Raw genomic sequence first — 110,894 nt, 5'->3', positions numbered from 1 at the left:
CACACTTATACATCCATATTTACACACACATCTAGGCTCTCACACACATCTAGGCTCTCACACACATCTAGGCTCTCACATACACATCCAGGCTCACACCCACAATTACACATCCATGCTCACACCCACAATTACACATCCATGCTCACACACAATTACACATCAATGCTCACCTTCACTTAAGCATAGACATCCATGCTCACTGACGCTTATGCATGCACATTCATCCTCACTTCCACTTTATGCATGTATATTCTTGCTCACATACATACTTACATATATACATACTGCCCCCGCTTACCTCTCACCACTCCTGCAGTGTTCTGTTTGTTCACGCGGGGTCATGTAAAAGAGCCCTTCTGACCTGGACCTCTATGAGGAGATGAAACAATGGGTCGCAGGGATTGCTGCGGCCCACCTAGAGAGAAGGGCCCCGTCACAGTTGCGACTGATGCGACCCCTGTAGTTGTGCCACTGGCTATCCCTGTTTAATGTATACTCACATCATTGAGATTTGTTGAAAGTCTCCACACCTATTGAGTTATATTATGTGGGATCATCACAGGCCTTATGCAGGAGAAACTTGCTGTTGCTAGGCCTTCATAATGAAAAGTGAGTTGAGGTAGCTGCAACTCTCCTGTAAACTTTCTCTTAATTGTGTTGATATTTTGAAATATTTTATTTATTTTTTTTAAAAAGAATCTGCCAGACAAATTCTGAGCTAGCTGTTCAGCAACCGCTGTACGATTTACATATCCCAAGTTGGTTTTTGCAGTTGCAACCTAGCCTCCGACCAACCCCTTGCAAGCAATAATCCCTCAAACGTCACACTGGTTGCTATGGTAATAAGACAATAAAGAGATCCATCAAACTATACCGCTCAGTCTGCTTGTGCAGTGTATGTTTTTAGACTTTTCGATTCTGTTTAAGCAGCTATTTTCAACTGTTTTCCTTAATCAGCCCAGCTATTTTTTTTTCTTTTTCTCAAATATTTTACAGTATAACAACTTCCATCTGCCAGATCTCCTGGGTAATTTTATCAGAGGAATTGCATTTTGTATCCTTTCTTTGAACCGTTATGTAGTGTAGTCAGCACATAGCGAGAGGGAGAAAGGAATAAGCAAATGCATTCCCCCTGGCTTTCCTGCCACGTAGTTAACTTTCTCTAAACCAAAAACAGCAAGAATTAATATAAAGCAAACTTATGCAAAGAAGGAGGAGGATCTTTTATGATTATAAGTCATAGTCACAAGGTGAATGCATCCTCAGCTGTTTTTATGGAAAGAAAGTTAAAATAGCTATAATGACCCTTTACCATGCGATCAGCTAAATAACAATCCTCCTTTATTTAAACAAATATTAATCCTAATACAGCAGTAATTGTATCTACTTTTTGGAAGATGAAAAGTTTAAAAAGATTGCATGAACACAATGTATTAGCCCTTAAGTAGCCCATAATAAAATTCTATATTCTTCACACAACTTGTTGACAGGGTGCGTATAAGGGGAAAGAATAAGTAATTCCACTAATCCACAGAGCATTAGTGTGTTTTTTGTTTGTTTTTTTAGTTGCTCATAATAATTACATTTTAATCATATAATTTAAATTCTCTCGATATTTTTTGTGTTGGGCATTCTGACCATTTAAGCACCCTAATAATTTGTTAAACTGTGTAATTATTGCATCTACGCATTGTACATGCTGATGACAGTAACTTATTCTAGGCCAACTAGGCATAGGTAGGCAGGGCTAGGGGCCATATTATAAGAGTGGATACCCGGACAAAGCTAAGGGGATCGCCATGCAGATCTAGTTCTCACAAAGCTGCAGTTAAAAGTTTAAACAGCTATCTGAATGTCCACACATAACCAAGTATCCATCAGGTATGATTTTATAAAAATATGTCTTTAACTATATCATGGTGATATAAGCAGATATAATTGCTCATTTCCTTTTGCAGCTATTCTGAAATGGATACACACAAAGGCAGTGATCCTACTGAATAAAGGTTTCTCTGGGATGCAAACTACATGTGAATCAAGTAGGACACTGAGGCACAGAGATACCTCATCTTACTCACCAGAGGGACTTGTGTCACATAATGTTTATTCAAGATGGTTCTTCCACTTGAACATACTTATGAGTCTGCAGATTTTGTGTCAATTCACAGTGTATACATGTCCAGACTAAACTCTAACGTCACGGGTCATCAGACGTTGCCCGGCACGTGAACAACTATGATTTCACAACCTGCATTTGTAACCAGTAGGTTCACCAAATTCAAAACAGAAAAACAGGTTTTTACTGTAAGTGTCATGCATGGAAGCCATGGTGCATACTAACAAAGGTTTGTAATCATCCACTATTAAATGCACACAGAGAAGTTTCAAACTCCAGCACTGAAGAGGTTAACAGACACATGACAGTTTCACTTCGGCATCCACAAACGTTAACTACACATGAAGTTGTTGCATTTCAACATTGAATAGGTTAACTACAATCACAGGTGAGACTGGCAGGCGTTGGGGGTCATCGCTGTGTGAAAGTGTTTTGGTTAGTTGCAACGTATCTTTATCTTTTGTATCTTTTTGCTATTAAAATGGGGGGCTGTTTCCGCCCTGCATTCCCTTTAAATGTAACAATGCTGTGCGCGTTATCAGCGTTAAATTATTCGACTTAGAATACAGCCTTCGACCTACAAAAGCTTCCTAAAGCTTCAGCCACCTGCTAACCCTGGTAACCGTGTAAATTCAATGGAAATCAGAAATAATAAAATGTGTGAGATCTTGCATTAGTACATAAAACAATGCCAAATATTATATATCTGGCACTCATGTGATCCCAGGCCACCCAATGACTGTACTGGATGGGAGTCATGAGAGCATTTGTCCCACAGCTAGATGGCTGAGCTCAGGAGGGTTATTTCATTGGACTAAAACCTTGCGTCTTCCTATGTGATAAGCACTAATCCATATACTGTATGTATGCATTTTTTACTTAGCATGCACGCTTTATTAAATAACAAATGAGCAGATTTAAATTGTTCAAAACAGAATTGTCGTTTCCTAACTTATTCCACGTCCTGATACCATTACACACTTGCTGGGGTTTTCGTCGCATTTGTTTCATAACAGGACTTTCAGTTGATAAAGCAAACAATGGCTGGTGGCAAAAAGCCCTGGCAGGCCATTGGGCACCCTGGTGCATCACTGCTGAATAGGTCAGTAAGGGGGATGACAAATCTGTCTTGCCTACAGCCTATTCACATTACAGGGGTATGTGCCTTATATCACAAAACCAGGTCCATCATTTGCTATATGTCCAACTTTAGATATATTCCTCACGTACTTTTCATTAAAAAAATGTATAGGAGCTTTTTTTTGTAGTTTTCCAGCAGTTGTTAAGCCATTGGCCACCCTTGTATAAATTAATCCATTCAGTGTTGGAGGGCATCTTTGCTTACTATGCATAGCTGGCCTTATGAACTAAAACCCAAAGAAAAGAGACACTAAAGGATGTCTGCATGTCTCCAAATGAGGGGAAGTTTTATAAGTAATATATGAATACTGAACGGTCCATGTTCTAGAGTTTCTCTTTTTCTTTACTTCTTTTGGAAGTGTGAGTGTGGACCATACCTCCCAAGTGTCCCTCTGTGGAAGGGACAGTTTCCCTTTTGAACTCAAATCCCTTTTTCGAACTTGCACTACCGCTTTAATCTAAAGTGAACATGTGAAGCACTTGTCCTTTACACAAGTAGCAAGAAAGGAACACAAAGTGGTCTTTACGTTTATAGTATGGCCCAGGTATGTCACCTCAAAAAATCTTTTTTTTTGTTTGGTGTGGTTTGCTGTGTGGAAAGGCTTCATGCATCTACATTATGTGCCTGTTTTCAACAGGAAGAGGGAGAAACACATTGCAGGTCCCTTTTAAGAGGTGTAAAGAGGTTTTGTGGCAACTGTAGATAGAAGCTGATTTCTGAGAATAAGCCAGCACTTCATAGAAAGACATGATATCCTGTTCTTGTTATCTGTCCTAGCAGAGAGTCTAGTTCGCGTCTGTGAAACCAGAATATACACGTCTGTGTATATCACATAGAGCAGGCACTTTTAACTCATGGTAACCCATAAAAGGTTTTTTTTAAATGTCTCACGGGCCCAGCGGCCACTTTGAAAGCTGTCCAAAAAAGTATTTCATGCGGGGAAATACGTATAGCTCTATGACAGAGCCATATGTTTGTATGTTCCATACCTAGTTATATTTTAGTTTATTTATTTGAAAATATAGTGTGTATATTGTTAAATGTCCATAAACAATTGTTTATCAATGTTGACTGAAACCATGCATCTCCAAACAGTTGAATCTCTAAATGAGGTCACAGCAGATCCCCTATACATATTTGACAAACATCTTAATACTTGTGTAGCAGTTATAATTATTATTTGAGGATTTCATTGAAAACACTGTGAATTCAGTAGCTTTTCGTTCCAGTGGCTTTACCATTTTTTTAATCATTGCAATCTTTTTATGATTCCAGGTTAGTCCTGCTGTCCTTGATCAACTCAACAGTTTCCTTTGTGCTCTTTTGAGTTCTCGAAACAGAGAATGGTCAGAATGCCCTTGCCACTGCAAAGGTAGCACTGAGTTTATTTATTTGAATCCATGCTCCTCTAGAAAACCTGGTAATTGTGATATAGGTGTTTGGCACAACTAAGAGTTATTAAGTCAACCAAAGATGTTATTGGCACCCCACACAGCACCGTTTAACATGTTAAATTGTTCAGAATAGGGAAGAAGGTAAGCGTGGTATATAACTTGACTAAAGTTTATGTTTAGCCATAACAAGGTTCCTGTTCAGTGGAAATCATGATCTGAAAATATAATCCCTTTCAGTCTTAGAAGGATTTGAACCATTCATTGACCAAGGTCAACAAAACCTGACAAATGTGCTGGGATTAAGGAAAAGCCTGTAAATGGATCGGTCCATGTGTTTCAGAGCCCACGATTACCTGATAAAATATATAGCATTCTCTCTGCTTTATCTATGCCCTTACATTCTGTGCCATAGACTCATTGATATTGGTATTGAATTAGGATATTTGCCATTAAAACTGTCCTGTTACCAGCTGGTCTGCTGTTGTTGACAAAGAATACATCTGGGCCTCTTATTGATTCTGTTTTGTTACACAAGTCTATTTTTCCTTCACAGATACCTATATCATTTTTCTGGACATTAATGTAGGTAGAACAACCAACAGGGTCATATCTGGTAGAAAACCTTTTATGCACAATGTAACTAGATTTTTAAATGTGTCACTGGTGCTCTAGATAAACCTCTAGCTTTTGTGCCTCTCATAGAAAAATAGCACATGCACAAGCTTTCTAAAATACCCGATCTGTAGTGGTTTTCAGCTGCAACCATGAGTTGCAGGCAAGCCTGAAAACTGGATGTGCAACATGCTTCTTGCTATATTGCCTCAGGTGCATAGTTGTTCAGTTTAGGCAACATCCCTCAATATTCCAGATCTGTTTAAAGCTAATTAGAATGCAAATGTAGAGAAAACATCTGCAAACTGCTCCATACATACATTTGTTTTCAAAGGATATTGCTGTATGAAGTAAAGACACTGCCAGTAAATGTATGGTGGATGGTGTCATACTTCTACATAAATATTCATATTTGAGTTTATTTGAGTCTGTGTGTGTGTGTGTATATATATATATATATATATATATATATCAAATAACAGATGGAATAAGTATCTTGTGATAATACCTTTTTTATTGGATATACATATACTATATGAACAAAAGGATGCCATGTTGACAATGAGTCAGTTCATGAAATATCATCCCTGCTAGATATTCCATGTATGTGGTATTATTGGAAAGTAGAAGTGTTTAGGAATAGCAGAAACCCAGCCATGAAGCAGAAGAACACGTAAAGTCACAGAGCAGGGTCATCGAGTGCTGAGGCGCATGGTGCATAAAAGTCACCAACGCTCTGCTGATTCCATAGCTGAAGAGTTCCAAACTTCCACTAGCATTAATTTCAGCTGAAGGGAAATCATAATGCTTCAGGATGCCAAGACATTTTGGACATTTTGGAACAGTTTGGGGAAGGCTCTTTTCTATTCCAGCATGACTATGCCCCAGTGCACAAAGCAAGGTCCATAAAGACATGGCTGGATGAGTTTGGTGTGGAAGAACTTGACTGGCCGCACAGAGCCCTGACCTCTACCCCATAAAACACATTTGGGACAAACTGGAAAGAGATTGTGAGCCAGGCCTTATCGTCCAACATCAGCACCTTCCAATTGCTCTACTGGATGAAAGGGCAAAAATTCCTACATAAACTCCAAAGTCTCATGGAAAGCCAAAGTGGGGACCAGCTACATATTAATGTCTATGTATTTAGAATGCAATGTCAAAGTCCCTCTTGGTATAATATATACTTGTTATATATATATTAAATATAAAGAATGTGTGTGTGAGAGTTAATTTCTGAATGCAAGCCTTTGTTTTAGTGAATATTTTGGTTCTCTGCAGTGCTTCAGTGTATAACTCTGATCATACTTTTCTACCATTCAAGCATTATTATGCTATAAAAGGCTCTTCGAATTTTTAATACGTTCTCTAAGTTATGTTTTAGTGGGTCAATCATATATTTAGAAAAAAAAGAAAAAAATTGACAGCTCCACAGCTTATCAGTGCTCTGCAGAATGTTTCTGTGTGAAACACTGTGCAGTGTCAACCCGTAAAGTGGCCAACTCTTTTATTATTATTATTATTATTATTATTAAAGCCCAATGTGCAAGTGCTTCAATATCCAGGTGAACAGATGAAAAGAGAACCGCTAAAGTCTTCAATAGGAGATGGCAGCAAGTCAAACATATCCCCCAACCAAAAGCCAAACATATCCCCCAACCAAAAGCCAGCTCTCAAGGTATTCTCAGTGCACTCATATAAAAAAGGAAACCAATGCAAACTATACTCATTGGTAGGTGTGCTCTCTTTGTGAGGGAAATAAAAAAGATACAATTAGGGCCACAAACCTCAGGCTGACATTATAATAAAAATCTACCAGTCTAAACGTCAGGACAGAGGAAGGTTCAGGGGAAAAAAGGTTCAGATATGTGTCAGGTCCCTTGTGCTTCCAGTATACTCAGCGATACCTAGCGTGGACCTCCTTGGGAGCTGCTTTTAACTTAGGCCAAGACAATCAAATTTTGATTTTGACAATTTATATATGTTGTATGTGTATATGCATTATATGTATTTACACAGTTCTTTTGTTGCAAGGTTTATGTATAGGCCCTAAAATTAATTGCACGGAAAATCTCACACGGAAAGTGATTTGACCAGCTCTCTTACAATATAATCTTACCAGCTGAAATGTATAGAAACGTGGAAAAAGAAACATTCTTTGATAAGAAAATTACTACCAAAGAGTAAAACCATATAATGATTTTAATCAGGCCAACCTGGTGAAAGTACTGAGACAAAGTTAGTTCATAGAAGAAGGGATTACAGAATGATAAAGTGCTTACACAGAATAAAAATCCACCATGTCCAGTGCATTTAACCCTCGTTAAAATGACGAAGGCTTGGGCCATTTGTTTAGTCTTTTCTACCGGGACCTCTCAGGCCGCTAAGATGCCTTCCAAAGGAGAGTGTTAGAAATACTGTGTAAAGATATGAGAAATTGTGAGAATAAAAGTCCTTAAAGACGACACGAAGAACTGCAATAGGATTTGTAGGATTCAGTCCACGATTTGCTCAGGGCCCCAGTAGCTGTAAAGACGCGTACCCATTAAGCTTAAAAGTAAATAGAACACACGTTTTCATAAAACAAGCTTAGCATATGGCGCTGCAGTTCTTCCGCTCTAGAGAATGATGAGTCACATATGAGTCATGTGTCATTCATTAATACAGCCAGACGTCAAATAAAATGTATTAATAAAATATAACCCAATCATTTAAATTATTAAATGCCAGTTCCAATGTAGTAAGAAGCATTGCTGGGGCTCCTTCAGGAATTGAAAATAAATTAACTTTGTTCCATTCATAAACCTCACAGCTCAGTATATTTTTAATTTAATTATCACATCAATTACAATGGTGTATTCCTTGAAAAATGAACTTCTGTTGATAGTAGCCCAACAGGCAACGCTAAAGGTTCTGTGTCGTTTTCACATAACATCAGACTTAGGCACAGGTGTGCTCAGAAATTTTTCTAGAGGGGGCAAAATACTAGCCCTGCCCGAAGGCTGGGGCATAAGCAGGATAAGGTGCAGCATGGGTGGGGCCAGACCGTATGTATACCCATCACCCGCACACAAAATAGGATTGTGAATACCGCCTCCTGCGTGGTAGATCTAACGAAAAAAACTGTTGATCTAACCTGATCTAACGAATATCTACCAAGATCCATTAAAAAAATCCAAATTTCAGTTGAGGGGGGGCCAGACCGTATGTATACCCATCCCCCGCACACAAAATAGGATTGTGAATACCGCCTCCTGCGTGGTAGAGCTAACGAAAAAAACAGTTGATCTAACCTGATCTAACGAATATCTACCAAGATCCATTAAAAAAAATCCAAATTTCAGTTGAGGGGGCGCCAGCCCCCCTCATTAAATATGCAATATCTCAGTAATTAGACTAGATCTAACAAAAATTTTGTCTGATCAAACCTGATCTAACGTAGAGCTATCATAATCAGTAACATTTTGTTGAAATTTTTGTTGAGGGGGGGCTGGCTACGGGTTAGCCCCCCCTGAAAAAGATTGTTAATATTGCCTATTTTAGAGTAGATCTAACGAAAAAAACAGTTGATCAAACCTGATCTAACAAAGATCTAACAAATGCCATGATCTTTTGTAAAAAAATTTAATATGGGGGGGCTAACCCGGGGGAGGTCACTTCCATTGCTTAATGATTTGCTATTGCTATTTACAAACATGCAATTTCTCTTTAGAGCTATTATCACAAATTCATATAAAATAAAATACAAGTAAAAACCAAAACATACAATTAGTTGTGTAGCTGTAAAAAAAGGATTGTGTGCGATATACTAATAAAATATACGCTGTGATCCTTGTTAAGTTTGTTGATTCCCTAGTAAGCCATGGAGTACACTGCTGATTCCCCGTGCCCTGGGAGGGCCAAAGCCTCCAGGCACCTGGGCTGAGTCTCTACTCAATTAAGAAGGTCATTCTTTTGTAAAGAGAATGCCTCCAACATACTTAAGGGGAAAGAAGCCAGACTAGGTGAAAGTGTAGCAGCTTGTTACATTGCCACAATAATACATGATGCCTATCTCCTCTCCAAGTGTCCTATAAAAGGGAGACATCTAAAGTCCGGTATGCGGCATCCCCTTCTCAAGGCATGTCTATAATTCTGCCCACTTTGCCCAAGCCTCACCCACTTCATCCACGGGTTCCAGCCAAGTTATTATATATTCTATAAAAGCATTTTAGGTTACGGTGGGAACAGTTGCTGTTAATTTCTTATTCACATTTGTAAATGCTACACTAAGAGATGTCTAGTATTCAGTATTGATGTGCATATTACAAGTAGATAAACTGTTTTATAAGACAGTTGATATTCAGAATATTTTTTGAAACATCTAATTTGCTTTTTTTGCTGGCTTATACCAGGAAAAAAAACAAGTCTAGCAGCTCCTGTGTCTAAGAACATGACTGAGAGAATATTCCTCGTGAGAAAAACAAACAGTAGGCGCTGGGAATAATATAAGTGGAGTATGATCACATCATAAGACATCTTAAAAAATGCTCTAATTGTTCAAGAAAACAAGTCCTTCCAGCACTACTACGTTGGATATTATACCTGGTTTGGCTGGTTGCCGACTCATCCCAGAGCCAAAGGATTAAATCACCTGCCTGGCATTACATGTAATCCGCTGCACATCTGCCCATGCCAATGCTATATTCAATCTATTTTCTATTGAAATAAGTTATTAGTCATACAGAGTAAATATTTTGGTGTGTTGCACTTTTAAAGGACAATTAAAGTCTACAGTTCAACCTATGTACTTTATAGTCAAAGTATATATATATATATATATATATATATATACTACTTAACACATACCTGTTCTTATACAAGACTGTGATGGTCTGACCCAGGGCACTGCCCCTGCTGCCCTTCAACACTTACCATCAGCTGCTGTGTTCTTTACTGCCTTCCAGTATACAATGCCATATGCTGGCGGTCAGCTTCAGGAGGACCTCTGGCTCCAGGTAAGATTATTGTGGCGTCTAGGCACAGACTTCCATTCTGTGACTAGGTTGGTTAAAAGGGTGGTCAGTCTACTGGCCCTTTGAGCTGCAGCCCATCTGGCTGATACCAGGCTAGGTCCAGGCAGACTAGAAATACAGAACTCGGCAGTAGACAACAAGATAGAAAATGCCTATGAACGTATCAGTAAGACACAAATCTAAAGCTAGTTTAGAAGTGACGAGTCACGTAGTAAGGAGTAACAGAGAAACAAATATTCTGAACGTTTGCATTCCCTATAGGCTGCTCATTGTTAAATAAATAGATGTGCAAAGGATTATTAGAATTTTTAACTAATCATATGAAACGTGTGCTTTTAATGGTTATTTTGCACTGTGACTCTTGAAATGATCATGCTTTTTACCACAAGGTACCAAGGCCGCCTGGGACAGTAAAAATTCAACTGTTGAATGTCCAAATCCTTCTTACGAATAATTCTATAACCATATAAAAAGCTTCCTTATTGAATGTTTACAAGACTGCTTGACACAAGAGTAAGCAGTGCCACTGAAGGCGAAGAAGAATCTGAATCAAATGACAAATCTGCTATGTTGGTTAACATACCAAAGAGCTCTAATAATTGTGGTGATTCAGCATCCTGTGTTTTCATAAAAAGGTACGTTAAAATAAGCACGTGAGACACATGGCTCAAAACAAATGACACATGCATGCCTTTTAATAACATGTCATGCCTTTCATCACTATCTTAATGTTTATTAGCCCATAGTCATGCTTCATTTTCTATTAACTATTTTACGCATGTAGTGGGTATGAGTAGCAGTTCACACATCTTTCAAAAAGAACTCTCACTTATTAAATTGTGTTTCCGGTTTACCTTCATCCAGTGTCCTTTATGTATATGCACATTATGTATATGATGGCTGAATGGTCCAATTACATTTTCTTGGTATTCCCCCTTGCAATTGCATGTTGGTATTCTGCAGAATTCCCTATGTGCATTTGCTTTGTATGGAAGTATGAATGGAGACGGGGGGATCCTGGCAAACAGTAATAAAGTAAGGAATTTATAAAGAAAAACTGGAAATGGGGAAAAAAGCCTGGTGACACGAGAGATGGGTATAAGGGAAGAGAGTTCATTTGATGAGCCAAAGTCTTTTATTAAGGCTATCACATACCGGCAAGATAGGGGACTATTTTTATAGAATAGGTGTGAGCCTAAACATTAGATGCTCCCTGAGAGCTTCCCAAAAAGACTTCCAGTGTTGTTGTTCTGGAATTTATTTTAGATCAAAGACCTATAACATCTACCATTTATTTAGCAGCAAACCAAAATGCTAATTTTGGTAAAGGTGACAGGAACCTTTATTGTCAGTAGGAATTGTATGCGTGGTTTATTAAAATGATACATTTTGTTGGGAGAAACTTTCTAGTTTTGGTCCTTTGTAATAAACAGCAAAATCACAACTCTCCTGACAGCTCTCCCTTTAGTGAATAGACCATGCTGTCTTAGCCCCACCCCTTGTCTTTAATGTTTTGTAATTATGGAGATATCCTGGTACATTGTAGCCCAATTAGTACTACTTTGATGTGCTTAAACGTACAATATTGGCCGAGAATTGAACATTTTACAAGATATTGAGTATTGGAACCCCATTATGTTCTCTCCATCCTCCGCAAATGAATGACCTATGTGAGTGGGGCACCAAGCTAATGGGGTCACAAATGGCCTGCTGGCAACTTTTAGACCAACCCTGCTCCAATTCCTCTTCACAGACCTTCCTATATATCTCTATGTACACGTGGGCCAAAATTGTCAGTCTTTAGTGCTCTTTTAGGCACTGTCTAGTAAACGGAAAAATATAAACCACAAATAAGTTGCTATGTATACGTTTACAGAATTAAAGCTGATTATTGGTTTGCATCTAACAGTATATGTCAGGATGTTTTGTCATGTGTTAAATCTAAATTACCCAACATATTTTTTTGCTACTTGGATTATTCATAACCACATGTTCAGAACATCTTGCAACATTCCATAAAAAAGTGTTGACCTGTCCCACTTCACACGTAATAAAAGTGTAATCTATGTTCTTTTCTGCGTCATGGGAAATACATATCCAATATCTATCCATTCTCCTCTTTCCTACCATAAACCATTCCCTCTTTATTCCAAATCATGACAATTTATTTAATATTCCAGAAGCGCAAACTAAAATGTGGTGTCTGTCATATTATTTACATGCTACAATTTTATATTTTTCAAGCTTTTGGTTCCAGTTAAGCAGAATTAGTAAACTTGTTCCATAGTTCGGAAAGCTGAACATTTTGTAGCTCTCTGAAATTGTTAAATATCTCAGTAGATATCAAAGCACTGTTAATATAATAACTTGACTCATTCGCTTTGACATGGGCACTCTCGTAAAATGGCTCTTTAAAGTGCCTAGCAAAAGTCAGGTACAGGAGACAGGTAGTGAACTTTTATATTTGAGACTTTCTACATACAAGACTTTTTAAAGTGGACTAATGGGAAATTTCTAGCCCCGGTGCTCATTTACACTCTTTCATAAATAATCAGCTGGTTACTGGTCCTACTATCGTGGGATCCAACACACAACTGTACAGAACATATTGTTTCAACACGCGCCATGTGGAAATGAGGTCATGTGTGTTAATTGCAACAGTGTCCACAGTGGATGCATGCTGAAATGTCTGTGTCTGTGATATACGTGAGCAGAACTACTATTTACTTACCCATTCACACGTGAATATTGAGAAATACGATATTGCCAGGAGATCACTATTACAGCATTCTTTATGTTGTCATTCTAAGAGCACGGCCCTCTTTCTGTACCAGTAGGTACATTAACCTAGTGTAGTTTATAGGAGCTAAAACTCAAACTGTTTGAGTCAATCATCAATCAAACCACGTTTGTCAATCAAATGACAGCTAGACCTGTGAAAACTCCGACAACCCATGTTAGCTAAAAATGGTGTCCCAAAATACACAAAGTCCAAAATGTTTGCATCTATATCGATACACAGATATGTGGATATTACATGATATCCTGGAGACCCAGTAGAAGACTGATTGTGGATGAATCCTGCAGAACGTATCCTTATGACAGGGTAGCCTCCAGAGTAGAAGAGTTCCCTCTCTTGTGGATGCTCGTGCTTTGACAATGAGGCCTGTGTTTTCATTTAGATTAACTGTCGGCCTATTTGTTAGGTGCTCACCAGTAGCTTGTGTGCGCAGGGTATAATTTGCATCTGTAATTGCAGCGCTGTAAGGAAGTTTAAAACAACATCTTATGACCCTAGAGAGAAAAGATTCTGAGAAGGTGATAGTTTAATTAATACTGCAGCGCAGATTGCTGGGAAATAAACATGAGCTATAGAGACAGATCCTGTCATTTCAAGACAGGTTGGAACACTGCCCTTGTGAATATAGATCCTATATATATATATATATATATATATATAATTATTATTATTTATTGTTTACATAGCGCCAAATTCCGTAGCGCTGTACAATGGGTAGACAGGACCTAACAAGTAGTATGTGACATAATAATTTGACTTACAGAAACAACAGGTGCTTGTAATATTTATGATTCACTTGATAGAATACAATGTTCATGTTTTTATTGATAGTTTTAAATATTGTGACTTTTTGAAGAAATAAACAAATTGAACCACCGCTGTAGAGGCAAAAGTGAACTTTTTTATTTGAGACTTTTCTACATAGAAGACTTTTTAAAGTGGACTAATGGGAAATTTCTAGCCCCGGTGCTCATTTACACTCTTTCATAAATAATCAGCTGGTTACTGGTCCTACTATCGTGGGATCCAACACACAACTGTACAGGACATATTGTTTCAACACGCGACATGTGGAAATGAGGTCATGTGTGTTAATTGCAACACTGTCCACAGTGGATGGATGCTGAAATGTCTGTGTCTGTGATATACGTGAGCAGAACTACTATTTACTTACCCATTCACACGTGAATATTGAGAAATACGATATTGCCAGGAGATCACTATTACAGCATTCTTTATGTTGTCATTCTAAGTGCACAAGAGCATGACCCTCTTTCTGTACCAGTATGTCTTATTGTTAAATTGTATACCCCCTATTATGATAGAGCTACTGAAGCTGATAGCCCACTATAAAGGAATTTAATGAATGATGGTACTTTAAGGCCAGTGGCCCATGGACAGAAGTGTATTTTGGCAATGGCAGCAGGTCTCTGGTGGTACGGCAGCCTCTGTTCACCTTAAAGAGGGACAGATTGCCCTGTTAGACTCTCTCGCTCCCCAAGGCGCTGCTTCTCAACAGTGTTCCATAGTCACCTGATTTGGTGTTACAGCAGCAGATCGGATGCTGTGGTACGAGGCCATAGCTGGATATGGCCTCCAGTCGTTAAGTCCCAGGGCTCCCTTGTCATCCCCAGCATGGCCCTGAAGACGTCTGATCACCCAGCCCACTATGGAAAACTGTACTGAGTTGGCACAATCTCCATAGTGCATGCTAACTGTCCCAATTTTCTCAGGACAGTCATGGGAAGCGTATCCTGGTACTTCAGTATCCCAGAACATGTCTCAGGAAACCATCAGGTTCAAGAGATCACAGAGCTTTCTGTAGTATGTTCAGACCTCTGCTTCAGTGCTCCTTAACAGTGTGTGTCAGCGATTGATGCTGAGCGACGCTATATGATTTAATTTGAAGGTGCTCAGCATGGAACCCTAGGGACAAGACGGAATGCTAAAGCGGAGGTCTAAAGGGGCGGTCAAGGCCTGTCTATGAGCAGGGGTGGCTCATTTTTTGTGTGAAGATTTTTAGCAGAAGTATTTAAAATAATAATTAGGCAGAAACCAAGTTACACAATACTTATGTATCACAAATGTATTTATTTATCGCAAGTTTAAAAAAAAATTAAAAAATTACCATGGCTTAAATTTATGAGGAATCTGTGTCACACGTCTTCATATCAAATTGAGATATATTTACTGCAAAGTACATAGAATCAAGTTAATGTACTACCGCAACCTTGTATTTTTTTCGCTGTTGTTTTTTGACTAGTATTTTCCAAAACACAGAAAATTATAGTTTCTTCATGGAAATTCCCATGAAAAGGAAGTGGGATTGTTCACCTATTGACCTCCTTTATTTTTTTTAAATAGTGATACTTTTTCCTATCAAACTAACTATATGTAGGGTGGTTTCCTATTTTACATACTTTTTTTAAATAATAAATAATAACCACTTTCTAGAGAAGTCAAGTAATGTTTTTAAAGATGTGTTTTACATATGTCATTCATAATGGGCAAATCTGGTGCTATTAGTAGGAAATTGCCTGATATTTGGAGTGTGCTTCAAAGGGGGCATATGGTAGTTCTTCAGGATATCATTTTACATTTCAAGTAAACTTTTATTTATTTTTCTGGGCATTGGCAAGTATGCATTTGTTATAATATAAGATCAGGGGCGTACCTAGAGTATTTGGCACCTGGGGCAGATCCTGTATGTGGCATCCCCCCCCACACACACACACACTTTAAAACTGCATAGCTTCTATCATTAGGCAAACAATGACAGGGGTACAGCATAACTGTTATAATTATATACTAAGGCAGACATTGACGGTAGTACAGCATAAAACCTATCACTATATACTGAGGCAGACATTGACGGTGTTACAGAATAACTGCAATCATTATATACTGAGGCAAAGGTTGACAGTGGTACAGCATAACTGCTATCATTATATACTGAGCTGGCAGGAGAGTCTGCAGGAGAGTTGTGCTTTTATTAGACTATTGAGGGCCAAAACTAGCAAGTTTCTCCAGCGCTGGGCTATAAACTTCATAATTCAATGTGACAGAAGACGTTGACGTCACTGATATAACAATATAATATACAAGGCCACTAAGCTCATTCTCGAGCAGAAGCTAGGTCCTTCATGTATAATAAAGTCAAGTAGATGAAACACAACTCTCCCTTTAGTGAATAAACTCATTTGTTACCTACTGATACCGCTTTATGGAAATGATAAATAGTGATTTCTGATCACTATGCCTGCTCTTTATATACACATTATTATCACCTTTATGTCTGTAGAATACTTTGGTACACTTATTCTGATTTCTAAGAAGAAGAGGACACCAAGGTCTTAAAGAGATTCAGCAGGATTTGGATCCTAATGAATGACCATTTCTCCTTCACAGGACCACATTTGAGTTAGGGCTTCACTCTCTCATGTTGTTTAAACACGAAATAAATTAATTAATTAAGCTGTGACTTAATTCTTTTATATGATAAATACATTGTGCATGTTTTTAATTTGTACATTTTCATGAAATTTCTTTTCCATAGGACTATATTTAGTAAGTTTGTGTATGAAGACATATTGTGCTAGGGTAATTTCTATGTGTTTACCCCTGTGCATGACTTAGTGCAGGTGTTAGTAAGGTGTGTCTGTGTAGGCATATGAAATTTAATGGGATTAGGGAGCCAGTTGAGTGAAAGGCGTGAGAAAACAGCAACTCAGGATGAAATGCGAACATAGAGTATATTATTATTATTATTACATGTCATGGGTAGGAATAGACTAATAAAAGATTTGACATACAAAATATTATTTAACAAAAGGGAAGTTATAATGAGGGTTTTTTTTAGTTCTGAATGCATTATGAAGGGAGAATGCTAGGAAGCTTCTTGTTCGAGAAGATCTGACCCTGCAAGAAATCTCCCCGCATTAACTCTTCACTATACCACACACTTCACTGAGTCAACCAAGCTCTACTTGTAGGTGAGGCTCACTGGTGTTGTCCCTTTACATTTGATTTGTATTGGATGTGGATGTTAAATGGGTAAACAAACAAAAATCAGTACATTATAAAGACATATTTCCAGCTAAAAAGAATATACTCAGATAACCCCCACAGAACCTTGTGGTTGATGCGTTGCAATGTTGGTCAAACTCTTCATAGCAAAGCCCTATTAATGCCACCAGAAATCAAGGAAAGCAATGAGCCTTCATACATCCTCATCCTTCCTCGAGCCTATAGGAGAGATCAGTGCCTAAAGATCCCACATGTCATTTTGAGATCCCTAGTTCATTGCATTTTTATACATATTGAAGGTGTCTTCAGCTTCTCTTTGCTCTGAGTAGTAATTCAATAGGTAGGGCTGCTAAGGTTCAAACCAGGAACTCATCCTAACTAATAGTGTTCTCTGCTAGTGGTACTGTTTTCATTACTGACATCTTCCTTTCTGTGAGTTTTATATATCCCACATGTTGTGCGGAAGCCCTTTAACATATAACTTTAACGTATATGAACCCTGGAAAAAATGTTGGAGTTGGGAGGTCAATATCAGTAACTCAAGTAGCTCAGCAAGATACAGCACCAGACAGTATTTAAAATCATGCTTCATTTGGTGCATTGTTTGATGTAACGTTCCATCCATCATAGGCATGATAATGGTGGTGTTTTTACATTTTCAGCTAAACACATTTCCTGACCCGATGTGGGATATTCACAGCTTCAGTGCTGGCACAACACCGGTTCCAGGGGTGATCTAATAAGACCCCTGTGCACATGTGCAGAAGACGCTCTGATTGGTTTAAATGGGAATTGGCTTTAAGAAGCCAATTAGTGGCACCGAAATGGAACTGGGAGAATGTTGACCTGTAGCTCTGGATCTACAGCTTCCCCTAAATGTAAGTTCATTTTTTCTTTAATATGCATTCTTTGTTGAGGATGCTGTCTGGGACAATACACTGTCCCTTTAATTTTACCTTTAGAGAAGCGATATTTTCCACATGCAACAATATTTTCAGTGAATGCCTTTCTGCAACCTGAACCTTAATAGAACCTGTATAAATGAAAACAGTTTTTGTTTATTCACTAAATTTACATTGGATGTAGGAAAGGTAACGCTCTTAAGGGCAGGTATAAATAGGACCTATTCTTCAGCACTCGAGGAGAAATCATGATTAAACTGGCAGTGCCCAGAGTTTTATGAACATTAGATCTGACACTGCACAGTGTTATCCACCCATTCTAGATTAGCTCAGCAAATAACCATTCTGTCTTGACATGCCTCATGTTATGTATTGACCATTGCTAATCATTATTAGGCATGGTGTTTATCTTATGTCTTTGAAGCAAGTAAAGGCATGCAGTGTGTACAGTTGAAAACTGAACTGAGTATTCTTGTACTTAAGGGCCGATGTTAAACTCGTAGAGTTACACCAAAAATAAAAGTGCAATAGGTTGTTTCTTCAGACTATAGATTTCCAGGCACATTGCTGGTGTAAAGCAAAATACCGTATTGGCCCGAATATAGGCCGCACTTTTTCCCCCCACTTTAAGTCTTTAAAGTGGGGGTGCGGCCTATATTCGGGGTCTAGCGCCCGACGCCCGGGACATGCAGTCCCTGGCGCTGGGCAGGCAGCGGGGTTAGGATACAGATCCCCCGCAGCGGTGCAGGGGACCTGTATCCTACTGTCTGATACGCTCAGACAGCCTCCCCTGCCAGCACTTCTCACCGTTGCCGGTGAACGTGCGCACGATGCATTCTAACCCCCCCGACTTACCAGGGCAGACTCCCGGGTGTCTTGCAGGGCCGGCGGAAGACATCTACGCAATACGCGTATACAACTTCCGGTGCCGGCACTTCCGCTGAGTGCCGGTACCGGGAGTTGTATACACGATGTGCATAGATGTCCCCCTCCGGCCCCGTAAGACACCCGGGAGTCTGCTCTGGTAAGTCGGGGGGGGGGGAGGACAGAGTGGCAGCATATCGCGGGGAGGACAGAGTGGCAGCGTATCTCGAGGGGGGGGGCAGAGTGGCAGCGTATCTTGAGGGGGGGAGGACAGAGTGGCAGCGTATCTCGAGGGGGGGGAGGACAGAGTGGCAGCATATCTCGGGGAGGGGGGGAGGACAGAGTGGCAGCGTATCTCGGGGAGGGGGGGAGGACAGAGTGGCAGCGTATCTCGGGGGGGGGAGGACAGAGTGGCAGCGTATCTCGAGGGGGGGGAGGACAGAGTGGCAGCGTATCTCGAGGGGGGGGAGGACAGAGTGGCAGCGTATCTCGAGGGGGGGAGGACAGAGTGGCAGCGTATCTCGGGGAGGGGGGGAGGACAGAGTGGCAGCGTATCTCAAGGGGGAGAGGACAGAGTGGCAGGATGTTTTTTGGTGCTTTTTTTAAAGAAAAAAACTTTTTCTTTAAAAAAGCACCAAACTTTTAGGGTGCGGCCTATATACGGGGGCGGCCTATATCCGAGCCAATACGGTATACATTAATATTAGGATCCAATCCTAATTAACTATATTTGAATAACCAAATACTTGTGTATGAAAGGAGAATGCTTAGGGGCTCTGGCAAGAGCAGAACATAGGCTGCTGCAAACCCAGGTGGCCCCTAATGCTCCTTAGAGTATCGAGTGCAGTCAATAAACCTGATTGTGTGTATCACGCTTTCCATGATTCAGTCTGTTGCCAATATCATACATATGGTTTATGGTATGTCTTCAGAGAATTAGGTATATTTACTAAATAATTTGTTGAGAAAAAATAATTTTGCCCGTAAAATTGTATGTGTAATGTGTGCATACACTCCCATTGAAATTTAAGGTGTAGAATTATACCATAGAAATAGAATGGAGCATAAAAAAGGAGCAAGAGCAAATTTGGTTACCTTTATCGGCTAACAGGCATATAACAGATTGCAAGCTTTTGAGACTATCTAGGTCTCTTCTTCAAGCATCAACTCTCATGTATAATATGCCTGAAGAAAAGACCTAGATAACCTTGAAAGCTTGCAATCCATTAGATGTCAGTTAGCCAAGAAATATATCAGCTTTACCAAATTTGCTCTCTCTCTCTATGGCTAAGCTTGCAATCCAGTAAACATCATTTAACAATTATAGGCAATGAAACACAACAAAATGTAAATGTTTCACTTTGCCACTAAAAAGACTAAAAATAATTTTCAGGAAATTCCACCTTGTACCTTTACGATATTTTAGGGAGTTTTACTGACTACAAGGAAACGGTTAATATTAGATAATTCTGCCAAATCAAATAAAATTTCATACATTATACGGAAGATACCGCTCCCTTGTGCAACAGGGACTTTTCACATGGACTTGCAAGTTCGTTTGGAAGTAATGCTGTAGCTATATAGCATATAGATTAACTAGATGTCCTTTATACAGTTCCCTTCAAAGATATTGCCATCCTTTACCAGTTCTCTTGTATTGAGAAATTACAAACGTTAATTAAAATCGTGCTCTTTATGAAATTCTACTTTGAAACCCTTAAACTCAATATTACTGTAAGATGATATGGTAAAAATATTCAACCTCTACACGTTAATATTTGGTAGAGCCGTCTTCTGATGCATAATAAGCTTTATGCCTTCTGGGCAACTATATACAGAGTAGAGAATTTGGTCCATTCTCCTTTCATATCCGAAAGGATGAAGGATATTTGCTCCTTCTGTTTTTTTCATATAATGCTCTGCTGATTTCTCTATTTCTCCCTTCCCCGTTTCTTACCACTATCGTCTAACCTTTTCTCCTTCACTTACCCCCTACACTATAGCATCAGGGCGCTCACCCTAAATCCATAGAGCACGGCCAGATAATACCCTTCCCCAACTCTCAGCCTCACAGAAACCTGTGCTTCCTTCACTCTTAGCCCTTTACTGCAGCAGCCTCTTTTAACAACAACACATTTTACTTTTTATCTCTGGAACGCAACTTCAGAAAATCCAAAACATTATTCACTACAAATTTATGCTGTGCCTCTACAAATGTCCTCTCTCTCTAAACAACTCTACTTCTCTGCTCTGATTTCCTCCTTTTCTTCCCACCCAAACCACAATCCTCTCTCTTCAAAGACAAGATAAAAACTATAGCTTCTCTGTCTATGACACCCATCTATACCTCCTCCCCTACACAATGTTTTTCCTACGAATGAACGACGTGCTACTTTTCTTCTTCTTTATAACGTATCCCCTTGACCTTAAACTATCACACCTTGCAAAGTCTTTCTTCCCACCCCTTTGTCCATCACTTATCCACCTCTTCAACATTTCCATGTCCTTTACCAAGAACCTTTCAGTATGCTCTTATGTAAAAAATCCTCTCTTAGATTCCACTTCTCTGGCAAACTACATCCCTATAAATCTCCTCTATTTGCCTCTAAGTTGCTTAAACCCCTCCTTGACTCTCTTCAGTCTGGATTCAGACGCCTTCATTACTGAAATGGTTCTAACAAAAATATCCAACTTTTTTTTCTCTGCAAAAGCCAAAGTTACTCCTCCCTGCGAATACTCATGATCTATCTGCTGCTTTGATCTGGCAAGACATCTCACCTCTTCCACCTTCTGTTGGTGTCCCACAAGGATCTGTCCTTGGCACTTCACTTTTTACTTTACACTTAATCTCTGATCAGCTCTTTTAGCTTTTAGTATGGCCTATATACCAGTGATACCTAAATCTACCTATCTTGCCCTGCTCCCTCTCCTTCTCATGTTCTGTATTACCAACTGATTCTCTTCAAACTGAACCCATTATCGTCCCTCCATCCATCTGTACTCCAGTACATGAATTCTCAATCCCCTCAACACTTAACAATATTATCTCACCTACTAACCCAGCCCAATGGCTTTGGACCACCTTTGGCTCATCCCTGTCCTTCATCCCTCACCAGATCCTGCCACTCGCATCTAAAAAACATTTCTTGCAGCTGTCCTTCCCTCACCAAAAAACCCTTGGTTCTTTCTCTCATTATTTCCCACCTCGACCATTGCCACACTCTTCTGTTTGGTATTACTCGGTCCTAACTATCTCCAGTCTATCCAAAATGCATCCTTATACAATGCTCACCATCTGCTTCCTCGGGCTTGAATTTAAAATCCTTTTATAGTAACATACAAAGCCCACTACGGTGCTACTCTGCCATAAATTTCTGCCCTCATTAGTAAATACCCCCACGACTTTATCTCTATGGAGGAAATCCTTCTCTTTGAAAAGCCTGAGTGGCTCCTCCACTGCAGCAGTGGATATCATTTAACGCCAATGTGATGTGTGCACGTTTACATGACTTGATCTCCTTAGCCTATAGCAAGAACTTAACTTAGACGAAATTAGGCAGTATGAGCATCGTACAAGTGAATTTGATGTTTTCTCTGAACCCAGCTATAAATAAATTGCACCTCAATCCTGAATCTTAGGCTCTAGTAACTAGAACCACCAGCTTAGAAGATAAACCACATAGAACTGCTGGTTTGTTTGTTTTTTGGTTCATGCATATTCCGGTGGCATGCTCATTGAAAGGACCTAAATAGGGTATAATGTGTTAATCTTTATTTGACTTTAAAACTGCCCTAGAAAAATTACAGCTGCATGCTGTATTGCTTGCGCAGGGAATAGTTTGCCTCTCAGCCTTGATTTGACGCAGTGATACACATATTAATGCATATGTTGGTCAATCATTACACACAGTTAAAGAAGAGCCATCATACCCAGAATTTTATCTTTTTATTTAGGGGGGGGGAGAGACACAACCATAAAACAAAGCAACATAGCTGAAATATATTACTTTTTTGAGACCAATAAAAGCAAAAAAGGTTAATACTTATCCATGGGAATACCAGACCCCCATGGATTGACATATGGAATGTATCCCACTATAAATAAAATAATTACCCAATATAGGGTGCATTTATAGTCGCTAAACAGCAAAAATTTATCAAAAATTTTCACCAGTTTACCATTTGCTCAAAATTTAGCTAAATACATTATACTAGTTGAGAGCATTTAAATAAGGATTTGACCGAGCTCTGTTTAATTAAATGTGATTTGTGGAAAACGGGTGCGGATTAAAGACTCAAATATTTGGCCTAGTGAAGTGATGGTAAGAAAACCCAAGTAAATGAACTTAAAATGCATAATGAAGTGGACCTAAAGTGGCAATGTGACACAAACAAGGGGGATATAAAACACACATCTACACATTGGGTGCTCAAAATAAAATGTAGATGTAACCAAGTCAGCAGGGGCTCCAGGCCTGAGACGGGGTGTACAGGAAGGGAGCAAGGAGCCAAGCCAGCTAAAATGCCTCTTTTCTCTTTCCATGCCTTGGTCCTCTGTTTGCATGAGGGCAAGTCTGGCTTAACGAGTCGGGTCAGGCATCTGGCTTAGCCATACCTTGGAGTAAACTCTGACCTGCTGTAAAGGTTAATGTGATGTTAGCATCATGACAGCCAACTGCATTTTCCTGATGAATTACATATCCAAGTAGAATAGTTTATAAACACGTGGTCCGTGTGCTATGAATGTACACTATACGCACCCTTTACTGCTACATCCCATATTCTACTTATGAACTGCAAAAAATGAATTTCAAAACATCACGAGAGGCATGATGGAATACTCTTAATGTTTGTATGTAATCTTGTATCTAGATTCAGGTTTCAGGTTATTCTTAACAAGGACAATTGATCTAGCCATATCATACAAGAGAAAACAGACTTTAGTCAAAGTTGATACCTTCAAGACCTCAGATGTGCATTTTTAAAGCGAGAAGAGACCTCTATGTTCTCCAAGGTTTGTTGGGCCAATATAGAAAAAGATGTAAAGGTGTCAACGTCGACTAAAAATGCCCCTCTTTTATTCTTGAAATCAAGAATCGGTATAGATTAATTACTGGGCGCTTAATTTTATACTGTCCTAAAACCTGCTGTTGAAAGTATTGGACCAAAAATATTGTTTATCTATTGCCTCCTTTAAAAGGCAGGAAAATGGTGGTGTAGAAATAGTGAAGTAGAATAGAAACACTTAAAAAGGGTTTTTATATCTTAACCCCAACCAATCAGTATTACAAAAAAGTTTATGATAAGTGATAAAGCCTGCTAACAGTGCTGAAATACATGTAAAAAAAATAAAGATTAATAAGAGCTACTTTGTTTTTTTCATATATGCATAATATTGGGTTTGGATGGGTGCATTAAATTGTAGCACTGGCTAGAAGAACAACATTGTTCGTAGTCTGGCAAAGTAATATTTATAAATACATTTTTTTACATTGTGCAGAACTGGCATACAGTATTCTTCAACTATGAGATTAAAGAACATAAAGATCATTCAAACGTGGGTTGTAACTGCTAGCCTGGCCTTAAGCTAGCCTGCTGAAGCAACTTAAAGCTCCTTGTGCCCTTGTGGTACGTTGGCTCTGCCTTGGTGCACATATTAAAAATGATGCATTGCATTAAAAAAATATAATATGGATTATATGCATCAGAATGGCAGTGTTAAACATTGCTTAGTAAACATTGCCCATGTCAGCTCTGAATATCGGCTTTCCAAGACAAATATCAGCAAGTCCTATAGTGATAGTTTGAGGTTAATCTTCACGCCATCTGCCTCGGGAGTGGTGTCCTCATCGTACTGCCAGAAGCAAGGCCAATCCTGCAAGCCCAAATCCAGCGGCTGCCACCAGCGCTCCAGATACAGAACTGTTCTCTTGGGACTGATGACCTTCCTTGTTGTTGAAGTATTTGTGAAATCCAGCCTGTGTAATAATAAAAACGTCAGAGCCAATTTAACAAAAGCCAAGATATTTTAGGCGTACAGTTTGTAATTAACGGGACAGCCACCAAAAGTTGGAATACGTATTGGATTTTTCACCAATCCTAGACTGATGGGATCCTGCGGATTCCATGGCTGTATAGATAAGTAGTTCCAAAAAGTGAACTGTCTGTGAAGTTTATCACTCATCCTTGTGCCTTTTTCTGTATTTGCTCTGCTATTCTGCATTGAGATGGCTTCAACAACTGTACATTTGAAGTTATTTGTTGAGACTCTTATACACGTTTTGGACAGTGGTCTTACTACCATAACAATTAGAGGGATGTTTCTGCTAATTGGACCATACCATTGCTTGCTTTTAAATCTGTGCTCCAGGATAGTTATGCTTCACTGTAAGAAGTATTAAAGGATATTGATACTGATTCAGACAAAAACCACTGGCATATGTAAGTGTTCACACACACACACAAAAAAATGTATCAGAAACAATGCTTGTCTTCATAAATGAACTTTTCCAAGTAATGCCCCTACACTACATGCATGCTACAGAGATAGCATTTATGGACAATTGACTGAAAGAAACGAGCAGCTGGTTGACCGGATCCTTATTCAGCACAATCAAGTATGGAAACAGTCTCCAGATGGTTATGTTTGAGCTCGGCTTGGCAGATGACTATGTAAACAAGTTATACCCTCAATACCTTCCGGAACTCTGCTCTTTACAATTAATTTGTGCAAACATAAGTCTTCTGCCTTGTGATTCACTTTAACCTATACCATGCCAAAAACACCCACATACACCATCTAAAAAAACAGTAGCAATTATCTTATTGAAAACATCCTAAGTCTGGAGCTCTCCCTGGAGCAGGTTGGGAACACTGAAGGAAACCCTAGGCTGGAACCAAAGTATGCAACGTTCATACAGTAAAGGGTTAGCCATCTTTATTATCAATGGGACACACACACACACACTATCCTGCCCCCTTCCAATCCCAATACCGGCCTCTTGACAGGCATGGTTCTCCCTAGATGGCGGCTGGGCACCTGGCTAATCATCTCAGAGTCCCTAAAGAATGCACAGGCCCTGGACAACTGCCCCTTCCTTAAGGACGTCGTTGGCGGGGGGGGGGGTTGTATGCTGCAGATTATACATTCACACAACTGTTGGAGAGAGGACGTGCTGTATAAACCCAATCTCCATTCTAGAACGGAAAATCCAACATACACACAGTATACGTGGACTGTTTCAGAGAAACCTTTGCCTTATTTAGTTCCTGGTCTCTTATAACAATACAGGAAACCCCCCATTTATAGTGATCCAAATTTCCCTGCTGCTAAAACCCACTAAACTAGTTCAACAGCGAAACTAAACATTACCAAGACAAATGACATGAATATAACAAACTTCCCCCAAAAAATAGGAATTGATATGTCCGACAGAAAAAAAAAACAAAACAAAAAACAAAACTTCCTTTTTACCCATTGAATAAAAAGTATCAGGGGATGTACACATTCATTCATTGTAGTAGGGGGAAGTATATAAACTATTGTTTCAATTGGAAATGGAAAATAAAACACCAGCTTAACTCTTAGTGCTGGACTGGTTTCCTCTTGCAATTTACAAAAGGAGCGGTGTTCTCAGATAAATGATCACAGTGTCATTTTTCTGCATAAATGAATTTAAAAAAGCACTTCCACCCCCCACGATGTCAGATCTCCGTCACTGAGGATTGCTCTCAGATTACAAGCGAGCAATGGAGGCTGCCTGATAATAGCAGAGTTAATGTGGAGGTCACCTTCATGATGATAATGTGCTTCAAAACACCATTCTATTTTCAACAGATGGAAACACACCGGCTACGTAACAACTAACATGTGGTGGTCTAAGCCTTAGCCGTCCAGTAGTAGCGAGAAGCTTTTGGTTTATAAAATGTGTTACCAATATGATATGCCTGCTATTAAAGGGGATATCACCTTAACGACAAATAGTGCTGCCCATCTTCAAAGGGTCACCCCTGGTGGGTCAGGTGAGAGTAGCAGCACGGGCTGCATTCAGATCCACAATTTAGTTAACCATTTTAGAATATTATCTGTTCTGCTCCCAACGTTCCCAGATGTGAAGCTCTGTATTGCTCTGCTGCTAACCCGTACAGCCGCTATCCACCATGTCTCCTACTATCTACCCGTAGTAAATTAGGGTCTGTATCCGGGGTTCCTTTCCTGTGATCTTTTAAAAGATCACTGATACTGATAATGAACAAGCACAAGGATCTCACAGTCTTGTATTTGTCCCATTGATCCCCAAAGCTTGATAATGCAACTTAGAGGCTTTATCCAGATGTTCCCTTGTTATTGTATAGGACGGCTCAGTGAAACATGTCTTGCCACCAGTCAGGCCTTATGATGACCACAACTGAGGAGGTTCTTGGTCACTCCCTGCACGCACAGATGGGAACTTTCATCACCATCCAACAAATGCTTCATGTACCTGGGCCAAACCCCAGAAAACCCTCCATTGAACATCATGCAATAGGTGACACCCCTTAAATAATCTACATAGTAGTTTAGGTTGAAACAAAAAGACAGAAGCCCATCAACCTAGCAGTGATCCAGAAGAAGGCAAAACCCTCATGGAAGAGATTTCCGATCGAGCCACAAAAAGAGGAAAAATTCCTTTGACGCAGAAATCTGATCTCTCACCGGATTAACAAACTATAACTAATCCTGTTTTTATATAACTATATCATGCTGCTCAGTGCTTCAAAGGGTCATAACATAGCATGTCCCACTAAGAAAAAATGTAATCGCTGTCAAAGCTGTTTAAGCACCTCTTTTGAATACCTGGAAACCTCAGTGCTGTTTACTATAATTATATATAGCAGCGCGCCCAACCCTAAACATAGCTGTGTACATAGGTGTTTAGAGTCTAAACAATCTTTATTTTTAGCTGGTTGGCCTGAAGATGTCTATTCATAGGAAGGTCCTGCACCTCTGACAGTTTATATCAAGGTACATAATATTACCAAGCTCGCCCATGCTGAAACTGGAAGAGCAGAGGGGGTAAAACAAACACAGCAGTGCCTAGTTATTGGAGTATCTCCAAGTGGTAGCATCTACCACTTGTGCTGGGAAGATGTTCCACGTATCTACCATCCTCTCAGTAAAGTAAGGATCTGTTATTTGTGTGCTTATTCAGGTTACAATAAGCCTTGGGTAAAGCCACATATTAGCATCTATTACCATATATTATCCAATTACCACTACTCTACACATGAATCCTGCTCTGGTGGCAAGGCTGCTGCTGCTGGATCCTTCCAGCTGTTTACAACCAAATACGGTTACCAAGCAGACATGATGAGTAATTTCCACATTTATTTGCTTGCATGTGAGTCACAGCTATGGACAAATTAACCCAGATCTCTATCATAAAAACAGCTGGAAAATGTACTCTGCCCTACCCATTAATAATGAATGGCATCCCTGGCATGGAGCCGAGTGGCATTTATTATGAGAGACCAGAGAGTGATGTCTATTCTCCAAAGAAGGAGAGATAACCACGTCCAACCCCAGTGGGTTCTCCTGCAAGAAGGTCGGAGCTGACCCTATATAATGCATAGATGGACTGGGAGAAGTCTGGCCATCATGGTGGTTACCCTTGATAATGCATATTGATAGCTGGGAGTTGAAAGGCTCAACATGCAAACCCCCTATTTAGTAAACAAGCCCCATTCTACCTGTGCCTGTTAATATATAAATATACACATATAAAATAGATAATTACCCATCCCCCATTGGTCTGAAGCCAGTCTCTGTGCTCCCCCGCCAGGAACTGAGTCAGGACCTCGGCCAGCTCCTTTGGGGTCGCCGTATTCTGGACCCTCGCCCTCTTGGCCAATATTGCAGTAAATACGATGAGAGACACAATCCGGCCCCAGTTCAGTCCTCCTTCCTCCGGCATCTGGGCCGCTACAGTTTGCAACACGGCTCTGGGGTTCCCGGGGATCTTGTCGCAGGATTCATAGAAAGGGCGGTTGATGTCCAGCATTTCCGCGGCCACCCTCCGTAGGGTTTGGGCAGCGGGACTAGGGGCCGCCTGGCATCCGTTGCCGAGGTAATGGTGAATGTAGTCCTCCAGGAGCTCGGAGGTCTCCTCCCGAAAGCGATCAGACATACTGTGAGGATGAGAGGCGTCAATGGGATGGCTCCATATACCCCGCGAGAGCCCGCCTTCTGCTACACGCTCAGCGCGAACAGCTGTGTGCAAAGAGTTCTTGCTGTGAGATCTCCTCATATCAGCGATCGCTGTGGGAGCGGAACCTCAGCGTGTACAGCCCATTTCCTCATTTGGGGTCACGAGGCGCCGCCCACATATTTCCGTAACGAATAAATGACGTCTTTATTCAATTCGCAGAAAGAAAATCATTTTAATTCGATCACGTGCTTTACGCTTCCAGAAGCCGCAGTTATTTATTATTAATTATTAACGAATATTAACGGGGGACACTCGGAAGCACGATGCGGACATTCCCTTGTGGATTTTCTCTTCAATGAAAAGTCCTTGCGTAATGATGACGCGTACGGCCCTCCCGACCACTCATCACAATGAGTGTCAACTTACTCTTGAAAGGACTTTATGTTCTCATTGTCCAAAATGACGTTAGAAAAGGGGCGGTGACCGTGACGTATGACCTTCACACACCCAGCCGCACCGTCATGCGATCGCGTTTAACCCTTAGTTGCCAAAGAGAGAGTTTCAACGCCTACACTCGCTACATGTTATGGGGCTTGTCCACTAAACACAGAAACAAGAGAATTTAATAGTAGATAAGACCATTGGGCTCCTATTCCTGTTGTAAAGAACTTAATCAGTCCTTGGTAGCTTTATGTTTACCCCATGCATGTTTCAATTCCCTCACTGTATTAGCCTCTACCACAGCTGATGGGAGGTTATTCCTTACATTACATCTTCGCCCCTGACTCTGTAGATTTAGATTTTGTCCGTTTGAAATAAATTATGCATTATACAGGGCTGCTCAGCCATTCTTCCTGGAAAATCCTTCCCTTCATAATGAATAGTGAAGTATGAGACAATTTTCCTGCAAATTCTCTTTTTAGTGAATAGGACCCATTATAAAGGGCTACCACTGACAGGTTTCTCCATCAAATAGGGTGGAGCTCACCCTGTATAATGTAGTGGATGAGGAGACTTATACATTACCAGCCCAGCTCTTGGGACTTGGAACTGTTTTTTGGTGATAATATTGGTCAGGGTATGATATGGTTCACTAAGTATGCTGTCTGCCAAACGTTGTAGTCCATTTTTGGGGGGAAGGGTGTGCAATCACTGTCAAAAAACCAAAGCCATATGAAAACCATAGCCGCACGTGCCATACCAGGCCTCAGCCCACATCTGGTCTCATACATTTTTAACCACCAGCCATAGGCTAAGACGTAGAGAGATAAAAATAAACAGAGCATCAAGGGTCCTAGATAGTACTTGGTCCTCTCACCATCCCAGGCAATGTGTACTGTGGGCCCCCTTTGAGTGCCACGTTGGGCCCAACCATTGGGTTCCAACTATACTCTGGACTCCATGGCCATCCCAGTCATAAGGCCAGAGGAGCAAATATATACCCTCTCTCACAGGTGCTACAAAAGGTTGAGGAAAAGGCCCCATAACATGCATCGGCGGTGCCACCAAGTTCTGAACCAAGGATGTCCACCACAGTACCTGTAACCTGACTGCTCCTACTACGGGACCCCCAAAGTCTGCCTATCCTGTGCAAGAGGCACAGCAGGGTCATGCCAGGTTTTATTCTTGAACCCAGCTGGTAGGGAAGAATGCACCAATTTCTTTATATATATATATATATATATATATATATATATGTATATATATACATACATACATAGAATTGACATAGGTGTAACAATTGACACTATCCAATCCTTTTTTTTAAATATTTATTTTGAAACATCTACATCTAGTGTCACAAATGATATACAAAGGAATATAGTTACACCAGGTTAGCATAGTTTTAAATGTTAGCTTTAATACAACAGTGCGGGAACACAAAATAATAAATTAAGCTAAAAGTCCATTCCTAGTGCAATACAGTTTTTGGTGTAACTCTACATTCGCTCATAAACTATGATGGCCGTTGTGTGATCACCACAAATATCATACTAACCTACCTGTGCAATTCATCGACATCAGAATAAGATTTCCAATTATTTCATATTATACTTGGAACCTGTAACTTACTACTGTATTATGTTATTATTGTCTATGTAACAGGGTACGTGTGACTTGCACTATGATGTCATACTTTGCTTTCCCTGATACAGCCACCTATTGCGAAACGCAGCCGATTAATAGAAGTTTAATTAAAAGGCCAATGAAAGGCTGCAACGGAAGTGAGCTGATATGTTTGCATAAACAAACCCTGCCGATAAATTCACCAACAAACTATTTTTACGGAGCGAATCAGTTTCTTATTAAGCAAATTCTGATATTGATAAGGTATCGCGATTGTTACGCCATTGACGCTATTGTCAACAATACATTTGAATGTTGGAATGTTGATTAATTAATAAATGCTCTAAATATGAACTGAATAGCTAATAAATAATCTAAGATGCTAAATGTATATCGGGAAATTGGGTAAGAAAAACATTAATTACTTGCTACATAAACCTGAATGTAAAGTCTTAACGTCAGGAAAAACGGGCGGATTAGATGGGCCGAACGGTTCTTACCTGCCATCAAATTCAATGTTTTTAGGATTATAGGCAGCCCTGTCCCTCAACATGAAATGTAAAAGGATGGCGACCGTCTCTACTAATATTGTAATGTTGTTCTGCTTTATTAGCTCTATAGGGTAGATGTAAATAAATGCGCAAGAACGGGTTTCTGGAAACAATGATAAATACACTTTTATATTTGGATTCAGATTTCACAAATGTTAGGACTGTTTACTATCCCGTTCCTCTTCCCTCTGGCCGTACCCAGAATGCATCACATGTAGATGATGGGGTGAATGTAACAACACGAGTGTTTCAAGTGACCTTACTGCATCACGGCATACAGCTCATCATCATATGTTTTCGGTAAATGTTTCCAAAAATGCGTGTAAGAAAATGTTGTTAACATAGCAACAGTTGGTTTTACACAAATAATGGTTTTGTTCTGCTGTTACCTTCTAAAATAAGGCTACCATCGTAAAGATCGCTGATATCACTGGTATCTATATGGTTTTCTAGCACATTGTTAAGTATGCTGCTCCGTTCAATTGCAAGGAAACTTAAGAGGATTCCATACCATTATAAAATAGGAAGTGTGCCCACAGCTTCCCTTTTCCATACATATACATACATATAGTGGTTTGGTCCTGATACAGCGTAAGACATAAGTAATCATGGTGCTATAGTGCAGTGGCAGTAAATGATACCGCCCTTCAACAGAAGGAAACTGCCCATTTGTTGACTGGGGGTGCACATGAAAAGAAGAATCTACTAAAAGGTGAATTCCAGTAGTATGAAAAATCTCCCAACATTAACTATGCGTTACCAAGGGTCATCTTGGCCGTTCTCAGATGGTAGTTTCCAGGACTCTCTCGTATCCAAGCTTCGAGGTCTCTGCCAGCAATTCCTCCTCTGAGTTATGTTATGAGTGGAAGCTCTCAATAGAGCACCTTGGGTGGAGCATGAGGACACAGATGTACCAACTTAAGAAACAAGTGTCCAACCTTAATACCGCATAGGTAATATGGACAATTTAAAATCTTGGAGAAGTAAATTTAACCCTTATTGGCATCTATCAAACTGCTAAGTATCATATATATGTATATATATATATATATATAGGGGGTAGTTATCGTCTGTAAACTGCATCGTTTTCTTTGTGCAGCAAGTTTCCCAAGACAATGTACAGATGCGAACATCATAGGTACACATGCTTTGTTTCATCAGGACAGCTGCCGGGGAATTATGCCCAGATCTGTGGAAAGAAAATTGAAAACAAAATATGGATTTTATTTAACACAATATTCTATATTCGATATAGTACATGTGGATTTCAAAATGTGATATAGGTAAGAACATATACAATGTGCTGGGAACCCTGCCATTGGTGTTTCTGACGAGTGCATGCAAACTTTCAATGTATGTGAATAAAACCAGCAATATGATTTTATTTGGAGTAGCCGTATTTTCCTGTTTTGTTATTCTCTAATCACTTGTCTGGGCACGGAAACACAGAGAAAAAGTGTAAGACTGCTACTAGAAGCCTTTGACTTAACTCTTCCATGCAGTCATGCCACATAGATATACAGGTGGTTGACCCCTTACATTTACTCCACTTTTGTCATTAAAAAACAAGACAGGCCCCTCTGACACAGAACATTGGCTCCATACTGTGCTACGTACATGTTTACATACATTCTTTCATGGGTGTTTGCATTTTTTCTGATGTGAGCTTGTTGCCCATCTATGGTGGAAAGAGTAATCCCTTGAAAATAAAAGGTCTAGGTTTGACTTTCACAACTCCAGAGCTTGTGGCAAACAGGCCACCATTTTTGGATACTCCAGCTTGGGCACAATCATTCCAATTAGAAGACTCATTAAAATACATGTTTTTAGCACAGACATAACAAGGGGTCCTGGTGCCTGAGGGAAGGACAGATGCAATGCCTCACACTGAGGTCTTATTCGCTTACAGAAACGAAAGGAAACACAAGGAGAGCGCTAAGAAAGCATCTCACCTTGCCCATGAGAATTTAGACCCTAGTTTTCAGGCAGGGAATACAAAACCCCTGGCCTGCTTGTGGCCCTCATGGGCTGGAGTTATGTACCCTTGGTCAAGGCAAGGCTTTATTGCATGTTCGGATGTCCAAAAGTGCAAAAACCAAAATTCACAAATAAAATGGTGAAGAAAGAAGTGACCTGCATAACGTGTAAACATTATTTAGGAATGTTGGCTAAAGGCAGAATTCACAGTGAATTCCTGAAAAAAAGAAGTCTATAAATCTAAAAATATATATATTGTGAGAGTGTGAACCCCAGGGAGATGATTAGCATGGCATCTGAGTACAGCTGCTATGCAGATTATACATATGGGTCCCTGGGGTGGAGCAATTGGAGAGCAGGGTGGGCCAATGCTCCATTTCCCCATTTTGTGGAAACTCCATGCCGGGTTTTCCACGAGGCAAGAAGTCCACAGGATCCGGTCCGGGATTTCTATGAGGCTGACATCAGGCACAGGTGCTGGACATTAAAAACCCCTGGAGCCTGATACTCAGGGAGACTGTTGGGGGAAGAGGAAGTTCCCTATGCTCCCAGGGCAAGGAGAGGCCCTGAACAAGATCATCCCTGAGCCAAGTGAGGCAATACCTGCCTGGACATTTTGTGTGCTGTCTGGGGGAGGTTTTCCAGAGCCTGGTGTAGCTGGGTCTGGCTGGGAGGTCGAGTTAGTGAGTGATTAGGCTGGTCAGTTTAGACCAGCGTAGTTAAGTTAGAGAGGCTCCAATTGGGAGCTAGGTTTTCGTTTTATGATTTGGTTTTGGGGTTTGAGCGATTAAAAATAAAGCGCTATTTTGTTCAAAGCTGCTGTTCCTGACTCTGATTGCCCTAGAGGACTGTGCTTAGGACCCCTAAAAAGTGACATGTGTGGCCCTAATGCTACAGGGTTTGTCACATATGGTGGAGAATGCGGGCAAAGCACTGCTATGGTCTGTGGGCAGAAAGCAGGAACCAAGTGCGCAACTGAGTGGATGCTGGTGACGAGTGCTACACTGGATCCAGGAACCCCAAGTGTTTTGTGGCCTGAAGCTACCAAGCTGCAGTGGATGTGCCAGAAGTGATTACAGCTTAACCCGGAGGATTGAGTGAAAACACTTCAAAGACTGTTGCATGGTATGTGCCCTTGTATATTGCTGGCTGAAATACATATGCTTATGGAGGATGGCCTTGATGTGTTTGACGACTTATTGATGATCCGGACGTGGATAAAAGTATTGCATAGCTGTGAAACCTGCAAATGAAAAGCATTTTGTCGCTATCTTGATTACATACTGCAGAGGGAGCGATTAAAGACTCTGGGATTTGTGTATTGCACTGACTGTTGGTCTAATGCAAGATGGGAAAAGGACAGCAAAGCGGAAATAAAATGTCCTTTCCATATTTCACTCGCCAGCCAACCTGCAGTGGATATGTGGAACCACTGAAACTGGCACAAAAGGCATATATAAACTGTGCAGGGTCCTGTGTTGAGGCTCAAGAGTTAAAGGAGGAAATTGAATCCTTAAAGTGGCTGCACCAGGGTGAAGTCTCTGATTTGAACTTGCAGCTGAAAGAAGTAACAGATCAACTAAATGCTGCAGGAAATAAAGTGGGAATGCTACCTATGTCTTCCAAATGTGCACATGGGGACAAAATAGACTTTACAGTAGCTAGAGAAAGTCTTTCACCGGTTTTTCTTCAGCTTCAGGAGGAGAAACACAAATTACAGAAAGAGTTTGTCTTCAACAAACAAAGGTTTGATGATGCTATCAAACAGAGGGACTGTGAAATTAAGAGACTGACAGTGGTAAATGTTTCCTATGACAAACAGAGTCGTGGTGAAGGTAACAATGTGGCATGGACTACTAAGCTCAGGAAAGTGGAAGCTATGCCCAGAGATGAGCTGAATCAGTATGTGCTTGAGCAGTCAGAGTATGTTGGGAAACAGATCTGCAAGAACAAAAAGCTGACTGATGAGTATATGCTAAAAGAACATGAATTAATAGAGGTTAAAAAACAAGCAGCACAATTACAGGTGGAATTGCACCGAACTATTGGCCAGCTTGAGAGAGAGAATCTCACTTTACAAACTGAAGTGGCTGCTTATAGAGGAAAACATGATGTTGACACATCAGCAAAACTTCAAGAGATGCAACAGTTGCAGGAACAAAAGCTGGTGGCTGAAAAACGTCTCGCAGAGGTGTCCCAGAAAGGTAAAGAGGATGCAGAGCGTGTATTCGGGCTCCTTTCTGAGAATAGCAGTGTGAATTTAACACTTGCAGTTGAGCGTCTAGAAAAAGTAAAGCTGCAGGAGACAGTAAAAGAACTGCAAGAGGAAATCCAGGCCTTGTTTAAAGCCAGTAAAGAGAACACTGAACTTCATAAGGCCAACATAGCACTAAAAGACAAGTATTTCCAGAAAAAGGCGGAACTGGAATCGTGCAAGGATCAGCTACAGGCCAGAGAAGGCCAGCTAAAGCAAATGGAGGCAGTTATGCTTCTAAAAGAGGAGGAGTTAGCATTGGCTATCCGCTCCAGAGATCAGGCTTTAAGGGAAAGAGATACGGTCCAATGTAAGCTGGAAGCAATACTGACTAACACAGAGCGGGACAAGCAAACTTTATTGAGGCAGGTTGCTGATATCCAAGCCGAGAGAGACAAAATGGCAGAGAGTCTGGAGAACGCCAAGACTTCGAATGAAAAGCTGCAACAAGTTGGACTTGAACTGCAGAAAGAGAATATATTCCTCAGGCATCGACTGGAGGTATCAACCTTAGAGCTGAGTGAGGTGAAAATAACCCTTGAGGAACAAAGGGTTACCGCAGTAGAAAAACATGGACTACTACAACTCCGGTTAGATGAACTGGGTATACAGCTAGCTGAAGAAAGGGAGGCCAAGCTAGCTCTACAGAAACAGATTAAGGTCCAAGAGGAAATGGACCCAGTATCTAAAATGTTACAAATTGTACAAGCAGCAAGTGAGCAGATACCGTACAAAAGAAGCTGTCTGGAGGAAAAGACTGTGATGAAGAATGGCATGGAAAATAACCGTTATGGCCTAAGTGACGGAGGGACTATTCATGGTGCTGGAAGTACGGGCCAACTAGTAGAGCAACATGGCAGTAAGCTGCTCCAGGGAGCAGGTGGTCCCAGTTCCAGTAGAAACTCTACTTCACAGATGGAACCTTCTACAGGCGACAGTAAGGTACACCGTTTACATGCATCTAGGGTAAATGACCATAAACGTGGGCTTCGCATCAAATGGAGTGATGGTGAACAAGCTACAGGGAAACAGCTTGAAGATGGTGTGCGCTTGGCTGTATCGTGTAGACCACACAGGGTAGACCTTCTTAATGGGCAAGCTACGATGGTCTTCATTTGTACAGAGAAGCGACGTGGCTGTGCAAAGTGTTACCCATTCACTGATCATTGCAGAAACCCAGAAGGGCAGATGGATACAAGGAGAAAGTATCCACTACCGGGCCACATTTATGGTGTGTGGAAAGGAAAGCCCCCTGATGCCAACCTAAGAGGGACGTCATCAGCAGAGCTGCTTAGTCCCATGGTCGCTCAGCCCCATGGTTCTGAGCTGGTGGGGAGGATATGTGAGAGTGTGAACCCCAGGGAGATGATTAGCATGGCATCTGAGTACAGCTGCTATGCAGATTATACATATGGGTCCCTGGGGTGGAGCAATTGGATAGCAGGGTGGGCCAATGCTCCATTTCCCCATTTTGTGGAAACTCCATGCCGGGTTTTCCACGAGGCAAGAAGTCCACAGGATCCGGTCCGGGATTTCTATGAGGCTGACATCAGGCACAGGTGCTGGACATTAAAAACCCCTGGAGCCTGATACTCAGGGAGACTGTTGGGGGAAGAGGAAGTTCCCTGTGCTCCCAGGGCAAGGAGAGGCCCTGAACAAGATCATCCCTGAGCCAAGTGAGGCAATACCTGCCTGGACATTTTGTGTGCTGTCTGGGGGAGGTTTTCCAGAGCCTGGTGTAGCTGGGTCTGGCTGGGAGGTCGAGTTAGTGAGTGATTAGGCTGGTCAGTTTAGACCAGCATAGTTAAGTTAGAGAGGCTCCAATTGGGAGCTAGGTTTTCGTTTTATGATTTGGTTTTGGGGTTTGAGCGATTAAAAATAAAGCGCTATTTTGTTCAAAGCTGCTGTTCCTGACTCTGATTGCCCTAGAGGACTGTGCTTAGGACCCCTAAAAAGTGACATGTGTGGCCCTAATGCTACAGGGTTTGTCACAATATGTACATACTGTACATATAATCCTCATCAAAACCTCCTCTTCTGCATAACATACATTATGTAACGTAGTGATAATTGTTCTGTTACACAATGTTTTTTGTTTGCTTTGAGCATTTTGGAATTTTCTGGGGAAGGGTGTGCTTACGATCATGTGAACTGGCCCTGATAATATTTGTAGTAATACGATCACAAACATGATTACAAAAAAAAACAACAAACTAAGAACTCTGGTAGAGTACAAGATGTGCCGAAGAAACAAGCATTAGTAATAATTTGCCCATTGATCTGATAGATATGGTGATTCATTGGAGGACAATGTCATACAGTGGTGTGGTTTCGGATACACTTTTTGTTGGCTAATAGCCCAACGTTTAAAATGAATAAATAAGGAGCTTACTCTTAGCGTGTGATCCCACGACCCCGAGCAAAAAGCAGTTCCATCAGGAGACACACGTAAAGTGCTGACTCTGTTCTCATGGCCGAATAAGATGGACACCCTTGTCCCCTTCAGAACATCCCAGACATTAATCGTGTAGTCATTATATCCAGCAAAGAGGAGACGACCTATAATAAATAATAGAGGAAAAAGAGCAGGTGATGAAAATAAAATAGTTCTTTATAGAGGAGATACAGAGCTCAATCTATAGGTTATTACGTGAAGTGACACAGTGTACGGCCACTTTTTCTTATTATTTTTTATTCTATACATTGTAGCAACCAACTGTCTAGTAAATGTATAGATTTTGTGTATTTTCTGTCTACGTGAGCTTGTATTTCGTGGTGCATGTGTATGTCCTCAACCTACTTAAGTAAATACACAAACATAAGTATTAGAAACCAGTAAAGCTGTCAACATCCACGTACTGGCACCGTGTAATGGAGACGGCCAGGTGGCACATATAAGCTTCTCGAATGCCCAAACCATTTTGTAATGTTCATAAAATAGATTTAGAAAGGTTTACTGATGTTTTGCATTCACATGTATGTAAATTTTATACAGTTTTTTTACATTTTAAACATTAACTTTTTAAAAGGAAGTCCCATGGAAAAATATCGTTCTCCTTGAGCATAAAATCCAGCGCTGTATACAGTAATGTGAATTAGCACTGAGAAAAAACATGTTTGTATCTCATTCTCTGCCATTAATCTCATTCTTTTCCTTTATATCTGCAGACATGGAGGCCGCCATTGTTGTCATGTGATGTTTTGGGTGACCTCCCCTCACAATCACCACACTGAGCTGATTCTTTATGGTAATGCTAAAAAAGTTCAGTATGTACATTGAAACCTTTTCCTCCATAGACATTCATTAGTCAGAGTGAGCGGCTGAGTGATTAAAACTGAGTAATTCTATTTTCTCTTTTTGTACAATAAGGCATATCTGCATCACATGCAAATAGCTTCTGCCTGAAAACATTACATTATGTAAAAACTAGAATTGTTAAAAACAACACAATCCTTTCGAAAACTATATTTTTATCTGATATATCATTTCTTGGCGATAGGAGATAGGATAGGGATAGGAGTTCCCCTTTAAGACTGGGAACAGCTCCCGTATAGGAGACGGCACAGAGCAATGTTCTATTGCAAAAGCAAAACACAGTCTGTGCTCTTTGTAAACCATATTACTGTGACCATAAGTGGATATGGCTATTAGCACATGGCTATTTCTGGAATAGACTAATACGCCTGTCTCCAGATAGGCTTATCTTACAGGTATATGTCGTATCAAGTTTCTGTGATGCATTTTATTCAACAAAAACTGAAATATGGGCAAAAGATTCAATAACGCATTTAGTTATTCAAGTCAATTAAAGTTTCTGAAACAATGCAGTCCTATTAATACAATACAAACAGTGAAATCATCTATTCTAGCATATTTACCATTTGATTAATTTAAGGGCAGAGTAAAAATTCTTGATTCTTGGTCAATTATTATAATTTTTTTGCCAATTAATAAACCAGAAAGGGTCTCTGCTTCGACGCCATGGGCTGCCGTGCACCTATAGATGCACGCTCTAGAACTTGTATTGCTTTGGGTTGTTGACAGCGCTTTTCATGAAATGCTGACTCCTGTACTAAAGATAGCTTTACTGAGAGATGAGCTCACGGCGGAACAGCCTAGCGAGCACAAATGCCCAAAACAAGCAGAGACACAACACTTTGCTCACAAATGAAGTTTAATTATTGTTGTCAGTTTCCAGAGTTACAAATCAAAGCATCTGCACATTCATAGCATGTTAGTTAGGGGTTTCTTTTTAAAGTGCACGTTTAAAAGAGAATTCTAGTTTTAACTCACTAATGTCTGCGGCACTATGTAGGGCATGTATGCAGTACCTTTGCGATTATGCTTTGTATGGGACCTGCTAAGCTCTTTTTGCAGCAGAAACAAGTTGGGACTTCATGATGTACAGTGGAGTCACTAAGCCGAAACAGCGAGACTCCTGCAAACTCTAAGTAACAGAATTAACTTCTTATTATCTTACTAAAAGTTCAACAATAAATACAAATGGGCTGTGCCAGTTCTTGCAGAATAACCCGTTTGCTGGTCTTTTATAGTTAACCAAGAATGGTCTCTAGTGTCTCATTCTCATAGGCATTAGAGCGGCTTTGGTCAAGCAAACATCATCTATCCCTATAGTATATGAATTGGGTGCACTCACAAACAGTTAATAAAGGCTGTAATATGTGTGCCATAAGTATTACAGTAATGGCATTGTGTGGTGGTCTTGTGATACATTTGTTTCATAGTTCATTTAGTAAATAACTAACGTAGGTATTAAAATCCTGACTCTGAATGTCTGACCAGCTGAGACTTTGTTACCTAGTGTACAATCACATGTTTTCTGTCAAAATCATGCATTAAAGTTGCGTATCTTCACCATAGTGTAACATCATGGAAAACAAATAACCTCCATCTTACCACTCAGAGAGAAATCCACACTCGATGCTCCAAAAATGATGCTTTCCTTGGAATAAATGGCCACTTCTCTATCAGCCCGTAGGTCATATAGCCGGCACTGCACATGAAGAACAAGCACTGGGTTTACTATCAGCCAGTTCTGTGTACCAAGGAGCAAGCGCTGCCTAGCTCTAGTACAAATTGTTATATTTGTTGGGAGTTTAACGCATTTTGAGTTAGCATAATTTTTATTTCATGACTGCAAAATTAAAACCAATCTTCCACCAATACGAAGTGGAGAGTGGACTTAAAATGTTTTCTCCACCGTTAATCTGCTATGCTGGTCTTCCAGGCACAGCTCTTACATCTCCTACTCTGCCTTGGTCTCACTGGATAGAGAACATCAACCATAACCACATGTACTCCAGCACAGAGACATCCACACTCCCAATATAATTATTTTGCAGTATGAGCAAACATTGCCTTTATTGTTGTTTTAGGTTAATTAAAGATATTATTCCCTTCCAAATGATGAATGATGGGTGGATTGTGGACTGCTGTGACTAACTAGGGAAGGTAATATTTAGTATATTACACTTTGTTCGCTTAAATGTAGTGGCTAAATGACAGAGGTCACTGAACTATAAATACAATGTAGCAATTATGATGTAGATACACTATATGTCCAAAACTATGTGGACACCTGACCATCACACCTCGTTGCACATCCCATCTGTGAAGACCATTTGAGTTCCTCAACAGCAAACTCATCAAACCATGCTTTTACGGGCTTTGTTTTGTGCACTGTGGCACACTCATGCTGGAACAGAAAACGGCCTTCCCCAAACTGTTCCCACAATTTGGAATCAATTGTCTAAAATGTCTTTGTATGCTGGAGCATTAAAATCACCCTTCAATGGAACTAAGGGGCCTAACCCAGCCCCGGAGAAAGCAGCCAACATTATCCCTCCTCCACTAAACTTTACAGTAGGCACTATGCATTCTCATGGTTAGCGTTCTCCTGGCATCCGCCACACTCAGATTCGTCCATCAGACTTCCAGAAACACGGTTTCACTGCTCCAGAGTCTAGTGGCGGTGTACTTTACACCACTCCAGATAATGCTTGGAATTGCGCATAGTGATCTTCGGCTTGTATGACGCTGCTTAGCCACGAAAACTCATTTCAGGAAGCTCGCTTGTGCTGATATTGCTTCCAGATGAGTGATGGTACAGAGAACTGGTGGATTTAATGCACTGCAGCACTTGGCAGCCTTGCTCTGAGCGTGGTCTACCGCTTTGTGGCTGAGCTGTTACTCCTAAACGTTTCCTCTTCACAATAATAACACCAATGGCAGAAAATTCATGAGCTGGCTTATGGAAAAGGTAGGACCCTACATAGTGGTGCTTACAGATTTAAATAAGCGATATATAAGCATTAGAAACCAACCACACGTGTATACCACAGGTTATAACTTCCCATTCAAAGGATTTGTATCATTCTTCCTCCCCTTTACGTTATCTACCCTCTATTGTTGGCTTGCGTAAAAAGGGAGATATGCTAGGTATGCTAGGAGTGCCACAGGTAAACTTTTAAATGAAATATCTCATAACCAGATATATGGCTACATGACTAAGTATATAAAAACTAAAAATAAATTAATTTAGCCATTATAAAAGCTGTGACTACGATGGCTCACCTTAAAAGCAGACAAAGCATGGCGTCTGGAGCAGATGCCTACATGTTTTTTTCATTTTATACTGCAATTGTCGGATACTTTGCTATTTTTTGGCCAGACATCAAATGCTGTAATGTCTTTCTCCACTGTATGTATTCATCTGTCCATAGTACACCTTAACCTAATTACTGAATATATTTACATCAACACTATAAAACCTGAGGACACGCTCTCATGGAAACCAACTTTATTGTTGGGAGTGTTTTGCTTAAGCCTTAGTTGGCATTAGTTTAATACTATTTTTGCAGTTTGTGGTTGCTAAGTGATTCATTTAATATTAAATATTGCATTTATATAATTTATATAATTAGACCATTAGCATTTTCAACACTATCAACATATTTCACGGCTGAAAATATAAAAAAAAATATTACTTGTCTTTACTTATTTGGTGAAGGAGAGACAGCAAACTAAAGGAAATGATCCCATTTTACAGCCCCATAAATATTTGCAATAGGTTGGGAATTTGGAGATATATGAGTAATGTTGAAAATGTGCTAACATGATGTACACTGATGTACAATAAAGGATGTTAGAAAACAATTCTTACCGTGGCATCGTCTGAACCTGAAGCAAACGCGTCTCCGCTAGGGTAATACCTGGGAAGGCACACACAGAGTGATATGTCAAAAACTGATGTGGCAGAATATAGATGAGCTCATAGTTCTGAACACTCGATGCATTCACAGAACCAGTGTTCCAGGCTGGATATTGCTATATTGTTTCAGAGAACTTACTTAAAAGAAGTTTGTGATGTGTTTAAATGGACCAATGCTCATACAGATGGAAAGTCACTTAAGTGTCAAACACTTCATCTGAAGCAGAAACATCTAAGAAGGCTTATGTGACTACTTTTAATATAGAAGATGGTGTATTATATGACAACTTTAACACATATGATCCACCACATTGAGTCACCAGATGGGTGGAGTAGCTTGGTGTGATGTATCTTAAATTATTGGATTATCTAAAGAACTGAGTTTATTTCTTTAACATTGGTTACTATAGCAGTAGATCTCTCCCTTTTTTGGGTGGAAGGATCGCTAATGCAAGTGACTGCACACAGTCCTCGTTTTGCGCTGACCTATCTTATAGCAATACACAAATACATTATTCCTCCATTTTAAGTCTGACCTCATAGTACCGTCCCATGATTAGGGCTTTTATTATAAAATGAATGCTGTCATATGTTTCTCTCCATTTAAATAGCCACACTGCTGTGTGCTATTATGAATGTGCCCTGTAAATACACAAGGGCCAGTCACTCTGTCACATCCCTGGTGTGTCACAACTTACATTGGGCTAGCTAGGGAGCTCAGAGATCTTCTTGAAACCAGCCCAATTATACCACAGAGGTCTATGCATATCTCTGTAGTAGACTTTAGACATTACACAATGTAGGCATATCATATCCCGGTGCTCTGTGCCAGCAATCAGCCATAAAACAACATGGTAGGACCATGGGTGTTGCCCTGGGTGAGTGGCCCCATCAATACATCACCAACTGTATATATGGTCATTTCTGCAAGAATATTGGGTATCAGACCTTATATCAGGAACGTAAACCCAAGTTGACTTAGATATTATATGGGGTTCCACCAAAAGGTAACATAAAGGACCACCTGTATATGTGAACAAGGAATGCAAAATATATCTTCCCATCTGTCAATCATGACATATATGTTGTACATGTATTGCTGCAGGTTAATGCTCCTGTGCTACCAGTGCTTAGAAGTTAGATGCACTCACCTGACACTGTTTATGTCAGACTCGTGAGTCTCGAAGGACTGAATACATTGCCCGGTTCTCATGTCCCAGACCATTGCCTTTTTGTCACAGCCCTAGGTACAAAAAAAGACACTTGTGCAAATATACAGGTGAAATAATCAGAGGGATATAGGGATTATATGCAGCATTTTGAATCTAACCGGAGAATGAATAGAAATAGGTAAAAGAGCTGCCCATCTGCTAAAGATGAAATGCATTGAAGTGTGTATACACCATACAGTGCCTCATATTCCATACGGGGTACACACCTGTGTTTACTGCTCTGAAGCATAATAGATGAAAGGTTCGGTGTTTGATATTTCTACCCATTACTATTAAAGAAGAGAATGGGGCTTAGAATCTGCCTTGTATTACATTATGTTGTATTTATAGAGCTCCAGCAGATTCCACGGTGCAATAACATCAAGGGGACATTGAAAATAAACAGTAACAGTAAACTGACAAGATACAATTAACATAAAATGAACACACGTTAAGACATACTGGTGCAGAAGGAGAACAGGGCCCTATACCGTCTAACACTATATTTCCTCCTTATTATAGAGGAGATGCCTACAAGACCTAGCAGGCCTCTCTGACAACAAAGGGTTAAGCAGCACAGTGTGACCCTCGTGTTTTTTTGTAAATCAGAAATGCTGAGTCCTCAGTTTCCTTGAGAAACTCCTATGTCATGTGATTGAAATGTTTCCAGCACTTACCCCAGACACAAAGGTATTTCCGGTTTCAGAAGGTGCCAGATCCAGACAAAGAACATCAGCTCCATGTCCGTGAAAACTCTGGAGCAGCTGTCCACTCTCCACATCCCACAGAGCACATGTCCCATCTCCACTAGCTGTCAGAATCTACGCACGCACACAAGAAACAACGCATAATGTCACCATCAGATTACATTTCACTATACAAATCGTAAGGTTTAGAAGAACAAAACATATTGAAGGAATTTGCAGGAAACAAGTCACCGGCAAAAAAAGTATTACGTTATACTAGTTATAAAAAACCAAAAAGTTATTTCTTGGATCAATGTCATTTTCTTTCTTCAGAGGACAAAGCATCGGAGGAATCACTAGGCTGCCCCCTTGTGGTACAGTCAATGTGGGGCAGCAACTCCGTAGTGTGGGGTGTCACTTTTATAAAAATTAAACTTTTTGGACTTAACTACTGTAACATTTAATAAATCCATATAATAGTACATGAGGGGGCTAAATATACCGGTAATATCTTTACTGTAGCACTGTAGTTACACCTCGTCTGGTGGCATTGCGTGGGTGTGTTGTGTGAAAATGTCTGTGATGTATTTCTGGTAATAGATGTGATTCGGAATTCTTTCATTCTTACATCATTTATTTTCATGGTTTCGAGGCAACCGTAAATATTATTGTAGGTTGTTCCATCATCTCCCTAACTTTCAATGAATTGGCTGGTAGTCGCTGCAGCGGTTGAGGGCATCAACAAAATCCTTTGGGGGAGCTACCAAAATGTGGTTAAACCTTATTATCAGTAGATCCACAATTAAGGTAAAAAGAAGTAGAGATGTCATTATAATATAAAGTGTTGCGGGGTTAATATGTAGAATGTATAGTTATGTATTTTATGTACCATAGCAAAGAATCGGTAAAATGTATGCTGGTGTCATCCAAGCCTGATTGTCTGCCTTAGATGCTGGCATCCCAAGATGAAGGAGGAATTCCCAGGAGTGGCTTCCACTATGGAAACAATAGGATGTTCTCCTTTCGCCGTAAACAGGTTATATTGTAGGTGTCGTGTATGGAATAACCGATTGAAGGCAAGGGTTGTGCCGCCATAAGAACCGATTAAGCAGATGCTTAGGGCTCCTGCTATGGTCTAAGGAGCTCCTTAGAAGATGGAGAGAGACCTATGCAAGTGCCACACACATGTATCCACAATTAGATGGGACTACAATCATTTTGGTCCACAAAAAAACTAAAAACAGAAAAAATTGTGACTTTATTTTAAAGACTCAGCTGAACACTTTTTTAAAAAGCCATGAACAAAAAAACTATTTGTTTAATTTCCTTAATAGAATAGAAATGATTTATGTGGATATGACGCCTTGCTGCAATGTCACAAAGCAGGCAGCGTTAAATTATCCCCTGGTCAATTGCGATCTCGGATCTGTTTACCTGCATGTCTGAATTAGTAAAGCTACAAGCAGACAGGTAGTTAGTGTGCATTGCTACAGACTTCTTCTTTGATGCCATGTTTTCATTCTTATCGAAGGTCAGCGGGTACACTGAGCACTTATTGTCAAGACCGCTGTGCAAGAGAAAAAGATTGAGTATTGAACAGAAAGCCTGGAGATTTATACACACAAAAAAAGATAAAAATCATAATTTCTATGAAGCAGACTGGATTTAAATGACTCACTAGCAGACCTATTACATGTAGAGGATAGAAAAGTAAAATGGGAAACGAATTACTTACCCACATGCAATCGCGCAGCCGGACGGGGCATAGGCACACGCCATGACCCAGGTACAAGGCATAGTAACCGCATGCTCCTGGAATAAAGTATATACAGATAGTTTTCAATGTAAAGCCCTTTCTTAATGTTACATCTTCTCATCTCTATCACCAAGCTGATACTTCACTATGTTTATTTTTCCTGCAGTCCACCTAACAAGATGGATAAAGGAAACACAGGACAGCATTAAACGATTATGAGTATTATGGTTGAAAAGAATAAATACGTATAGCTCAGAGGAGAGAAGACTGAAAGGGGATGTCGTAGAAACAGTTAAATATATAAATGGAATTCAGTAAAGTACACAAAGGAAGTATATTCCCAAGGAGGAGAAATTTTCGGCAAGAGGTCATAATCTAAAGCCAGGAGATGAGAAAAGGCAGTTAAAACTGTTTTATTTAGCTAATGAAAATTGTAGATAAGTGGAACGCCTTTCCAGCAGAAGTGGTAGAGGTAAATACTATGTGGGGAATGCATGGGGTAGGCATAAGGCCTCTGATAACCGGGTAAACTGGTAATACTGCGTGAATGTGGTAATATTTTTGTATGGTTACAGAGTGAAGAAGAAAGTTCTTATTCAGTTATTTAATAAAACGCACTAAAATCAGCATGCTGCCGAAAGCTTGGTTATGGAATCACAGTGTCCTCCTCTGTATTCATGACTAGCAGCTACATATGTATACAACCTTGGCTCCTCAGCAGCAGAGTTATTAGAGATCGGGTACCTCCATTTTCATAGCTAGTTCATTTTAAAATATATTTATATTTTTATTGACCTACCTTGTTGGTGGTGAATGCATCCCACACAATCACTTTTCCATCCTGTAGGGTGAAACACAAAGCACTAGGTATGATGTACAATAAGAGATGGACATCGGTACAAGGCGGCATGCACTTTACAGCCAGGAAGACATGAGTTATTAATATATGGAACGTAACAACGGTGGCTGAGTGAATGTATACCTTTAGTAATGCTGTAGCTTTGTAGTAAAGGTTTGGACCATCTCATAAATTTGTTATATCGTGATCTTCTCCCCCAGTATTCCGGATGTGTATGGATTCATGGTTCTTGTAACTAGAAAGTACCTTTTAGAGTGGATTTCAATTTCATCACTCAGTAAAAAAAATGGCTGATGCAGCAATTAGCCTACTAATGACACTTTCTTCCAAGCCATTACAAGGCCATAAGTAACCTCGTCTGCCCTTGTTTAAAACAGTCAGGCTGAAAAATATGTTTTTTGGTTGGCCCCTACGACTGTGCCTGCGTCCTGATAAACCGTATCACAAATGTTTCCATTCTTGACTGATACATGCAGTCGTATCTTGGCCTTGGCCAAAGCATGGCTTGCCAAAGCATGGTAGGTGCCAGCAGGCACAAATCATCCCATTTCTCCCTGTGCTGTGATCCTGCCTTTGCTGCCATCTAGTCTAGTAATAGAGGGGAGTGGGAGCTATGAAAAGGAGAGATTGAGTGTGTGTCAGCGTATAGTGTTAGAGTGTTAGGGGTAAGCCTAGGTTAGTGTCCCCTGAGAGAGGGTGAAAGAGAGAGAGGGATAGGAGGAGAAGTAGGGAGAGTGTGTGTATAGACTGGATCTATTAGTGTTAGAATGTTTGTTGGTTTATGGTGAGTGGGTGTGGGCAACTAAGGTCACTAGTCTGTAGGGGGGTATAGTTAATTGCCCCCTTCCAGCCGCATAGGACACTGCAGAGGCAGAGGCACCTGAGTACTCCTCCCCTTGCGCTTTCATATGTAAGCATGTAAGTTAGTTGAAAAACAACTGGTTAAATGCATTTACGGCTTAGATAATATTTATTCTGATTTTATTTTTATCTAGGGTAATTTTTACATGCAGAATATGAATACAATATTCACTACATGCATATAAAGAAACAGTGAATAGCAGAAAAGGTAGGTAAAAATGTTGACGTGCCACAAAGTCTCAACTTGTCCATTTTGCTTGCAATCTGGACTACATACATATACCAGCCCATGCATTAATTGTGATACACTCCTGCAGATTTCACTTTACCACGTAACGCTATTACTTCTCTGATATGCGCATCCACTATGAAAAACCTATTCGAATACTTAAGACAATTGGGAATATTTTAAACGCCCTCCAAGACGTGTTGCGTAATTAGACAACCTGTAGTTTCTGACTGATGACACATACATACATAAAACTATAGAAACTCTTTGTACAGATCTTATATTCTGACATTTCTTTATTTGTTACTACATTCTCAGTCACACCCTTGTTAAGAAAGAGGGCCAACGTTTCATTACCTGGGATGAGCTCACAATCCTTCTTTTATCTTTACACCAGTCCATGCAGAGCACCTTATTGCCATGACCCTTCAGCGTCCGCCTTGTCTTCATGACAAATTGTCCAAGAGACTCCACGCGCTCTGCCACTTGGTGTACTACGGGAGACACAGAAAGAACATGATCAACAATGTCTTAGAGACCCACTTTCTTAAATGTAGTGACAATTCAAGGAATAATCGATTCCTACAGAAACATTGACAGTAACACCTAGAAGCATGTTGGGAAGGAAATGTATTAATATAGCGTGTTTTATAGATCATTGCTCTCCAATTACATTAAAGTGGAGGGATAGATTTTGTCTGAGCTAGGGTGTCGGAGCTATGAATACTAGCAAACATACACACACACCCTCACACACTTACACACATATTAAATATCCTCACTCTATCATACCTTCATACTTCTACATCCTTACCTTGCACAAAGCTTTTCCTTTGTGGCTGCTAACTGCTTACCCTGCTGCTTACCACGGGTCAAAATGAGTGCACAGCGGGCTGCCAGTTGGACTTCCCTGCTCTAGATAGGGGAGCTATCCTTGCATCAGTCATCTCAAGAAGATGGGTTCTTCATCATGTTTCTGATGCCCATGTAGACAATTAATTGAGCACTCATAAACACATAGTAAAACAAGTAGAGTTATTTTAAATGTTAACTTTGAATTATGTGAAGAAAGAAAAAGCTCAAGCTTTAGTCACCAACTCAACTGTATTTCCAGTACAGAACATGGACCTTTGTATATAAAAAAGGAAATCTGAGTTTTACCCAGCAGAGATACTAAATGTACAATCTATTAACTACACAAAGTAGAGTAGACTATTATTCGTTTGGGAATCTTACATTACATCTTGCATAGAAACGTATGTGGCAGATGGTAGCAAAACATTTATAACTAATTACTTCCCTGTCCTGAAAGCACCCTCTTCACCTCTTAATGGGGTTAAAACTTGATGGAGAAGCGTAATCATTCATAAAAACAAAGATCAATCATTCCTACTGGCACACACAGGTTTGGGGTTTCTGCATACATATCCACTTATATGTGTGTAAATGCATATATAATTTATATCCATGTCCTAATCCATTTAGGAACTTTTTTTCGCTACTCTTTAGCTAAGATAATGACTTGTGTCTTACTCAATGTCCCTATTTACCCTTGTGTTGGTATCCTTATCATGTTGGCAGCAGCTGCAGTCTTTCATGAAATATGATGTTTACACTGATGTAAAATGCTTCACAAAGATCTAGTTTTCACTTCAAAGCATCGCTCGCACTATGTGATAATTCCCTACGGAAGTATAGTGGTGTGGAAATACAGCATGTGATTTATATCTCTTACCAAATGCAGGACTATTTGAAAAAGCTTGTGAACATGGGGGGCTGTAGCAGTGCAACCCATGTGAGATGGAATGTCCCCTTCTGGAGAAAAGGCTTGTTACATTGTTACACAGTTTACTTCTTTGCTGGCACTTGGGGAAAGAGAAACATCTAAAAACTCTTACTACTTTTCATGATGACCATCAAAAGTATGTATCCTGCTTTTGATACACTGTACATGTGTAGACTAGTTTGGACGGCTACCTAAGGTCACCCTACAGTTGGTTTCGCAATGTAACAATAAATACCAAATCCTTCTAGCCATATAAATTACTGAAGCCCCTTTTCCTCAGTAGGCATATGGACCAAAGGATTTTCAATTCGTATTCAGTTTCCCTCCTCATGCTGAGGCTGCACTCACTGAAATTACTAATGATCTCCTTGCAGCTAAAACACAAGGCCACTTCTCATTACTTTTTCTCTTGGACTTTTCTGCAGCCTTTGACACAGTTGACCACCACCTCCTCCAACAAACCCTCCATGCTCATGGTATCCGTGACACAGCTCTTTCTTGGTTTAAACCATACCTCTCTGACCGTACGTTTAGTGTTCACTGGAACTTGCTTCTCTTCCCTACCTCTATCTGTTGGTGTCCCTCAGGGCTCAGTTCTTGGGCCCTTACTATTCTCCATAAAAACTTCTTGCCTCGGACGACTGCTATCTTCCTTTGGCTTCCAGTACCACCTAAGTGCACCCTAATTTATATTTCTTCTTCTGACCTTTCATCCTCTTTTCTAACACGCCTTACCTAGTGTCTTTCAGAAATTCCATCATGGATGGTGCACCTTTACCTAAAGCTCAAGATGAACTTTTGGTAATCCCGTCGTCTGCTCTGTCCACAATTCCTGACATATCTCTTACTGTTAACAACTCCACTATCCAACCAACTGACCAAGTCCGCTGCCATGCTATTAGCTGTATGCTGTTTGCACTCCCAATTGAATTCTGTGTACCAGACCCTGGCTATTATAGTGGACTTGCCCAATTCTGTGTACCAGACCCTGGCTATGATATTGGACCCTGCTGACTTCTGTGTACCTGCCCCCGGCTATCCTTACTGACTCTGACATTCGCTGCACTCCTGACTCCGGCTATCTTGTGTTGTCCTCGCTACATTGTGCCTCTTTGGGTGCGTGATCTCCTGCATCCCGGACTCCACCGAAAAACGCCTGGCGCCGCCTGACATGGTGTTACACATGTCTCCTTCATCCCTCACATTCAGTCTCTCACCAAATCCTGCTGCCCTCACCTGAAAAACAGCTCCTGAATCAGCCCAATCCTCACACAAGAAACAACCAAAATATTAATCCACTCCCTTTTGATATCCTATTGACTATTGCAACTCCCTACTAACCGGTCTCCCCTCTCCCCCCTTTCACCTCTCCAATCCATCCTTATCACTGCAGGTAGACTAATGTTTTCTGTCCGCTACTGCACTGGGTCAATCACTCCATTGGATCCCCATACTAGAGCCCTGCGTGGGACTGCTTTTTGAATCCCGCTCCCGCAATGTGGGTGTTCCGCTCCCGCCCACTCCCGCCACATTTGTGACCAATCCCGCCTGCTCCCGCCACATTTGTGGCCAATCACGCCCGCCTCCTTACCTGATTTCCCGCGCAGTCCCACAAGGCTGCCCTCGAGTTGTTCGCACACGGCGTCTCTTCTCTTGCTCCGCCCAGGATCAAGGCGGAGTCACAGGAAGTGACATCACGTGACTCCGCCTTGTTCATGGGCGGAGCAAGATAGGAGACACTGTAATGGAGCAGCGAGAAGGCATCCTTGCGGGATTGCGCGGGATTACCAGGACCCGCAGGTACAGTGCCTGACCGCCCGCAGCCCCAGAAAGACCGCCGCGGGACCCGCCTCCCAATGCAGTTCTCTACCCCATACCCTTCATACACTGTCAAGCTCCTGACCTACAGAGCCCTCAACAACTCCGCACTCCTCTATATCTCTACCATCTTATCCAAATACACCACTAACTTCCCTCTTTGTTCATCTCACTACCTGAGTCTCTCTTCTACTGTCATTACCTCTTCTCATTTCCATATTCAGATTTCACCCGTGCTACACCCCTTCTGTAGAATTCCCTTCCCCGTCCCATCAGACTTTCTCCCTTGTACACAACTTTCAAAAGCTCTCTGAAGCTGGGTTACCCTTTTCTCCCCACATTGCTCTCCTACAGTTTTTCCAGGAGGACATTTCACTTTTCCTGAAAAAGGGTGAAAAAATATGGGGTCTGTGACTCATGTATGAGCAATACCAGGCTTGGTGCCTTGATGTTAGGGTGACCACATCGGCCATGTTTTCCAGGACACATATCATTTTTACATATTGCTGACCAGCTCAGATAAAATGCTGCCCTGTAGTAGGAGGATCTATATCCGACTAATTGGTTTTCTTCCATAAGTTTATACATCCCACAGGGCAGCATTTTATGTGGGCCGGTCACCTTTCTTCCTAACACTATCAGCCATCATCCTAATCAAGCCACCTGAACGATCAACAACTTCAACAGATCTTCTGGACCCTTTCATCTCATCCTCAGTCATATTGTTTCACTTCCCCCTCAACCACTGACTAGATTGTAAGCTCCCAAGAGCAGGGCCGTCTTCTCATTTTATACCAGTTTGTTATTGTTTGTGATTTTAAAGTATCCCACCGATTGTAACAGCGCTACGGAATCTGCTGGCGCTATATAAATAAATGTAATATTCATACCTGCCTGTCTTAAAAGGTTGTGTTGCCTGTACCTTGCTCACCAAAACATTCCCTTTTTGGCTGTGTTAATTCTTTTAACATTGTAGCCGAGCAGCTGCACAGCTTTATGAAAGCCAGATTATAGATAGGCAAACCCAATCTCCTGGGAGGATAATGAGAAGATGGGGACTAAAATGGTTGTTTGTGGCGTGGATAAGGAAATTTGTGAAAGAAAGCATAATACACATATGCTAAGATGGGCATGTCTAAAAGCAATGCGGCTCTAAATGCAGAAAGCGTTCTAGGACTTCTAGGCAGAGACATGCCGATAAGGACGCAGAATGGCTATTTTTAGACTTGGCCACAGTGGTATAAGTGCATTTTATTTTGCTTAATGTACAGTGGAGGGCTTTTGTCACCTTTTTGCAAATATACGCAATTTACAAAAAACAAAAGAAAAAACTAGTGTTAGATCTCCCTGATTTTCATTTTATGCTGTTCTATTAGCACCCCGATCTGTACCTGCTTTGGCTGTTGAACCAAAAAAAAATTCCCATACTGAATAGTAATCTACAAATAAAATTCCATCTTCCGCTTTCAGTGCGTGAGGGGCCAGTATTAAATATTCACAGCTGTGGCACTCACAGGGTTAAGCTTTAGCTCCCCTGCTCTAACGGTGATAATGAAGGAAAATGTGATGGAAATATATTAGAAAGCGATTAAGTGGATTATGAGATTTATAAAACGATGTATAATTTATTAAACTATGAAAAGACCTTTTAAAACTGACTTACATTATTATGATTATTATTATTATTACTATTTTTTATTTATATAGCGCCAACAAGTTATGCAGCACTTCTTACAATACATACATTAAAGGGTATCACAAACCTAGAATTAAAAAGATTAAGACAAACCGATACATTCGATCGCAGAGGGCCCTGTCGTCACTCCTACTTTTTTTACTAGAAAGTGATAATTTGAGTAGCTAATATAGGATTGGATCCTTGTTCAGCTTTTCTTGATGTTTTTAACCCTTTAACATCTTGATGGAATACGCTGGTTTGGTATAAACTAATTATCATTAAATGAAACAAAAACAACCTGACAAGTGAAACTTGCTGTGCTAAAAACAAAGGAATAATATATTTAACTGCCATGAAAGCTTAGAATCAAGTCGCTGATGAATGTTCATATTATTCCCAGGAAGGTATGGCATAGATGGGTATCTTTGGATCGTAAGCTGCCACCAGATCTTGCAGGGTTAGGAGACATAACAGGAACAGGAGGCTATGACATTACAGGCTATTTTTATCCGGAGGTGAGATGCCTTATAAGCCGAGATGGTTAAGGCTTTGCTTGATAAGGAGAGCTTTCTGGGTAGCGGTAGAGCACGGTATGTTTGTTTACACGTCACCGGCGGAGCTGTCATCTCTCCCCAGATGTCATGATAAAAACAGAGACAGGCAGTCGCCTAATGAACATACTTACATTCCACATCATGCAATTTGGCTCTCTCTTCTTCCAGCTTTCCTTTAAGGCTCTCTGCTTCATTCTTCAGAGAAGCCAAGGTCTCGTTCTCCTGCAAGCCTTCAGTTGCCATCTTGATACAAAAAGAGAGAGTGAGGATGCAGGGAAGGGAGGTGGGAGTGGAGAAGGGTATGATGGGGATGGCTCAACAATCAAGGATGCTGCTGCTGCTGCAGACGCTGCTTGGCTCAGGCACAAGCAGAAAGCTTTTTTTTTTTTTTTAAACAACTATAGCTTTATTTGGTTAAAAAACAAACAAAAGGCTTTTATCAGAAGAATATTAAACCGACAAGCTTCATTTGCCTTAGTATATTATGTGTATTGCAAACAGGAAAATAACAGGCGTGATTTAGTACTAATTGTCTTCATTAATCAAACATTAAACACTTAAGTAAACAGAACAAAATCTTGCGTAGTATAAACTTGATAAAAAAAACCAAAAACATTTATTTTATATCTAGCACTGTGTCCGGAATCATGTATTGTATATGATTTATATAGTATACAAATGCAAAGGATAAACTCACTGTCACCATATGACATGAAAAGGAGTTACCAAATAACCTCCAAACCGGTGGAAGCATGTTTCATGCTTCAAGTTTTTCATCAGGCAATGCTGGAATTACGAGATTGCAGTTCAATTTGATTGGGTATGAAGCTTCCCATCTTATACCCAGGGCCGGCTCAAGACATTGGTGTTGTCTGGGTGGAAGAATAAAATGCTGCCCCTCCTAAAACCACGCCCACCAAAACCATGCCCGCACTAACACACAGAAACTCATACTAATACACTCATCCAGAGACACTAACATGTCCACTCACTAACAGACCCACTCACACCAACAGAACCAGCCACAACAACACTAACACACACAGCCAGACACTAACATGAACACATACACTAACATACCCAGACACACACATTAACATACCCACATATAAGAAGACACAGACTAACATACCCACACACACAGACACTCATGCTAACACATACCCACTCAGACACTCACACAATCACAGCCAGGCTCATTAACACACATTGACACTAAGACAGCTGGACACACAAAACCAGACACTAACATGCAGACGCTTACACTAACTAACAGACAGACTAACATCCCCAGAGACACACAGTCGCCACACTAACATACCTAGACACACAGTCACTACACTTCAATAAGATGCAGTACAAGGAGCTGCGCACCTTTAAGACATGGCGTGTTGGGCTATGACACCATATCACAGGGCTCCACAGTAAGGATGGCACTCAGTGGGGGTGCTTGAGCCAGACTCAATACACTGCTGATTCTATCACAAGCTGCACATGTCCAATTGTTGGAAAAAGTATTGTCCCATGTTTTGCATTATTCCATGTTTTTCAAATTAATTTTGGTAAAATGACCAGCATTGGTGTTTGTTTCATTTTTTCATGTGCTGGGTAATCAAACAACATCAATTTGTGTTGTTGAAGACTTTGGTATACTATCAAGCGTGATCTAGGCCAGCCCTGCCCAATATAAACCTTACATTGGCTCTTACCATGATCTTGAAGTTGAAAGTACACAAGTCTAGTGACATGCTCTAAATACGTTCCAGCACACCTCCGGAAAACAGTTGTTTACAAGAAAAAGTTAGAAGCCAGATCTAAAAATGTAGGAGCCGTGGCTACATGGTTCCTGGGATTTGTCAAGCCCTGGTCTAAGAGATTGATTACTTTTGCACACAGGGGCATTGGGTGTTGCATTAAATTATATAAGTAAATTACATTGGTATTACAATTCCCATTTATCTAAAATTATATTCTGGCAGAAGATTAGGTAGCCTTCAGTACCAAAATATGCCACAAGAAAATCAGAGAGCAAATACTTGTTTACACAATTGCATGTATGTGCTGCCATCAAAATACAGGGCTGTATAAACTTTATTTACTGCATTAATTAACTTAACTCCGAAGTTACACTTATGATGTTTGAAAGCGCTGTGAAATGAAATATGCTGTTTACATGTCCCGCTTCAAGACAGATACTATAGAGAATATATCATGTTTAACTTCAAAATACTACAATACCATTTCCACGCATAGTGAGCAGAAGGTCACTGGCTCAGCTTTGATGTAAATAGTCCTTAAAGGTCTTTCCCTGTGGCATCTGCTACAGGGACCAAACAAGACAGTGAGGAACGTTTGATCACACATCTTGGATGATTCAATTCAGCTGGAAGAGAGAAAGCGAGAATTAGACCCCAACCATTGTCATCTATTCCTATAGCGGCTGAGGGCTCCTGCGTGATAGGCTGTAATGCTGATGGGACTCCATAAGCTGCTTGTATATAATCCCTACTGCTTTGGTTCAAGAGACTATATAAAGCTTTACTTGTAAATCGTAAAGGTATTGAAGAATTTATTGCGCATAGAGATGTTTTACAACGTACAAATTTAACACATAATTGCTTTAGTTTCATTCTTAAATATTATTCTGTAAATTGATGTTTTGTGATGACGCAGAACATTCTATGCTTCTTCTTATCAGCATAAAGATCATGAAGTTTGCTGTACACCTACATTTTCTCAATAAAGATAAGGTTTAAAGCTTCGAGCAGTATCGCTTCCTTCTTTTACATCGGAGAGGATACAGACCCAGAAATCTCACCGATATACAACCCAGAGCTGGTCATAATCAGTTTTGTTTTTTCCACGTACAGATTTACTAACACTTGTTTAAAGCCGATCTATATGGAGACCCACCTAGCGCATCTACCATCTTAACTCGCTGTTCTCCATTATATTATGCCTCATCTGTTGTTTAGTGGCTGGTTGTTGAATGGTTCGGGCAGCCTTCATAAGGGTGGGGGAGGTGGAGGGTGATAACGTCAGGCCGGGAAATTAATCAGATAATGCTGGCTTTGCCACAGGGTGACACTGAGCTCAGACGCCAACTTTATAACTAAATTGTTCCAAAAAAATTACACAATTGACAAAGAAAATGCAAGTTATAAGAAGTTTTGCTGAATTAATTTGGTTCTATAAAAAGCTGTTAACAGCGAAAGTTCCCCTTCAATACATGTAAAAGCTAGGAAGGCTTTCAAACAGCACTTTAAATTAAAGTAAAACCTTACACAAAAATTACCAAATGCAAGTTGTGGAATAGAATACACTCCTTGTGATGTTGTGCATTTGATATTAGAAAATGCCTGTGGTTAAGTGAACTATGTACAGTTGTTCTCCATCTGATATGGACGTCAGCCTTCCTCCCATACCAGTTTCTCTGTTGCTTCTGTTATCTCAAGGTCAGCACAATTTCCCTTTTAAATCTAAAATTTGGAAACGCTGTGCTTCCAGAAAGTGCTCTCAATGGACAGTATGATCGAAACGTATTTTAAAATGGAAATTGGTATGTAATATTAAAGGGACTCTGAACATGTTAATAATTCCGTAAGGAAGTTCAATAGTATGTTTTTTTTCTTTTCTCTTTTCTCTCTTTTTTCTTTTTTCATGTCACACATACATTAATCAGCACAATGGCTCCATTATGGAGAGCAGAAGACCAGGTTGATTTCAGCTACATCACCTTGTGTAGTCAGGAACAAAGGCATTTAAAAAAACAAGTTTATCAAACAAGTGTTGATGCATTCACATGCACAAGGTTTCTGTTTACTTGACATAAGTATTTCTTTGTATTGAAGATCAAAATGTATTTAATAAATAAAACGATGGTTTAACTGCAGCAAATATATTCACTCAACGTAAATGTGTCCCGCACACTCAATACTCACATTTATTTAAACATACAGTATATCTATAAAGGCACACAAGTAAAACGTACATTTCTTGCACTGGATAGCATGACCAGCATAGGATCAAACCATGTATTGTAATAAAGGTATGTATTCATACTTACATCAGAGTGTGGAACGATGGCTCGAGGACAGCTCTCTGGAAATAGAACGTCAATAACAGCCTTTATGCTGGTAATCTACTTAGAGAGGTATTAAACTTCCAGTGTCTTTAAGAGACCACTCCTTTATCACAATGTCAAGTAATGAATGCTTATTCCTTAAGAACCATTTAACATTTATTTAAGTGGAAAAAAATGGAACAAAACCGGAATAAATGACCCTAGAAGAATGCAATGCATTTTAGACATGATTGGGCCACGTATTATATACAGTACTAAAGAATATGCATCATACAGTATGTATTTTTCTAATAGAGCTCTATTATTATTATATTATTTTTCTTATGCAAATGCTGTAGATCTATCCTAGTAAGAACGAATTATTATTATCTTTTATTTATATAGCGCCAACAGTTTACGCAGCACTTAATACAATACATATATTCAAGGCGTATGACAAGACAAGAATTGACAGACTAAGACAAGAAGACTAAGAAGGCCCTGCTCACATGCTTACAATCTTGAGGGAATGGGGTGACAAACATAAGGCACAGAGAAAGGGTGAGAGGTAGTGTGGTGGTTGTATCAATGACAAGGAACTTCTAGCAGCTAAGATGGTGCGGCTTCTCTGAAGAAGTGAGTTTTGAGAAGTTTCTTGAATGTTGGGAGGGAAGGTAAAAGCTGAAGGTTTGGTAGAAGTAGGTTCCAGAGATACGGGGCAGCCCGAGTGAAATCTTGTAGACGGGAAAAGGAAGAGGTGATAAGTGAGGAGGAGAGCCTTAGCCCATGGGAAGAACGTAGGGATCGAGTAGGAGAGTATTTGCTTATGAGGGCAGAAATGTATGGAGGAGCAGTGTTATGGAGGGCCAGGATTTTAAATTTAATTCTAAAGGTAATTGGGAGCCAGTGGAGGATTTCACCTCCACCAGTGGAGCGAGGAAACAATCCAAATGTTATCATGTATATGAAGACAAAGGTTAGGATACGCTCCATAAGGCAGAGCTAAAAAGTGCACCTAATGCCATTTTTGTTAATACGGTTTCTTTAACACCATACACACATGACCAAATAGTGGATTCAATTTCTGCATTTTGCATGGATTTGTAGTCTCAGGATTCAATCAAGTAACACCAATTTCTCAGTATTTAAATACTGGCTTTTGTCCCGCTAGCTACGAAATTGTGTAATTTATCTATTTGTTTGTTTTTTGGACTTAGCAATATGTGCCTTGTTTGTTTTCACATTTTTGAAAAAAAAACCACTTTTCTATTTCCATGTATTACAATAAAATGCTTACTGTACACTACATCAACTCTACCACTTGATTAACAGAGACTTTGACATGTAAGATGAGATGTTTTCTGTATTCATTCACCTGAAAACATAAGTCCAGCCACCATGATTAGTATTGCTGTCGCTGAATTCTGAAAGCTTGAAAGAAATAAATGCAAGTAAAAAAAAATCTTAATCAAATTGTTTGGACTATCTATAGTCCAAAGAGAGAAATGAATAAAATAAATATAACTAGCTTGGCCTACTAGATTTGCAAATCTCTCTCTCTAGTGTTATATACTCTGAGCCAAACCCAGTGAAATTAATTGTATAATCAATGATTAACCTGAGGGCCAAATAGTGCATATTTTTGTGCGTAAAATTCAAGTTGGGGTATAATAAGAGTTTAAACCATTGCACAGCACTATAGAATTTAATGGGGCTATATAAAACAATAATTAATAATAATAGACCAGATCTGCCATTTTAACATATGTTCGTTTTTGCAATTTAATATAGTAAAAAAAGTCAGTTTAATGATGTTTCAACGTGATAGAAAAGCAATATATACACATTGATAATTAGTACTATGTGTATGCTAATGGGAGCAGCCATCTTAACTTCTTGTTCAGAGGATTTGGATGATCATTCTAGAAGCCTTTGTAAGGGTGGGGGAGGGAAGGGCTGAGATAACAGGAAGTTCCATTGATACGTCAAAAATATAAAACAGAACCATACCCTTCAACCAAATATCTCCAAAACAATTATACTGATATTTTTAGCTATAAGTAGTTTAAATAAATTCATTTAGTTATGTCAATAGCTGTAATGGTGGAAGTTCCCTTTCTACCTACTTTCAGTTTATCATGAAACCCAAGAAGTCTGGAGTTTTTTGTTCTTCTTCACATAATCTGTATTCCAGCATTGTAAGAAAATGGAATACTAGTGATGATTTCTAATCCCTTGTAAAGTGAATTTATATGGTTAACTATCTTTTATCAACATCTACATCCATCCTAAATGTACACTTATTTCACATTATATATACAGGATAGATTATATATATATATATATATATATATATATATATATATACATATATGTATATATATATATCTTAATAAACATTCTGAAGTATTATTTATATAAAACCAGTTAATGGTGAATCATTTCGGTAAACGTATTGTTTTGGCTTTTATTTTGAATAAAACATCTTAACAAATGACAGTATCAAAATCTTGATTGAAACCACATTATATCTATATAGAAATCATAGGCTATAAAAATTGTTCCTGACATGACATTCCACATCAAATGTTCTTCCTTTTTTTTCTCCAGAATACTAACAAATGCATTGCTTTTAGGAATTTCTGGCAATAAATATAGGCATGTTCATTTCCGTGTTTTATATAAATGTAGCAGTCACTAAAACAGACACGCTGATATTGATTTAATACATCCTAGCAAAGAATCACAACAACAAATTAAAATAAGTATAAAAAAAAGTTACAAGGTTAAATTAAACAATGCTGGGTATTTTTGGAACAAGAGCTGACAAGCTCGCAGTTCTGCTTATTAACTTAACTCTTATAAAGCTAAAAACTTCCAGTGTTATAAACATGGTTGCTATTGCACTGTAGTTGAGACACCTGTGTCTGGAACGTTCTTGCATCATTTGGGTCAGCTCTAAACCGGCAGTCCATCTCAATAAATACATTGTCTATTGGCATCCCTATTCCTATAAGGGAAGCAGCATTGGAGTGGTTGGGTTGCAGCCCGGTCTAATGTCCTTCAGGGAGCTAAGGGGTGAAAGAATTATGAAAACTCCTAGTCAGTGACTTGATTTTAGCAGGATAACGGTGGAGTTTGTAGCCCTTTTCTCAGTTAAGGAAATCTCTGCTCAAAGAGTGTATATATAAAATAATTAGAACAAACATATAAATTACTGTTCATTGCTCTATAAATGTTATTGCTTAGGTTCAATATAATGCTAGGAACATTTTGTTCTCATATATTCGTGAGCTTCGATGTTCTTTTAATAGATGGATGTAGCTATACAGGGTTTATTAGGGCAGTACATCCCAAGGGTATAACAAAGGGTTACTGTTCACTGGGAAATCTCTGGTTTCACTCATCACAGGGGTTGTTTCGCTGTGAAATCGTCTCTTTGACACTTTGCATTGGTTCCCTTCTCAGAGAAACTGAGAAAATGTTTCTTTGTGTCACGTTCAAAATGTGGACACATCATTTACTGACATCCAAAATTAGCAATAAATTCACCAAGGGATATCATTCCTTCAAGAGTCCTTCACGTTGCTTTGTCATTAGATCACGTGGAGTCTTTTTTTAATCCTAGATTCTCGTAAGGAAGCCAAGTTTCAGGCTGCTGGGAATTTGGATCATTTCCAGCGCATGTGGAGATGGGCTGAATGGGAACGTCACTTGGAAGAGGTATTTGCTGTCCAGCATTAACTGTGAACCATCGTCTCGATTGCTGAGCATTGACTGAAAGAGCATTAAAAAGATATGGTTTCTATTAACAGTGTGTGTATACAACAATAAGAATCGCCATTCATTAAAGTTTTAACACCTGTTCCATTTGTCTTAATGAATTAGTTCTGCATTAGCAAAGCTGTGGTCTGTTGCAGAGAAAGGAGAATGGATAACTATTTTGCATGTTGTGATGCACCAACAATTTTAGTAACGCCTGCTACACCTGCACTTTGCGAGATGAAAAAAATAAATACATAAGTAGTACAGTATGCTTGTTCACTATTTAAAATAAAACAAAGAAAATATAGTTATGTGTAAGAAACTATATATTAAAACAAATGAAGTGCAAAACTGTTGGAGGCCAATACTAATAATATTAGAAATGAAGAAAAATAGTATTAACTGTACAAATTACCTGAACCTTGCGCACAAAAGATGGTGTTACTCGCTTCTCAAAGTCATCAATAGGAGTGTAAGAGTTCAGAATCTTCACAATCTGCACATGAATCATAAATAAAGCAGGTAGTCACAAAATGAACTATTACACACTGGCGTAAAATGGATCTACTCAGCGGTCATTGGTGAAATGAAAATCAAACTGAATGACTTTATAAGCAGTGATAAAAAATATTACCTGCATAGGTGAGAGGGTAGTACAGCGTTCACATATCTCCTTGGCATCTTCATCTTTGATCTTCTTCACCTGCAGCAGCCATGCGGCCTGGGAGAGAGGTTCAAGGGTCTCCTTCGCTGTACTTCCTTGCAGATTCTTGCCTTGCAGCCATTCCTCCAAGTAGCTGATATTACATCTAAACATAGGTGGCAGACATGACTTATGGAAACATACGCCATGTTAAAATAGAGCAGTCACCTAAATATACTTTATATTAATCACCACAGGATAAATAACCCTCTATATGTGATGTTAACACATGGTTCAGCAGCTTATACTATGCTTTAATAGATTGTAAGCTTGTTGGAGCAGGGCCCTCCTCACCTGTTGTCTCTGTAAGTCAAATGTTTATGTTACATACTATTTGTTATGTCCTGTCCACCCATTGTACAGCGCTTTGGAATTTGATGGCGTTATATAAACAATAAATAATAATAATAGTGAACATACCTGCCAGAGGTCATCTCATAGCACTGTATTGCTCTGCACACTACATTTCTCAATGGTCTTCCTTGTTTATATTTTTAAAATAATGCTGTTTTTTTTTATTATTTATTAATTCGAACAGGGCCCAAGAGACAAGTATTTGAAGGGATGTGAAACTATATTAGTGCATATACCAGTATAACGCGTTTGATGGCAAGAACTTAAAATGTACTGTTCATAGTTAAAATGTACTAAATTATACTTGATAAATGTAAAGGCGTTTTTAGATCATGTCGTAATGGCCTTAATACAGGGTACAAAAATAGATATTCTTTCATTAGTGTGCTCATACACTGAATTAACAGTACGAAGGAACTCTCACCATATGGATCTAAGTGAGTGAGGATAAACCCTGCATATTGTGAACCAAGTTGCCTATTAACATGGATCACCTGACGTACACTAAGAGTTCACAAACACTATACGACACACCGGATTCTCTTTGTTTACAAGCAAATCCTGCCTAATAAACATATCATAAGATGTGTGTAAATCAAAGTATCTACCAGACAATTAAACCATTAATATATGATATGGACTATGAAATCTGAACTTTTTGGGGATGGTTAGATCCTAAAACCCCATCACTAATAATAGCTGTACCTTATCTGCATTCCTTTCCTGCAAGAACACATGTCTTTGCGTAAGAAAAGGCTATTCAGCGTGACGCTAGAGATCAGATAGAATAGCTGCTTGACGGCCTGCTTCAGCAGTTCAGAGTCCATGCCATGCTGACACATAGTAGTATAAAAGTAACTGAGTTGCTGAAGGATTGAAGTCATTGTATACGTGTCTGTATCGTCTATACTGGAGGAACGTTTACGAAACCCAGTAGGTTTGGCAACTGAAATTCCATGGAGGCTCTCATGTTCCAACATCCCGGGCACTAAAACAAAACACATTTTAAAGTAAAAAATCAAATACTGTAGTTTGTTCTTTGAGACAAATGTGTATGTGATGCCATAAAGTCAATTTATTAGCTTAATTATACATTAAACCTAAAACAATTGTGCCTGCCTTCTCCTGGATTTGTTATTTCTTGATCAGTAAACAGACAAGGTCTTTCAATATATCATATTTACTAACTAACGATGCAAATATATACATTCTACTGTGATGGAAATGTTACTAATGGACATTCATTGACAGACTCTTCCTTCATCCCTAAATAAGGTAATAAAAGTTCTCTTACCGATCATTGGCTGAATGTTGTTTTCCATAACAGTGATAAACTGATGGTATATCCTAATGGCCAAGTCACTTATAATCTGTCTATACTCAGACAGGTCAAAATTCTTCAAACAGTTTTTATTTTGTAGTGGCAGGTTATACTTTGCGAACTCCTAGAAGTGACAGATGTGACGAAGTAGTTAGTGGCTGTTAGTAAATACAGCTCTCACACAGCTATATATATATATATATATATATATATATATATATATATACCGTATTTGCTCGATTATAAGACGACCCCGATTATAAGACGACCCCCCAAAATCAAAATATTAATTTAGGAAAAAAACAAAAAGCCTGAATATAAGACGACCCTATAGGAAAAAAAGTTTTACCAGTAAATATTAATTCATGTAAATATATTTTTTAAATTTCCTTTTATTTGCCAACCTGCCCCCCCCCAGTTATGCCACTCTGCCCCCAGAAATGCTTTATACCCCCCCTATTTGCCACTCTGCCCCATGATATGCCTTATACCCCTATATGCCACTCTGGCATATAGGGGGTTAAAAGGCATATCATGGGGCTGAGTGGCATATAGGGGGTTAAAATGCATTTCTGGAGGTATATATGCATATCATGGGGCTGAGTGGCATATAGGGGGTTAAAATGCATTTCTGGAGGTCCAGAAATGCATTTTAACCCCCTATATGCCACTCAGCCCCATGATATGCCTTTTAACCCAGCATGTACTGGCTGCCTTGGCTTGATAGGAGTGTGATTGCTGCTAACAGCAATCACACTCCTATCAAGCCAAGGCAGCCAGTACATGCTGGAACCTGGGGATGATAGTAGTGGGATTACAGCCTCCCTATGCCATGCTACAACCCCCACCCCTCTTACACACCCATGCTATCACACACAAACACACATTCACAAACATTTAAATACTCATTCATTCCATTAATCACACATACTTCACACATTAATCACACATACTTACCCAAAAACCCTCCCCCACCCCCTTACCTGAACTGCAGATCTCTCACTCGAAGACTTCTGCAGGGGACCGGCTGTACCAGCAACTTCTCTGGCCCCGCCCCCAGAGGAGGGAGGGGGAGATAGAGTTCTGTGAGGAAGCTACAAGCTTCCTGTCCTCCTGCTTCTAACGGAAGAGACGCTGCTCGCGACCGGTAAGCAGCATGGCCCCAGCCATTTTTTTGGGGTCTGATTAGAAGACGACCCAGATTATAAGACGAGGGGTATTTTTCAGAGCATTTGCTCTGGAAAAAACCTCGTCTTATAATCGAGCAAATACGGTATATATATATATATTCATTTCAGAACAAATTGCTCTTTCGTTGCATACTTATTAATAGACTATTAAATGAATGAAGAACTGGACAACTGATTTTTTTTGTAATCCTTAAGCGCTTCAGAAGGCCCCATGGGGCAGAGACAGGTGTATATCTAACCGAAAACTTAACATTTCTGGTTGAGAGGACACAAGTGCGTTGTTCCGGAGAGTGCCCGTCTCATCAATCAAAACATAAAGGAGTGATTCTAGTGCAAAGTTTGAAAAGTGGTGACACCACCATGGCAATTACCATGACCATTCCGTTGGTTGAAGTAAAATCTCTTTTTATACATAACCTGCAATGCATTCTAACATTATATTCACGCAGAAGGCAGGGTGGACATACCTCTTCACCACTGTATTGTTTTAAACAGTTGAGAAAATGATGAACATTTGACAGCCAGAATGATAGCATTTCAAAGTCCTCTGCGTGATCCTAGATAAGAACAAAACAATCTACTATGAAATGCACTACTATTCCAAATCAGAAGTAACCAGTATGAATTCTAATATAACCCAATTGGTAATTACACTTCATCACAACACAAAGGTATTGTTTTATTATTTTCTCTCAAATTTCAATAAACTACATTCATGTTTACAGTTATGGATCTCACCTTAATGACTTGCTTAATGCCGTTGATGGTTGCATTCATCAGAGACTTGATCCTGTCCGCTTCATTAATGTAATCAGTATATCTCACACACATGAACATGATGTGAGCTGGGAGACCGGGGATCATATTAACTACAACGCCACGTGGTTTGAGATCTGTCTCAATTAGAAAAGGAGATCTATATTTATGTATATTAAAATCACTGGCTGATATCAGCATTACAATACATATAATGCATGTCTGTAGTATTATAGTCAGTATTATTTGGGTTAGTGTAAAGTCTTACAAGAAATCCAACTTTTTTAAAGAAGTTTATTTGTAATGTTAAAAGACCTAGAATCACGTTCTAATACCTACAGGTGCCGGTTAAGCTCTGGGGCTTGGGGATACTCATTGTATTAAGGCGCCTATGTTACAAAAGGACATTATGTCACATGCCCTCAGGGGCTGTATGGCATGGTCAGATCAGGAGAATCTCCTTATAAACAACAACACAACTCCACAGTTATTATGGTTACCACATGCCCGAAGTTTCCTCTTGCCTCACCACTGTTGGTGTTGTCCTTTTCTATACCGGATTTATGGCTGGCCAACTGGATTGGAGAGCGCATAGGAGAGTAGTAGCAACTTTTTAAAAAACAGCTTTAATATTTCGAGTCCTGAACCTTATACTTACATGAAAATATCGCACTATATTTAGCCGACTATATCTCTGGGGAGGATCATATTATCCGTCTTTGCTTACACACTTATACAGAGAGGGGCATCTCAACCTGTTATTGCTGTTGCTGTCCTCTCTGACCGACTGCAGAATGGGGTTCATGGAGGCACGTGGAAAAGACATAGGTGGAACCTTTTCACTCCCAGAATGGCATCACTCTTTTGGGAGCCAAGTCACATTCTCTACGCCATACGGAATAATTGCACAAGGTGCTGTATAGATGATACCTTGTCCCAGCCAGGCTGGCCAAAATGTTCCCAAAGTACAGAATCATGTACATGCTGGAGAGGGTGTGACGCCAGCGTGATCTGGGCTTTATCGTATCATAACAACGGGTTAGGGTTGGAGCTGGAACAATCTCACCGAATCACACTTTTATGATTGCCCCCAACCTAGGCATTCGATCAAACACTAGAAAACTAACAGGTTATATGAAGAGATGTCTTATCGTTTGAGGGATAGGTATGATCTGTTTGTATGTCCACCTGGACAGAACCCTCTCAATCTGTTGAAAGCAGGTGTAGATGCTGGGCAAACCCATTAAATATATAAGGTCTGAGAGGTGGCATATTTATTAGGGTTGGGGAACCTAAGGTGTGCATTGTGCAAGATATGGTATTTTTTTATGTAATATCAATATAATTTCCTAAGTAGGTAATATAACTTCCTAATAGGAGTTTCCTATTATTTTGATGTGGAGACATGTTCATTTAATCTGGTTTTTAGCTTCCTCATTTATTTTCTTGAACAAACGTTTGTCTTCCTTTTGTTTGCAATTTCTCTTTTTCTTGGACTTTTCCTTTTTGTTTTCTTCTCAAAATATTAGACCGTACCGTGCACCTGCTAGTTCAGGATATAGGAGAATTTAATTTTAGTACCATGCTGTGGTTCTTCTGTCTTTTTGTGCACTGTGGTGGTCTGACACCTTGTTATTTGATGATACTTTACAATGACGCAATAATATTTGGTTTAAAAGAATACTTCTCTGAGGATGGAACAGCTTGTTCAATCTGTTATATTAACTGGAAAGTAGTTAAGGCCACAAAATCATGCTTGCGGTTTACAAATTCATAATCATAACTCATTTGAATAAAAGGTGTGCGATTTCAGAGTGATGATCACATACTGTGACTTGCTCTACAGACACACATCTAATCTTAACGGAAGACAAATAATATTCTTACAAACTTACCTAAAATGAGATTGCTAATGAGTTTTGGCTCATCTTCTGGTATGAATTCCAGCATCCCCAGGTATTCCTTAGAAACCGTTGAGATGCCCACTTGATTATCTGTGTAAAAATAGGTTGCCTTTTTAGATTTGTATTTATATAAGAGATGTGTGTAGGAACATGTGCCGTTCAGCTTAAGATGCACAACTGCCATGATCATTCTCACATTTGTGAGTATTAATAATAAGTATGTGTTGCTTTAAATACATCCAATAACAATAACCATCTGCATGCTATATACCTGTTTCAATAGACTTAGTAAGAGCTTTGATTTGATCTTGGAGTTTCTTGATAATTCTGTCCTTTTTATCTGCCTGTTCCTCATAATCCTATTAAAAGAAAAAAAAAAAAAAAAACCATAAGATTCATGAATGTGTTACTAAATACTTCTAAACATGAAGTCAAACATGTTTTATAGATACAGTAAAAGTTAACAAGTACTCAGTTTGTATTTCTGTTACATCATAGCTAAAATAATATTTTCTCCTGTAAACAAATGTCCCCTTATATGTCCATGGAAAATGTAGCCACTTTCACATTTCTATTTTGTTACTTTAAATAAATGTTGACCTGCTTTATTTGTCGAATGTCTCCTTCCTCCTTATCTTCTTCCTGCACCTGCCTTATGGAATTCTGCAATCTAAATAAAGAAGACATATACATTTAGAACTTTAATTTTATATTTTAAGCATTAATCCTTACATGATGATTATAAGAAAAAGGAATTATGACAACAAAGATTTCTAAAATATCATGCCCTCGCCTTATGTCACATAATTGTTCCAGATGATTATTCCAAATGTAGCATTTCGCACTACCATCATTTAACATTTATTAATCAGCTACTGTATAATTGTTCTTATGTCATATCCGGTTTGGGGAAGTCCAAATGTAATCATGTTTCTTTTGTTATATAATAACAGGAGATTCTTGTGAGACTTGAGTGATTTCTGAGAACCGCCATCTGAAGGCATTCAAGACAGGAAGTATTTCTATTTTAAAAGGAATTTTTGTCGTCTATACTACTGACTCAACAGAAAGGAACTGAAAGACAACAACAAAATTTCCCCTAGGGTGGTTTCTTCCTACCAAAAATACCTCTGATTTCTAGCTATAGCTGTATTACAGAAACTAAGTTACAATACAGGAGGAGTGGAGCAGAGGCACTCATATCACCACTAAAGTCAAAACACAACAAGAATGTACCGGCAGGGCCTTAAATGTTTATTTGTTACTACCGCACAGTGTATGGCTGCCTGATGGGATGGATAGATGGATGGATGTATGGATGAATGGATAGACAGAAACCTGATGGGATAGATGGATGGATGGATAAATTGATGGCTGCCTGGATAGACAGACACTGGATGGATGGATGGCTGCCTGGATAGACACGGGGTGGATGGATGAATGGATAGATAAATAGATAGATAGATAAAATACAACACACATTAATGAGGCAGCTGGACATAGCACATTTCATAATTATGCTGAAAAAGATTGCTGTTAAGATATTATTTGCCATTTGTCATTGCCTTCGTGGGAATGTGGCAAATTCATATTGTTTCACCATTACAAAAGGTGATTTAACCCAGCAAGTTCACCAAAATAATGTAATATACAAAATAGCATCAAATGGTATCTTGAGTGGTGAGTTACCAAAAAAGCAGGCTCTGACACCACAGGATCAGACGGTCAGAAACAACCGGGGATGAGTGGAAAGCAGCAGCCAAAAGTCCAAGCTTGGACCTGACAAGTGGCAATGAACCAAAATTCTATAAAAATGAAAATCCAAGGCATCTACCTAGCCTTTTACATGAAACACATTTGACATATTAATTCCTTAATTAGCAATCTGTTGCTTGTCCACCTTGTACTAAAATGATTTTGTGTACCCTTTTCTTTTAAAAGCAAAATGAATGGCATGTTTAAAGGTACTGTTCCACCTGCTGGATTTCAAACCTCTTCTCATAAATAATTCTAATCAGGTCAAATCTTGCCTCAGTCACACTTTTGAATATGTCAAAAAAGGGCACAATTTATTTTACAAATTAGATGCCACTGATAAAAAAAATACCCCTGAATTATGCCCAGTAACATCCCCTGAGTAAAATAATACCCCACATGCGCCCTTACATACATTATTTTCACTACTGAACTATTGGTTGGGGACAAAGAAGGGTTTAATTTTAATATATATTTCTAGTGGGAGGGTAAGAGGTGTGTGGGCACCTATTTTTACATTCTGTACATTTTTTTACGTTTTTAATTTTAATATTTTTTCATTTGATTAAAAAAAATGACTTTTTGACTGGAGATGTCTTTTCATATCTCAGGGATCTTTCTTGGAACTGAATGGTAGCCCTTATGATATTTATGAACTTTGTTTCATTTTTTATTTATTTTTTATATATATTTTATTATTTTTTTAAAATATTTTGAGAAGACGGAGAAACACAGTTTGGTCCCTACGTCATTGCCTGCCATTAGTGAGCAGACTAGACACTCTGGGGACCTTTTTATTTTCAATGTTGTTTCAAGAGAAAGCCCAAACGTCTGCTGACAGAGGAGACCTCATCACATCCTTGGTCATCTAGGGCTTGTTTTATAGGACGTAATAGTACATCCTAAGGTCGCCAACATATTAGAGAGCGCAATTAATGTTCAGTCTATGCAAAACATCATCTTCAATATATGATATATATATTTGAATAAAACATTTCTTTAAAGTAAGCACACACTACATTATATACATTATATATACATTATATATACATTTGGCGGTGCTGCTGAAATTAACAACATGTATATACAATAATCCAAGGAATCAACACATACTCAGCCAATACTATTTAAAAGCTGCTATCCGAAGTATAAATGTTGGGGACCCCCTCACATTATATGATGCTTAGCTTGCTACTATATCAAAGTACCTACATTTTCACAACTCCTATTTAATTTGACATGGCTATATTGCTTACTTTGGAGCTGAATCACTGGGACTGCAGTGCCTTATAACCCACCGAGACTCACCTGCAATTTAAAGCCCACTATGGAAACCATACCTGGTCTACCAGTGTGATGGCACAAGCAACAGTGAGGAACAGTGAAGACCTGTCTTACTTACTGTGGAGTTACTTCTTCTTTTTCAAGAGCTTGTTGTTTGTGGTTAGTTACTTTCTCCTCTTTTCCTGTAATAGTGTATACAGACAAAGTAAAATGCACTTACTTATTAAATGAACCATTCTTACAGAAACAGCCTTATACTCATAACTACAAACATTACAGATTAAAATGCATTTGAAGAATTATGGAATGAAACTAGCACCAAAATACTGATAAATTATAAAATAAGCACAAATATTAGTTAGCTTTTCATTATATATCAATTAAATCGGTGCACAAAACAATCACTGACCTCTACTTCTGTAAAATAATTTTACTTACTCTGCACTTGTCTACAGTTATGTCTTCAGTTCAGATTTCTGACTGATCATATTGGCTCTCTATTGTTTTATGTGCCAAACTGTGTGTGTTTTAGACAAGGCGCGTGCCATTGAGCTTTAATGTGGCCTGGGATCTATGGTGCACTGCATGTTACATACGTGTACTTTTAAGTCAACTTAATATTGCATGAAGACACATTACATTATTTCTATATTGTTAGTTGCGATATAAACTTCTCTGTGTCCTCAATATGTTTGCTGCACAATGAATAATGCAGTGGCCACCTGTGCTGTGTTTTCCACCTTGAGGCGTATCTTGTACTTACACATGAAGCAGTTAATATTTAGCAATTACCCATTGTTCCTTATAAAGTGTTGCCATCTATGTGAGTTTAGTTCTAAAAGGAAGACTTCCATCAACCTGTGATTTCAAGGGCCTTAACTCTTTTACATAATGGTACATTTTCTCTGAAATATTTGTTGATGTTTAATTGGTGGTATAACAGCTTTGAATATGCTTAAATAACTGTACATAGTTTATCCAGAATTCACACAAGCCTTACTCCTACTATTCAGAAAAATACAATTTATTGAATGATAAATAATCTTAAAAACGTATTGCGGCCCTAATATTACCTGGCAGTTTCATGGACTGTTCATAGAGGCAGCCTTGGAGGTCCATATTTTGTTTTTCAAGGTCTGAAATCTTAGCTTTGAGAGTAGCCACAACCTAAAATTAACAAAAACTTAATGTAACCAATACAGTGTTGACCTACATGGGTGAATAGATTTCTACAGAAGAACATATAGGACGGTTACAGAATTAATAATTTAGATAGCAAACCCCTCAATAATTGAATAGCCTTACATGAGTTTGAACCAGATGTTTAGGAGTTGGTGTTATGAGACCCAGGAAATCCCAAATGCCAGGCGATATTACAGGATTATATGTTAGATCGTTCATTATTGCTTTAATCTTGTTGTTGCTTTTAATTAGTCAATTGTAGCAGACATTTTAAATGCCTATCAAACTAAATATACATTAAGTATAGATCTATGGTATTCCATGCAAACAAATGCATTATGTACAAGTGAGTTGCATTTTAAACAATTTAGTCCTGTTTTATTAGAATCCTTACCCCAACATTTCATAATCAGATAAAGCATATTCCTAAGCAACTACTAAAAATATTACAGTGTAAAGTTACAATAAAACTTATAACAGTGGAGCAGAACCTCAAATACCTTATTCTCAGTCGTCAGCCTTATGATCTCCTGTCTGAGGCTATCATTCGTTTCTTTTTCTTCATTGCATGATTTCTGCAGTTTTTTCACATCATCAGCGAGGTGGTTCACATTAAAGTTTAACAATTCAATATCTTTTTCATAGCTCTCTTTTTGAGTTTGAAAATGGCTTTCCAAAATTCTGCAAAACACAAAAAAGATCATACCAAAATATAAATAAAATACACTGGGGGTCTGATTGGAGGTGTGCAGCAGTTAGCATGGCTTTTAATGATTCTGAGACTAGGACATCGATTTTAATCTAAAAATTACAGTAATGTTCAATGATCCAGTACATAATAAGGTAATCCATCAAACCATTATATTATTACATTTAGCTATTCTGAAAAGTAATAGCAATGATTAAGGTTGCAATGTGTACCCTCATCCAGATGTATGATCAAGGCAGATAGAATAATCCTGTGCCAATTGTCTCTTGTACTGACACAGTTAATGTATTTGAATTATCAATGCCGAAAAAGTACATTGAACAGTCATACATTCTATAAGACGGTCTTGATAAAAAAAGTCTATTCTAGTTTAGTGGTCTAGCAGCAACAGGAGATATTTCCAATGATCAACGCAAAGCTTATGATTTGCCATTCTGTAAACATGGATGAAATGCATCTTAGACTGTAATAATATGGACAATAATGTACACTTGGGTGCTTAGCTAAGAAAGACACCCCATTTTCTCCTTTTGCTTACATTTTTCCAAGAGATCCTTTAACAGAATACATTTCACGTTCCAATAATGGAAGGACGCCTGTCTGACCAAACCTGTTTAAGCTATGGAGTTATAATCAGTTGGTGAAATGAAAAAATTGTACCTGGTGGCTTTTTTCAAGCCTTCGTATGCAAACCAAAGTTCTCCATCTTCATTTATATTTCCCAGATCCTCTTGGGCGAGTCTTGGAAGGGAAAAATATAAAACGCATCCATACGTTTTTATTGAAAACTTATTATATTGTCTTTAGGCGAAGGTTTATAAGAACTTAAAATGAATTTGACAGGTTTGAATTTTTCACAAGTAAGTGTATAAAAAGTACCCTATAATGCAGTGTTACTTTTAGTTTTCTTTGCTTTTTCAGGGTTTAGTGAAGCAAACTATGCTATGTAGTTTAGCAGTAGGCAGCCGCTCTGGAGTCTAGTGTCCAGGTGTTTTCTTGCAATCCTAATGCATTCTACCATAATGGCACCTTATAAAAATAACAGTATGGGGGTCCATGCAGTGTTTCCCATGGTGGGGCTGATATTTTTCATTATTTAGAACAGCCATATCACAGGAGAAATGTTTAAATTAACATGACTGATCCTGTAAATAGTAATACTATTGTATCCCGGTGAGTATATTTCCGCATGGTGGCAAAATACCTATACCTATAGATCACTCAAAGTTCACAAAGTTTGGGAATTGGATCCCCTTCAAATTGATTTTTATACAAAAAACTAAAGACGTTCTGGGTTGCAGGTTTTGTTTATAAACATAACTCCTTCAGAAACTAAAGGACAAAGTTAAAATCAACATAGTAAACCACTAGAGTCCAAAATGGCTGTTTTAAAACTCACCAAGGAGGACAGGAGTTCTGCAAACCTCTAGTGAAACAGAACTTGACAACCCCTGTCTATTAAGAGACACTTAAAGAGATTCAGACCTCGAAAGGATTCATCCAAAATGCTTCACAGAAACAGAGTTCATATAAATCTATAAAGTAATTTATAGTCAGGTTCCTATACCTGTTTTTAACATCTTCTATTTCTAGGCTGTCCAGGAGCTGTTTAGCCATTTCATTCATCTTTTCTGAAACAAAATAAAACACATTCAATAAGCACTTGGAGCAAAAGCCTGTAAGTGGCTCCTTCCATTAATCATTCTCTTCTAAGTCTTGGTTTCCAGAACCAATAAATAATATAGAATAATAAAATAATAGAATTCTGTGTTGTATTGTAATTTTGGGATTCTGAATATACGGCATTTCCTGTGAGAAGGAAAACTGATGTTGTAGTAGCCCAAGAACAAAGTATTTAGTTGAAGTTTATACTTTTTATTGGATCAGCATAGAAAAATATGTAAAGTCACAAGAATTCTACATGAGGAAAGGACTTTTGCGGTTCCGAAGTTTTATGTTGTTTCTTTTTTTTCTTTTTTTTTTTTTTACATTTTTTCTATTTTGGATCAATAAAAGGTATCAACAGCACTTAGCTTTTATCATGTGGCCAACTGAATTTGGTTTTATTTGATTTTACATTTTCTTACAATATAATTGATAAGGAAAAGAACATCTCTATAGATATATTACGTATTAACTGTTCTGTACTCAATTTGGAAAACCCTATTTCAATCTATAGTTCTTACCTCTCATTTCCTGCTTTTGAAACTGCATCTGGTTATCGGACTCTCTCTTTTGGGCCTCAAGAACTTCAATTTCCTTTTGTAATTCGGGTATTTTCTGTCAAGGATTAACAAAAAAAGAGTCATCTGTGGTTTATTTATTATTATTATCTTTAAAAAATGTATGGAGCACAATAACTAGTCTATCTTGTTACATACTGCACAGAGCATCCTCCGACCGGAGTCCATGACACTGTACAATCAGGACGCATGGCAAAAAGAGAGCACATAATCAGTTTCAGATGAATTACAGTGATATGTTCAAACGTGAGGCTCAAATAAATAAAATAAAATAATCTATGTGCAAATATTTCTTGTACAGATGTATCTATTATACAGGGTGTGCAGGGGAGGGGGTGACAACTCACTGCACCGGTGATTTCACGTTCCACCCTTTCTTCGGACACCCTTATGTCCTATTCCCCCCCTTGGCTAAGTATTTCTTCAAGGGTCCTCCTGATATCACTATGACCAACATCTGGAATGCCTTTTTCAGATTTAAACTAACTGTAATTGGCCCCATTTTGGTACTTCTTTTGTGTTACATAGATTGTAAAGTTATACTTTATTTTATAGCGCCATGACAGTCCTTCATGCACCAGTAATGCATTTCATTAACATCCGGGCGCAAGTCTGGTCTACCCATAACAACTTAACCTTAAACCTTACGTGTGTGCGTAAAAATATTTTAATAAATGCATCGTTTCTTGACATGGTTCATCTTGTCTACTTCTTTCTACTATCACCTGACTGGCAGTGTCAATCTCCAGATAAATATAAACTGAATTATATATAATATTTTACCACTGCTGCAAAAGTATATTTTGTAAAATAACCCAAAATATGTCTCATTTGAGGATAACCCTAATACAGCCCCACGTTATGTGTAAATTCATAAAAATCATATTAGATGCCATTATTCTCACCATTCTTTTGACATAAAAAGGGGTACCCCTACCATATTTTATTACAAGTATCACATTCAAATAAAGCCTTTAAAACAATGTGTGATATTCTTTTTTTTTTTTTTTTTAAAGAATTCTGGTTTTCCGATACATTTCTTCGAAATATGTCCCAGTCCTAACCAGTAAGAAGGACTCTGTTTACTGGGCCTATGCTTGGCCCTTCCAGCAGCTGATGCTCAAAGAGGTTGGCACCCTTGTAATGAATGGTTAAGCCACTTAAATGCTTGAACTTTCCACAACTCACCTGCAAATGTTCATATTAATGACTATACACCCCCAATAATGATTTAGGTTTGTTACGGGGCCAGGTGTATAGCGATACTCACATTATGGGATCCTGGTGCCATCTTATCTGTAAATACAATATACACCAAAAAAATAAAAAATAAAACATTAAAAATCACAGCTTACCTCTGCAACATTTGTAAGGTGACTTATCTCCTGTTTTAGGCCATCACTGAGGAGTTGCTGTTCCTCCACCTGCCGCAGAAGCTGCTTGTTCCTGCTTTTCAGGGACTTGATCTCTACTTTCAGTATTTCAATCTGTTTCTCATAATCTTCTTTCTGGATCTCAAAATGTTTTTCAAGTTTTCTGGCCAGAGGAATAAAGAGCAGTGTGATTTGTACACTTCTGAAACGTCTTAGATGGAAAATACTTAAGGAATTATGCAGCTAATTTATTTAATGCACGTAAATAATGGATTGGAGATGATGAACAAATATCAACATAGTCCATACGTGAAAAATATTGGTATTTTAAGTTTCACTCAGGATATAGTGAGATGCTTCATTAACGCAACTCTTCTACAGAGATCTTTATTTTTATTGTATCATTGGCATTATGTTTAAACAGCAGACCTAAAAACACAGCATAGTCAACAGCAATGGCCCACTGGTTGCTGCATATTACACCACTTCTACTACAAGGTATCAAAGCTGCTCCTTATATGCAACTCCCAATGCACTATTGACTGATTATACTAGAAAATCTCATCAAATGGATACACTTCCCATTTACTCACAGATATTCTCTTATCTTCTAATTTGTCAGTTAAAGGGGCAATGATACCATTTTTTCCTCAAGCACCGGTGAACGTTTTTCCGTCACTGATGCCGTTCTTTCAGGTGATCACTTTACCAGTAGCTACCGCTGCCTCCTGGCAGCAACATTGGTCTGCTATCCAATGCATTCTCCCCTATCGATCTGCGCTATTAGCAATCTAGCCCTTTAAACAGGCTAATGTCCCATCAATCGTAAAAAAAACATTAGGAACAATCATGGAAACAAGAAAATATATGACTGTTCTTTTAAATACACAGATATCTCCTTTACCAAATGTTTGATACACAGTTTCTTGATACACAATTACACTATAAACAAGTGATTTTAGGTAAACATGTCCATGTCAAGGGAGAAAATTTTACAAGCCACTGTACTCCCTCTCTCTAATCGAGAGAGCTTAATATGTTGCCTATATCAACCTTTCAATATGGTTACACATACATTCTTTGCTTTTCTTCTTTCTCCACATCAGCAAACAGTTGGTTTGTGAGGTCATTCATTTTCTCTGGAACAAAAATACAAATATAAGGCTTTGTTACTTGTGGCTTTAAAGGGACAGCAAAAGTTTCATAAAATGTGTTCAGTGGTTTCATAAAAAGTTGTCACTCTTTGTTTGAAGATACACTGATTGTGCCTGTATAGAATAAAATACAGCTACACTGTATTGATCATGTTCTTCCCAGAAAAGACAGGACTTCTAAACAGCTACAAATGAATGTAAAATCTTACATGTGATACATTGTTGGCCTAATTCAGTATTCTTCAAGAAGGGGTGCATTCGAGCATGTCCTGTATATAAAGTTTAGCCCTTTAGACTAAGCTAAACATGTGTATTATAAACACAATGACTAACCTTTCATTTCTTGTGTCTTGTCTTCTAGTTTCATCTCCAGTTGCTGTTTCATTTCGAGGAGTTCAGTATTTTGCTTTTGAAGTTTTGCTAGTTTCTGAAATGTATCAAATGTGTTATTAAACATAACCATTTACCAAATAATAATAGCAAAAATCCCAAATCTACCTGGTATTACATTTTTCTTGTTTTTTTAAGGGGGGATACCAAGGTTGAACTTCATTCACTTATGTAATATCACGCTTTAAATCAGGGAATAACAACCAACACATTGAGTAAATAAGTACTCAAGGGCGAAATAGTGAGTGTGTCAGAATTGGGTGATGTTTTGAAGAGATATAGTGGGTTCATTCACTAAAGTGGGAGACTGCAAACTCAACTGACATATGTAGTGGAATATGCATATGAAACTGAATATAAGCAGTGAGTGGTTTAATTCTATTCAAACTCAACAGCAAAGCCGTAAAATTCTCCTAATAATTCACTGCTATCAACATTGGTAGCACATGGTAAAGCTTTGTGTCTCCGTGGAGGAACCCGCACGGGGTTATGTTGCATCAGCACTTCCAGTGAGGAGACATCGGAGAGCTGAATCATAGCTGGCCGATAAGAAACAGGAATGTGAGAAGGACAGTACTGTGGAGTTCATATACAGTATTTCAGGAAGGTCATTCTAGTAAAGCAAAAAATATTATGATTTAATGTATTAAATGTGACGAGTAAAAGAGAACCACTCCCTTTATGTCATGGGTTTATAGATTATATCTAATCAGTGAGATTCACTTGGGCTCTGGGACCTAATATGGAAAATAAGTCAACATTTTTCCATGATAATATTGATAAATCTCTCAGGAAGTGGCAGCACTGAGACAAGGATGAGATTTGCTGGGAGATTAGTCACCTGTTCAGAGTCATCCTTATATTTCTTCACTTTTTCCTCCTGGGATTTCCCGTGCACAGTTTTCTTTTCCAGTTCGGATTCTAGTTTGTGAAGTTTATCTAAATTCTGTGCATGAGTAGATGCCAAACTGGTCAATCGTTCAACTAATCCATGGTTTTCTTTGTTCTAGAAAAGAAAATATAACATTTAAACAACTCAAGCAGCAGTGTCTAGATGACACTGATGAACCTAAGTAACATATTTTCTTTTTTCATCTCGTATAAGACACAAGACATTTAGCATGGCCAATGTGTTTTTTAAGGTAGCACAGTCTTTAGGAAATACATTAACTTCAAAGAAAAGCAAGAAATAATGTTTATACCCTTGTGCTACTTAAAATAGGATACCCATGTAACCATTTTCTTAAATCAGGTAATATGTAATACAATTGTTACAGAGCAGTTCCACTAATGCAGAGCATCCTGTCATACAGACTGGACTACATGTCTCTGCCCAGACTCGGACGCATATGGGTGGACGAAGAAACAAAGAAGATATATAGAGTGTGTGTATGGTGTGGATAATCTCTCTGGATTTATATTAGCATCAGTTTGGGTTTCCAAGGTCCGTCAACCTCCTGTCGCTTGTACATGCTCAGGGAGCAGGGAGTGTTGGTTTTACATTAACATCAAGTGAGAAAATGGCTACCAGTAATCTTTTGAATTGAGTTTTATTGCCACTTGAGCAGGCTCTCAGTGCAGCTATACTATATGAGTGTATATAAATAAAGTGTAACTATTTTTATTTTCATGTACTATATGTATCCACTATATATATATCTTCTACTTTGTTTCATTGCTCCGCCATATTCGTCCAAGTCTAGGGTAAGACGGGGAGTCCAATCCGTATGACAGGATCTGCTGAATTAGTTCTTGTTTTTGCTCCGTTACTACAAATGGGAATTGAGGAACCCCTGGAAGAATTCTTATCAAGAGTGTTGTTTTTTTGATCCTCTACATACAATGGTTACCTGATCCTCAAGCTTCTTTTGTAGACGCTGCACTCTGTAAGACAGCTGTATGTTTAGTACAAAGCGCCGCATATTCTGGAACCTGCGTCTTGCCAGCCAAGCACGTGCGTACTTCTGCAATACTAAAGCCTTGTGTTCTTCCCGCAGCTAAAAAAACAACAAACATGTTTGTAAATCCAATGACTAAACCCACTAAACAAAATATTTTATTTCTGTTGAGCTTCAGAAATTAAAAAAGGACAGAACTGTAAAACTATTTGCACGTATTTGCAAAAAGTAGCGATGGTTCTGAAATGAGTTTACAAATGAATTTACGGTACTTCTTACCTTTCGATATCTCTGTCTTGCCAAATAGCCACGTGTGAAAGCCTGTATAGTCACAGTGGCGATTAAGATTAGTTGATAAATCCGGCGGACTAGAAAGCCTCTACAATGTTTCTGGATAATTATTGCGGCCCATGTCTGCTTCAGAGATGTGGCAGTTATTGCTTGCCTTAAATAAAAAAAAGAATCTTCATGGACAAGGATTCAAAAGGAACACAATGTGTTACACTGGCCAGTCTGGGGATTTACGTATACTTAAATCAATATTACTACAGACCAGCTAATGCAGTTTAAAGCATAGAACTGTATATAGCACTCAGATGTCACAATGTCAATACCTTACAGATCGCTGTCCCCGGAAGTACTGTTGTATTACAATCGCAGAGTTTCTGGCGCGGAGAAACTTCTTCCGCTGAACCCAGCCACGGATATTCTTCTGGATCATGATGCAGGCATTTCTCAGCTTATCAGATCTGAGTTTTTCTAAGTAGGCCACCTGACCAGCTCTAAAGAAAATTTTTGTTCTTCCAAACTGATATTGGTTAGAATCCTGCAGAAGTTACATATGAAAAATTAGAGTGGTACAGCAACATCATTTCCATTATAATGTCTATGTTTATACAGAGGTTTTAGTGCTCAACCATATTTGCTAATTCCATTCAAATATATTTTGGATTGTTCATTTTTCATTTATTAACATCATTCACCCTGTAAACACATTACTTTTCATAAATAAACCTTTCACCATTGTGCACCAATTATGAGTGAATATGATTTTTACTGCTCCCCCCTCCAAACATCAATACCTAAGTGTTAAATGGGTTTATTAACCCTTAATTAACCAGGGGGGGACGGGGGGGGACAGATCCCCCCAGTAACTCATGCGGGGGGGACCGATAATTAAGAAATCCCCCCCCCGGGCCAGGGCAACCGATCTTACGCGGTCCCCACCTCGAGCCCTGCTACTTACCTGTGGGAGGGTCTTCTGTACTGCACAGAGGAAGCGGAACCCAGCAGAGTTCACGTGACATCCCATCACATCCTGCTTCCTCTGTGCAGTACCAGAGAACGCAGAGGGAGGCCACGCCCTCTGCTGAAGACTGTGAGCGGCATTGAGGAGCTGCAGTGCAGGTAAGGGGGTGGGGAGGGCGTTTGAATGAGTGTACGTGATTGAGGGAATGAATCTGTGAATGAATGAGTATATGAATGAATGAGTGTGTGTGTGTGATAGAATGGATGTGTAAGTGCTGGAACCTAGGCATGATTGGACTGTGATTGATGTTAGCAATCACACTCCTATCATGCCAAGTCAGCCAGTACATGCTGAAACATAGCTAGCTGCCCCCCTTGTGTATTGATGCTGCCAGCAGTATGGGGTCTGCACATCACTTACAGCCACCCTATACCAGCATGACTTGGCATGATTGGAGTGTGATTGCTAACAGCAATCACAGTCCCATCATGCCTAGGTTACAGCATTTACTGGTTGGATGTGTAAGTGCTGGAACCTAGGCATGATGGGACTGTGATTGGTGTTAGCAATCACACTCCTATCATGCCAAGTCAGCCAGTACATGCTTAAACCTAGCTAGCTGCCCCCCTTGTGTATTGATGCTGCCAGCAGTATGGGGTCTGCACATCACTTACAGCCACCCTGTACCAGCATGTACTGGCTGACTTGGCATGATAGGAGTGTGATTGCTAACAGCAATCACAGTCCCATCATGCCTAGGTTACAGCATTTACTGGTTGGATGTGTAAGTGCTGGAACCTAGGCATGATGGGACTGTGATTGCTGTTAGCAATCACACCCCTATCATGCCAAGTCATATTGCTATTTTTTTTTGTCCAATTGTGGTGTGTTACCTACTTTTATTAAAAATGAGAGGTTTTATTATTATTTTTAAAGGTGGGGGGTCATTTTCGGTTTTGGCTAAGTGAACCGTGAATGTTTTGGTCCAGAATTTTCATTTTGGTGCATCCCTAGAATACATAGAACTATTTCATTTTTAATTATCCTGAGTCCTGAATTTGTAGTCACAAAACTTTCTAGGCCCAGAAATCAGTGGGAGGAAAAATAAAGGTTTTGTGTTATTTACTTTATTTTAATCTGCATATTTTATTAAAGGCCATATTTTCTCACAGTGAAAAATGAGTGCGGCCCGCGCACGTATACAATTCTGATGAAGTGGCCCACTGCAGAAAAAACTTGGACACCCCTGGGGAAGCCAGTGAGAAGGGGGGGGTAGGGAGAGGGTAGCTAGTGAGAAGGGGGGGTAGGGAGAGGGTAGCTAGTGAGAAGGGGGGTAGGGAGAGGGTAGCTAGTGTGAAGAGGGTGGTAGGGAGAGGGAAGCTAGTGAGAAGGGAGCGATAGGGAGAGGGTAGCTAGTGAGAAGGGAGGGTAGGGAGAGGGTAGCTAGTGAGAAGGGAGGGTAGGGAGGGGGGTAGATAGTAAGAAAGTGTGAGAGGGGGGAGAGGGGGTAGATAGTGTGAGAAAGTGGGGATCTGATGGGGGGAAATGCTGCCCCCCCCAGATTTTTAGGGGTTCCTACGCCCATGGCTATATTACACTAAAGGACCATATTTCATGTTTTTGCTATGTCTTTCTTCAACCGTTATTTCCCTCTTTCTCATTTAGTGAACCCACCCAAATTATTATTATTGTTATTTGGGGGGGGGCAAGAAGGGCCTTTTTTAACGATATTCATATATGTAAGGCCTTTTTTTATTTTTACAAATTCATTTTTTCACGATTTTACAGCTACAAAAATTATAACACAGCTAGTATAAATGGGGAAAAAAATACCAAAAATATATTTGTTAGCCTGCCCTGGTTTGGAAACCACCCTATATTCATATATAATTTTCATTTATTTTCAGTTTCTTTTAGTTTTTTAACCCCTTCATAACCATATCTAATTCCACACTAACTATACAATATTAACTTATTATAAATTAAAGCTAACAAGCACCACCTTTGTCATTTAACGTTAGAAGCAATCACATAGACAGAAGAAAATCTATTGTAGGCTTACAACTCCGGTCATGGAAGGTGGGACTGTTTAAACCCATGACATACCAGGTATGTCATTGGTCCTGCAGGCACATGTTTTCATGATGTACCTGGCACATTAGAGGTCATGGAGGGGTTAAAGCTTGAGAAAGGCAAATCGACCAATAGGTTCGTCTCATACCTCATATGAAATGTAATATAAATTTCTTGCTAGTGTAATACAACTTTCCATTGGTAGTGCATCAGCCAACGTTATCTGGGCAACTATATGTGCTAAAGCTGCTCATCTTAAAACATGTCTTAATTTGCTTTTTTATAGACCATATTACACGTTAGATTGGTTTATAAAGCTCAAGTGGGTTCCATAGCATTATCCCAATCAAGGGAGAGTTCAAATTAAAACTGACAACATACAAAATTGACAATAACATTAACACATGTTAAGACCCTGTGCCAAAAAAAGGAAGCCAATCACCCTCTGAAGTGATCAGGCTCCTTGTAGGGCCACAGGTCATTGAGCTGCTTAAAAGGAGTCGGCACAGCCTCAATAGTTTATTTCCAGAGCAGAGCATTGGGATATTGTGTCATATACTGTTGAACAGCAGTAAGGACGATGGCCCAGAAGGGGAGGCTGGTGGCCGTACTCTGGGTTAGTCCGGGGGCATTGACTGTGGTAAATGTTACTGGCTACATTAGGAGAAGAGGGCCCTGCAAGCTTAAAATCTCTTAGAAGGAGGAGATACCCCATAGAGGACACTACGTAAACAACCCAAATACATATTCTCACACCCATTAAATTCCATTCCTTTGTGAATTAATGTCTATCAACATAGTCTATAAATAAGCAGGTTTTCTGGGTTATTTAATTGGACATTTATAATCTTCCGTAAAAGAAATGCTTTAGGATGAGAGGTTTCCAGTGATATATATCACAGTTCATAAAGTCCTTTGCTAGATGCATGCTATTAGATAGCAAAGTGTCACGAATAATGTAATGACCCATTCTGGACCTGAGATACACAGGGGCCACCTAGTGGTAACAACTGTAGTTACAATGTTTACCTGCTTAAAAAATATATATACTGTATATATACACATTACTTTATTTTAACAAATATAGGATCGTGGAAGTATGTGCAAATTTAAAACACAATTACACTACAACTGTGCAACTCTCCATGAAATATGTGCAAAATAAAACTTACTTGTATCAATCTTTGTAGAACAACTTTGCAAATGTGTTTTTTATCACTCAGGTATAATTCCTGCTGAGTCATGAGGATGCTATATCGGCCAAAAAATTCTATGTATGTCCACCTACGGAGAGATAAACAAGTTTACTCTGATCCATCCAACATCCATCCACAGTCTAGTTCTGAAGCATAGTGTTAGCTAAATGAAGTCTTGGGACCAACCTGGAAGGGTAGCTCTGGGCACTTATCCTTATGGTTTCCAGAACACCACACGCTCGTAACTGCTGCACCACTCTCTTGGAGTCAAATCTAAAATACAGTTGTAATGATCAATGAAACATTCACCATGGGAGTTATTAATGTATACCTTCCCCCCAATTCCTACAGAAAAGGATACAATTCATATTGTTTTAATGGTAATGGAACAAAAATGCACTATGTAATCTCTGTGAAGGCAGAAAACTTGGCTAATATATAAAGACAGAGGTTTTTCATGAATATGGCTTTCCTTTGCTCAATTGATTTTGCCTGGCATTAGCAACCAGACAAATGTCTTGAAATGACTGTCGGTGTACCTCGTGTGTCTGTCTCTGAGTGTATAAATGCTAAAATACATAGTACATAAGTTGCTGGAATTTAAGTCCATAAGCTGTCACTATACTGCATCTACCGTATTTGTTTGATTATGAGATGAACCCCAAAATTTGAATAAAAGAAAAAGCCTGAATATAAGACTACCCTATAAGAAAAAAGTTTTACTGATAAATATTAATTCACATGTAAACAATTTTTTCATATTTATTAAAAGCTATGATTGAGAAAAATGCATTTCTTGTTTTTATTTCCTTTTATTTGCTAACCTGCCCCCCCCCCAGTTATGCACATCTGTCCCCAGATATGCCTTATACCACCATATATGCCACTCTGCTCCTCAGATAGGCCTTATACCCACTTATCTGCCACTCTGTCCCCCAGAAATGCCTTATACCCCCCTATATGCCAATCTGCCTCAGACTCGTGCTTCAGACTCCCTGGTGTCTAGTGGGGCAGCCGGTGAACGTCTCAATCGTAGAAGCCCCAGAGGAAGTGCCGGCAGCAGCAGAGGTGGTCTACACACATTGCGCAGATATCCACCGGCTGCCAGAGAGGAGGATCCAGGTCCCCTGCAGCGCTCTATTTGTGGTCCGTGGGGTATTTTTCAAAGTATTTGCTCTGAAAAAAAACTTGTCTTATATTGAAGCAAATACGGTAATCATTGTCTTGTGGTGTCTAATTTGTGCTACCATTGAGCATAATGGGAATGACCAGGCAGGTCCCAGTATATTGGAGAGTTTCCTCACTTTGGTTTTACACTCACTCGAATTGCAGCTTTTCGTCATTAGGCTTTATGCATCTTACATAGTGAGGAGTGGTTGCATTTAGTGTCTCCATGAGTAAACACAAGGAATTGCGGAACTGAAAATAAAAACATGATTCATGAAAGATGTGCATGTGCAGTATGTCCACTTTAGTGAAATTAGCTCAATAAACTCAACGGAACTAAACAAGTGTTTGGTATAAATCATTACCTAACAGAAAAGTAAGAATGGAGCAAAGGTCATTCACTGAACATATAATCGAATACTGTCTGTAAACTAGCCAGAAATTCTAGTTAAACTTGCCCAACAGCTTTAATGGTTTGCTTCAAGTAGTACAGCTAAGTCAAAAGGCCACGGGCTGCATGAAGTCTGTTGGAGGCCTCCATCCATATATTGTTTGGTAGGAATTTAGTCCATTAAAAATGTACAGCCCTGTCCTAAAGCTTTCAACTCAACTTAAAACAAGTGATTTAGACACTGTTGGAAATATATCTTATACAGTTAAAAGCAACCACATAGTCACAAACGCCACATCTAAACACCGCAGCTGTAATTTACAACTGTTAATATTTAGTTTATCTTTCGATCAAAGCATTTCTCTGTAAACAAACTGGGTATTCACTGGGGGTTGCAGCACAATGTTAAATAAAATAAATAACAAAGATAATGTAAAAACGAGTTACACTGAAGGATGAATGTCGAGGCCACTTGCATTTATCAGGAAGCTGTTCGATGAATAAACCCCACTGACTCCAATACTGGCATGCAGTAATAAGAGAAATATCCAAATCTATAGAGACCACTTGGTGTGTCAAAGACTTATAGTATGTACCATGGCCAGTCGAATGCTGTACTGTGTCCTAAGAGGTGGGATGTAAATGGACTGGACAGTACAATTACAGTTTTTCTATATTTATGCCCTAAATCATATAGACAAGGGAACTTGCTCTTTCCATCGTTCCCTTGTCTATAAAACCTTCCAATGTCTTCAATCCGGAGCCTAAACCATCTGCACTGTGAGTGGGAGGCTCATCAATCTCTTCACATACGATATTATGGGATGAGGCTAGAAAATGCAGGGCAATGGCAATAGTCAATGAACAAAGGCTGATGAAAGAGGTAAAAATGCTTACAAGGACAGCAAGCATCATATTCTTAGATCCAAAATGCAATCCTGTAAATGTTGCCATAAAATATAATTTGGAACTACTGTTTATGAAATGTTCTATATCCACGTACAAACATGTGTACACCATACCTTGCAGCCAACTGTCATTCGAAACTCTTTGTTTGCAGACTTTATCACAGGCCTGGCAGATTTCACCTTTATACCAGCACTGAAAGGTGACGTAGGTGTAGAGGTGTCTTGAAAAAAGTTGGCACACATCTGGAACTAAAATAACAGACAGAAAGCAGTGCTATCAGCGCCAATGGCATTCCTCAGTCATAGATACCACACTGGCCCTCATTAAAGCAGTCTTAAAGACTCTGCATGATTAAAAGAGAGAATGAAAAAGAGGATTTTATGTGTTGCAAAAATCAAGTTCCATAACATTTGTTGTTACTTTTACTTCAGATACCTCGAGACTACACCCCAGTAAATATGTAAAACCATGCACCTCAAAGGACCTTGGAAAGGCCTTTGTTAAATATCACGTCAAACTTGGGTCAGAGAAAACACTCTTTCAGTGTACTAGATGATATACATCTTATGTTCTATATCCAACATTGTAATCGGGCCTTAGATGGAACCATCAGAGGGGCAGCTGGCCACCTCTAAGTCCCATTTGTGAAGGTGTGGTGTTCTCTGCTCCTCTGGCTCGGACCTCACAACACTGCACATATGAAGCAAAGAAATCTGGTGTCATACTGCAACACCGTGCATACTGTACAATCACATTATTATATTACATTTATTTATAGCCCCAGCAGATTCTGTATAAGAGGGGCAGTAAAATATATTGTTACAGAAGAAAAGGAGGGCTCTCGAGAGCTTACAATCTATGGTTGTGGTAAAATCACTCAAATGACCCATTATCCAAGATCCAGAGGGGCTGCATCATTACAGAAGAACTTCCTCAAGTAGTAAATTTGAGGAACCCTGGGCAGCAAGAAGAGGGACTTTGCATGTGAGGTTTTGTGACAGGTATCTGCTGGGAAAGGAGTGGTTAATGCCTATAATCACAATATATAGGGTAGTAGGGTATATATATCACAAAGGATAAAGGTACAAACCTTACTGGTTTTAAGCAGATCAATCAACGATTCATACACTGTGTCTCTGTTTTTCTCCAAAAATCCATCACATTGGTATTCTACCTGTGCAATACAACCATAAAAACTGTCTTACATGTCATTAATTCCTTAATAATAACCACCAAACAAATCACTAAATCACTAAAAGATGTTATGGTTTATAATACCTTTATAATCAAATTCCAGGGCAAAATATGTATATATTCTAAATACTTATAAAACATTCCTGATATACTTAAACTTGAAGAATTAACCGTGTTGTGAATATTCATTTAAAAATGAAATTTACCTTATCTGCAAAGTGCTGGATAATAAACGCTCTGTTGGACATTCTGGGCTTTTCAAACAAAGGGTTCTTATTGAGGTAGTTGTTATAGAGTTTTTGTAGCCAATTCTCATCTCTCCCCTGGGGCAACTGTAACATAAAAGATACAAATAAAATGGATAAGGGAAAATATTGACAACTCATCATGGTAGAAAATGACATTAACAATAAATATATTATATACAGGAGGTGGACTTTTAAACCATTCTATGTCACCAATTTGGGCATGTCTAAACACAATATTGCTTTGAATTTAAAATGTGCCAAATTTCCAATTTTAGGTGGAAACTAGATGCATTTCGAACTATTGATGGGCTAGCTGGCGGTTGCATTTGGCTGGGTGAGCCATGCACAATGTGAGCAGGATGTATCCACTATAGAAGAAAGGGGTATGAGCCTTATGGACACTCATGTGAGGATGGATTTAAGCCGCATCAGCACTGCTCACCTGATATATAAATGTATGTATCATATATTTATATATTAGGTGAGCAGTGCTGATGCGGCTTAAATCCATCCTCTCATGAGTGTCCATCAGGCTCATACCCCTTTCTTCTACGGGAATAGTTTAACATAGGTGCTGATTGAGCTGATGCTTCGGGTCCATGCCTCTAACAGGCCCATCTCCTATCCTGAGGTGTGAACCTGCTTTATATTTTCTTTTTTCCCCAATGAGTGACACCACAGTCACGCAAGAAGAGGAAGGAGGTGTGTGTACCGCCATCAACTATAGAGATATGTATATATATATAGTATATAGACACACAAAAGATTTGAGAATTAAACAACTCATGTTACCAAGATTAAAAAGAAATTGAACTGCGGCTCTATTTTTTTTTTCAACCCCCCAAAAAAGAAACCTATCTATTATAAAGTAATACAAAATAAAACAGTCAGTTATTCTCCTGTAAGTAAACCATCTTTTCTTTTATAAATAATTTAAAACACACCAAACACTCTTCATCAAGTAATTCCAGAATGCCCATCTTGGCTTCAATGAGGTCAATGACTGGCTGATTATCGTAAAAATCAATCAACGTCCATGGAATATCTTCTTTCATATATTCTTCCTGTTCAAGCTTGAAGACATGCTGGGAAAAGATTCAAAATAACTTTAATACTTTGTTTTTGAGAGTTTTAGTTTCCAACCTACTAGTCCTGAATTTCCATACATGCAATGGACATCCCATGACTTCATCAAAAGACAAACTGTGCTGCCATGATGTGTCCTGTATGTCCCATTTTAGCCTATGGTTTGAAATGTTGGTATCTATTTTCGATATGTAATTAGTTTTTTACTAACTACTATTTGTTTATTTTGTAGAATGCGGGACATTATCTTTCTTTAGTAACTCCACTTTGCCGGTGCACCTCTGCCTACTATTTCTTTGTGATTTGGTGTGCCCATCTTGTTTTTTTTTTTTTTTTATCTAGTTAAGTCACAACACTACCCACAACATGCTGGCTACCCTGTACATGATATGTACAGGGTAGCCAGCACATGACCCTGTACATGATATGTGATGATATGTAAATGATTTGTAAATGCAATGAGTATGAACATTGATGCACAGGAGGTGTATTTGGCCAAACGCATCTCCAGCGAGAATCCCTATGTGCATTCTCCTGCAGAAAAAAGTTTATTTAAAGGTAACCCTCGGCTATCATATGTATTTAAGTGCATATGATGGCTTGAGTGTTTAATTTAATTCACTTAATGCATATTAGTGTACTATTAAAGGTAATCAACTATATAGGATTGGATACGTACCAAGTTGAACTGCTGCTGTAGCTTCTCATTTGCATAATTAATACAAAACTGTTCAAAACTATTGATTTCAAATGTTTCAAACCTGGGATAAAGATTTTTCCAAATTAATTTCAAATTAAGCAATAACTGAGACAAATAAATCATTTCTGTGTGTAAATATTGTGTCTGATGGTGTCAATTTTATTCTTAATATGGTTGGCAATCTATTGAAAAGCAAGGATGGCTGGGCAGTACCAGAAAACAGAAGCTGTAAAAAGTGGAGAAAAAGTATTAATAGTTTTAAGGCAATGTGGATGTCAAATAAATAAAATCTTTTTGTGTGAGTTAAACAGCAGAGGTGTAGAAGAAATGGCTTCTCTTATTTTGTGCTAAGCACCACTCAAGTAGAGCCATTTATAAATACAACCATTTGGACAAATTTCAAATAAACCTACCCGTAGATGTCAAGTACCCCAATGAACGTGTGCTGTTTGCCAGGAAACTGTAACGCTTTATTTATTTTCTCAACAATGTGGTCAAAAAGATGAGAGTAAATCTTTTTGGCCAAAGCATCCCTTGCATTATCAGCCTGAAGTTTTGTCATGGGTTTAATGACGGTGTCTGACGTAGTAACAATTTTTCGATTGCATAACCAGAGTGCTACTTTTTCAGATTCCAGGTCAAGAAGCTCGCAGAATAACTTCAAGTGTTTGTCGTTTTTCTGTAAAAACAAAACTGATTAGTCCTGAATTTGTGGACACATTCCTGAGCACCCATTAAGGAGTTGCTTCATATCTGTAATAAGTATTTCAGATCTTACATTAACAGAGGATTTATCGTCACTGACACGTTTGACCTCCACATTTCCTAAATGCAGGATAGCTGCCAGGATCTTAAACACATCCATCTGAAAATCAACGTTCAAACCTTAAAAAAAAAAAAAATGGGGCGATTGCCAAATTGAAAAAGAAAGACGCTCAGGTCAATTTCATACCAAATGACACAAAATGAATACACATTCATACAGAATTGTTCCTTTATTTGTAATTTAAGGGCCTATGCAATGTGCCTTCCTTTGTCTTTACTTCTACTCACAAGACAAGTCACATGTAAAGCAAGGTGGGGGAACGAATCACATGTTTAAATAAACATCACACACGGTGTTTACAGCTCGCTAAGCAACAGTGCAATAAAAGCAGATTAATATGTAAACGAACGAAAAAGATTTGTTATGGGCATACAGCACCAAAGTTGTGATGTTAAGATGTCAGAATTATAATACAATAATTAGAAGTCAGCAACAGACTTCACAGTTTAACAATCAACATCTTTGCATTAGAAACCTACCTAGTAATGTAAATGTTTTTTGAGTGTCTATCATGTCTCTTCTATCATCAACTCCTTCAATAACTGTGCAGCCACCCATTGCTGTGTAATTAAATTCATCGGCAGTCACTAACAAAACATAAAATATATGTTAACGAATATTAAAAATATTTTAGAGTGATGTGGTTAGCACAGATCCTTGTCCGGTTTTAGGCTTCCAACATACTTAAGTGAAGATGCTTGAATTCTGGCTGCGTAGCAGATGCGCAAAGCTGGTAGAAGATATGGTAGTTTCTCTCATCTTCTGACTGCAAAACATCACATCCTGCATTAGAGCCATATGTTTGTCCCATACGTGTGGTAAATAACAACAATAAAACAACAACACGTTCTACTAACCTGAAATACAACTCTGGACTTCTCAAGGAGATACGTTCTCAGATTTGCACCAATTATTTGGTATCTCTTATCAAAGCTAATTTCTGAATATTTCCCAAATCGACTGCTGTTATCATTTCTGGTAGTTTTTGCATTCCCAATAGCCTAAAATCCGATGGTAAAAGACAAACAGGTAAATATACTGTACTGAATAATCTGCATGTTTGTTAAATTGCAACACCACAATTAAAATACCCACAAGCTTATACGTCTACTAAAAAAAAACCCACAAAAAATACATAAAAATGTTTAACAAAAATATCAAAAAATGGCACTGTGTGCCTTGTACACAAACACAAATACACTATATGCTCACACATACACAATTATTTACATTTGTGGCATTGTCTCTTTTTTTAGAAGACCTGAAATGAAAATAATTAACTTGCTGCTATCTTGTGATTCTGTGAATGAAACTATTTTTTTCAATAAATGGGAAAGTGGAAAGTTTCAAAAATGGGGTTATAAGGGTCCAGTTAACAGGGCGCTATTAAAACCACAATGTAGTTATTATAACTCCTTCCCAGAGTATTTGTTGGTCTACTTAATACAAATCCGTATTTTATCCACGTGCATCGAGCATGTACTCCTGGCAATGTTTACCTCCGTGATTGGGTTGGATGCAAGCACTCTGTCTTCCACATTTGCTTTGCTACTCGATTTACTGACTGTGGCAAAGTAACGCATTGCATAGCGAGCCGACACAGTCTTTCCTGCTCCAGACTCTCCACTCACAATAATGGACTGATTCCTATTGTTCCTGTTGTTCAAACAAATCCATTAGTAGTTAGATTTACTGAGAGTAAATGTATTTGTACAATGCTACTTTTCCCTCCAAGGTAGCACTGAACATTGTTACTGAGCTATCATGAATTTAGCTCTTCAGCTCATGGCAACTAAAATCTATGGCAAAAGAATGCAACTCTTCTCAGATTCTCTAATTCAACGGCATAGTCAGTTTTTGTGTTTTTGGAAGTCTTATTTTCCATATACTTAACTTCAAATTAAATAGGTTTTCTATTTTATTTTATGCAACTAGCCATTCAATAAAAAGATGATACGTAATCTAAACTGATTTATGATTCACAACATTTCTTTATACTGCAAAATGAATGACCCTCGTGTAGTACACCCATCTGTAATACAAATGAAATTTTAAAAAATCAAAGCCGCAAAATAATATCTTATTTCGGCAATTATGTATAACTCTCAAGTACATTACCGTGCCATCTGTTTGTAAGCCTCTTCTGCAACAGCAAATATATGTGGATCCATATCACCCATATTTTGCCCGCTGTATGCATGGATAATCGCATCTCCGTATATTGGTATCTCTTTATAGGGATTGATTGCAACCAGAATAATGCCTGCGAAAAGGGAAAAATGGAAACTTTCACAGCCAAAATGCACATGGAATATCTGGCAATTTTACACTGAGATTGGTTGATGGAATTTTACTTAACAAGTAGGTAAATAAGAGAATAACAAACATATTTTTAGCAGACATAGTACTTTCTCAAGAAAAGAAGACAAAAAGATTACTTCAAAATAAGAGTGATGAGTTCCTATTCAAAGGAATATTTTAAATAGCTTAAAATAAAACCTACCAACTTAGCAGATTCCTTGCATTCTGCTGATCCTATGCATCTTGCTGTTCCATAGCAGATATTAAAACGTATATTTTTTAGGAATCCTGCTAATTCCGCTAATGTGATCGTTAAGTTGGGGATTTTTGCGTTTGACAATACTTCCATTTTTCCCCTCCTATTCCCAATTGGGTGCAACAGAGAAACTGCATCCTATTAAAATATTGCAATTCTAGTGCAGTACCCAAAATGTGGGGTAATCAGCAGGAACAGTTTCTATGGTGACTGCAATCAGTTATACACGGAAAGTAAGAGAGGAGTGTTCAGTTTCCACATTATGCATTAAGTGAGCACTGTGGATGTGAACATGACAGTATTTATCCAGGTGTGTTTGCTTATGTTTTCTAGAGTTTGAGCGTTTGGTTTCTTGGTGCTCGATATAACTGTGGCAGTTAGTAAACTCCTACGTATTTCCTCACTGTAGATTAAACCAAAAACCAAGCCTGGTATGCATTACATTGCAAGTTGCACTGCTAAGCAAAGGGAGAACTGCTTGCTGACCCAGTGCTCCTTTGGGGTACAAAAAGATTCAGATTTAACCCATTCGCAACCAGTGACGTACCAGGTACGTCACAAAAAGATGTCCCTACTGGATCAATTTTAATACATTTGGTGAGTTACTACATAGAATCTACACTATGGACCATTAAGGTTCTTATGATGTGTTTCTCTAGAAAGTTTCCAGGTATGGAACAGTTGAAGAGAAACATGGCAAAAACATGAAAATAGACCTGGTCCTTAGAGGATTAATAAAAACCTGTGTAGCGTAACATACAACACAGAAGCATTTCCTGGAAGTAGAGAACGTAAATATGTGTGTTGATTAATGTGGTTTTAAGAAACTGCAGAAGGCATTCATCCCAATCACCCAAGTAAAATGTGTGTTGTACAGAAATGTTTACACATGTCATGGGGACTCGATGGCTCCGCACAGTCTGAGAAACTTTGGTGTAAAAGAGATATATTTTGTTTTTTATTATGCCTTAACCTTTTTGTAGTTAAAGGCAACATTAGAAAAAATATTCCTAGTATTATTGGATGCCCAAGCCCTTCCGAGAAATAATTCCTTAATCATGTAAAGTCTTGTCTCTTTCACTTTCTGCTGGGAACATTTATCATATAACAGAAACAGAAACTGATATGTCGCTGCCATAGAAAAGAAACTTCCGAAAGATTTCTGTTTTGTTTTTATGTGATCAGAGGGAAAAACAAAACAGAAAAGTTAGGGTTTATTTTACTTACATACTAAAGAGAGTGATTCATGTTTTGGACTTTTAAGGAACAAAAACCTTTTATGAAATTATAAAATAAGAAGAATTGGTTAATGACTATGAGGAATGAACAGACTCTATTTTCAGCTGTCACTATTTACTTACCACTGTAAGTGTAGATAAGTTTGGATTCCATGAATCGCACTTTGAGGTTGTGTAGAACGGCAGGTTCATGTAAATAGCTAAGAGCAGTGAGGTCATTTTCACCCACAAGGATATCTGGGTTTCGAAGGGGTGGCAGAAGGTGTCTTTCTCGATCCACTGGATACTTCATGTCCTGTATCAATAATAGATATTAAACATGTTTGTGATTTGATTATACCGTCTGCATTACAAAAGTGTTCATTGAGCATTATATGAACTTGTGACCAAGGTTTGCAAAGTGAAGATGCACACAAATAATTTTATGGCCCTTGGTACGTAACGGGGAAATATATCACTGAAACTAAAGGGCCCCCTTCTAATGCTCATTGCCAGCCAGCTCCAGTCCCAATGTATGCCAATGAGACCCCTCGCCATAAAGCACTACAATTGATGTCAATGAGACGGCTCTGCTGCCCTCCCAATGATGTCTTTCACGGCTAAAGAATGCATATTAGACTACTTACAATGTACTTTACCATGCATTCTCCATTGGTGGGGCTGTATAGTGGCAGCGTCCATCTAAGTTTCATTTTTGCATAACGGTCCATTCTTAAGAAGAAGTCTATTATAATTTGTTCTTTTTGTTTTGGCCTTAATAGAATCGATACACTGAATGCACTGATGTAAGTTGGGCTCTGTTAGACTTGTTTGTATGTATAGGTGGCATGTATAGGTGGTGTGGGTGTATGTGTAAATTGTAATGTGATGTGTTACATAAATAGGCTGAAAAAAAGACATTCCTCCATCAAGTTCAGCCTTTCCCATTTCTGTTTATTTCTTGCTGTTGATCCAAAAGAACGCAAAAAAAAAAAACCCAGTTGTGGCTCTTTCCAATTTTGCACAAACTAAAAATCCTTCTTGACCCCAGAATGGCATGTGTCGATGTTATAGATGTAAATTCTAGTTTGTATATCTTAATTACATTGTAATGCAGAAGCAGTTGATGATAAGTTCATATTATCTATGTCAGCAAGAACATTACCTACACACAAACATTAATATTACATTTCAATCATTTGCACTGAACAAATGTTTAACTGTTTGCATTTTCCAAAAGGTGTCATCTCAGATGAAATGAAGTCTATGTATGTTATACACATTGAAGTGTAGGGCTGAAACAACTAATCGGTAAAATCGATAATAATTGATAATGAAAATCGATTAGAGCAAATGCTCTGAAAAACTATTAGAAAATCGATTAGAGCAAATGCTCTGAAAAACTATTAGAAAATCGATTAGAGCAAATGCTCTGAAAAACTCCTCTCCTTATATAATCCGACCTCAAACAGAGATCGGATTATAACACTAGAATCCAGATCCCCCGCAACGCTGCAGGGGACCTGGATTCCCCTCACTGTCGGCCGGTCTCTCACTTCCGTCTCTCTCCCCCCCTCCCATAACACCCCTCTGACTCCTCCCCCCTCCCATACACTGCTCTGCCTCTCTCCCGACTCCCTGGTATTTTGTGAACCTCCGTTACTGACAGGCACTTATACTGCAGCTTCATAGAAGGCTCAGCGTAAGTGAAGGTGAGTAACGGAGGCTGTCTGTGCGCATCGCGCAGACCCCCACTAGCTGACAGAGAATCGAGGTCTCCTGCAGAGGATCATTCTCTCTGTCAGCTGGTGGGGGTCTGCATCGCACAGACAGCCTCCGTTACTGTCCTTCACTTACGCTGAGGCTTCTATGAAGGTGCAGTGAAAGTGCCTGTCAGCAACGGAGGTTCACAAAACACCAGGGAGTCGGGAGAGAGGCAGAGTGGTGTATGGCAGGGGGGAGGAGTCAGAGGGGTGTATGGGAGCCACCATCCCATACACCACTCTGGCTCCTCCCCCTCCCATACACCACTCTGCCTCTCTACCCGGCTCCTTGGTGTCTTGTGAACCTTCGTTGCTGACAGGAGGCAGAGTGGAGTATGGGAGGGGGGGAGGAGGCAGAGTGGAGTATGGGAGAGGGGAGGAGGCAGAGTGGAGTATGGAAGGGGGAGGAGCCAGAGTGGTGTATGGGAGGGGGAGGAGGCAGAGTGGAGTATGAGAGGGGGGAGGAGGCAGAGTGGAGTATGGGAGGGGGGAGGAGGCAAAGTGGCATATGGGAGGGGGAGGAGGCAGAGTGGTGTATGGGAGGGGGGAGGAGGCAGAGTGGAGTATGGGAGGGGGGATGAAGCAGAGTGGAGTATGGGAGGGGGAAGGAGGCAGTGTGGAGTATGGGATGGGGGAGGAGGCAGAGTGGAGTATGGGAGGGGGGAGGAGGCAGAGTGGTGTGCGGGAGGGGGGAGGAGGAGGCAGAGTGGTGTATGGGTGAGTTATAGTGGTGTATGGGGGGTATAATGAATTTCAGGGTAGCAGAGTGGTGTATGGGGGTGTAATGAATTTCAGGGAGGCAGAATGGCATATCTGGGGGAGTTAGAGTGGTGTATAGGGGGAGGTAGAGTGGTGTATGGGGGTATAATGAATTTCAGAGTGGCATATCTGGGGGAGGCAGAGTGGTGTATAGGGGAGGTAGAGTGGTGTATGGGGGTATAATGAATTTCAGAGTGGCATATCTGGGGGAGGCAGAGTGGTGAATCAGGGAGTATAATGAATTTCAGAGTGGCATATCTGGGGGAGGCAGAGTGGTGAATCAGGGAGTATGATGAATTTCAGGGTGGTGCAGGGCATTTATGGGGGGCGGAGTGGCATATCAGGGTGCAAAGTGGCATATAGGGAGGTATAAGGCATAAATGGGGGGCGAGTGGCATATTGGAAGTTATAAGGCATATAGGGGGTATAAGGCATATCGATATTAGGCATATCAGGGGGCATAAGACATATCTGGGGATAAAAGGTATATCAGGGGGCTCAATTGCATATCACTGGCATATAAGGAGTATAAGGCATATCGGGGGCACAGTGGAATCTTTGGCATATAAGAGGTATAAGGCATATAAGAGGGCAGAGTGGCAAGCTGGGGGTCAGATGTGCATAACTGGGGGCAGTTGTTAAATAAAAGAAAATATAAACAAGGCTTTTTTCTCAGTTTTTATTAAATATGAAAAATAGTTATCATATGAATTAATATTTACTAATAACTTTGTATTAAAACCTAGTTTGAGAAACACTGTGATTGGGTTCTTGTAGCTTTTATTATTATGTCAGTAAAATAAGAAGGTGAATAGCGAGAGGCCATTGCAATAAAGAGATGAGAGTGTAAATTGTAAGTTTTTTATTACATTATTTTAAATTTTTAGCATTTTTTATCCGATTAATCGATTAATCGAAAAAATTATCGGCCAACTAATGGATTATTAAAATAATCGTTAGTTGCAGCCCTATTGAAGTGTGTATTGTGTAGGGTCCAAATATATGTCTTACCGTTCCATCTTCCAAAAGTAGGTGTAGCACATTATCCCCAGACTTTAAGTCTTTTGTGATTTCTGCAGACTTCCATACCTCCTCAGCATCAGGGATCCAAACCCTGTTATACTGCAATGGAAAGAAGAATCCGTGAGTATGTGATTAACAAACAAAATGTGGCAACACTGCATTTATATAACATTTCTAAGCATTTGTCATGTCAGTAGGCATTGTATACATGTCCTGAAATATAAGCTGAGAATTAAATACAGTGCAATGTTTAGAAATCGTTTAAATACCGGTATTTAAAAACAACTGTATTCATATTCAAGGAAATGATTTTTTATCTCTTCATAGAAAATAAATTTTTCTCCAGATCTTGCTGCACTAGCCATATACTCACACAAAAATACACATGAATGAAGTAGCGTCCAGTTTTCGGTACCTCTTACAAATAAGACTAAAGACACTTCTTTATTTCAAAAGCTTTATTAATTGTCAGATATGGAATTTATTTGTCCGCGGTGCGGACTAAAATAACTATAGCACCGCGACACTCAACCTTTATTAATGTTTCACAAAGTGTCAAAGATTATTAACACAACACATTTGACACATTATATCAATATTTATTGTCAAATGAAAGTAAACATATAACCAATTGTAACCAATTAATAACCAAATAATAACCAAATTAATAACCAAATAAGTAACCTGCTGGTATGGGCGTGTCCACCTGTATCCCTGCTGGAACTGCCGGCGTCCCCTAGCGCGGCAGTCACACGACCATACGATTCACAGGGGTGAATGCCCCCGGAGTGTCCTACACCTACACCTCTGTGCACCACAAGTAACCATACCTAGATGGTTAACTCCTGCACCATACCAGCGTAAAAACCTGAGTACCCGGCAGATGCTGAAAATTAGGGGAGGGATGGGCGGGAAAACGCACTTTAAAATGATTGCCCCTATGGTGCAAGACCCTTCCATATATACCCCTCAGGGAGGGTAATTACCCCCTCCCATCTGGCCCTGCACGTGCTACCAATTTAATACTTTCAGTGCCAAAAATTTTGCTTAGTCATCCCTTAACCCCTTAACCAGGCTTGACCATGGGTCCCTCCTCCGCACTACATTCATGGGGCCCCTCCGTCCAATTCTTTCCCTCCGGGGCTGTTCTAAAAAAATAACCCAGTGAAAACACTGTTTTAAAGCAGAATGTAACCAATGTGCTGTTCTGAACTGGACTGTCCAATTAGCCAATAAGCCACAAACAATTTATATGCACCAAACCACATAAACATCTTATTACAAATCATTTACACCTGGAGGCACAATAATGATCTGAATTCCAACTGTAAATAAAAGGTACAGCGTGTAATAGGGTATTGTCCGCAAGAAAACAAAATAGAACTGAGGAGCTCTCAGAAAAAAGGATACATTTTAAATAAACACCAATGTCATTTTTCCTTGACATGACTACTTCTTTTGCCTTAAAACTGAAGTCCTTGAACATACATGATTCCTTCGGTCCCCATGAAACCATATGTAGAATCTCCCAAGCTGCTGTGTGTAGCACCGGCGGAAACAGGTGCCATCGTGAAGAATACAGACTTAGAAGTCCAACGTACAGACAGTATACATACAGAAAATGTATTTTGCCACGGAGGCAAAATGGCAAATAAACCTCTGAGACATTTCTCGTTGCAGAATGTAAATCTGTGAAAACAGGGACATTTGGTCACCATAAGGTGGCTGGTGGGACTAGTAGACTCCATAAGCCATGCCAAAGGCTGAGTACAAGGTCTGTTCACTGAGGCAAAGCCCTTGATATATTCACTAAGGCTTTAAAAGGTCAATCCAGTCCCTCTTGTGAGGATGGGACTTACTGGGTGCCTTAGTACTCCAAACCCTAGCAAGGAACGCTGAGAAAAATATTTTTGTGGGACACACATCTTGTGGAAATCTCACAGAGATCACAAGTTTTCCAAGATCTACACAACTTAGTGCAGACTAAATAAGTGAGGGCACAGGGGGTCAGTCCATACCTCCACAGCAGGACTAAATGAACTGACTTCATTCTCCAGTCAAGGATGAGTTTTGGTTAGATGCTGCCCTTGACAGAGACAGAGCAGCAACCCAGTGCCTCCCATGATGTCCCTCCATGGCTGCCATTTTCAGGCATGGCAGAGGGTAAGGAGTCTATGGAGACTGTGCTGACCACAAAATCTACAGTGTAGCTGGGCCTGTTACAATAGAGATCCCTGATCACCCCGACCGGCCCATTCAACAGCATTGCACTGGGAGCCTGATCTCCAACAGAATGTATCTCGATGAGCAACAGCTACCCCACAAAAACCTGCTCGCGTTACACATTTACCACAAGAAACTGCATTTCACACGCAATGGAACTGGTACAAGAAGTCATATGAATCCCAGTCACAATAACTACATACATATATGAGATTTATCATAACTACATGAAATACGTCACTTACACGCTGGCTCTGTTTATTTTTAGACAATACTTTCCTAGCTAGGAACGGTACAGCTGTTTGTGACTTTTTAGGAACACTGTGTACAATTATTTACTTTTCTGATAGGGAAGGTGCCAGAAGGGTGAGACAGTACATTTTCAAACGACTTTCTTCTAGAGAAACAAGCTGGATTTTAAACCTCAAGCAGCATTTTTTCCCCTCAGTTTACAGAGTAAACATTCAGGGAATGTAGTTGTTGAGTTTCTCACACTGTCATGTGTTATGCTTTTCTTTTCTCACTGTTCTGGGAAGATATTTATCTTGTTTTTCATCACTGTTGAAGACCAGGAAAAGGCAATATACCTAAAAAGATACAGGTTTGGGTTTCTTTTTTTAACCATAAAAACAAAAGTGGAGAAAATAAGCAAGTGGTAGTTTTTTCCTGAGAAGGAGTGTATCAGAACGCCCTATTGTCTGAAAGGGTTTAGAAATGAAATAAATGTCTATCAACAGGTCACACTTCATTTCAGGTGCCAAATCATATATGTGTATGTGCACCACACGGTATGTGTGACTTAGAGATAAGAGTGGACTGGGCAGGCAGGTAATGAGTCTCCCCAGGAATCCAGCAGTGCCCCCTCCCAAGCTCAAACATACCCCCATGTGTCCGCAGCCTCAAGGGGTTACCGTGACACTCTGGACTAAGAGTATATTATACTTTCATGATAGGGATTTGAGTCTTAGGCGCCGAGGTAACCCATAGTAAAGTCTTGCTTTACTACAAATCCCATGATCCTAAGTCTGTTTGCACAGGGGAGGCGGTACCTTTAGCTATCCGTTTTGAAACACATATTGAAGGCATTTATCAAGCTTAACGCAGTTTTTAAAGCAACGGCTGTAGTGTATTAAAGGAGTTATGTAACACCACAGGTAAGTGATTAAGTATCTCTGTAAATTCAGATGCCACCATTGGTAAATGAAACTGTTCATGCTAATATCAGTCCAAGAGGAGACCTGCCTTCCAAGTAAACACCAAGAGGTTTACTCAGTCAGGTGCATTATGTTACACCCACGGGTCGTCGTTTTATGGAACCTTCACTTAAGTTTAAAAGAAAAACTTCCAACAACGCAGCCATGCGGTTTGCAGCTATGGCATTTATTTAACGTAATTAGCACAGCCTTGTATAAAAGTTGTCTTATCCATTCATTTAAGCACAAAACTTCGAAGCTTAATGAATAACATATAACAATACCGGATGAATAAAAGAAGGATGTCTGTAAAATGGAGAAAACGTGGCAAAAGCGGTATAGCTGTAGCAGGAGAGACCAGAGGGAGGGGAACTCACAGGGGAAAATCCTGCCTAATACCATGATTTAGAGTTTTACTGGTATGGATAGTCATGTGAAAGAAGCATTACAAGAACAACCCTGGACCAGAAATCCTGCAAAGCTATAGCGATAGGATGTGAGCTTGTTGTTGATGTTGATGATATATACCTGATTAGAGTGACTTTGATGATTAGATAAGCTCCAAATGAATGGCAACACATGATCCCAAAGGAATGCCAAGGATAAGGAGCACAGCCATCTCCATATGTGACAATACCGGTGACCACTGGATGGAGCAGTGTACCCTGAAGCTACATTACCATTTGGGGTCAATTAAGCTGTTTTCATGGAAAACAAGGACGTTTCTAGCAGTTCCAACAGAATTGCAAAATGATCAATTAGCCTTTTAAACGTAAACTTGGATTAGCCAACACAATGTGCCATTGGAACACAGGAGTGATGGGAGTGATAAAGGACCTCTGCACAGCTATGAATATTTTCCATTATAAATCAGATGTCATTTACAACATTAACAACATCTATGCTGTATTTCTGATCCATTTCATGTTATTTTAATGGATAAAATGTGCTTTTCTTTCAAAACCTTTGTGACCCCAAACTTATATCGCTGCACTTGGCCAGGTCTAACTTGCCCTTTAGAAGTAGGACAGCAGAAGGTCACCAAGAGAATAGACTTCTTAGCTCTGGTTTGTTTGAAGCTGCTACACAGTGGCGATTTTTATATACGGAATAATAGGAAGTAGCACTGATTCTTTGTGTCTGATAATCACTTTCATTAGCTGCTATAATAGAGAGTGAAAGATCTTGTGACTATTTCAGGAAGTTCCTTCAATGAGATCATACACTTAGCAAGCTGCCTCCAAATGCCAACGCAAACAGTAACTAAACACAAATCCTTCAGCCCAAGAAACTTCATACGGATGAGAAAACAAGATTTTCCTAAATACTAGTTCTACATTACAGCAAAGATGGACAGACAGATCTACGGACATATAAAAAGCGTTCATTCTTTAGCATTTTTCCACCCATCAGGGAAAACTATACCTTCGGGTCGTTTTGCAGAAGCTCTTTCTGCAGCATGAAGCGTGCTGGGGAGGAATTGATCTGAGCCGATATACGCCGGGCGCAACTCTATTTGAAGGAAGCGAGGGAACATCTGCTGGATACCTTATTAGCAATATAAATATTGCAAGCCCTTCTGCTGTTTTATGGCTTCAATATAAAATCCTGGCAACAAAAGTCTATCAATTCAGTTACTGCTGAACATAAAGCATGTTTGCCATGAAACTGTCAGAAGTCTATCGGTGGCTTTGTGGAATTGCTGGTGGCTCATTGTATTTTTGCCTGTATTCTGCAGACCAGAAGTGTCCTTTAATATGGATAAACCTGTGCCAATCCACGTGTGCTACAGCTTACAATCAACAGAGTAGATAAATAACCAATGCAGAATTTGAAAGGGTTTTTAAAAATCATATATAAGTCTTTATAACCCAAATTAAAAATGCTCTTAGCTCATGATTGCCAAAGTGATGTATACCAATATACATCGATGTGCAGTCCCGCTGACATCACGGGTCACATGGCATTATTGGAGGGGAAGTGGGCAGTGCTGCAACTCCTCTCCTACAACCTGTTTGCACATAGTGAGCTGGAGAGTTCCCAGAAATGCCCATCAGTCAACAGAATATTATCCCGAAAGACAAGTGACTCCTGTGTTTCTTTACACTATAGTTTTGGGGTTGTGAAACCCCTGGATGAGCATTCGATGCTGTCTTGCAGAAGTCCCAGAGCCTTACAAACGGCTTTGTAGCCATTTCCAGTCAGATGGATGTCAATGACTTTGTTTCTCTTCTGCAAACATTTCTCCCGAATGACACTCAAATCGTCTGGGTTGCAGGAGCAGGGTCCTGATGCCCCGCTGCCTGCCCATTTCCTCCTTAAATGGGGGAGTGCCTGGCCATGTTAGCTGGAAAGCCCACTGACGTCGGCAGGATCGCCCACTGACGTCGGCGGGTAGTCCTGGCTGCACTCCCGCAGGTATGCTCATCTGCTGTTGAACTTCTATAGATTGTGGCATCATGTGCTGCTTTTTGAGACCTTTTGGCCCACTTTACTTTGCAAGACAGGTTCTGTTAAATTAACAGGACTGGCAGTAATCATGCCTGGTTGTGCCTGGTGAAATTAAACTTAATTATCAATTACATTTGGTTAATTGTTTGATTTAGTAACTAAGGGGGCAATGTAGGGCAGGATAGCTTTTTTCCTTCTCTACATGAAATCTGCATTTTGTGTTTACTCGAGTTATCTTTGTCTTATATTAAAATTAATTGGATGATCTGCAACATTTAAATGCGAGAAATAAGCAAAAATAGAAGAAATCAGGGAGGGGACAAATACTTTGTCACAGCACAGTACATAAGTTTTTACCATACTGACCCCGGTATGTTTGAATATTACAGGGGCGGGGAACATTCGGCCTTATCATTTGGTCTGGCCCGTGAGACAAAGCAGCAGCAACCGCGGTCACAGGGGGTCCCAACTGTGACCGTGATTTCTTCCGCAGGGGCCAGCTGCCCACTGTGTGAGCAACGTCTCTTGTACCGCCAAGGGGAGGCTGGGACCCAGTGGCGGGACCCAGTGTGAGCAACACAGAGGGAAGCAGCGGAAGTATACTAGCAGCAAAGACGGGTGTATGGATGAGTTCAGGAGTGTGTATAAATGAGTATGTGTGATTGAGTGAATGAGTATCTGAAAGAGTGAATAATTGTGAATTAGTATATGTGGATGAGAGAATTAATATTTGTGAATGAGTGAATGGATGAATATGTGTGATAGCATGAATGTGTAAGTGGGGGAAAGCATGGGACAGGGAACCCGTTTGTGGCAAGGATGGCACAGGGAGGCTGTTTGAGGCAAAGATGCCACAGGGAGGCTGTTGGGGGGCAAAGATGGCAAGTCCTATACTTCCAGTCTGGGTGCTAAGTGGATGCAATCTGAATGCCAGGGCTGACCCGATACTAAAGGGGGTGCTGGCTGGTTAGCATAAATACACAATGCGGGTCTGGCTGGGGGCAATACGCAAGGGTGTGGAGCATTAATTCACAAGGGGATACCGGCTGGGGGCATCACATAAATCAATACTGAAGGGGGGCTGGGATAGATATACAATGTGGATCTGGTTTGGGGCGATACACAAGGGTGTGGGGGCAATGGGGCCTTAACTCACAAGGGGGGCTTTCTGGGTGCATCACATAAATCAATACTAAAGGGAGGGCTGTCTGGTGGGATAAATATACAATGTGGGCTAATTTTTAAGTTGATAATTTTGTACGGCCCGCAAATGATGTTATAAATATCCAAACAGCCCTTGGAGGAAAAAAAGGCTCCCGACCCTGCCTTAAAGGATAAAAAACTGCCACAACCCCAACATGTGGCAAACTTTTATAAAATATGAATAAAAGCAAAAAACATTTAGCACTCTTGTGGCAGAACATGTCCCCTATTGTGTGGTAGCCTGCTGGTTGGCAGTCCTGCTGACATTACTGGGAGTTCCCGCGGACGTCGGGGGCATTCCCGCTGACGTCAGCGTTTAATGGAAAAATGGGCGGGGAGCGGGGCGTGTCAAGACCCCGCTCCCGCGACGATTTGGGTCTTGACCCTGAGAACCGGAGAAGCAGTGCTCACCCGGCAATCTCCGGGTCAAACCCGGAGAGTTCCCAGGTATGGCAATCAGCAGGGGCATTCCATTCGTATCTATGGTAATGACTTTTATATTCACCCTGTCCATTGTTCTTTGTACAGTGCTGCAGAATCTGTTGGCGCTTTATAAATAAAGTATAATAATAATAATAACATTGTAGTTGAAGAGAAATTAACTACTTAAATGCCACATATATAAATGAATGCTCAACATCAACAACAAGCTACTTTCCTGTGATCCATTCATTCCTAAAAAAAAAAAAGCCACAAGCTGGAGCAACAGAAAATATATTGGCAACTCTGACATGCGGGTAACATCTTAACTGGGCTGGGCATGTCTGCTGCTTGCTGAACCCCAACTCCTATGACTCCCATCCTGCCTGTGTACAGGCAAATGCTGATAGGAATTCATGGCAATGGAAGGTTGATACCGGAGATCAATCCTTTGGAGACCATTTGTAGGTTATGGCACTGGAGAAGACAACTGGCAATGTTCTGCATATGTAATGCTTTTCAGCCTCTTTTAGATCTCATTTCTGAGGGTCATGGGAGTTGAGTTTCCCCATATAGACATTATAAAGTGACACAATGAAACCCAGCAGTCCCAGGTGCAGAACCAGCAACATTGTCACCAACTGCTACCTCTGAAAGTAAATGTGGTAAATGGTGCAGGACCCAAGAGGTGCTGCAGCAGCTGCACGCTTTACCGCACTGATCCCTACTCATGGTGGCCAAAATTACTGAAGTCCTCCTAAAAACATAAGTTCCCAGACAAGGGTAGGCCAGCTTGCCCTGACAGAAAAGTTCGTATGGTAAAGTGACCGGTAGACTGTATCTCCAGTGCCATAGATACTGCACACCAGCAGTGAGAGGCAGGGGGTAGGAGGAAAAGTTTTACCTGTGTGTACAGCTCAGCTAACGCCATGGAGACCAGTGAGATGGGGAAGGGGCTGTGTTCCCGGTCCTTCGGTGGTTACCCCTGCTTATGCCGTCTGGTTGAGTGCCCCGGTGCGCGTTCACGTCTCCCTTCCCGGAGCCTGAAGCCACGGAGCGCCGTGCACGCGCACCAGCATTATCCCTTGAGGAGGTGCGCCGTGCGCGCGCCTCTTTCCCGCGGCACCTGAGCGGGTGTGGCGCGCGCCGACTGAGGTGACTGTACAATCAGCAGCGCACCTGCTTAAAGCGGCAGCGCCAGGAATGCGGGTGTCGCCTTACAACAGGCCGAGCACCACTAAAAGTGATCATTACTGCACAAAAATAATACAAATATAGAAACCTGACTGTCTCAGCTACCAGTTGGGTGACACCAAAAGGCGCTACAGTACAGCCTACAGTCATAACAACTGGACAGTCAATCAAAGTATTTTCTATGTAGAAAACTCTGGCAAATTGGTATTACATATTTCGCTGCCACCATATGGCTGGCCAGCTTGGCATTATGGCATGCACTATATATTCACAGGGCCTGGCCCTAGGAAGCATGTGGTAATTGCTTTCTGATGTCATATGATGTGATGTCATTATTATTACTATTATTTTATTATAGAACGCTAGTATATTCTGTAGCGCTGTACAATGGGTAGAAAGGACATAAGGAGTATATAACATAATTTGACTTACAGGAACAAAATCATTGTACATTACTGCATACCTCCTCTCAATATCCCTGGGGACATTCGTCAGATTAATTTGTATGTCCCTGGTGAGTACTCCCACTTAAATGCCAAAAGGTAACTAGTTCCTAAAAAATATCTGGTGTTTTACATTAAACGTCATAAAGAATATTTACTTGGTGACAATATACTGTAAATACCTCAGTTATTCCCAAGCCAATGTATTTGATCAAATATCAGTGATATGCAATGATGATGGATGATGATGAGTTGAGCATGTAAATTGGGTGGTGTGGGGTGCGGCAATGTGCCATCACACTTGGGGCCATCACCACATTCCTGGGCAATGTTCTAAAAAAGATCCTCTTAACAGATCTGGCAAATTCAACATACACCCCAAAGACACCAATGACAAAAGCTCATCAAAAAAAAGAAAAAGACACCAGACAACGAACCAATCAGACCAAATGCCCTTTCTTTACCCTGCTCTAGCAATTTCTGTTTTGGGGTAAGTTTGCTACAAGCGAAAAGCTGATAAAGGGGCTCTGCTGCTTGGCATGATCTTTGGGGGCCACACTGCTTTTAAGGCCTGGCTTATTCTAATATGACTTTAGAAAGGTATGTAGAAGACAAATTCTTAGTGACATCTTTCCAGCTAACCTAAACTCAATCAAGCTAACCTAGATTTTCCAGCTTGACAAGATAATCAAGCTTAAGCTTTTCTGTACATTCAGCTAAAGAAAACTGTACCTTCTTTAACCGTGATCTTTGAGGCTTTATACAGCAAAACATGCCTGCTGAGAAAATCAACAAGAAAAATGTATATACTATTATTTGATCAAACCGCTTGCTCTTCTTATCTATGAAACACAAATGAAAAGCATTAGCTATGAGCATTAAAATATCACAACGTGAGCAGCCATCATAAACGCATCGGTGTCTACAAGATGTGAAGCTGATCTGATCAAACACTTGATCAAATTAGCCAATTAACAGCATCATTGTATCACATCACTGGTTTCGACTCCTTAGGCTTGTTAATATACATACATTATCGTTATTATTAACAGTGAGAATAGCTAGAGATGACTAATAATAACATGGTTATTTGCTATCAAATACAATGGATGCCTTCAAAAAGGGTCTGGATATATATTTTTATTTTTTTTAGAAAAGCAGTACAGGGCTATAAACAATAAACATTAATATTTTAGAGCTTCTTGATCCAAGGAGAAATCTGATAACCTTTTGAAGTCAATATTTTTTTCGCCCTTAGTGGCAAAATAAAAACAAAATACTTATTTTGGCCTTCTTTTGGACCAAAAGCAGGAACGTAGAAGGTAGAAGGGTTGAACTTGATTGACTTGGCTCCTTTTTCAACCTAAATTGCTATGTAATTACTACATTTTCTGAATCCTTATTAACACCTTGTGGTTCAGCAACACATTTGTGTTTTGGCTAGTACCTGCGACACAGGGAAGAACTGGGTCCTCTAGCGTTAAGCTTGACGTAGCTCGAAACACAGGTTCCTCTGAGCCCCCAAGGAGGTCCAGCCTGGGTATGCTTCACTGGATTTGGTGATTTGGATAAACCAAGTTGTGGCACATGGGGAGTGCAGAAGGTCACCCCCATTCCACTGGTGAAATGATTTTATAATTCCTGCCTGGAAGCTAGGACATGGAAGACATTTTTTTACTTTGCTTGTGTACTGCATTTTTTTGTGTACTGCATTTTTTTTTATTATTTACACAAAACTATGCCCGTATCACAAAAACCATACGCATGGATAGACGGTAATGCATGTAGTAATGAGCACTAAAAACTCCACGGTGGCGCTGGATCCCTGACGATCCAGCTTGCCTGAGAGGGTGGTGGGCTGGTGTTTTGGTTCAATGACTGCAGTGGTTGCCCACTTCTGAGAGGATCAAGACCATCTAGCACTCCTGTTCAGGAGGGAAGGAAGCGGTTGCATACAGGGGACACTGAAATCCATAATATGGTGTGGTGGTATGGTGCTATATCAATGTTTTCTTTCCAGCATTTCCGAGTGTTGAGCTGCATTGTTTTCCTCAAACATGCCCAAGAAGACGAATAACTTCTCTCTCTCTCTCTCTTTGTTTGCCTTTGAATTCATTACATTTTGTCAGGGAACCATTCTGTGTTTGGCATCAATGAAGCAAAATAAACATTTCTAATAAATCAAACGTAACAAAAACAAACAATAAAAGCCCCATACAATCAGTAGCATCTTGTATTTATTTTATTGAAACAAACTGCAATTGTGAGAACTAATTAGTTACAGCGGTTATGATGCAGATATTTGCTACGCACAACATTAGGAACTAGTGTTTAGATGGAACTGTTTGGATTTCAACTACTCAAGGGTGACATCGTATAACAATCGATTTCTGCTCTGCTTAGCTAGGTCAGTATAGAATGGGAAACACCGATGCAAACGAAGACTGGATAGAAGAGCCATTAGGGGAATATATTGCATGCACAGTGTGCATTTAATAAATACTCTTACTAGATCACTTGATAAGAATATGTGCATGCGGTTTAAGAAGTGCACTTATAAAACATTCTAGGTAATCGAAAGCATTCTCAAGTGAGTGCACAGACCCAAGATACCCATCAACTGTATGCGATTTCATATGAAGGACCAACACAATGCTCTGTTTCCCAAAGGCACAGAGCCTATATGTCAATTCTCTGCACATTAGTGCCCATAGGCAGCCTGTTATTACAGATAATAAGGATTCTTATACCATTGCAGTGTGGCTTCTATGGGAACAATGGGTCAT

At 39.6% G+C, this 110,894-nt stretch overlaps 3 protein-coding genes and 1 long non-coding RNA gene across 4 annotated transcripts; 1 reads left to right on the top strand and 3 right to left on the bottom strand.

Annotated features, from left to right (window-relative positions):
• Window positions 1-24,242: 24,242 nt before the first annotated feature.
• Window positions 24,243-29,174, bottom strand: BCL2L10 (BCL2 like 10). The gene is made up of 2 exons (XM_053462652.1): window positions 28,650-29,174; window positions 24,243-24,851 (listed from the first exon to the last, which is right to left on the bottom strand). The coding sequence occupies exons 1-2, from the start codon at window positions 29,157-29,159 to the stop codon at window positions 24,720-24,722; spliced, it is 642 nt and encodes a 213-aa protein (XP_053318627.1). The 5' UTR covers window positions 29,160-29,174; the 3' UTR covers window positions 24,243-24,719.
• A 3,170-nt stretch (window positions 29,175-32,344) lies between these two features.
• Window positions 32,345-56,948, bottom strand: GNB5 (G protein subunit beta 5). Its single transcript, XM_053464935.1, has 12 exons — window positions 56,818-56,948; window positions 54,711-54,822; window positions 49,101-49,237; window positions 47,594-47,635; window positions 46,774-46,850; window positions 46,473-46,605; window positions 45,030-45,173; window positions 44,293-44,384; window positions 43,094-43,142; window positions 40,828-40,924; window positions 38,302-38,468; window positions 32,345-32,867 (listed from the first exon to the last, which is right to left on the bottom strand). The coding sequence occupies exons 1-12, from the start codon at window positions 56,941-56,943 to the stop codon at window positions 32,856-32,858; spliced, it is 1,188 nt and encodes a 395-aa protein (XP_053320910.1). The 5' UTR covers window positions 56,944-56,948; the 3' UTR covers window positions 32,345-32,855.
• LOC128492397 (uncharacterized) lies at window positions 34,288-34,622 on the top strand. The gene is made up of 2 exons (XR_008354087.1): window positions 34,288-34,532; window positions 34,574-34,622. It is a non-coding gene; the product is annotated as an uncharacterized LOC128492397 (long non-coding RNA).
• Window positions 56,949-61,868: 4,920 nt separating the features above from the next.
• Window positions 61,869-107,508, bottom strand: MYO5C (myosin VC). The gene is made up of 41 exons (XM_053462921.1): window positions 107,376-107,508; window positions 98,970-99,080; window positions 95,581-95,752; window positions 93,781-93,925; window positions 93,162-93,318; window positions 92,520-92,663; window positions 92,347-92,428; window positions 92,142-92,249; window positions 91,615-91,721; window positions 91,250-91,515; window positions 90,816-90,897; window positions 89,995-90,135; window positions 89,009-89,134; window positions 88,699-88,782; window positions 87,722-87,856; window positions 86,463-86,560; window positions 85,328-85,414; window positions 85,118-85,229; window positions 81,238-81,449; window positions 80,903-81,068; window positions 80,576-80,722; window positions 79,567-79,731; window positions 78,669-78,762; window positions 78,257-78,320; window positions 77,164-77,344; window positions 75,752-75,845; window positions 75,133-75,196; window positions 74,226-74,306; window positions 73,357-73,537; window positions 72,748-72,841; window positions 71,793-71,856; window positions 69,236-69,305; window positions 68,907-68,994; window positions 68,627-68,725; window positions 66,714-66,868; window positions 66,443-66,532; window positions 64,759-64,909; window positions 64,170-64,452; window positions 63,042-63,216; window positions 62,823-62,903; window positions 61,869-62,419 (listed from the first exon to the last, which is right to left on the bottom strand). The coding sequence occupies exons 1-41, from the start codon at window positions 107,400-107,402 to the stop codon at window positions 62,267-62,269; spliced, it is 5,136 nt and encodes a 1,711-aa protein (XP_053318896.1). The 5' UTR covers window positions 107,403-107,508; the 3' UTR covers window positions 61,869-62,266.
• Between the last annotated feature and the right edge of the window lie 3,386 nt (window positions 107,509-110,894).

The sequence above is a fragment of the Spea bombifrons genome, chromosome 4 (genome assembly GCF_027358695.1).
Source record: "Spea bombifrons isolate aSpeBom1 chromosome 4, aSpeBom1.2.pri, whole genome shotgun sequence".
Taxonomy (NCBI): domain Eukaryota; kingdom Metazoa; phylum Chordata; class Amphibia; order Anura; family Pelobatidae; genus Spea; species Spea bombifrons.
This window is presented reverse-complemented; position numbering and strand designations above follow the sequence as displayed.

What these genes read in the sequence shown, in the direction of transcription:
- BCL2L10 (XM_053462652.1), bottom strand. Translation starts at nt 29,159, where the DNA reads ATGAGGAGATCTCACAGCAAGAACTCTTTGCACACAGCTGTTCGCGCT. An exon ending in TTCAGACCAATGGGGGATGG is followed by an intron (nt 24,852 to 28,649) that starts GTAATTATCTAT and finishes ATTATTACACAG; the next exon opens with GCTGGATTTCACAAATACTT.
- MYO5C (XM_053462921.1), bottom strand. Translation starts at nt 107,402, where the DNA reads ATGGCGTTAGCTGAGCTGTACACACAG. An exon ending in TACTTGATGAAGAGTGTTTG is followed by an intron (nt 89,135 to 89,994) that starts GTGTGTTTTAAA and finishes TTTATGTTACAG; the next exon opens with TTGCCCCAGGGGAGAGATGA. An exon ending in GCATTAAGCAAGTCATTAAG is followed by an intron (nt 66,533 to 66,713) that starts GTGAGATCCATA and finishes GTTCTTATCTAG; the next exon opens with GATCACGCAGAGGACTTTGA.
- GNB5 (XM_053464935.1), bottom strand. Translation starts at nt 56,943, where the DNA reads ATGTGTGATCAAACGTTCCTCACTGTCTTGTTTGGTCCCTGTAGCAGA. An exon ending in GCTCACTATGCGTGGAAATG is followed by an intron (nt 54,823 to 56,817) that starts GTATTGTAGTAT and finishes TTTTGTATCAAG; the next exon opens with ATGGCAACTGAAGGCTTGCA. An exon ending in ATGCATTCACCACCAACAAG is followed by an intron (nt 46,851 to 47,593) that starts GTAGGTCAATAA and finishes ACTTTATTCCAG; the next exon opens with GAGCATGCGGTTACTATGCC.